Raw genomic sequence first — 129,487 nt, 5'->3', positions numbered from 1 at the left:
GATGTTTCTGTATCCCAGAGTGCACTGACCTTAGCTGTGTCACCAGAACACAAACCTATAATTTCCATGCCTGATGCAAGGATAAGAGCTGCCATGTGGGGTCTTTGGGGCACCCCTTTACCAGAAGCCAGCATCCTATTTGTCTTCTAAAGTTCTCTCAGGACAAAAGGCTTTCCCCTGTCCAAGAAAGCTCCTCACATGGAGATCCTAAGGCCTCAGAGGGTTCTGAACTGCTCAAAGCCAGGCCCCAACCTAACACACCCCAACAACTTCCCAATACCTTTGGATTGGGACATTGTTCCTTTGTGCCTACATGAGCCCTCTCCCTATCCCCAAAAAAGAGAAGGAAAAATACACCACCGGAGAAAAAGAGGCCCAGTGTCACTGATACCTCAGTGAAAGGTAGTCTGTGGCTGCTTTCCTACTTGTCAGCTAACTGGGAAATGTGCCCAAGGGCCCAGGATGTAACTGGTGTGGATTTTGTGCCAAGAAGTGGGAACAGCCCCAGAGCCACCCATGGAGGAAGTTTGGGACCAGCACTGGGATACTTGAGGCACTGGGAGAGGGGGCCAGTTAGAGGACGTTCGAAAGGGGATGGAGCGGGTGGAACATGTGTAAAGTGCCCTGGAAAGCTGCATCCACACTTCTGCTACCTCTTCACCATGTGTGAGCCCTTTGAGTCTGCTCTACAGTTCTAGGCTACACTTTGAAACAGGGTGCCCAACTGCCTTCATCTTATCCCCACTTGAGTGTCAACCTAGGATCTCAGACTTGACGTGTCCATGACCAATCTCTCAATTTTCCCCCCCAGACTTATTTCTTCCCCAATTCAATGAATCAACACTGCCATTGACTCTTACTCAATCTAAAATGCCCACTAGTCATCCTCTTGATCCCAATCAGCCAATCCTTTGGGCTCTATCTCCAATGTGATCTAGAATCTGCTCATTTATCTCCACTCCCATGGCTGTCACTTCAGCACAAGGCATCTGTGGCCTTCTCTGGCACTTTTAACTCCCCTCTCCCTAGTATTTTCCTTTGAGTCACCATTTTATTTGCTTGATGGTATTTATCAAAAGCTCAAGTTACCTTGTTCATTGGTTTCTTAGGTTGCTACTGACAGTCTTTGCTCACACTAGAGTACAGATAAGCCCCACAAGAAGGGGGCTTATCTTCTCATCCATCACTGTATCCACAGCCCCTTGAACAGTCCTTAGCACATTGAAGGTGCTAGGTCATTGTTATTGAATAATTGAAGGAATCCCCATCTGGGTCTTATCCCCATTTTACAGAGTTCAGAGAAGGAAAGAGATCTGCTTAAGGCTGCAAGCTGGCAAGCAGTAACAGCAGGACTGGATTCCAGGTCTCCTGACCCACAGTCCAGTCCTCTTTTCTCTCCAACATTTCACTGCTTAGAAAACTCTTCCCAGATTTCCATTCCACAATCCCACTAATTACTGGTTTGAGTTGAGAGCAGATGTTCTGGGAGCTTCAAACCCTGAAGGCTGAGCTGCCACGAATCAAACTTTCTCAGTAGTTTAGAGAGGTCAGCAACATATCCAGCTTGGCAACTCTAGGCCTTCCCCAGACTACCCCCCGGAGGCCGCCAGGCCTGCTGGGGGCCCACTGCTGGTGAGTCATGGCTGAGTCAGTGGAAGCTCTTTCAGGGATGAGTGCCCAGAAGGGTCCTGGCCTCTCTCAGGGCAGTAGCAGAAGCTGAGACTGAGACAGGCAACTCCGTGGAATACAGACCAAGCCCCAGAAGCATGGAGAAACGGGCCACTGCTGGGGCTGAGGCTTGGGAGACACAGTGGCTATAGGGGATGGAATCTGGGGAATTCTCCCCATTGAGGTGGGAGAGACCCCCACACAACTTGGGAACCTTCTAACTCACTGGGATCAGGCCCCAAATAGCTCCTACCACTATCTGAAATGCTTTAACTTTTCACTTATATCACCAAAAATCTTTTCATTTATATTACCAAAAAAAAAAAAAAAAAAAAAAGGACTGAAGTCTAAGTAAAAAGATACACATCAACAATACACTAAAATAAAACATTTTAAAAGTAGATGAGGGAAGAATGAGTCAAAGGATAGAATGAGTAGAAAAGTAAGACAGAGCCAAGAATGAAGACAGTAGGCCCAAAGCCTGCTATGAAGTCCTCTCTACTTGCTAAGGAGGGCCACACACCTGACTCTGAGTTTTCTAGAACCCAGAGTGAAGAGGGCCCAGAATAAAGAGCACCACAGCTCAAGAATCACAGTGTCCAAAAGAGAAAACCAAATCAGTTGCTCAAAGAACCTCAGTTCTTCTGAGGCTGAGGTTACAAATAGTCCATTCATGCTCTGGAGTTATCCAGCGGGTCCCCTTGGGGAAGGAGGGGGCGATGGGACACTATGTCATGTAGGACATAACTCCTCAGTGCTCCTCACAAAATCTCAGGGATGAGGCTGTTTTCTGCAGTGCACCATGGTCAGTTTAGGTCACATCAAAGAGTGGCAAGGCCGAGGAAAACAAAACAGGCAGAGTAATCAACAGAATCCCATCTGAAGCCCCTTTCAGCCTTCGGTACTGGGTGAGACAGGGCATGGACAAATCATTTTAACTCTTTGGGCATCAATTTCCTCATCTTTAAAAAGAGAATAATAATTACCTTCACAGAATTTCTATGAGGATTAGCAAACTAATATTGGCCCTGTAATGGGCTAAATGTTTGTTCCCCACCCCCACCCCCCCCACACACAAATTCATATGTTGAAATCCTAACCTCCAAAGAGATGGTGTTTGGATATGGAAGCTTTGGGAGATGATTAGGCAAGAGGGTGGAGCTCTCATGAATGGGATTAGTGCCCTTATAATAAGAAACAAGAGAGAGAGATCATTTCTGTCTCCATCAAATGAGGACATAAAAAGAAGGTGGTCACCTACAAACCAGGAAGAAAGCTCTCAATAGACACCAGATCTACACCACTTTGTCCTTGGACTTCACAGCATCTAGAGCTGTGAGAAATAAATGTTTGTTGTTAAGCCATCCAATCTATGGTATTCTGTTATAGCATCCCAGAATAACAGACAGATACCGATATATAATAAAGCTATAATAATTAAAATAGTGCAGTATTGACTGATTCAGGAATAGACAACTTGATCAGTAGAACTGAGTAGGATGATCTGTGCATATGTGAACATAAAATATATTAAAATGTTGGCATTTAAACCAGTGGGAAGAGGATAAATGATTCAATAAATTATGGAGTATTTGGGCATCCATATAGGAAAAAAATATATATGCTCAACCTCAGAGGCAACCACAGAAACAAAAAGTAAAAGCAAGATACCATTCTTCCATATCATTGAAAATATCAGACAATATCAGGAGCTGGCTTGGTTAATGGGTAAATGGGTCCTACCAGTTGGGATGCAAAGGACTACATCTCCATATGGAGGGCAATCTGTTAGTATATAGCAAAAAGGAAAAAGGCTTAGCCCCCCACAATTTCACCCCCAGGAACCTATGTTGGAGAAGCACAGGTAGATGAGGATGATACTGCCCTCCTGTGACTGGGAACAATGGAAATATATCCATCAGGAAGGGAGTGGATCCAAGTGGCTCAGATCAATCTATATTAGCATCAAATCCTATTGGGGAGGTAAAAGGTAAATGGAGTCAGTGGCTCTTGAAATTCGCTTTGATATACAAGTGCTTTAGGTTATAAGCATTTCTGGAACGAATCATGCTCACAAACCAAGGTTTTACTGTACTCTCTCCACCTCCCAGAGGTCTGAGCCCCTCTTTCTGTGGCCATTGCTCCTCCAACCTACCTCAGAAAGGCCTTTAACCTCCCAGACCACTCCGCTTCCTTCAGGATCTGCTCGGTTCCCAGTGCCACTCAAGTTACAGAATGCATCGCACAGAGGAGCATGGGTGGCTCAGTCAGTTAAGCGTCCAACTCTTGATTTCAGCTCAGGTCATGATCTCACGGTTCGTGGCATCGAGCCCTGTGTTGGGTCCCACTCCACACTGACATCATGGAGCCTGCGTGACTTCTCTCTCTCCCTCTCTCTTTGCTCCTCCCCTGCATGGGCTTTTTTCTCTCAAAATAAATAAACTTAAAAAAAGAACGCGGGGTGCCTGGGTGGCTCAGTCGGTTGGGCATCCAACTTTGGCTCAGGTCATGATCTCGGCGGTTTGTGAATTCTAGCCCCGCATCAGGCTCTGTGCTGACAGCTCAGAGCCTGGAGCCTATTTCAGATTCTGTGTCTCCCCCTCTCTCTGCTCCTCCCCTGCTCATGCTTTGTGTTTCTCTGTCTCTCAATAATAAATAAACGTTAAAAAAATTTTTTTTTAAATAACAGGGAAGAGATCCTTCCCTGTCTTTCTGTAAGTCAGAGTGGGTGAGGCAGGTGATGGCCAGGCCACACCTGAAGTGAACTAAGGGAGTCCCATCAAGCTCATTTCCAGGTGGGAGAGGACAAATGTCCTAGCTTTCAAACCGCCCACCCCATAGCCAGCTGCCCATCCAGAACATTCCTGGCATCCCTGATTTAGCTCATTTCCCTCCTATAAGAATACATGCTCATTCATTCATTCATTTGTTCACTTAGACAAGCATCACTGATTAGGGACCCATCAAATTTCAGCCCTGTCCCAGGCACTGGGAACAGAAGTAGGACACCATCCTTCACCTCACAGGGTTTGGAATCTAGTAGGAGAGACAGACAAGAGACCAGTGACCTCCCAGTGAAGTGTTAAGTAGCTGTTTGCCTCGGGGGACAGGGAAGCATAGATGAGGGGCACCAATTCCAGTTAGAGGAGTGGCTACTTGGAGAAGGGGAGAGAGAGACAGGATTAATACCCTTGGGGAAAGATTGGAAAACCTATGTATTCTAGGATCCGCAAATAGGTACATCTGAACAGATATATTAAACATTTATTAAACATCTCTACTCCCTTCTAACACTTAAGGTAGATCACACAAGTATAAATAGCCCAGAACCTCATATTTTGCAGGTACAGGATATATTTGCATAGACATGTTTATATGTGAGTGGGCTTTAAAAATCTTGGTTCAGGGGCGCCTGGGTGGCGCAGTCGGTTAAGCGTCCGACTTCAGCCAGGTCACGATCTCGCGGTCCGTGAGTTCGAGCCCCGCGTCGGGCTCTGGGCTGATGGCTCAGAGCCTGGAGCCTGTTTCCGATTCTGTGTCTCCCTCTCTCTCTGCCCCTCGCCCGTTCATGCTCTGTCTCTCTCTGTCCCAAAAATAAATAAACGTTGAAAAAAAAAAAATTAAAAATCTTGGTTCTGGGGTGCCTGAGTGGCTCAGTCAGTTGAACATCCAACTTTGGCTCAGGTCATAATCTCACGGTTCACGAGTTCGAGCCCCACATCGGGCTCACTGCTGTCAACTTGTCAGTGCAGAGCCTGGAGCCTGCTTCAGATTCTGTGTCTACCTCTCTCTCCGCCCCTCCCCTACTTGCACTCTGTCTCTCTCTGTCTCTCGAAAATAAACGTTGAAAAAATTTTAGAATCTGATGGCAAGAAGTCTTTTGTAAAGACATAGTTCAGAAGTACTATGATGTTTAAAGTTTGGTTCTTATTTTAAACTTGAGACTCTGAGATTGCACAGGCCTGAGTCCTTTGCACAGCTGGACTTCAGGGTAAGAAGGGCCAGTGAGGGGTGGGATGGGGTTGAGAGGATTCTGTGCAGTCGCTCTAAGCTGCTCTTCTCTCCCTACTGCCAACAGGTCATTTTTCCCCCTTGGTAAAATTCAAAGAGAAGCCAACTCTTCAGCACCATAAGCCCTGACTTGCAAGGATGCAGAAATGCCTATGTAGGGAACTGGCTCTGGAAATGGAGGTCAGGTTCAAGGAGAACAGAGTGGGTCCTACAGAGAGAAGGTATGTTGGGGCTGTCTTGAGGTGGGGTACACCATGGGTAAGGCTTCGCTGCTCAACTCTTGGCCCCAGGCTGACCCAGCCCTTCCTACAACAGTTAGACTACCTGGGCCTGCATGGACCAAGACCTTCATCGGAGGGGCAAGGGGGAAAATCAGGAGGAAGGTCATTAGTTCATTAGTTCATTCTGGCTGTGTCATGTTCACTTACACAGGCTCCTGACTCCAGAAGACCAGGCCACTGAGGAAGAAAGTGTCCCACTGTCTTAGTTTTTTGGGCTGCTCTAACAAAATACCCAACTGGGTGGCTTATAAACAACAGAAATTTATTTCTTACAGTTCTGGAGACTGGGAGTCTAAGATCAAGGCAGTAACAGATTGGGTATCTGATGAGAGCCCACTTCTTGGTTCATAGCTGGTCGTCTTCCCACTGTGTCCCTACATGGCAGGTGCAGAGAGGGAGCTCTCTGGGGTCTCTATAAGGACACTAATCCCATTCGTGAGGGCTCCACCCTCATGACCTAATTACCTCCCAAGGCCCCACCTCCTCATACCATCACAGTTGCAACATAATGAATTTTGGGGGGACACATGCAGACCGTAGTACCATTCTGAACATCTTCCTTTTCTTTACCTCCTCTCTCCTTCTCCTTCTCTCCCTCCCCCTCTCTCTCTTCTCCCTCCCTCCTTCCTTCCTCCCTCCTCCCATTTCTCTGTCTCTCTCTTATTCTGTCTTTCCTTCTTACAGCTTATGACATCATCACAACCAACCATAGTCAAGGAGGGCTGATTCTGTTTGCAAAACATTTTGAGCCGATCATGAAACATTAACCTGAAAGTGATTTATCAGGGGATCCTGCAGAGGTGATTTCTCTGTGTTCATCCATCTGTCAGTTGCACCTTGGCCTTCTCCCATCCCTGAGTGCAGTATAAGCCCATCTTTGTGTGCTGTTCTGTCTCCACTGCCAGTTCTCTCTGTGAATCAGGAGCAGTCCTCGTCATGAGATGTTAGCAGAATGGCAGCCGACCATGCCGAGCTCAGGCTTGCTACCTACATTCCCCACCAGAAAGTGCTCTGAGTCTGTGCCTAAAACCTGTGGCCCAACCACGGGGCATATTTGTCTGCCCCATGCTCTGTCCTATTTTCCTGGTGTCAGATTCCAAACAGAGCTACTTCATGTGCAAAGACAAACAAGGCAGCTAAGATATTCGAGAGTACTGCCGGCCTGGTTGTTTAACATTTGCTCACACTGTGTGTTAGACTACAAAGAGCAAAAGGCACACCTCGTTTCAGATGGCACACAATCGAAGAATCAGTTGGCACACAGACAACAGAAGAAACATCATTTATTAGGTGCTTACTCTGTGCCAAATGTTATGTCAGGCATTTTACAGGCGTTAATTCTAATCTTCATACTAACCCACTGTGGAAGATACTGTTACCCCCAATGTGTAAGTGAGAAACTGAGGCTCCGAAGCCCAACCACAAGTGACAGAGTCAGGACTAGACCCAAGGTCCCCGAAGCCTGAAGTGTGCACTACAATATACTTCCTTCCAACCTCACTGGTCAGGATGGGGTGCAAGAAAAAGTGTGTATCCCACTTGCTTTAGCATCTATGGGGACAGCTGGTTTGAACTGATGTTAGGAAAGCAGTGAAGTATAAGGGGGATTCTGTCCCCAAGTAGGGAGTTCTGTCTTCTGGCTAGGATTCCTGGAAAAGGGGCTGAATATGAAGATCCACAGACAGGCTTCTCCTAGAATCCCTCCCCAGTGCTCTGTGACAGATGACCAGGACTCTGTTATCTTTTGTGACCAGGTCTTGATCTGTCTGTAAAACCCATGCTTATGGCCTAGGTTTTCTTAGTGATAGAATGATTAAGTTGGACTTCATGCCTGTGTGTGACAACATCTCCTCCTGACACCCACCCCTGACCTCTGGTATCATCAGATGTTGGCTGATGGAAATGAGAAGAATAAACTCAATTAGCAGTAGCTGTTGGATTGGCCTCTAGGAGCGCTGTTCAGTTTGTGAAGCAATTGGGCATCTCTGTGCTCTCTTCCTTAGAGGGAAAGTTCTATGGCAGGCTCTAGGGACTTCTTCATCCTGCCCGTGGCTCTGTGACCACCTCATTACCTACCCCACCCCCAACTGGTTTAAAGCAGGGCAGAGAATAAGCAGGCTCTCCTCCAGGATATGGGGGTACAGCTGTTCATGTATGTCTTACCTGCTAGCTCTCATCCCAGCCTCTGTCTAGCTGGCTTTGACCTCTTACTGGCCCAGTATCTGCCAGACCCTCCCACTTCGCAGTTTCTGGTCCTGCTCCCTGCCACTGCCCAGCATGACAGATGGGTAGGAAGTATCATGGAATCATGGGTCAGAAGATGCCAGAGCTTGAACCCCTCATTTTGGTGAGAAGGAAACCAACCAAGGGGGAAAGTGATTTGACACAGGTCTAATTTGCCACAGAGCCAGGATGAGAACCTGGCTCTCCTGGTTCTTTTCCAGGACTCTTTCGATCATTCAAAGGAACCAGGCTCGTTGGATGAGGTAATGCTTCGAAGAATCTAGAAAGCTCTCCCCTACCCTTCAGGGCTGTTTCACTGCCATCATTAGTGGAATCATTTCTGGTTTCCATCAAATGCTGCCCATGCCCAGGGATGCCTTCTTCCATTGTCACTAGAATGTGCTGGTTCTGCACCTGGAAATACTCTCTGCAGCATCTTCTAGATGATGATTCTTACAAGTGTCCAAAAGATAAAGGGACAAACTCTGCAGGAGATACCATGATTCCATGATGGGGGAGAGAGTGCTCCCAACAGCAGTGGCTCCTGTTTGAGTGCAGGATGCAATTTGCTTTGCATCTTAAACAAACCAGAGAGGTAGCCCTGTAATCAGGCCCACTGCTAACATTTGAGAGGTCCAAAGCAAATGTATAAATGGAGGCCCACATGCCATGTGTCTAAATATTTGAGAGTTATAAACCAGGCTAACAAACTGTTAGATAATATTTGTTCTTTCCTCTTGCCTTGACAAATGTACCTTTATAACAACCTCAAAGGCAGGTTCTAATTCTACACCCTTGGATTCCTGGAACAAGGTGGGCTGGGGGCTGGGGGCTGCCCACCCATGGCCCTCCCTCTTTCTTTTCCTACATGAGGGCCCTTATGCTTAAGCAGGGGACACTGCAACCCTCTCCCACATTCCATAGACCAGGAAAGAGGCCTGCACAGACTCAAATTTGGTCAGGAAATTCCTGGGTCCTGGATACTTAGAGCTCTGAGTAGAAGGGAAGGTGTGGACCTTGAGAGGGCATGTCCCTGGCCCCATGGCCACCTTACTTGGAGCAGGCCCAGAGCAGGGTTCTCTAAAGCACATGATCCAAGGCAGGCCCTCTTGCCCACTATAAGGACAGGACTATTAAAATTATTTCCATTTTAGGGGCACCTGGGTGGCTCAGTCAGTTAAGCGTCTGACTCTTGGTTTTGACTCAGGTCATGATTTTGTGGTTCATGAGTTCGACCCCCACATCGGGCTCTGCACTGATAGCACAGAGCCTGCTTGGGATTCTCTGTCTCCCTCTCTCTGCCCTTCCCCCACTCACCCTCTCTCTGTTTCTGTCTCTCAAAAATAAATAAATAAACATTAAAAAAAATATTTCAATATTGTAGATGAAGGAAGTGCAGCTCAGAAAACTTGAGTGACTTTTTACAGGCACACATCAGCAACCAGAAAATCCAGGGCTTGAACCTGACTCTGCCTGCTTCCAGACACCTGCTGTTCCCCTTCACCACGCTCCTTTCCCCACCACCCATCCTCACCCGGGAAGGGCAGTGAGCCACTCCCTGCCATGGGTCTAGACTTTCATGGCCTCTTACCACCAGTAAAATGGAAACAACCTCTTTATTGGTATCCTTGCCTCCTGCCTTGTCTCCACATCCATCCAGTCTCTCTGAGATATAAAAGCCATGACATACTCCCTTCTTAACCTCTTGCCTTCAGGATCACATCCAAAGGCCTTATCTGGCCCATCATGCCCTTTTGTAGTCTGCTCAAGTGCATTCCTGTCCGGTCCACACTATTCCCTCTCTTGCCTCACTCCACCTCCGGCCTCCCCCAAACCTCTCCCAGCCAGCTCCCACTCATCTTGCTCATCTGGGCTTAGATGACAGCCATCAGCTCCCTGACTCCAGTTCTCAGGTCAATGCTTTGCTAATTACCGGCCTACACTAATGAGCTGCAGGTGCTGTACGCCAGTGCCTAGCACCAGGTGACACGGTGAGCTGCCCACATATGCTCATTGAACTAATGAGTTCCCCACAAGAGAGGAAGCTGGTCTCCATCTCCCTCCTGTGCTTCAGCCTGAATGATCCCCTCCTGAGGGATACGGGCAGGAAGAAGCCATTATTGTTGTAGCACCAATGCCAAATGACCAACACTTCCTGGATCCTCTTGAAACACTGGGCCCCTGGCTGGAAAAGTCTCTCCTAAAGGCCAGTGGTGGAGCCTAGTGGACTCTGGCCCACGCCTACAAATCCTAATCGCTCCCTGGAGCAGGAGAGTGTCCTCCGTGCACCTCGGCCAGACAAATTTCTTCCTTCCTTCCTGCTCTCATTCAGTGGACGGGCACCAAATTTCAACCACCAAGAGGGATACATAGGAGTCTCAGACAATGGAGTTTGCCCTGGAGTAGCTTAGAAACTCCAGTGGGAACCGGTGAGACTAATTTAGATAAAGCTTTGTGATGTGGGAGGGCCAAGAAGGCAGAGGCCCTGCCCAGCTGTGCAATCTGTACAGTCCCTTGGGGGAAAGGCGAGGCCTGGCGATGGTCCGGATCTGGCCCAGCACCTCCACCCTGTCACCTCCCTGGTGTCGTCTCCCACAGCCCTTGTGACCCTCCCCCATCACTGCACTCCAGCGTGAAGCCCCCTTGCTCTTCCTTGACTGTGTCAGACATGTTTGCTCAGCAGGCACGTTTGCCCTGGCTGTTCCCTCTGCTAGTTCCCCAAATACCTCATGACCAACCCCCTCATCTCCTTCAAATCTTTCTTCTAAAGTTACCTTATTGGGGCACCTGGGTGTCTCAGTCAGTTAAGCGTCCAGCTCTTGATTTCAGCTCAGGTCATGATCTCGTGACTCAATGAGTTCGGGCCCCGCATTGGGCTCTGTGCTGGCGGTATGGAGCCTGCTTGAGATTCTCTCCCTTTCTCTCTCTGCCCCTCCCCAGCTCGTGCTTTCTCTCTCTTGAAATAAATAAGTAAACATCAGAAAAAATAAATAAATCAAGTTACCTTATTAATGAAGTCATCCCGGGGTGCTGTGATCGGCTGTGGTCACTGAGGCGGCCTTGCCGTTTGCGTCCAGGGACTGGTGCAGTGGCATGAAGTGCCCTAGGCTCAGGTCAGACCATTCTGGGAGCACTGCCACTACCGGCTGTGTGACTTTAAGTCCCCTAACCTTTCCAAGCTTGGCACCCTCACAGGTAAGAGGGAGACTATTTCTTGACCCCCTTATTGCACAGGTTTTCTGTAAAAACAGGAGAGATGTCGTCTCACCCATTCTGGGACTGCTGGAAAGGAAGCTGCTCGATAACCTGTAAAGTGCTGTGCTAATGTCAGCGAGGCTGCTGTCCGCCAACACACACACTCGCCAAGGTGGTGCAGACATCCCACACATCATTACGCCTTGCCCCTTGAAGGTCAAATTGGATACCTGGACCGACCCACAAGGCAGCCCTAGACCCAGCGTGCTGTCTCAGGGTCCGGACTCGTCCTCCCAGGCTTGGCCCAGTGTTCCCTGGTCCGCACGGCCAACTGGAGGGGAAGAGCCCCCAGATGGCCCTGCTGCTCTGGGCCATGGGGATCCCCCACTCATCACTGGACTCCAGCCCAGCCTCACAGGACCCCACATAAAAGGCATGAAAGGCCATGCAGAGCAGGAGACACCGGGTACCCCGAACACAGGACCATTTTTAGTCTGTAGTAATATTTCCTGATGTTGCCATTCACAAAAACTATGCACTGCAGCCAACAAAGAAAATTAATGCAAGTGTATAGAAGATATTTGAAAGCCTGTTTTTTCTACCACCCAGAGATAACCACAGCCAGTATATGCATATATCCTCCCAGTCTTTTTTTTTCCTACACATATAAAAAAACTAGACATTAGATATTAGAATTAAAGCTTTCATAATGTCTCATTTACTTAGACATTTGGTACTCCTATCGTATTTACTTGGCGTGAAATCAGCAGCATTTTCCCACATCAGCATATTTTTTGAAAATATTTTTGTATGCCTACTTACTACCCTATGCTGGAGCTCTACACATAAACTCATTTGACCACCACATATGGTTAGACATTAGGGTTAAGACTGTTCCAACAGAGACCTGGTTCCTTCTCCTTCTCCTCTCTCCCCACTCACTGACTGTCCTGGTCTTCAGCACTGACTGACCACCCTCCTGCCCAGGCATGTGCCAGGCAGAGTGGGAGGCACAGGGGAAAGACCCCATCCCTGCCCCGGACAGGCTGCCTGTGTACGTGAAGACAGAAACAGTGCACTCACAAAAAAGCAGAACAGGAGCCCCATGCCGAATGACGGGTTGATAGGGTGAAGAAAGTTGAAAGCATTTCCAGATGGGATGGGTCGGCTCCACCCAGAAGACATCGGAGCACTTACCACATGCCGGGGCCAGAATACACTGGCGGCCAACAGGGCAGATGATCAGTATCCAGCACAGGGCCGTGTGGTCAGGTCCGGCCAGCCCAAGAGAATGCTGAGTCTGGACCAAGCCGTCTCCCTGCAAACATGGTTCCTGCCCCTTTGAGCCTACAGCCTCAGAAGGAGAGAGATATTAATCAAATAACTTCACAAATAAAGATCACATTACAACTGGTCCACAAGGGAGAGGTAGGTAGGGCTAGAGGACATGTAACCTGGGGCTCCCTCGGGAGGCAGAAGTGTGGCCAGGCCCATGTGGAAAGAGCAGGTGCGGAGAAGGACCTGGAAGAGTGTCTGGAGAGCAGAGCAGCAACACAGGATGGACCCCAAGGGGTGGGCAGAGCCAGGCCCAGTGGGCCATGCTGGGCTTTAATCTTGGGAGGAATGGGGGTTGTTGGAGGGCTGTAAGCAGGGAGGAGCGGGGCTTGGATTTCCCTTTGGAAGAGTTTGCTCCGTCTGTGGACGAGTAACTGGCCAAGGGGTGGGGGCAAGAGTGCACGCAGCACCACCGGTTAAGAGGCCTGCTGCAGGAGCTGGGGCAAGCTGATGGCGACCTGCACCAGGGTAATGGCCAAGGGGATGGGAAGAAAGGGAAGGACCGGATTGATATCTCTAGGATCAAGAGGTTGGGTCGATGACAGGACTCTCCTAAAAAATGCCCATTCAAATACACTTGCTAGCTTAGAAGCATGAACCTGTGAGCATGGTGCTCGCATTAGCAGGACGTCTCTGTGGACAAAGTCCCTCTGCAGACGTCCTAGCGAAGGCAAAAAGGAAGAAGTGGGATGGAGCCCAGATGGGGAACCGCAATGAAGGACAGAGCACCAGGGGGCAGCACCAGGGGCTGGGCATCTGTGGGGAATGAGTCGTCCCAAGCAGCCCAGCCCATGGGACCTGGGGCAAGTCACTGTGCAGCCCCACACCTCTGTGCGTGGGCACATCTGTCCATGGAGGAAACAACACCCGCCTTGCACCCCCCGTATGAGTGTGATGGCAGATTAGATCACTTTGGAGGATCCTGCCAACCTCAAGTGTCTTAGGAAAGGAACTTGGCCATGTCCCAGACTGCCCTAAGAATGAAGCCAACTTCCAGTAATCAGCCCTGAGGTCAGGGGTTCCAGAAGGAAGTGGAGCCCTTCCGCTCTGGACTGGAGCCCTGTGTCTCCAGTCAGGACTGACCCCAAAGGCCAGGATGGGGCAGCCGAGCTCCTGTCCTGTATGTGTTGTAGGTGCCTGGACCTGTAGACTCTGGTGGAGCACAGCCTGGTTCTTAGACCATAACTCTCTCCAGTGGTTGACAGGGCACATAGTAGTTAGTACGTGTCATCAGGCACCCTGTGGTTTGTGGGGAAAACACGTGCTCTGGGGCAGGTCTGGGAGACAGACCTGGAAGACGTCTGTTTCTACTTAACCTCTGGTTTGTACTTAGCCTCTCTGAGCCTCAGTTTCCTCATCTGTAAGCTGGAAATGCCCACATCTGTCCTGCAGAGTCGCTGTGACGGTGTGGCATAGGTTAGGTCCTCAGTAACGGGATTTGCTGCTGGTAGTCTGAACTCAAGACGCCTGTGGATGGGGTGTGGGCTCTAGGCTCGCTCAGGCCCGCTGGAAGGTCGTTCTCTTGCCCCCTCCACACACGCAAACTGCTGACACTGGCAAAGCCACGTTGCCATGCTTAGTGGAAAAACTGCTTTGGTTTCGGCTTTAATAATAATAATAATAATAAAATGGCTATTTGGGTTTGGTTTCGTCTAGGCTTTGGCAAACGCCTGTGGTTTGTTTCTACTTGCGGCTGGGCGGCGGCTCTGGTTCAGGTCCCGGCGGGGACCGAGCAACTGGAAGGGCTTTAGGACCCGGCTGCGCGTCTGCGGGACCCCGCGCGTCCCGGTCCCGGGAGCGGCGCGCGGAGAGGCTCGAATGAGAGGCTGGAGGGGATCGGGCTGAAACCGCTCGCGGTGAAATAGCTCCGCCGTCGCCAGGCAACCGCCCTGACGCAACGCAAAAGAAAAAAAAAAAAAGTCCCTTAAAAAAAGAATAGTGCTGAGAATTCACGGGAGCAGAGAGAAAGGGAGGCAGGAGCCGGCTCAGCCCCGCAGGCTGGGGCCAGGAGGCTGTGGCGAGGGTAGCCCGCGTCCGGAGAAAGAGGCGGGGATCTCGGTGACACCCTTGGAAAGGGCCTCGGAGCTCCTCGCAAGGTAGGTTCGCAACAGGGGCGGGAACGTTCCCAGGGCTGGGGTCCAGGCTGGGGTCGCGGCTGGGCGTCCGGCTGGGGATGGGCCGGGGGGCTCGGGGCCGCAGGTCCCTACAGTAGGCGCTGGCAGAGACCAGCCTGGCCCGGGGCTGGGGAGCATCGATCCTGCCGGCCCCTGGGGGCTCAGTTCCCTCGTATGGAATGGGACAGCCTGTCGGATTCTATCTCCCTTCTCCTTGCTGGCCCGTTCCGCGGTTAAGATCTGGATGGAGATTTGGGGTACACGGTCTGAGAGGGAGGAGCCCCACTCAGTCTCTCCAGGTCTACTCCCAGACTGCTTATCATCTCTGAGCCCACCCTGTCCCTTCTGTCCTACTTCAGGCTCCGTGACATGAAGTTCCTGCCCTCCCTAACTCAGAAGAAGTGGCCCAGGACACTTGGGCCCTGGGTGTTCTGAAGGGCTGAGGCCAGTGTGATCAGAGGGGACTGCGCAGCCCAAAGGGCCCCAGAGAAATGAGCAGCTCAGCCTTGAGACTGCACCCCCCCCACCCCACCCCCTCACTGAGAGAAGGCAGGAAGGTCTTTGGTCCTTGGCTAGTAGACAGGTGTCTCCTTCCACCAAGTCAGGTTGGATATTCTGCTTTTAAAATAATCCCTTATTGCCTATATCTGGTCTTCATTCCCTGTGGCGTATGGTTCCTCCGGAGAAGGTCTGGAAGGCAGGTTGGTTCCAGGCTGGTGGGCCGTGACCTCATCTTAGCCCACAGGCGTGTTCTCGCAGATTAAGTTTCCATCCACTCCCAGCCATTCCTGGTGAATCCCAGGTGGGGTGAGCCCAGGTCCCCATCAATAGGGAAATCTCCAAAGTGCCCAAGGGAAACATGGCCGGGAAGCAGCTTTCCTCCTTATGCCCCAGAGATGGTCCTGCCACCCACCAGGCAAGGGATGGCGAGTGCTGGGCAAAGTCCTGGGACAGCGGAGGTGACCATGGCGCCTCTAGCCTGACCACGTCCGCTAGTTTCTGCTAGCATGTTTTTCAGAGGTTTGGCAAAGCAACCACGAGCTGTACTTAGAGTGGATAAAGACGACAGCTCTTTCCTGAGTGCACTTACCAGTCAGGCACCGCTTGAGAACGCTTCGCATCCATTGGACATTTTATCCTCACAATCGCCCTTGGAGAGGACATCGCATCCCCATTTTGCTGATGGGGCCCCAAGAGATTCACTAACTCTGTGCAGCTCAGGTGCCTGGTGAAAGAGCAGGGAGGGTCAGCCTCACGTGCCTGACTCCTAAGACAGTGCTCTCACAGGAAGGCTGCTTTAGGGATCGGGAGGGAGAGGCCCAGAGAGGGCAAGAAACCAGTGGCACCCAGAGAAAACGAGAGCTGCCTGGCAGGGTTCATCCTGTGTCCTGGGAATGTCCCCTGCCGTCCTGTGGAGCCAGGAAACCCATTTCTTGCATCAGTAGCCTGAAAGTCCCTGCAGTGAGGCCTGGCTCACTTCAACCCCACTTGCCCCAAGTGGAGAGACGGATCCTGCCTCACCCCCTTTTCCTCTTTGCCCGCCCGAAGTCCTCCAACTTTTCATACACTTGTTCCTGTTTTGTCCTCCCAAATACACGCATAGATTTCCACAAAATTAGTAGTCGCGCTTCTGTGCCTACCAGCTTGGCCTTCCTCCAAAAAAGGGACTCTGGCGGAGAAGTAAATCAAGTCGGTGCCTAACTGTTTGCTGAGAGAGACCCACAGAGCCTCAGGCCCACGGGGAAGAAACCGCTTGTTAGGCTTCTCACACACTCGGGTGGTTTCCTCTAGGTAAATTTTGCTAGTGGAAAACTCCCGTGGCCCCACAAGAGCATCTGGAATTTTCAGACTCCTCTGGGAGCTGTGCTTTAACTGGCAATGGCTCTTTGCTTGACTGGGATGTTGAGCTACTCGCAAAGCTGAAAGATGAATGATACTCTGAATGCGTGGCTCCCCGTTTTACAGAATAGGAGTGAGGGAGTGCTTCCTAATTGGAAATGTCTGAGGACTAGCCAGGATGGCTCTCAATACGCAAATGTACACTGGGATTTGGATTGGGGTGAGAAGAGAGGAAGTCTTCAAGGCAAATTCTGAAGCCGTCCGTCCTCAGGCACAACTGGAAGGCGTGGGGAGGGTCTAAAGAGAGGGTATGAGCAGGAAAGGTGAGCCTGGAGGAGGGAAAGGGCTTTAGCAAGCACTTGGCAATCAGCCTGTAGAGTTTGGGTTGCCCTAGAGGGTCCAGTTGCCCATAGGAGTTTGGAAGGCTGCAAATGTCAGCTTTTCCACGGTTAGGACAGTTGCCCTGGTGCGTGAACGCCTAGAGCTTCCCCACCCCTCTCCCCATGTCTGTCTGGAGAAGCTAGGGAGAGAAAGGAAAAGAGAAAGAAGTGGGCAAGAGAAGAAGTGAGAGGCTTGCAATCCCCACACCATCTGCTTTCTTCCTGAATGCTACCCGACCCCTACCTCAACCCTGCAACAATGCTCAACCCAGAAAAACCTCTTAGAGACGAGATTGCATGAAGCAGCAGCCTGGTTCCCTGTGGGCACTGCCGTCCAAGGAAAGGCTCTCATCCCTAGGGGTAGAGGAGTAGCAAGCACTCCAGCAACAGGGGACTTCTCACCCCAGGGCCCCTGCCCAGCAGCCTTTGCAGAGCCCCAGGAAGGGGCAGGGGTTCGGCTTATCCAGAGGTACAGACTGAGCCCTATTTCTTCAAGGCAATCTCTCCAGTACGGCCAGAAATCCCCCTCCCCAGTATCTAACTGTGGGAGCTGGTAGTAGGTCCCAAAAGATTTCCTCATAGGGCTTGTCCCGTGAGACCTCCAAGGGAAGGTCCAGCAAGGAGCTGGTTTTCCGGGTACATAAGGGGCCCAGACAGGGACCTCCACTGTGGCCACAGTTTCAGGGCTTATTGAAGGCTGAGCAGCGTTTCCTCATTCCAGGAAGCCAACAGAGCCTCTGAACATGAGCTGGGCACTTCAGCCCTGCAAGGCAAGCTGGGGAACTCTCAGGGCGATAAGGACCCAGGAAGATCCTGGATCAGGATCCTTGCTGAGAGGCCACTTAGAGCCCTCACTGTGCCCCTACCCTCACCCCCCAGAGAGTTAAAAGTGACAGTGCCTCCTTAGTCCTGTGAGCATTTACGTGTGCTGTGCCTTGGGGACACTGAGGCCCGTCTGGTCCTTAAGCCCATTTGGTCATAACTTTAGGTTTTGCTGTGTTGTTTGTTTACTTGTTTGAAAAAAACCACTAAAAACTATGGTGAAGGTGAAGGCAAATCTCATTAACAGGTTGGATGGAGGCAAGCCTCAGACCAGACTCTGCCACACATGTACACATTTTTTGAACAACTATTTATTTGCAGACAAGTCCCGCAGAATTCATAAAGCTCGTTCTGTGGACTCAGTGAGGTCACAGCCATCTGTCTCTCTAGGCGCCCTGGCCACACCTTCCCCGAGAGCTCCCGAGATTGTTTCACCCTGCCTTTCAAGGTCAAGAGTGCCTCAAATAATTTTGACCAACCCACATATCTTGAATACCTCTGTTTTCACTAAGGAGAATGCATTTCTAACATTTCCTCTGTTAATTATCAAGCCCAGTGTTGAGTAGAGAGCAAGAAAGACACCCAAAGCACCTGCCACAGCCCCCTGTGGAACGCCGACCCTGTGCTTGGGGCTGCTGGCCAGGAGCGGGGAGTCCTGATTTGAATGCACCCTTGTTAAATGCACCTTTGTTGCAGCTAGCCTAGTGAAACCACATAACATCTCACTCCATCTACAAAGGGTTTTAAGATCAATAATGGTCATTGTGTCACAGATAAGACAATAGTCTTGCCCTCAAGGAATGTGGCTTCTGATCAGAGTTGCACATTAGAAAAGACACTTTGTGCAGCCTAGAGTACTGAGCTGACAGTAAAGTGATGTTCTGAACATTCTGGAGCACACAGATGTACATGAACTAACTTTAATGGTTTGGTAGCCATTTACCACTTTGACAGGCCAAGGAGAGGCCCAGCCAAGTGTTGATATGGACGGGAGGAGACAGTCCTATTAGACAGAGGCATAACTAAGAATCCACATATACCCTATCTCACTGGATCCTTCAGAGCTTTGAGGTAGGTTCCATTATGAACCAACCCCATTTCATGGATGAGGAACTTAAGACCTGGAGGGTTACCCAAGGTCATAGAATGAGTAGGTGTTAGAGCTGGGCTATCAACCCCTGTCCACCAGACAGCGTGGACATTGCTCAGCAGGCTGAATCCATGCTGGAGGCACCCCATCCCCCATCCAGCCCCAGCCCCTTAGGACAGGCCCTGCCCAAACACAGGGAAACTCTAAGGACCTTTCAATCCCTGGAGGGGTAAGCACTCCCAGACAGAGCATGAAGTGAACTGACTTGCATAAGCACAGAGCATATCATGAAATTTCTTAGGAAGTCCTTGCTAAATCATTAGGCTTTGGAACTAGTAGCACAGAGTGAAATAGAAAGACCATCCTCCAAACAAATTCCCATTTGAGCTGGAGTTTGTTTATTTGAAGTTAAAGCCAATTATCCTGTGGATTTGGAGAATCCTAAATCTGCCTTGTTTAAGGGCTGAGACAAATCCCAGTCGGGGGACATTTCGGTGGGCCGCACCCCACGGGGAGAAGGTGCACATCCCCAGGGCCTTTAGCTGTGAAATGGCACCCTGAATTTCAGTCAACTGTGAACTGTTCCCTACTTTTATAGCCAGAACACCCACTTGAACCGTGTTCTGCTTTGATCTCTGCAAATTGCATTAAAGGCAACTCTGTGTCTGCTTTCTGCCCCCTAATCCCCAACACCATGGCCTTTGGCCAGAAGAGTGCTGTGGTCACATGTGGCATTCGGCTGGGGGGACAACAGGCCACCTTGGCCCCCGCCTGGGCATCTCTGCCTTGTCAGGCGTTTTCACAGAGGAGGACCTTTGCTTTAGACTCCCGAATTTCCCATGGCTAATTCTGTCCCCCCTTTCCCGCTCTGCCCTCTCCCCCACTCCCCATGGGACTCCAGGATTCTCAGGCACCTTTCTCCCTGCCTGTCAGAGCACAGCAGCCCTTTCCCAGGGCCTCACAGCCTTGGAAAGGACACTGTGGCATCGACTCTGGGTGGCCCCGCAGCCCCCTCCCTGCAGCAGCTCTCTGCTTTCAGTGAGACAATAAATTAGATCTGCAGGTCCCTGGAGCCGCGGCCTCTCCCCACAGCAACAGGAAAGCACAACTCTTTCTTGGTGATTTTCTCGGCAACTTCTTGCACTGGGCAGAATGATAGGCAAGGTTTCCACGTTCCCAGCCTTATGTGTAGCAGGAGGCCTGTGCGTCTGCTCTGAGCAGCCGGGAGCAGAGCCCATCAATTATTCAGCATGGACTGAGCACTTTGAATGTGCAAAGGTCTTAACAAGAGTTTTTTTTTATAGCTTCTTGCCTCACTATATCCCAACGACATGAAACAAGGTTTCCTCGTCTTCTAGACAATAGAAGCTCAATTTGAATCAGAGGAAGAATCCAGGCCCAGCCAACCCCACTCACGAAGCTGTGTGACCCCAGACAAGTTTCGTAGTGTCTCTGGTTTGCGGTTTGTCTGTGTGGAACTCTCAGGAAGGTCTCTCAAGCCCAGACCATAATGTGTGGGGGAAAAATTGTAAACTTTTTTTTAAGAGAGTGACTTCAGAAATGTTTGTGATTGTTCTTGTGGTTTCAGGTATGGAAACAGAGAGCAGAGAGCAGAGAGCCCTGAGAGCTTTGAATGATAAATCGAGGTGCAGCCATTAGCACTGGACCTGAGAAACCGAGTTTCACTGAGAGACACTCCCAGAGGAGCGTGGGTAAGTGGGTGGCTTTGCCCCCTACCCTCATGGGTGCAGCTCGGTGACATGGTGACAACCCATGAGCTGCTGTGGTCTAGACTCTGTGCATGTCAAGGGGGAAGGAAGCGTAGAGGCCACAGCACCCAAACTGCAAATTTTGCAGGGGGGAAGCAGAAGCCCGGAGGCGGGGGAGGTGAGTTGCCGCAGTCGCTCGGGATGGGGACAGGGTCCCCGGAGCTGACTCTCAGGCCAGGAACTCTTTTCTCTCCCACCCTGGGCTGGGTCTGTCCAAAATGGTTGTCTCATTCCCGTCTGCCAGCAGCAGCGCTGTGACCCTGGATGGGAGCAGGAAGGTGGAGGGGAGTGAGGAACACAGGCTACTGAGCCTCCCTGCACCTGCTGGGGTCCCAGACTGGGATCCACACCCATCGGCCCGCCCTCCCTTGCCGGAAGCCTCGGGTCCAGGCATCCCAGCTGCCCCTGGGACTGGCCTGGGAGCCACGGTGCCCCCCAACAGAAACACCACAGACGAAAGAAAGGAGTTCTGTCTCTCATGCTCCCATGCCAGGCACTTCACTCAGGTTCCAAGAAGTCAGGTAACTTGTCCAGGGGGGTTTCACGGTCACGCGTGGCAGAACTTTCCTGAGGCTCAAGTCCTCTCACTGCCAGGCCCTGCCCTCAGAAGGGGGCTGTAGCCCAGGAGAGAGCCCCCATGCCGCAGCAGTTTTGCTCACCGGCGTCAACAGAGAGGGACTGCAGTCTAGGTGCTCGGGTCTCGTCCCCCCTCAACTGCCCAGATCAATTTTCTAGGCGAATAAAGCATTGCCATAGTAGTATCCACTTTATCTTTTTTTAATGTTTATTTATTTTGAGAGAGTGAGAGAGAGCATGAGCAGGGGAAGGGCAGAGAGAGGGGGACAGAGGATCTGAAGCAGGCTCTGCACTGAGAGCAGAGAGCCCGATGTGAGGCTCGAACTCACGAACCACGAGATCATGACCTGAGCTGAAGTCTGACGCTTAACTGACTGAGCCACCCAGGCGCCCCCATAAGAATATTTAAATGTTGTTATTTGCCCCTGGGGTTCCTAAGAACCTGGGCTTTGAAACATTGAAACTATATAATGTGTGTGTTCCTATTACTTTTCTACATATGAAGCTACTTTGGGAACATGGTCACAATGGTGGAGTAGGAAAAACTTGGGCTGAAATGGTTTCTTCACTTACCTGTGTATGATCTGTCAGGTAGAGATAATATTATTCCTATCTCAGGCCATTTCAAGGCTTCAGCTAGATGTTTGCACAGTGCCTGGTACGTGATAGCCACCGGAAAATGGTTCTCTTCCCCCTCTTCCTCTTGATTCTAGGAATTTATATATATATATATATATATATATATATATATATATATATATTTAACATTTATTTATTTTCAAGAGACACAGAGAGACAGAGTGTGAGTGGGGAAGGGGCAGAGAGAGAAGGAGATACAGAACCGGAAGCAGGCTCCAGGCTCTGAGCTGTCAGCACAGAGCCTGATGCGGGGCTTGAACCCACCAAGAGTGAGATCATGACCTGAGCTGAAGTCGGACGCTTAACCGACTGAGCCATTTAGGCACCCCTAGGAATTTATATTTTTATTCCTGCATTCAGATAGAGAGAAAATGGCTTCTTATATATTTCTTTTATTTATACAGAAAATACGCAATAAAATTGAACTGATGATACCAAGCAAGTAGCTGTAAGAAGCATGGGGAAGAATTGGAATCAGATTGTGCCTAGACAGATCCCAGTTAGTGTAGGGAGGTGACTTAGTCCCTTTTTGGTGGCAGGGGACAGAAGCCCAGCTTAAATTAGCTCAAGTAAAGGAGAGGATTTATTAGTGCATAGAATTGGAGGTTTACGTCTTTGGGCACTGTTGGGTCAATGGCTCTGAAGATGTCATGTCTCTCTCTCTGTCTCTCCTTTGGTTCTCCTTCCTAAAACCTTATTCCTTCTCAATGCAAATGAGTTTTCTCCATGAGGCTGAGAAGATGCACCTTGGAAACTCCAGGCTGAAAAGCCACCCTATTTCTTCAGATGCCTATATTTAAATCCCATGAAAATATTCAGAATAGCACTGGTTGGCCATGCACACATCCATTGGACCAGTCACTCTTGCCAGAGTAAGGGCTCAAATGAATGTCTAAGTCTGGGTCACATGAGCACCCCTGGGGATGGGGGTGGTGAGCAGGGATCTATGACTCACAGTCCCTTCTGAACACTGAAATGACACAGGAATAGTCCCCACAGAAGGGATGCTGAAGACATTTTTGTCCATCTAACAGGTACATCATAAATGTAACAAATTAATGTGGTCCAAGGAGATAAATGGTCATTATCTAAAACCTAGTTGGTGCAGAAAAGTTCAAAAAAATTTTGTTAGGGGAAGAAGCAATCAGTTCCATTCAGAAAGAACATGTAGAATGAGGTGGTGTTTGAAATAGGCTTAAAGACTTAGCCATAGTCATACATGAGGTCATGGGGGAAGGATAAAACATAAAGTTGAGGCCAGCTCCCCAAGCTACTTGCTCACCAATTCAGACACATTCTGACCTTAAAAGTCTTACCTATGATCTTGCAGAAGGTCTTCTACTGGACAGGTGTGGAGGTAGAACTACTCCAGCTAGAATGTGTTCACCAATTCACAATATCGTCATCCTCAGCATTTATGGAGCACCTACTGTTTGCAGAGCCTGTGTTCAGGACACAAAAGAGAAAGTAACACTCTTCTTATTGAGGAGCTAGACATCTGGTCAGGGAGATGGGACACTCCTACAGTTCAAGGTTGAACAGGCCATTGTGAGCGAGCATGCCAGAAACCAGTGCCGGGAGAATTCAGAGAAAAAATGACCTGGCAGGTGAGGTGTCCTAGAGAACTTTTGAGAGGGAGCAACCCCTCAGCAGAGCTTTAAAGCAGAGCTTTAGTCTTTGTGAGGAGCAGGGAGGTCCCAGGCAGGCCATTCATTCATTCAATAAGTTTATTGACCACCTACTACGTTCTGAGTGCTAGGGGCACAGTAGTGAACAAGATAACATCACTGCCTTCACGGAGCTTACATTCTAGTGGGTGAAACATACTGAACAAGTAAACAAATCAACATATAACATCAGAGTTATATGGAGAGTGATAGCAGCTACAAATTAAAATGAAGGGAGGATATCTCCATAGGATGGTCAGAGCCGGTCAATGTGCGGTCTCTGTCTAGCATTGGAGCAGACATGAGTGAAGTGGGTGCATGAGGTAAGGCAGAAGTCAGTTGATAGAACCAAGGCTGCAGGGCAGGGAGTACAGTCCCAGACTCTTAAAAGACATGGCTGGATTGTCACAGTGGTTTGCTTGCTGCCGGGAGGAGTCATCCAGGCAGCAGACAGACGACTTCCAGGAAGTAGAAAATGAAGGGTTCTTCCAGGTTCTCCCCCTGCAGGTGAGCTGTCCGTAGATCATGGGGGCATTGAGGAAGACCCCACTGATGTGCACACCCCGGATACATCCCCCTTCCTTACCGTCATCCCCGACCACATGCCCAGAACACGCATGCAACAATATAACCCACCACACACACACGCACACACACACACACACACACACACACGCACACACACCCCACACAATGTCCTAGCGCATTTCACCCCCTACCCACCATCCAGTCTCTGCAAGATGTCATTCCCCCATCTCAGGCACCCTTCCAGACACCGACTCAGACCAAGACATGGAATAAAGATGAGCTATGTAGGGCCAGACCAGCGGGTGTCCCCTCCTGCTTCAGTCACCATGGCAACCTCTGACAGGAGAGAAAACACGGGCTTTCTGGCAGCTCCTTGGAGCTCCCTGGCTCCTTTGGGCAGCTCTGTAGGGCGCAGGTCTGTGTACCCCCCACCCCCTCCGGGCCTCTCAGCCTGGGTGTTAGCACTCCTGCAAGTCTGCAGAACACGGACTAGAATTTCACCGCCTGCCTGGGCCACCACCACCCGGAGGTCAGGCCTGAGTGGGGGCCCTGGGCTCTCTGATTAAGATAAGCATCCGGGTTTTATGGTTAAACCTAGCCGGAAAAGCCTGCCTCGTCAAAGCTCCGCCTCCACGTCCCAGACCTCTTGACCCCTCACCCACCTTGGTGGGGGGGGGGGGGTGCGGTGAAGAATTAGCTGCTTTAGAAAAGGAAAGAAATAAATTCAGGTGTGAGTTGTGGCCTGGGCCACCCTTAATTTAAGTTTATTGAACATGCCATCGTCTACCAAGCCCTTTCCTTCACTCTTCCTCTTCTCAGCCTCACCACAGCTCTGCAGTAAGGAGGACACTGCAAGAGCCTCACTTTCCAAACAGGGGCCCTTGTGACTCTCAACTAGAGAAGGGACCACACTGCTCTGAGGGACACATGGAAATGTGGGGAGGGGAGATTTTTTTGTGGTTGTCATGCTGTTTTATGACACTGCTTAGCCCTCAGTTATGTACTTTGTCTCCCCAAATGAATTCTGCATTCCCCCTCATTGCAGTCAGGGCTCTTGGTTGTGAGCGACAGAAAACAGTGTCACCCACGGCCCTTCCAGAACTGGCAGCAGGCAAAGACCCAAGGGAGAAAACAGGGAGAGCCAAGACAGCTCCAAAACACAAAGAGTGGCAGGCACGGCCCTGTGAATTAAATTATTTGCCTGAGACAGACTCGGTGGGGTGCTAGGTTTTTACTCACACCATATCCCCAAAACACTTCTGACTCCAGATGTGTGAGTTTTCCGCACCAAACAACCCTCCGGCTCTCTGCAGGCACCAACTGGGTGTCATCGGATTTAGCTCCGTTTCGACACCATCTAGCTGAAGCTGGTGTCAGATCCTGCCAGGCGAGGGCTCGGTCCCACCAACGGCAGCCACTTCACATGCCAACTGCAAGTCCCAGGCTGTCGCCTGTACTTCTGACCTACTGGCTCTAAGTTGGGAATTGTCCCCAACCCCCACCTCTGATTCACTAAGTTTGCTAGAATGGCTTAGCAAAAAACTCAGGGAAGCATTTGCTTACATTTACCTGCCAAAGGGAGAGGTACATAGGGCAAGGTGTGAGGATGGGGTGTAGAACCCCTCCAGGTGTGCCCCTCCCGAATTTCCATATGTGCACCAACCCCTCTTTGAACTCCTTCAGTTAGGGTTTTTATGGAGGTTCATTAGGTATGCATGATTGATTAAATCACTAGCTGCTTGTGATTGGCTCAATCTCCAATCCCTCCCCTGCCCAGGGCACGGGTGGGGCTAAAATTTCCAACCTTCTCATCAGAGTGGCAAGCAGCCCCATGCTGGGGGCAGGGGGGGGGGGAGGTGCTTTCCAAGAGTCGCCTCATTAACATAAACTCGGGTAGGTTTGAAAGTGGGCTTGTCATGAATAATAAGACACTCCTTTCACCTCTGTGGCTCTAGAGCTACTTCAAGAACTAAGAACAAAACCCAGATATGTCAACAAGAAATATTCTTATGCTCTTATCACTTAGGAAATTCCAAGGGTTTTAGGAGCTCTGTATCAGAAACTGGGGATGGAAACCAAACACTGTATATATTTCTTATTATATGTCACATCCTCCAACAATCCTTTAGCAGGGATGGTCTGGCTAAGAGGATGCTACCTCATCTGCACTGCACAGCTGCCTCCAAGGCTCATGCGGCCACAAATGAATCCTAACCATTTTTCCATCTGGGCCTCACACACACCAGATCCTGAGGCCTGGGTCTGGGCATCTGACTGGCCAGGCTCAAGTCACAGGCTCACACCTGGCTGTCAGGGCACGGGACAGGAAGGAGAGAGGATCTGATCCTCCCCTTCCAGTGAAGCAGAGGTACCCAACCTGCCTGCTGTCCAGCACAAAAGGAGGCACTCCCTGAAAACAGGATAAGGCAAACAAACAAGACAAATACCAACAAATATCCACTGTGTTGTTTTATATTCTTTGTCCAACGCATGCTTATGTTGGTTATAAATGTCAGAAACACAGTTTCTCCCTGTGGTGAGCAAGATGGCCCCCAGCAACCCCAGGTCAGCATGGAACACAGCTGGTTTCTGGATAATTCTGGTACAGAAACCTAGGAGAGTTCTGATTAGCCCAGATTGAGCCAGGTGACCACCTACTCAGGACAGAGGGCATGCCCATCCCGTAGGAAACACACAAAGAAATGCTCTTTCCAGAAGAGGGAAAGGACCCTGGGTAGAAATCACCTCGTGATGCTGGACACAGGAGAGGTCCTCCAGTTACACCTGTGATGCTGGAATGCCCTTCGTGCCAGCTCCCAGTCCTGGTGCTTGATGCAAGACAAAGCTATTCCTGTCTTCCTAGGGCCTGGCAGCCTGCGTCTGGGATTCTGAGGTCAGGGCAGGTCTCATAGGATGGGTGGTGAGGGTACCAGGACCAGGTCCCCTCTGCTTCTCTGAGCCCATCCAGACTGGCTCAGACTTGAGCAAGTATAGGCCACAGTGCACCGGGTGGGGGGCGGGAGGAATCTGTTCTTTTGGCTGGTTCATTCCATAAACATTTATTTTTATTTATTTATTTACTTATTTTTAACATTTTTATTTTATTATTTTTTTTGACAGACAGAGACAGAGCACTAGTTGGGGAGGGGCAGAGAGAGGGAGACACAGAATCCGAAGCAGGCTTCAGGCTCTGAGCTGTCAGCACAGAGCCTGATGCGGGGCTTGAACCCACGAACCGTGAGATCGTGACCTGAGCTGAAGTCAGACGCTTAACTGACTGAGCCACCCAGACGTCCCCATTCCATAAACATTTAGAGAGAGCAGCATGGTGTTAAGTGCTACGTGTTCCAGGATACGAAGCCTGGTTCTCACCCTTGTGAAGCTCAGAGTCCAGTAGAGGAACCATCAGGAAAGTGTCCTGTAGAAGTGCTGTGGCTGGGTTGTGAGCCAGCCCGGAGCTGTGCCGCAGCAGTTAAATCCCAGCTTTCCCCTTCGTTAGTCCTGTGACCTCAGGCAAGCTACTCAACCTCTCTGTGCCTCAGTCTCCTCATCTGTGGAATGGAGACCATGCTAATCCTTGCCTTATAGGGTTGCTGTGATGATTAAATTTGTTAGTACATGTACAGCTCCTAGAACAATGCCTGGCGTGGTCCGCTCTGAGTAAGTGTCCGCTAATGTTGTGATGACATAATTGTTTCTCCGACATGCTCTCCTTGCATCCCAGGCACACGCAGCTTGGGCAAGTCAAGGAAGACTTCTGGAAAAAGAAAACCCCTGAGCAATGCGGGGTAGAAGGAAGGGAAGGGTGTTCCAGGCTGAGGGACCGGCTTGTACAAAGCCACGAGGGTGCCAGGGAACGTGGTAGTCACTGGGACAGGGGTGTTGGAGAAGAAACGGAACAGTTCTGGCAAAGAACCCCGGACTGGAAGGGCCAGGCACGAGTCTGGGGATCCAGACAGGGAGAGGGCGGCTTCTGAGTTTTTCAGAACGGAGAGCAGTAAGGAGTGGGAGCCACCAAACTACCCAGGCTCATACTACCTTCACCCTTGAGAGAGACAGAGACAGAGAGAGTGGGTTAGCAGTCCCTGTACCCTTCCCTGCCCACGGAGTCCATCTAGGAAGTGGGTTTGAAAGTCGTCCAAGTAAACAGATTAGGTCATAACGAGACCAGGTCATAATTGGCTGAATGACTGAGCTGCACCCACCTGGCTCCTCCAGTGGCTCAGGAATTAGCTTAAGGCGGGCACAGCCTCCTTCGTGGCAACCACGATGGGCCAGAGTGAGCCAGGAGCGTGTTTGAGCAGCGGTCTTCCTGTGCCGTGTACGTCCCCAGGCGCTGGCATGTCACCGCCCAAAAAGGCTGATGCGCCCCTGAGGCCTGTCCTCTGCTGCGGGGAGTTTCATGTTCCCCTGCAGCCGGGTGGCCCGCCTGGCAGGGCACGCCTGGGCCTGGTGGGGTTAGGGTCTGGCCTTGTTCTTCTGGGTGCATCCTCTGGCTTCCCTCCTCCTTGGGCTGTCTGCCTTTGCAAAGCTCAGAGTGAGAGAAAATGTGTTCCTCGGAGCAGGAAGGACTTAGGTTAGATGTAAAGAAAGCCTGTTTGCCCAGGTGTCAGAGGCTTCTTCCTCCCAGGGCCTGCACTCCAGAGTCCCTGGTTTGTCCCTACTGCCCTTTCAGACCAGAAAGCTGTCCAGTGCTGGCCTCTGCTCCCCTGCACTCGGCTGGCACCTCTCCACCAGCTCAGCATCCACTAAGTGCCCACATCCCTGGAGTGACTTGAGTGGGTGACCTTCCGGCTCAGCTCGCGGCAGCCCAGCTGGAGGGGAGGGACAGCTCCATATGGGGCTCTCAGGCACCAGGGCATCCAGAGGGTGCGCTCCCTGGGACAACGTCTGATGACCAGGAGACCGGAGAACAGATCCTTTTTCAGCAAATCCTCACCACCTGGATGTGCTGGGGGCATAGGAAGCAGGCTAGGGCTCTGTCCCTGCCTGCTATATGCGACAGGGATGTAGTGATCCCAGGATGAGTCCTTGACTCAGATCTCTCCACACCCTACACATGCCTCAATGATAATAATAATCCTCAGGTGGGTACAGCTCTTCAAAGGTTGCAGAGAGCTTTCATGTACAATCTAACTGATCCTCCCACCATCCTCATAAGGCCGGTGGGGGTAAGAAGCACCCTTGTACAGAGTAGGAAACTGAGGCCGAGAGGAGAGAGCTGAGCCCATGCACTGGGTTTATGGGTAGCAGATCTGGGACCAGGGCTGAGGTATTCAGCCCCCTGCCCTTGCTCTTACCAAGTGGATAACACACTGTCAAGGCTGGATCACCCCCCGGGGATCCTGAGCTGTGGACAGGGGTGTTTAAAATATGAGCAGGGAGGGAAGGGAGTGGGGATACAGAGTGGTGTTTTCCTAAGCTGGGCTGTTTTTCTTCCTGTCACAGGCCTGCTAGTCACCGCCGCATGGGGAGAATCTGAGCAGGAGCCCTGAACCTCTGGGGGGAGGTGGGGCCGGCTGACTTCATCTCAGTCGGCTTCCAGGGAAGGATGTAGGGTGCAGGTCAGGGACCAACAGGGTGACTGCTCAGTGCAGCGCAGAGGGGTTTATGTGGTAATCTGACTGATGTAGCACTGATAGCTCTCATCATCTTAGGTATAATATTTTTTTGCGGGGGGGGTCGCCTGGGTGACTCAGTCGGTTAGGTGTCCGACTTCAGCTCAGGTCATGATTCCACGGTTCATGGGCTGGAGCCCCGTGTCGGGCTCTGTGCTGACAGCTCGGAGCCTGGAGCCTACTTCGGATTCTGTGTCCTGCTCTCTCTGCCCCTCCCCCGTGTCCATTCTGTCTCTCTCTCTCTCTCTCTCTCTCTCTCTCTCTCAAAAATGAATAAGCATTAAAAAAAAAAAAGAATATTTTTTAAAGTATAACTTTGTCTAGGGCTTACTGTATAGCAGGTACCATGAAGGGCTCAGTATTTGTTACTTTAGTCCTTGAAATGACTCAGGAAGTGGACATTATTACCCTCAGGGCCGGCTTCATGAGCGAGGAACCCAGGCAGCCCCACTGGGCCCAGGCTTGTTAATGCTCTCCTGTTGCCATCTTCAAATTCTTAGTACTTTTTTAACAAGGAGCTCTGCATTTTCATTTTGCGCCAAGCTCAGCAAATTACGTAGACAGTCCTGGTTACCCCCGCTTCTTAGAAGAGGACACAGAAGCACAGAGTGGTTGTGAAGGGACGGGTCCAAGATCACAGAACTGGGCCCCTGGGGGGGGGGGGCGTCTAACCCCAACGCCCACACCGTCTGGAGTGGAGAGGCCGACCAGAGTCAGAAGTCTGTGCTCAAGTCCCACTGCTTGGGACTCTCTGTGGTCATGGGTGACTCACTCCATCCCTCCCAGCCTCGATTTTCTCATTTGTGAAATGGGATGATCCCCTCTGATCTTCGGGGCCATGATGAGGCTTGAGGGAGAGGATGCACACGCACACGAGTAAGCTCAGAGGATCAAAGGATCATCACTAGCTGACTCACAGCGCATTGGCGTTCCTGTTGATGCCTCCTCCAAGTCATTCTGACACCGTCTTCACGGGCCTTCCCTGTGAGTTAAGAGAAACTCCCCCTGCCCTTAGAGGCGGCCACATAAAGTCATCGAGTCCTAGCTGTTTCCCACCCCAAAGGGAAGACCCTTCCTTTACAGGTTCTCCCTCTGGCCACGGATGCCCCTGCCCTCTGCGGTGAGTGTGCAGCTCGGGGAGAGAAAAGGGGGACTTGGAATCCACATGGTCTCCTAACACAGCTGCAGTGTGGGGAGTGCTGCTCATGGTTTGTCTGCAATTAGATCCTCTCCAAAAATCTTCACTGGAAATAATCAGAGCTCCCCTGTCAATGGAGAGAAGTCCTATAAGGTAGCGCCGCTCAGAGGCCCGCTCTGCAAAGAGGCAGAGGTGTCTGGGAGGGGCTGCCAATGGGTCTTTAGATTTGGAGAGAGATTCTAAAGAAGTCTGTGTGACCTTGAGGCTGCCCAGAAACACCCTTAGAGAACACCCCATATTTGCAGAGCAGCTAAACCTGCAGAAAACCTTAGTCCCATCAATCCCCCAAACCTCGGAGGTGGCTATTAGCACCCCCATTTTATAGGCGGGGAAACTGAGGCTCAGCAAGCCTGATAGCACCTACAGCTAGGCCATCTGATCCTTAGCCTAGTGTTTCTATCTCAAGACCAGTGGTTCTCGACCCTGGCCACTCACTCACATCACCTAGGGAGCTTTACAAATATGTGATGCCTGAGTCCCACCCCAGAGCCCCTAGGAGTGGGGCCTGGGGAATCCATTTTGGTGGAAGTTCCTCAGGGGTTCCCAACAGTGTGGTTAGAGGTGAGAACTAGGTTTCTCCGCCATTAGTTGGGGTAGAATATTTCTCCTCATTCCTCAGGGATGTCCCAAAACGGGGGCCAGGCTCCGAGCAAGGGGAGGGCCGCTAGATTTCCTTAAGTCACATCACGTTGCAGGTGGGGATTGTAGAAACAGTCCAGAAAGACAGCAATCTCTCTTCTTCTTTTTAAAGTTTATCTTGGGGGGTGGGAAATGAGTGGGGAAGGGGCAGAGAGAGACGGGGACAGAGGATCCAAAGCAGGATCTGCGCTGAGAGTGGAGAGCCCGACGCGGGGCTCGAACTCACGAACCGTGAGATCATGACCTGCGCCGAAGTCGGACACTTAACTGACTGAGCCACCCAGGCGCCCAAGCACCTCGAGTGTCTCCATCGCCAGGTGGGAAAGAAGCCCCACGTCCCCCCTGGGGGACTGAGCCTGTGTTTTGATTTCCCCCTCCCCAATTCTCTGCCTCCTCCTGTGCCTGCCCACCCACAAACCCCTGCCCAGTTCCCATCATCGAGACAAGTAATCAGAACTCTTTGTTTTAGTTTTTCTCCTTGCAGAGATCTTTTTAGGCGCACATAAGTCAATAAAAAATCTGTCCCTTCCCTTCCTCTTCACACCAACAGTGTGCTCTCCAGACTATGAGCGTCCCGTTGTGTTTTTTTCATGTAAGCTTTGTCTTGGACATCGTTCCGTGCCAGTTTATTCTTTCTCTGCATGCCCTCTGCACACAATTTTAAAACTCCCCTAAGAGCCAAAGATTTCTCTCCCCCGTCCGAGTCAAATGCCCTGCTCTGATGAGCCCATCGCCACTTGCTTGGACCTTGTGGGCACAGGGACATGGCTGGGAGACTCTGACGCCTGGTTGCTTCCCTACCGTGCGCTCTGACAGGAGGCAAGAGCCTCAGCTCAGACCACCTCTCCAGAGTTGGGAAGGCCAAAGCAGATCAGAGAGCCACAGCCTTGTCCATAAGGCTCTGCCGTGTGGGCATTTCAGGTGAATATTAGACCCATCTTTCTAGAACGGTGAGTCACAAGCTTGGCTCGGTTTAGTAATCCTCCTTGAGTGAGGTCGGTCTTCCCTCCTCTGCTGCAGGTTTATTTGCTTCCTCCTCTGAAGAGGTGAGGTAAGGTGTTGTTCTTGGAGGAAGAAGCTGAGAGTGTGTAGTAAGACCTGAAAAAGCCAGTGGACGGGGGCTGTGGTGGGCAGGGTGGGGCAGGGTCAGCGGTCCCGGAGGCGGCACAACTGGGTCTGCCTGGGGACCCACAGGTAGCCGTTGCTCAGAGGAGAGACCTGAGCCTTCAAAATCCGACCACCCAGCCTCGTCCTTGCTAATCCCCAGGAGATCTCTGGTGAGTCATAGACCTCTCAGAGACTCAGGTTCCTTGCGTGTAAGATGGGGACAAAAAGAAGTAACCACAGACTTGTGGTGAGGATTACAGGAGATAATGGAGGTGGAATCGTTTCATAAATGGTGAAACACTGTACAGAGCGTTGATTCCTTATTAACTTCTCTGCATTTGAGTTAAGGCTTTGAAGTTGCCTCGCTTCTAGTCCCGAGCCAGTAATCAGCAGCCTTGTCACCTAGCCTCTCTGAGCCTCAGTTTCCCCTCCTGAGGACCTCAGGAATGAGGCAGGCCTCCTCACAGGGGAGGAGGGACCCGTCCTGACATCGTTTCATCCTTCCTGCAGGGCCTCCCACCAGCAGCAGCTGCTCACCGCCTGCCCTTCCCCTGTGGAGGGAGCCCAGTCCCGCTTCCCTGCCAGTCTCTGATCCTCCTGTGCCTCCAGAACTGACAGATCTTCTTGGCAAATCTGCCCCCCAAAGATTCCTGCTACCGCTTGTCTATTCCTGCCTTTTGTGAAGCATGGCAGCCACGGGACTCCGGGAAGAATCTTAAATCCTGAACCTCCACAGCCGCTCTGGAGGGAGCTCTGCGTGGCTCATCCACAGTCCCTCTCGGCTCCGGGAGCTGCTCGCATCCTAGCGATGCCCTCAGGCGCCTTCACCCCAGCTGGATGAGATCATTCCAGAGCTGGACCGAGCCTTGCCACCCACCAAGATTTCCGCAGCGCCCCCCACCACCTCCCATGTCTGGCTCCCCCAGCAGACTCTAGAATGTCCGTGCCCCAGATCCAAGTAGAAGAAATGGTAGGTGGGGAAGAAGAGCCTGGAGCCGCCCTGCCTCCCGATGACCACCTCAGGAGCCTGAAGGCCCTCACGGAGAAACTGAGGCTGGAGACCCGAAGGCCCTCCTACTTGGAATGGCAGGCCAGGCTGGAGGAGCAGACGTGGCCCTTCCCAAGGCCAGCTGCTGAGCAGGGGGAGTGTGGAGAGGAGGAGCCCTCATCCCCCCAGAGAGAGCCCGGGCAGCATGCCCCACGTAACGGGGGTGCCAGCCGGGCTGCTGGGCCGCAGCCCGCCGGGAAGCTGGAAGGCTTTGAAAGTATCGACGAAGCGATAGCCTGGCTCAGGAAGGAACTGGTAAGTGGGTGCCCCTCCAAGAATCCCCAGAAAAGATGCCTCTCTCTCTCTCTCTCTCTGTCTCTCCTCTGTGTCTCTCTTCATCTCTCTCTGTCTCTCCCCCTATCTCTATCCCTCCCAATTGCATATCTGTCCATTTTCCTGTTACCAAGGGTAGACCTCATTACTGTGCGGTTACGTGAGGTCCGCGTGCCAGTCAGCCCCTCCTCACAGGTACTTATGGAGGAAGCAAGTGTGCCCTGCGACCCCCACCTTCTCCATTGCCCCCTGGAGCAGAGTCCCATACTTTCGTCCCTGGACCCCTAAGGGTGTTCCTGGAGTGTGATGCCCCTCCTCTCTGAAACCCTCCTACCCTCCATCCAGCCTGGGGCTGGTGGCTCCTGAGAGCGCTGTGCTGGAGTGCAGGGCTGCGTGCTGGGGGGCTGCTGTGAGTGGTTCAGGTTCAGCCCAAGGTGCTCCGTTCCTACTGAGCAGTGTGTGAAGAACTGCCCAGGGGGTGGCGTGGCTGATCAGGCCTTGGCTCGGCAGTGAAAACTCTGGGCTGCCCCCATCCCCGCCCCCCAGGATGAGTGGGAATCTGCCCAGAAGTCAGGATGAGGGTGGGGCTGGGGGAATGCGCATGAGCAACAGGTATGTTTGGGGCGTTCACAGCTTGACCTTTTCTCTGCCCACGGGCACAGCAGGCTCCCATCAGTGGCACCTCTGAGCAGGTGAGAAAGGGGATGGTGTTCACAGCTTTGCACCCATAGCCCAGGGGAGAATCACTGGTCCAGGCATGATGCCAATTGTCCCCATAATCTCAACTCCTCTGCCTCCTCATCACCTGTGGCCCAGGTCACACCTGTCCCGTCAGGCCACTCTGGCCACAGGTGAGCCAGCACCCAAGGGCCAACTGACTTCCAGAGCCACTCATAACTCCTGCGTCAACAGGGTAGGCGGAGGCCTGCCTGGTTTGTTCTGCAAAGTCCTGAAAAATAAATCCCCACTGGGGCCTGGAATTCCTCATGGGGTGAAGTAAATAATTGGGGTAGGGGGAAGTGAGGATCAGGGACTCAGGTGTCTGATTAATTGGAAATCTTTTTTTGGTTTTAATCTTTAATGATGAAACTGCTTCTCAAACACACCATTCCGCTGTGCCTGTCCTTAGTAACTGGAGTGTGAGCTGGCTTGTGTAGGAGGCAGGCCACCTGTGGATTCACACTCTGTCTCTGGGCACTCCACTGCCGCTGGGTACCCACGGGGGCGTGGGGGGCGGTTAACAGGTGAGGAAAGAGAGACACGCAGTGGCCAAAATGGCCCATGGAAGCTAGTCTTTAAATTCCTGAGGCTGAACTGCTTTAATTTGTTTTCATAAAGAGAACAAAAATATCCCCATCAATCAAGGATTCAATTACTTGGCTTTGGGTCCATTTGAGGTTTCATGGCTTCTGGGAGTGGAGGCTTTTGCTTTCTAAATAAATTTAGCATTCTTTGTGGGCCCCCCTTTGGGGCGGAGATTAGAGAAGGAATTCCCTGTGTGTAAACCAGTAGGGAGTTCTCTAGAACTTGTCCTCCTTGTCCTCTAGATGAGAGAGGTGTCTCTCAACCCCAGCTGCATATTAGAATCACCTGGGAAGGCTCAAAACGTCCCAGAGCCTAGACAGGCCTCAGATCAATCAAATGAATGTCAGTGGGGCGGGACCCAGGCATCAGTAGATTTTTTTTTTTTTTTAATTTTTTTTTTCAACGTTTATTTATTTTTGGGACAGAGAGAGACAGAGCATGAACGGGGGAGGAGCAGAGAGAGAGGGAGACACAGAATCGGAAACAGGCTCCAGGCTCTGAGCCATCAGCCCAGAGCCTGACGCGGGGCTCGAACTCCTGGACTGCGAGATCGTGACCTGGCTGAAGTCGGACGCTTAACCGACTGCGCCACCCAGGCGCCCCCATCAGTAGATTTTAAAGCTCCCCGGGTGCTTCCAAACTGCAGCCTTGATCGAAAAGCATTGCTACAGATGAGCAGGCTGTGCTCCTTTTTCTTGCCCAGCCATTGCAAACCAAGTAGCATGAGTGCCCTTGCCAGCCTGTGCTGAGAGAGGGCAGGTGGGCCAGGTGAAGGACAACCACGGGTAACGTAGAGAGCAATGCTCTCTCTGTAGGCAGAGAGAGACGCGCTAATTGTCAGGACTAACTTGGCTGCCGAAGGCTGTCTTAAAGAAGTACAGGGAATATCAGCATTAAATAGTGCTTTGTATTTGTGGTATTTTCTTTTTCCTTTTTTTTTATATACAGTGTGGTAGGCGTTTTTTTTTTTTAATTTTTTTAATGTTTGTTTATTTTTGAAAGACAGAGAGAGACAGAGTATGAACGGGGGAGGGGTAGAGAAAGAGAGGGAGACATAGAATCGGAAGCAGGCTCCAGGCCCTAAGCTGTCAGCACAGAGCCCGACGTGGGGCTTGAACTCACGAACTGTGAGATCATGACCTGAGCCGAAGTCGGATGCTTAACTGACTGAGCCACCCAGGCGCCCCATTTTCTTGTTTTAGTTTTTATTTAAATTCCAGCTAATTAACATGCAGTACAATAGTAGTTTCAGGTGTAGAATCTAGTGATTCAACACTTCCATACAACTCCCGGTACTCATCACTCACAGCAAGTGCATTACTTAATCCCCATCACCTATTTAACCCCTTCTCTCTGGTAACCATCAGTTTGTTCTCTAAGGTTAAGAGTCTGTTTCTTGGTTTGCCTTCTCTCTTCTTCTTTCCCTTTTCTTGTTTGTTTTGTTTCTTAAATTCCACACATGAGTGAAATCATATGGATATTTGTCTTCCTCTGACTGACTTATTTCGCTTAGCATGATACTCTCTAGCTCCATTCACATCATTGCAAATGGCAAAATTTCATTCTTTTTGACGGCTTAGTAACATTCCATTGTCTATGTATATACCGTCTGTTCTTTATCCATTCATCAGTCAGTGGACACTTGGACTGTTTCCACAATTTGGCTATTGTGGATAGTGCTGCTATAAACATGGGGATGCATGTACCCCTTCAAATCTGTATTTTTGTATCCTTTGAGTAGATAGTACTCAATCCTAGGTCGTAAGTAGTTCTATTATTAACTCTTTGAGGAAACTCCATATTTTTTTCAAGAGTGGCCGCACAGTTTATTTGCATGGTATTTTCCACCCTCCCCACCGTTTCTCTGTGCTAATGGGGGTGGGTAACAGTAATCATAATAATAACAATTCTGAGATTTGTCACCAGATGAGTGTTTATTGTGTGTCAGACACTTCACATGCATTACTTACCTCTTTGGATTGTCACATCACTTTCCTGTTAACCCCGTGTTACAGAGGAGACGACTGAGGCTCAAAGAGAAATGTGGCAATAAGCGAGAGAGTAGAAATTTGAACCGTGGCCCGACTGGTTGCATTGTCCATGCTTTTCTTAGCCACCATACTACATAGGATCTTCCAAAGACAATTGATTTTGCTTTGTGATTCCTGAAAATGTGTGTTCACAAAGATGCTAGCAGTCAACAGAATGCATGGGAAGGGGAGGGCGGGGGAAGAAACCAGATTGAATGGGAGTCCGGTCCTCCTGCCATTATTACATCAGAACTGTGTGATGGCCATTATTGTCTCCATTTTACAGATGAGTAAAGTGAGGCTCATAGAAGTCAGATGCCCTGCCTAGGATGATATGACTCGTAAGTGGCAGAGCCAGAGCGTGAACTCAGCCTTTACCACTGAGAGTAGAGGGCTATGGGGAGAGAGGCAGGAGGTGAGGCAGGAGAGGCGGCCCTCCCGCAAAGGGCCCCTTGGGCATGCTGAATCAGCAACGACAGGGGTGCATTTGTGTTCCAGAAATCACTCTGGAGCACCTCTTGGAGCAGTGACTCCCAAACTAATGTACACGCAGATTGCCTGGCTCTCTTGTTAAACTGAAGATTCTGATCCTATTGGTCTGGGATGTGGGTCCATGATTTCAAATTTCCAACAAGTTCCCAGGAAATGCTACACTGTTGATCCATGGACCACACTTTGAGATCCAAGGACTGAGAGGCATGCAAGACTGAGGCCAGGGGACCAAGAAGGGACTTTAGAGGGAAGCCCCAGGGATCCCCAGGCCTGCACCCCGAGCCGTGCTGCTGCCATAACCACCTTTATAGCTTGGGGCTCAGCCAGTAAAAGGGCCCCTGAGAAGGAAGTCCCAGCATCCCACACTGAGCTGTCCGAGAACCAGATTCCATCAGATTGTATGTCTGAGGTCAAAAGCAGCTCAAATGCAGACTGGCAAGCCAGCTTGAACGTGCACTTCTGCCCGCTTATCTTCGGGGATTAAATAGTAACAAAGGCTACTTGTAAAATCCTTGGACTGTTGAGCAGAGTTCAGCGTCTGAACTACAAACCCATTCTCACATTTTAAAAATTTTAGTCAAAATAGTAATCTCCATGCCATTTGTTTTCCTAATTCGTCATCTGTTAAGTCATTGAAGATGTCATTAAAAATTAACCTGTTTTCTGAACCCACTGAAAGTGGGTTCAAAAAACCTTTGTTTTATTTTAAGCCCGGAATTAAGTTTTCTCTATACCTGGGCAGGCTCTCTCTGCCAGTCTGTCAGGCTTCTATGCAAATTTGTCTTTTCTCTCGATGTGGCCAAGGTCACAGACTAAAAAATCTGTAATTCAGTCAATCAGGCCGCTGATTTCCCTACATGATGCCAGACCCTCAATTTGATGGAAGTTTTGGCTCAGTAGTGGGTTTGTGCCCAGGAGAGGGCAGGCCTGAACAGCCCTATGATCACCGCAGGGCTGTCCCGGGAGCAGTTAATAAACTCAGTGAGGCTTTGTTGTCAATGTTGACTCTTCTAGAGGCAGACCGTGCTGGGTCTGGATGGACGGACTAGTCCACCCCCAGCCTCCTGCGAGGCCAGCTCAAAGGCAGAGAGTGACTGCCTGAATATTATTTTCAGGGCAAGAAAGGATCCTAAGAGCTCCTTTGGGGGTACACTCTTCCTCTCCAATTTCACCACAGGGAAAATGACAAGTCATCCTTTTTTTTTTTTAAATCTGATTTTTTTTTTTTTTCAACGTTTATTTATTTTTGGGACAGAGAGAGACAGAGCATGAACGGGGGAGGGGCAGAGAGAGAGGGAGACACAGAATCGGAAGCAGGCTTCAGGCTCTGGGCTGATGGCTCGAACTCACGGACCGCGAGATCGTGACCTGGCTGAAGTCGGACGCTTAACCGACTGCGCCACCCAGGCGCCCCAAATGACAAGTCATTCTTGACATGCTCCGGGGATCTGGAGGCAGGGCACACGTTTCCTTCAGGTTGCTGTGTTGGAGGATACAAGGAAGGTGGAGATCCTCAAACCCCATTGGTGTTACCCCTCCCAGCTAGAAAGGCCTGGCCCTTGGCTTTCCAAGTATCCAGGGACCCTGTGGCCTTCTGACTATGGCAGGCTCTGTGTTTGCAGGAGACTGACTCAGACGCCAGTCAAGTGGCCGTGGTGCATCTCTGCTGGTTCCACACTGTTCGTGTTGCTAGCAAGTCCCAGCTTCTGGCGTCTTGCCTTTGGGGAGGCCTCGCGAGGTGGCCAAGTGGCCTAGTGTGGGGGCATTCCTTCAGGAAAGGGTGAGCTGGGACGAGCCTGAGCCTGACGCTGTGGGACTCAGCTCTCTAGCTGAGTCTGGAATTCAGAACATTTCACAAACCTCTCCGACTGTGCTTGGTCCCAGAGCTTGTAGCACAAGCGGAAAGGGGACCTTCCCTTCTGCCTTCTCTCGTCAACCCTGCTAAAATGTTCTCGTCAACCCTGCTAAAATGTTCCCCTTGCCAACCTGAAAGAGAAAGAAAAGGGAGGAATCTTCTCTTGGCCTGTGTGGTGCCCAAACTAAAAACAAAACAAAACATTCCAGCTTCCTAAAGGGTTGTCTTCGTGGCAAGAATCCTTGGGCGCTGGCAGATCTTTTTTTTTTTTTTTTTTCAGCTTCATGCAGGTGTTTGATCCCTGCAGAAAGCCCCCCAGAAAGGTGTTTATGGTTGTTAGAAAAAGGGAAGAGGAACCTGACAAGTTTTAATAATTCTAGGGCCTGCCGTGGCAGGTGGCAGGAGGTCATGGACCTGAACTCAGCTGGGCCCTCTGTGGCCACAGCTTGATTTCAGCCTCTCCTGACTAACCCTTTCTTGCCTGTGCTGCCTGCTTGGCAAGCACATGACTGGTGTGTCCCAGGCACAGCTGACAAGGCCGGGGTTATCCATTTCTGCTGAGCCATACAGCCGAATGGCAGTTCAAACTCACGAAGCATCTTCTGGTGACACAAAGTGAGAAATGTGAAAGTGAAGCCACAATAATGCTTCTAGGGAACATCCAGGGAGCATGTTATGGTCCCCAAAGCACTTTTATGTACAGTATCCTGTGAGAAGGCTTGGAGGTATTTGCTATTCCCATTTTACAAAGGAGAAGACGGAGGCTCAGAAAGATGATAAGCCTGAGACCAGAGAGGTTAAGGGACTTAACCCCACAGCCATATAATGCAAGGGCATGGCCAAATGAAGACACAGACCCACATCTCCTGGATCTGGATCCAGGTCACTCACCTTGTACCTTGTACCAGATATAGGTACTCACGTTCAGTGCCCTAGTCAGTGGGACCAGGAGCTGTCAGAAAGCCTGTATTTCAAACCCTGCTTATTACATGTGTAAGCAGGACACATGTAAAGGGTTACAGAAAGTTATTAGCAATGCCTCATAATCACCCTTATCCGGGACTGGGGCAGCTGTGGCCATTCTGTGATAAGGATCATCGTTTGCTCACAGCCATCCAGGGAGGTGCTGGCTGAGCTGGGGTTTGAGTCACAAGAAGTTTCTAGTCCGAGGGTTCCTTTGCCCAATTCTAAGTCTTCTCCATGTAGCTGGGGGCTTTCAGCCCGTCCGGCACGAACAGCCTGCAAGAGAAGATTCTGTTCAGTTAATCTGGCCACATACTGGCCCTTCGGTGGTTATTAAAGTATTTGTAAACAAAGGCACCAGCAAAGGAAATAGGACAGAACATCAATGATCTTTCCTTCTGGGTGCCAATATTATTCTTTGGACTTTTCTGTAGCTTCTGAAGTTTCCAAAAAAGGAATATATTACATATAATTGGGAAGAAAAAAGATTTAAACATAAAAGGCAAAAGAAAGAAAAGCTCCAAGCTCCTGCCTGTCTTGCCAGTGTAATCGGTACACATTCCTCACTTTGTAATCTACGGATTTTTCTAAAAAGGCATAGAATCTCCTAGACTGAGGTAAGAAAAGTAAGGCCTGGATCCCCAGAAATTCCTCTCTCAAGGTGAGAGCTGATGGGGTGGGGTTGGAAGGGGGTTGACCAGTGAGATGAAGCCCAAGAATCAGGTCCTGTCTCTTTCCTTCCTTTGACTGTCTTGCAGTAGAGAGGAAAGGGAGACAGGAGCCAGAAGCAGGAGCCTGATGGTGGCACCCATCCAGAATAGCAGCTGTAAGGGACAGGCGGGGTTCCTTTCATCCAGTCCTCTCTTCATCCAGGATAGCCAGAGTCCACTGAATGCCTGCGCTTAGAGGCTGTGTGCCGGTGGGGGCCAGGGGGAATGGGCCAGTGTTCTCTATCAGGTGCCCCCCTTTGTGGAGGAGACAGACCCAAAACACAGCGACACGGTGTGGCAAGAGCTATACTAGAGGTATAGAAAATACAGTTTCAACAGGCTTTAGGGAGCTCAGGTGCACGCGGAGTGGTCACTGTGTTCCAGGCATGCTGGACGGTGAAATTAACCAAAGGGACATACACAGATCCCTAGCTTCGTCAGCACCCGAGTGAATGCTTGGCTTTAAGCATGACTGACATCAGGCTTCTCCTGAGTCCCCATTCACATTCTTCCTATAGTAATTAAAACCCAATTCCTCTGATGGGCACCCTCCCAGTTACAATACATTACTGTGTAGTAACTGTTGGAAGAGGCCCCCGGGGTATTTGTTAAAACTACAGATCCTTCCCAGCCCTCCGTGGAAATTCAGATTCCATAAAACTAGCGTGGTGTCAGGAGCGTGATAAGTGCCTGAGGGGGGTTCTAATGCAACTGGGTCCCTAACCAGTCACAGGTGAAGTGGGAAGAGCATCAAATGTGTAACTAAACTAGACTTCCAGTCAGGTTCTACTACGTCCTAGGTGCGTGACTTTAGGAAAACGAATTAACCTAGCCCTAGGTTTTGTCATTGTGAAATGGAGATAATACATACCTACCTGGCCGAGTGTTGTAAAGGGAACACGAGGAGGACAGGGGTGGGAGGGCAGTGAGCACTTACTGAGTTCCTAAAGTAGTCAGGTACTATGTACTAAATGTGTATATTTATATCCATCACACCATGTCATATGCACGGTGCTCTTTTAAGGTAGGCACCAGCCCCATTTTGCAGATGGGAAAACTGAGGTAAAGTAGTTTGGCCAAGATCAACCGGCAGGGCAGGGGTTTGAACCCAGATCTGCCTGATCTCAGAACCTCTGCCTTGAAGGGGAAATACAGATTTCCTCCTGTGATCAAATGAGCACGAACGCACTTTGTGTTTCATGAAGTGTTATGCTCGTTCAACATATTCTCTCAACTCCCGGAACTCTGGCCAATTATCCTCCAAAGCTTACTTGATCTTGCACTCTTTCCAAGAATTCCCCCCCACCCAGAAGTCTTCATTATTCTAATACAAAGGCCACATAGGATCAGAAGAGGCTGTTCAAGCCCAGGCTGAACAGCCCCTTTCTGAGGGATGTATTATTTTACAAGCTTCTGGAACCACCCCTGTCCCCAAGCTGCCACCAGGTCAAAAAAAAAAAAAAAAAAAGAAAAAAGAAAAAAGAGCACTGCCCAAAGGCTGTTGTTGGTCACGTCCCGGGGCACAAGCCTGAGCCAGACACAGCCAGTGAGCAGGCAAAAGCCAGGGAAAGGTGACAGAGAGGCTCCCTCAAGGCAGCTGAGCTTTTGGCAGCGGAAACGGTTTCTAGGTCTGCACCAAGGGCCTGGCACTCAGGAGCCACGGCCCACAGCTGCTGGGCCAGCCGGAGCCTGCGGGCAGCTCAGGAGCCAGGGGAGAAGGAGAGTCCAAAGGCAGTCGGAAGTTCTGGCTTCTCTGCCTCCCGCGAGGCTCCCCGCCCAGGGCAGGCGTGCCCACGAGCATGAGGGCCCGAGGAGGAGCGAACTCCTCTACCAGTGCTCGTTCTAATAGTGCTAGCTAGAACAGGACCGCAGAATGCTAGAGCAGGGGGGAGCCAAAGGGCGGATCACCCTGTCTTTCAGTGAGGGAGGGACATATGTAGAGAGTGTGCCCATCAGTCAGCTCTCACAGGCCCCCGCCCAGCCCTCTCCAACCTACCCGCTCCTCAGCTCACACTCTGCTGGCAGCCCCCGTAGCCACTGCTGGCCACAGTCCACCGTACTCACCAGTTTGTGACCTTCCTAAGCCGCCGGGGCATGTGGGGGAGGGGGCACCCCCGCCTCATGCCCTAACTCTGGACTGTGACGGGGGAGGTGGGTTCCAGACGCTCCCCAGGCACAGCAAATACTCTCCTGAGGTGGGTTCTGAGTTCACCCCAGTGCCACAGGCTGCTGTGAGGTCCCCAGGCAGATGAGGCCCAAACCATCTGTTCTTCCTAAGGAGGCAGGCTCCAGGGTAAAGGAGTGTGAAAGGACTTTGGAGAGCAAAATGGACTCAATCGTGCCTGGAAGGTGGGGCAGAAAATAGAGTGGCTTCGCTTCCTCTTGAAGGCACAGTGAGAATCTATAGATAGAAACTACAGGTGCTTGGGAGCCTCGGTTACACACACAAGCCCCAGTTCCGCAGGGCTCTTGTCCCCACAGCAGCTCTCCGTCACTCCTGGTCAGCCAGTGCTTCTGGCTGGTTCGTGGGCTTGCTTGGCATCAGGCGTGAAACTCCCACTCTATCAGTTTTCAAGCCGGGAGGCCCAGAACCCAGGAAAAGTCTAGAAGTCCCAACACTGGCAATCTATAGGTCTCCTCGGGGCTCTCTATGGATGCCAGGGTGCCTCAGCAGCACCCTTCATTCAATTGACAACTGTCCCGGCTGAAGCTGGTCTCCAGGCAATCTCTTCAGGAAGACATCCCTGCCTGGAACAGTTAGTGCTTCCTGTAGGTGCAAGTTCTGAAGGCAATGCAAGGAGCTCGTGGAAGAGCAGGAACACAGTCCCCGCAGGCATGTCTCCTCTCTGTCAGCTCCCTCACCCAGAGACACCCCAGCAGGGCGTGTTGGAGGAAGCCAGCCCTCCTGGAGTCTGGCTGGAGGCCCCGCTGCAGCCCAGAGTGAGTGGCACAGTTCTAGGACCGGCTGCTGGCCCAGCGAGGCCCCCGCTGGCCGTCCAGGGCAGTGGCTGGGAAGCTGGGGAAGGCCCCACACTGGCCAAGCTAAGGACACCCTGCCTGGAAGGATCCCCGGCCTCCATTTCAAACCCTGAAGTGCTTTGGCATTACCAGCTCCGGGAACCCAGACAAGCCATGTGATGAAGGAGATGCTAAGACTCCCCTACCAGCCCCACCGGGCTGTGCTTACATGTGAAAAACAGCACAGGTGTCAGGTGCAAGCAATCACCTGCAACGTGTGTGGGAGGCATGATTTGGTGACTAGCTCTGCTCCAGGCCCTGTTGGGGAGCAAAGAAGAATGATACAGGGCCTCGGCACTCAAGGATTCCTATAACAGTAGGAGTGATGAGTGTCATATGGGAAATAACAAAATGCTGAGCCCTGCAGCTCTGACCGTGAAGAAGGGATAAAGTGGAACTTAAAACCTCTGGAACCTCATGTCCTATACAAAGTGCCTTCTATATGTGTTATTCATTGAATTCTCAGAGCAGATATTATTACTATGCCCATTTCACAGATAAGGAAATTGAAGCTCAGACAGCTTGAGCAACGTGGCCAGAGTTGCACCACTAGTGAGTAGTAGTGAAGGACTTGGAACCCACGAGCCAAGACTCTGTTCATTCTACTCACTGCCTCTCCAAGGCATGGAGGGTAGCACGGGTGAGAAAGTCAAGAATCGTTGCCCTAGGATTGTCCCAGCTGTAGAAAATCAAAACCTGGCTCTGAGGAGGTATCACCCATTGATTGATTGATTGATTCATTCATTCATTCATTCATTCATTCAACAAATGGCTTTTGAGTGCCAGAGTTATGCACCAGGCACTGGGACGGGCCTGATGAACACAGTCTTCATTTTTCCTTGCTGTTTTACCAGCTGGTGGGGAGACAGATGAGTAAACAAACACAATCGATGCCTTGTGTAGGTGCCGTGGTAGGAGGCACTTGTGGTGAGGAATATCACCAGGCCTGCAGGGTTTAGGGGCAAACACTGGGCCTGAAGGATGATGGGAGGGGAAAGAGTGGTTTTAGGAGAGGGAATAAGGACCTAGCATGGCTGCCGTGGAGGGGAAGAGGCTCAGAATGGGAGAGCTGAGGCTGGAGAAAGCAAGGGAGCCAGGAAGGCTGGTTGTACCTTTGAAAGGTTTGAAGAAGGGGAGAGACTTGTCCATCAGCCTCTTGAGTGTAGGGCCCAGCACAGACAGTGGGAGAGGAGGCAGGAAGGAGCCGGGGTGACTGTGAGTAGTGAGTATGCGAGTCTGGGCTTGTCCTTCCCAACATTCCTTTCTCAGATGTACAGTTCCCAGGCCTACCTCATGTCCAGGATGCAATCTTATCAGGTAGGGGAAGGTAATCAGCATCCCCTTTCCATATAGGGGTCGCATCACCTGCCCAGAGCCACTCATCTCCTTAGGGCTGATCTAAGACGGTGTCATAGTCCCTTGGTGCCACTGCAACCAAATTCCACAGACTGGGTAGCTTATAAACAACAGACCTCTAATTCTCACAGTCTGGAGGCTGCAAGTCGAGGATCAGGGAGCCAGCAGGGTCAGGAGACGGCCCTCTTCTGGGTCACAGACTTCTCACGAGTCCTCACGTGGTGGAAGAGGTGAGGGATCTCTCTGGACTCTCTCATAAGATCATCAATCCCATTCATGAGGGCTCACCCCTCATGACTTAAGCACATCCCAAAGGCCCCGCCTCCAAATACCATCACACTGGGCATGAGGATTTCAACATGTGAATTTTGATGTCATGCAAGCATTGAGACCAAAGCCAGCTAGAACCCAGAGCCTCTTGGGACAGATCTGGGAATTGTTCAGAGTGCATCACTCTGTCCTTCCCAAAGGCCAGTCTCATGAGTAAAGATGCAGTTTGGCCTAGGACCTTTCAAGTTTGAAAACCAAAGACCTTATCATATACATAGAGCTTGACTCTTACCACAGAGGATGGACAGTCCCTGGCAGGGCCTGAAGCGCCCCCTACTCTCTGGGCTGGCTCTGAGGTCTGCTTGAACATTCCTTCCCAGCAGACAATGGCTCCAAGGAGAGCACAAGAGCCCCTCGGAGGAGCCCAGACAGACAGACATGTCATATTCTGCCCCAGGGGATGGGAGCCATGGTGCCCTTCAGGCCACCCACACCCCAGGCCAGCAGCATCCAAGAGAACTCATGTCCAGCTTGGCATCTGCCCAAAGGCAGCAGCCACGGGGAGCGTGTGCCAGCCTGTGAATGCAGCCTCCACTTGCCGGGAACGGTGGCCCACTGCCGCCAGAGTAGGGACCTTTGAGAAACACTTGAGTCAACAGCTCTGCCTGAAAATCAGTCCATGCACAGTTTGGTTTCTAAGGGTGTTTGAAAAAAAATGAAAAAAAATTTCCCAGACCCTGAAGTTGCCTCCAGCAGCACATTTCAACGACACCACTTGCTTTCTTTCCTAACAACGTTATTCTGGCTCTTTCTCAGAGGCCAAATCCAAGATCAAATAATGAATAATATTTTCTCCAGGCTTCTAAGTGTGTTCCTACACAGTGCTGATTAAAACAATAATCTGGACCTTTCGGCTAAGTTATATAAAAATCACCAGACAGCTTACAAAAACTATTTCTAAGGTTCAAGAATTAAGACTCGTGGAGAATAGAGCGCATGCTGTCCTTTCATGCACGGCTGAGAAAATAGCCCGGATTTTATACTCTGCCTCTCTTCAACATCATTCAGAGACTAATTGTAACTGTTGGGTTGGGGTGGCTTAGATACGAACCTCAGAAATGGGGATTAAACAAAATGCCCTTGATCACCTTGGGATACTTTCTGTCTTCCTGGATTTGTGCTAATCCCAATGGTCCTCAATCCAGCTCAGTCATATCCCCTCTGGTTTGCCCTTGGTGCTTGGGTTTCTTCGGGGTGAGCTTTAGAGATAGATTTGCAAACCTCTGCCCCAAATATGCTTACAAGTGTGCACAGGGCCTTGTCTCATGCCACTGCCCCTGTCTTGTTGTTTTCTCCAAATTAAGGGAACAGAAACTTTCAGGGGCAAAGGTGCAGGATCCTCCAGAAAAATGAAGGACTAGAGAATAGAAATGAAACAGATCACAGATAGGGCTGTCAGGAGGACTTGTGTGGACGGAGGAGGTTGTGTCTGACCCGCCAGGCGTGACCACTCGTGTTAGGAAGCAGAGGCTGCTGTGGGTTAAGGCGGTATGTTCCGAAGAATTGCTTCTTGTGCTCCCAATAGTCTGATAGTTACATGCCTTTTGTATTTTTTCAAAGTCCTTAAATCTTCAGGACATTTTAGACCCGTGGATAGCAGGCCCAAGAAAGCATTCGAGCACATCCCAATGGCAACTGGGAACGAAGGCATTCGCTTCCCTGGAATGCCAAAGCATCAAGGAGTGTTCTAGACTGAGCAAGTGAAGACAGAGCCAGTGGGCAAGGTGTGCTGAGGAAGGAAGCAAATTCTCCAGATCGCCACAGAAATGCCGCTTCTCCCAAAGGCTGCAAGGGCCATTGCCAAAGAACGAAATACAGTAAAACCTTGGTTTGCAGGTAAATTTTTCTGCAAGTGCTCTGCAAGACGGGCAAACATTTCTAATAAATTTTAAGTTGATAAATGTGGGATGTCTTGCAACGCTAGTCATATGTGACACCGCAGGTCACACAATCACAATGGAGCCAATGGTTCTTGAAATTCGCTTTGATATACAAGTGCTTTAGATTACAAGCATTTGCGAATCATGCTCGCAAACCAAGGTTATACTGTACTCTCTCCACCTCCCAGAGGTGGTCTGAGCCCCTCTTTCTGTGGCCACTGCTCCTCCAACCTACCCCAGAAAGGCCTTTAACCTCCCAGACCACTCCGCTTCCTTCAGGATCTCCTCGGTTCCCAGTGCCACTCAAGTTACAGAATGCATCGCACAGAGGAGCATGGGTGGCTCAGTCAGTTAAGCGTCCAACTCTTGATTTCAGCTCAGGTCATGATCTCACGGTTCGTGGCATCGAGCCCTGTGTTGGGCCCCACTCCACACTGACATCATGGAGCCTGCATGGCTTCTCTCTCTCCCTCTCTCTTTGCCCCTCCCCCGTGTGGGCTCTCTTCTCTCAAAATAAATAAACTTAAAAAAAAAGAACGCAGGGTGCCTGGGTGGCTCAGTCGGTTGGGCATCCAACTTCAGCTCAGGTCATGATCTCATGGTTTGTGAGTTCAAGCCCCACATCAGGCTCTGTGCTGACAGCTCAGAGCCTGGAGCCTGCTTCTGATCTTGTGTCTCCCCTCCCCTGCTCATGCTCTGTCTCTCTCTGTCTCTCAAAAATAAGTAAATGTTGAGAAAAAATTAAAAAAAAAAAAGAACCCATCACACAGATGAGCCTCTGACCACCAGGATAGGTCCTCATCACCAATGCCTGCAACATCCACACTTACTGAAGGGAGAGTGATGAGCCATCCCTGTTTGCCGGGGAACAGGGAGGCTTCTGGGATATGGGACTCTGGGGACAAAAACCGGGAAGGCTCTGGGCAAATCAAGTCAGAATCATCACCCCAAATATATAGTTTTTTCTGTTTCTTTAATTGTGGTAAAATATAACATATAACATACAATTACCATTTTAACCATTGCTTTATTTTTTAAAGATTAAAAAAAATTAATGTTTATTTATCTTTGAGAGAGAGAGCAGGCGGGGGAAGGGGCAGAGAGAGAGGGAGAGAGAATTGCAAGCAGGCCCCACGCTGTCAGCTCAGAGTCTGACATGGGGCTTGAACTCAGGAACCATGAGATCATGACCTGTGTGAAAGTCAGACACCCAACTGACTGAGCCACCCAGGCGCCCCCCTTTTAACCATTTTTAAGTGTACAACTCATTAGGGACATTCACATTGTTACGCGGTCATCAGCACCGTCCATCTCCAGAAGTGCTTCCTTCTCCCCCAACTGAAGCTTTGTCCCCAGTAAACATTAACTCCTCATTCTTGTATCCGCCCCCCCACCCAGCCCCTGGCAACCCCATTCTGCTTTCTATCTCTGTGAGTCTGACTACTTAGGTCTGTCATGTGAGTGGAATTGTAAAGTACTTGTCCTTTTGTGTCTGGCTTCTTTCACTTATATATCATCCTCAAGGTTCATTCATGCTGTCGCACGTGTCCGGATTTCATCTCTTGCTATGGCTGAATAATAGGCTGTCGTATGGACAGACCATATTTTGTTTATCTGTCCTCCCGTCGACGGACACACGGGTTGCTTCCCCTATTGTGAATAATGCTGCTATAGACACGAGTGTACGAGTATCTGTTCAAGTCCCTGTTTTCAATCCGTGTAGGGATATACCCACAAGAGGCATTACTGGATCATGTGATAACTCCATGCTTACTTTTTGGAGGAACTGCCATATTGTTCTCCACATGAGTTTACTGCAGCCTTTGTTTTTGTTCCACCCCTCCCAGAGGCAGGAGTCAGCCCCTCTTCCAACTCCCCTGAGACTTGGCTACAGAGACCTCACAGCAGAGCCCTCTCACATTAGGTACTTCTGTGAATTTCCTCGGATGGCCATCCTACATTCATTGGCTATTGCAGCAGGGCCACCGATTGTCCACCAGCTCCTTCGTGAGCTTCCTCACCCGGTAGGGACACAACCTTTTACCACAATGTGCTGACATTTCTCCCCCTTTCACCAAGTACTATGCCCTAATTACAGGATTACTGGAATTGTAGGCGCTCCTCTGAAAATCCAGCAAATGCCTTTATTCTGCAGGAACAACAGGCCACCCTGGGAAGGGGGATTGGAAATCAGCACGTCCTACAGTTGAGTCTTTGCCAGGGAGAGCATTAAACTCACACTGATAGTTGAGTCACAAGGGCCAGGTTTTAGGGCCAGTGTCTCAGTCTCTTTAATAAAGTCTTAAAAGTGGGAAGTTCTGGCCAGTTTCCACATTCTACACCTTGGCCTGGAGAGAAAGAGCTTAAACAGTGAACCTCTTACCTTTGTTTGACTGGCACTATTCAGCTTACTTAGCAAATCCCTTATTATCTAATATGCTTCTCATAGTCCTTGAAATAGGCATTATCGCTTTTCTCTAGATGAAGAGACAGAAGTTCAAGGAGAGTTAGTGATTCGCCCAAACCCACACAACTAGTGAGGAGGGGGTTCCACTGGAATCCAGATTCGAACCCCAGATTCTAACCCTTCTACTGCCTCTGGGACCCAGACCACCTCCAGGTAAATGGGAACCATGGGGAGGTCACCAGCTCTGGGCTCTGATGGGCCCCCGGGTGATCCGAGTGCACCTTGCCCAGCCTGGCTGATCTTGAACAGTCCTTTAACTTCCCTGAGTTGGGTTTCCTCGTCCATGAAACAGATCGAAATACCTATCATCTAGAGCTGTGAGCATATGCAGCGAAATAATCTATATGACCTGCACCTGACAGTATGTGGCAGGAGATGGGGGATGATGTCTCTGCTGCCCACGTGCATCTGTGGCAGACAGGAAAGAAAAAGGAAGGAGGGCCTTCATCCCCAGCCCAGACCCTGCTCTGTAACCATGTCACAGTTCTCGTTCGGCACCCTCCTCAGGATATGCCATTCTCCTGACGTTCCCTAAACATTTCTGAGAAAGTTTCATTTATTAGAAAGCCTCTTAGCCGTGTGAACCTTGAGGACATTATGCTAAGTGAAATAAGCCAGTCACAAGAGGACAAATTCTGTATGATTCCACTTACATAAGGTACATCGAGCGGTCAAATTCATAGAGACAGAAAGTAGAGTGGGGGTGGGGAGTGGGGTGGGATGTTAGTGTTTAATGGGCACAGAGTTTCAGTTTTACAAGATGAAGAGGCCTCAAGATGGTGGTGATGGCCACAGGTCAATGGGAATGTGCCTGCTGCTACTGAGCTGCACACTTCAAAGTGATTGAGATGGTAAACATTTTGTTATGCGTATTTTATTACGATGAAAAAAATTTCGGGGGCAAAAATCCTTTTAGCCCTTCACTTTTTGGTTTGGTTTTTTTTTTTTTTTTTTTTTTTTTTTTTTTTTTTTTTTCCAGCCATGGGAACTCATTTCTGTATGGATTTGGTCTGATTCCCAATGGAGTTCCCTCTTCAGTGGGGCCTCAAATTGATGTTTAAGGCACAGAGTCACCCTTGGAAAATCCCTTAGTGCGAATAGGGCCAACACCGCCGGTTTTCTCTGTGGTGTTGGAACAAACACTGGTTTTCTGTGCCTCAGATGCAGTAGCTGATTTACATGCAGGGGTCATAACAAAACATATACTCTGAGCGACTCCTAAAGCAGGTACTCACACTAAGGCACCCTCAGAACCACGGACCGCTGGGGAAACAGCAGGTTCCCAGTCCCCCTCATGCTCCTTTGGGCACAACGATGGCCAGAATCCTCAGCCCTGTTGAAAGCATGGTTTTATTTCTCTTCTTTACTTTATGCAGAGTTGAATGAATCCAAGCTAAAGAAGTCTGTGAAGTGACTCCACCAAGGTGGACTTTGTCCAGTCAAAGGGAACGGGACATGTGCCTTCCTGTCACTCCTTTTTTCCAGCTGACTCTGATGGGATTTCAGTCCTAAATTGTTCTCTGACCTTTGACTGGATCAATTGGCCATAGAAAAGTAGACCTTTACCTCTACCAGGCACCCCTGCGGGCTGCATCTCACAGATACTCCCGGACACTTGCTCAAGCCTGAAATTCTCCAACTTTAAAGGATCTTTTCAGACCTAAGATCCAACTCCTGGTGACAAAGTTCAAACCTAAAACATGAAGTTCCTATCTTTTCAAAGAGCTCTATCTCCAAATTACAGAATACCCCCAAGGAGAAATGGCGGGGGGGGGGGGGGGGGGGTTCAATCAAGACCCCAGAAGCAATGAGAGTGAGCTGACACTATCTTTCAGACAAACTTGACCACCATCCGCTTCAGAAGGGTTTTAGACAACACCTGGCCCCGTTCCAGGCATGACTAAGGGCTGCATAACAAATGAATGAATGACCAACTGCCCTGTGATGAGCCTGCCATCATTAGTTTGGTGCTCTTCTAAATCAATAGAATTTCTGGTTGGCAATAAATTTGAGTTTTTATGTCCAAGGATTGAGAAGTTAGCTAGTAGACTGGGGGCTATGAACTTTAATACCAATTTCGCCATTAAAAACTTTGCTGATCCCCATGCAAGACTTTTTATCCTGATTTTTCTCATCTACGAAATGGAGAGAAAGGGGATCCATAGAAGTACATTAAAAATGAAAGAGAGCCAAAAAAAAAAAAAAAAAAAAGAACAGTAAAATGCTTACTGGCGAAGTCACTTACTTTTCTACCAGGAAGGACACTGGGTTCCAAACCTTAACAGGGGACAAGTGCAAACAGTTGTGTTCACTTGCATAACAAGGGAAAGGTTCCCTCTGGGATCTCATGGTTGATTTCTCCAAATCAGTTTGGTTCCAAGCACCAGGCAAAAGGCATAGCTGAGCTTGAAGACACAAAAATACTAAAACAAGAACCACTTGCAATTATAGGCAGAGTAAACAGTGAGAAGGAATCAACTATCATGTCATGTGGGAACAGCTGATAACCTGTCCCAGGGTTGTTAATGGAAAGTGCTCTGTGCTGGGAGCCTGAGGATGTCCTGTGAGCTCCAGCCCCCATCTCTGCCATGGCATAACTGTGACTGAGCAACTCACTGACACCCTTCCAGACTTGTAAAATGCTCATCCAAACTGCCAGGCTGATCCCTCAGGGCTGGTTGTACTGTCCTGACAAAGTCAGCACGTGAATGGATTTTGGAAACCGTAAGGGTGTTAGACCAGGTATCATGAGCCTTTTATTAGTTCACTGAGCACAGAACTAGCTCCACATCAACAATACCTGAAAAGGCAGAACTTCCTTGTCATTAGTTTGGGTTCTGGAGTCTGACTGTCTGGGTTTCTCATCTCAGCTCTGCCATTTATGACCTTTGTGATCACATAATAACTGACTCTGCGAGCTTCTGCCTCTTCATTTCTAAATTGCGGATGATGATGGTGATATTGCTTAGCAGAGTTGTAGTCAAGATTAACTGTAGCGTGTTAATATGCTTTTTATAGACTGAATCTTTGGGCCCACCCCCCCAGATTCATCTGTTGAAGCCCTTACCCGCAGTGTGATGGTATTTGGAGGTGGGCCTTTAGGAGATGGTTAGATTTGAGGGCATAAAAGTAGGGCCCCCTATCATGAGATTAATGTCCTTATAAAAAGAGAGAGCAGAGGGGCACCTGGGTGGCTCAGTCGGTTGAGCGTCTGACTTCGGCTCAGGTCATGATCTCGCAGTTTGTGGGTTCAAGCCCCACCTCAGGCTCTGTGCTGACAGCTCACAGCCTGGAGTCTGCTTCAGATTCTGTGTCTCCCTCTCTCTCTGCCCATCCCCCACTCACACTCTGTCTCTCTCCTTGAAAAATTGATAAACATTAAAAAAAGAGAGAGAGAGAGAGCAGAGCCTTCTATCTCCATCATGTGAGCATATTGCAAGAAGGTGACCGTCTGCAAGCTGTGCGGGAGGCCCTCAGTAATAACGGAATCAGCCCACCCCTTGATCTTGGACTTCCAGACCTCCAGAACTATGAAAAATAAACATCTATTGGTTAAGCCTTCCGGGCAATGGTAATTTGTAGAGCAGCCTGAGCAGACTAATCCATACCTGAAGAGCTTAGAACAATGCGGTTCATAGTAAGACATTCAACAAACATTAGCATGTTTTTGTTTGGCTTTTTTTGAAACTTTGTTAAGAAACACTGCAGGCATTGTAAATTGTTTACAGGTTTGCAGAATAATATAACAGTATACCCACCACCGGACATAAGGTATAGAACATTACCAACACAGCTGAAGCCCCCATCTGCCTTTCCCCATCACATTCCTTCCTTCCCACCCAGAGGTAACCATGCTCCTGAATTTGGTATTTGTCACTCCTATGCATTCCATTATACTCTTACTCCATCCGTACGTACCTGTAAACAATGAGACTGCACTTTAAGCCAGGACTGACATGCATCTATTCCAGGATTTAGACATTGAATCTAGCCTAACACAAAGTACTGTTTGGGAAACCCATCTGTCCCCATTTGTCATCTTGCTATGTATGTCTTTTCACCTCCCGGAGCAGGGAACATGCTAATATCTCCAGGTAGACCAACTGATGATGCAAGCTATTAATTAGGTCTCCTATCAGTGGGTCTGTGTTTGTCAGAGACTGTGGAGCTGTAACCCCCAGCCCAGCTCTCTGCTGATGCTCCCTTCCTCCCTTCCAGATGGAGATGCGGCTGCAGGACCAGCAGCTGGCCAGACAGCTCATGCGCCTGCGCAGTGACATCAACAAGCTGAAGATCGAGCAGACCTGTGACCTGCACAGGAGGATGCTCAACGATGCCACCTATGAGCTGGAGGAACGGGACGAGCTGTCTGATCTCTTCTGTGACTCCCCGCTCGCCTCCTCCTTTAGTCTCTCCACACCACTCAAGCTCATTGGAGTCACCAAGATGAACATCAACTCCCGGAGGTTCTCTCTGTGCTGAGAAGCCCTAGAAGGGGGCAGAGGAGCTAGGAGAGAGTGTTCGGGAGGTGGGGAGGGGACACGGGAAAGGAGTTGAGGCTGAGTCACCCTGAGTGGGTCTCCCCAGAGAAAGGGCTTCCCTGTGACTGGTGAACCGTGGACCCCCAAACTCCTGGCAGGTGCTCTCTCAGGGGTCCCAGCTTGCTGTGGAACCCAACAACCCTTGACTGTCTGTGACCCTGGTGTTCATCTCCATCCAGATGTTCAGTGAGACCTGGCTCCCAGGATAATATGTCTCCATCCTCCCCTCACTGACCTACATTCTTGTCTCCCAGAATCACTGGTGCTATGATCTGGGATCCCAGAGGGGACCCCCAAAAGCTGTGATTCTTGCCAAAAGCTTCACCAAGAGCACTGGGCATCCAGGGAGGAGATGAGTAGGTATGTCAGATGAGCCCATCTCCTGTTGCCGTCTTCTAAGTACTGGCTCAAATTCACCCTAAATAGGTGACTCAGCAGCCCTGACAGGGACCCACCAGGAAGGGAAAACCAGAAGGAGTGATGAAGTGGAGCTTGGGAACCCAGGCCCCACAGCTGCAGCCAGTGTCTCCGGTGAGTGGCTGGGCCAGGCTGCTGTCGGTCTTAGACCTTGGCCCTACCAGTGCCGTGTAACTTGTTTCTAGCGTGTGCCAGGACACGCCCGTGCAGCTTGAGGGGGGCAAGCACAGATGCCCTCTGTTGCCTGCCCTGGCCACACACACCAATCCCAGTCTCCAAAGAGCCCTGTTGCCGCCACCCTGCTCCTCCAGGGGCGTGGCTAAATGGACTAGGCAAGTCTGTCAGCAGATTTCCCACAACCCGAATTCTCCTGGTGGTGTCACCTCTATGTCCTTCTTGCCCTCCCCAGAAAGACTGGAGGGACCTCAGAAGCTTGCCCTGAGCCTCCTCTGAGATTCTGTGCCTGATTTAAATAACTAATTTTAATTGAATCAGACTGTTACTAATCTGTTGCTAACTTGTTAATAACTGTTTGATTTTTGTCCAAATGGTGATGCCAGTTGGGTAGGTCAAGTCCAGAAGTTAAGGATTTGACTTTAAAAGGTTCTCCCTAACAACAAGCATGACGATCAGGAAGGTGAGGACTAAGACCTCAACAGGGTAGGAAATCGAACCTGGTAGAATGCCACGTGGCACGTGTTCTCCCACCAGCGGGGTGGGGGGAGGGGAGGGTTGGCTTTTGACATCATCTGGTCACGCCTTCTTGTTCATAAAGGAGTACAGTGAAGCCAGGAAAGGAAGATGACTTCCCTTAGGTTACACAGCTCTTTAGTGGCTATAGAATATAGACAGGTTTAATCATTATTAATAATGCCTAGACAGATCATTTATTAATGAACTTGAACCCCAAAGATGGTCCTAATGCTTTGCCAAACCCGCAAACTGCCAACCCCTCTCCTCTCCACCTCCTTCAGCCCCTATATGTAGCTCTCACTTTGCCATTCAGAATATTTGGGTCAAACTCAGAGCAATGGCTGGAAAGTGGACCCACAGAACACATATTACCAATCACAATTCCGTAGTCGAAGTAAAGTGTTCTTTCATGTTTCATCTTCCTGTATAGTCTCATCAGGGCCCATGCACACTTATACACATGCACGTGCACACACACACACACACACACACCCTGACCCACATGAAGAAGGTTGTTTTTCTTTTGTGGACAGGCAGTGAGAGGATGTAAATGAATGTTCCCTAATTAGGAAAGAACATGGTCACTTTCTTGTGATTTCAAAGAGCCAGAGGATTTACACTTCCTTCGAAGAAGGTATATCAACATAGCTAAGATTTGTTTTCAGCCTGACTCTCTAAGCAGTGAGGGAAGTCAGAGGCCCAGAGGATTGGTCCACAGAAAAGACCTCAGTGGAATGCCTGGCCCTTTAGACCAGCTCCCCTCAGGCAGGAAAGGAGGGAGATTTTCTCTACCCCACACTGTCTCTCCTCAGGGATTATGTACAAGCACTGCCAAGCCCTCCAGAGGCATTCCTTCCAGGCTTCTCTGAGATGAGTCCTGGGGATGGTGGGGTAGTGGGCTGGCCCACACCCACTCACCACTCACTCTGGAAGGGCACACAGGTACACATACTCGAACTACGCAGGAAAGCCCATTCCACATTCAGCAAATAATGCCAAATTGCTTTTTTCTTTCTAGAAATCCGTCATTACAGTAATTGAAAAAAATTGGACTCAACTAAAGCTGAGTGATTTTGTTGATTTTTGTCAACCGAATTGAATTGGCGTCAACTGGGCAATTTAGTTGTTCGGTTAACCTAATGGTCCCTTCCTTGCTTTGTTCTCTGAGAGGAAACCGAGATCAAGGCATACTTTTTTGAATAGGTCTCAGCTCTTTCACTTAGTTCACCCCAAGAGAATTTTATTTTGGAATAAGGACGGACGAGAAAGAGGAGGGGACCAGAGAGGAAGAGTGGAGGGGGAGAGACCAGGTACATCTCCTTATTCATCATCCAATGTCTGTTAGCTCCCTTATTTTCACAGGGAACACAAATAACTCAACAAGTCAGTTCAGTTTTGTGAAGAGCCTGCCTTGTGGGGGGTCAAGAGATGTCTGTGAATCAGCTGCAGGCCCTGTGTCGCCAGCACCCTAGGACAATGCTCTGGCTTACCGTGTGTATACAATACTGTTTGCAGTTTCATTCATTATCTGCCCATCTCTCTGTCGTCCCCGAGGACCCTGGGTGTAAAACGTGCGGTTTCCATTGACACTACTGTGCACGGCACTGTGTGATGCCTTCATGGACTCAGCAGAGATCACAGAGGCCTGGAGAGCCTGGGTAGGCTTGAGCTGGCCTGATCCAGCCCCAGACCTCCTCCCTGTAGCAATACCAAGTGCTATTACATAATCAATGGACAATTTATAATCTTATTTTTTATGATTATTTGTTTCTATATTGCTGTTAGAAGAAGTGAAATAAAAATATTTCAAAAGAGGATACTATGTAAGGAGAAGAAATTTTCTTTCTTTTACCTTGTTCCTATTATAGCAGACACACAAAGAAAGAGAAAGAGAGAAAGGGAAGGGACAGAGGGAGAGAGGGTAGTAGGGTGGGAGGAGAGGAAGGAAGGAAGGAAGGAAGGAAGGGAGGAAAGAAGGAAGGGAGAGAGGGAGCGAGGGAGGAAGGAAGGGTGGGTGGGTGGATGGATTTGGGATTTACTTTGGTACAGACTTTGGGATTTACTTTGGAGGTAAAGCCAACCAGACACACTGATAGCTTGGATGCGGCGAGTGAAGGGAACAGAGGAATTAAGAACAGCTCTCTGGCTGGCAGCTGGATGGAGGGGGTGCCATTTACTGAGATGTAGAACACTTTGAGGGGCACATGATTGGGGCAGAGGGGCGGCCCCAGTAGTTAGGTCTCAGCCATGGTACATTTAAATGCCTATTAGACATCCAAGTGGGGAGTGAGTAGGTGGTTGGATAAAGGGACCTGGACTTCAGGAAAAGGCCAATGTTGGAGACATAAATTGGGGGTTCTGGATCTGGGTATTTGGATGATTTTTAGAGCACCATAGCTGGATAAATTCTTCAAGGAAGAGAGAGAGGACATAAAAGAAAGGGATTAAGTACAGCATCCTGGGACTCCAACATCTAGAGGTCTGGAGACTGAATGGAAGGTGATGACCAGAGTATGGGGAGAGCAGAAGTGATATTTCAGGTATTCTTCAGCTTCTCCAGGGACACAGCCTGATGCTACATTAGCTGCCCCGTGGCCCCAGCTAAGTGTATGTCTCAAGGACTGGTGACGACAGTCAAAACAGAGGCTTCCAGAGCCTCCTGCCGATTTTAAGTATCTTGTTCGGAAAGGGGGTTTTGAACCCTGTTGACAAGATTCCCTTTGGCTTCTCAGCAGGAGCAGAAGCATCTCCCTGGTCCTGATTCTATATCAAAGCCACGCAGCCTGTGCTCTTGCCAGCTAAGGGAAGAAGGCTGTGGTGGGAGCCTTGGAGGAAGAAGGCAGTGGGGCCAAAGACGGCACTGCCAGCCCAGTCAGGGCGATCACCACCTCAAGCCCTCTCGGATGGGAACCACTCAGGCACACTGACGCTTTCAGACGGCTATTTTTAAATACCCTGTTCACAGGCTCAAAGCAAACAGTGATGGAGACAGCGAGGCGGTCGCTGAAGGAAATTGATTCAGGAAAGGAAACCTCAAATGTTTGAGGGCTCTGGAAAGCAGTCCTCCACCACTCACTGCGAGGTGATAAGTTCACTGTGGACATGTCCCTGACTGACAGTGACAGGCACCGGGACTGTGTGGAATTTCCCTGGGAAATAATCCAGCAAGGCCCGGTTCGGCTTCATGTAGTGTATTTCCTAAACCATTTCATCGATCGCTCGTCTTCTCACCCGTTTCTCCACGCTGGGACGGCTAAAGCACTGAGAAAGGCTAACTTGCTGAAGAACATCCCGAGTCCCAAGGGAAACCTGAGTTAGGAAATGACAAGCCACCCCCCTCATCTCCCTCCTGGAGACTCGCCTTCCTAGGCACCGAAGGGGAGGCCTCCGCCCACTACACTGTGAGCCTCCCCGGAGGGGGTGCCATGGCCGGGTTCGGGTAGCATGAGTAGCACGGGGCTGGAGGGCAGAAGGAACGCTCTCTGCTTTGTCCTACTGTACCAGTCAGGCTTTGGGTGGGAAAGTGCAAGTGTCAGCATTCCAGGAAGGGAAGGACCTGATTTGGGAATTGGGGGCTACAGAACGATTGGAAGAGTCAGGAAGGCGCCGCTGGGAGAGGTGGCTCACGGAGGCCATCTTGAAACTGCGCCGGATTTCCGCAAGCTCGGCCGGCGCCTTCCGGGGCTTCCTGCAGGGCCTGCGTGGCGACTTTTCTAGAGCCCGTGTCTTCTGCTGGCGCCTCCTCTGGAAAGTAACGGCTTCGCATGCTGTCATAGGCTGTGTTGTGTCCCATGTGATTTATGTAGAGATAGGGCCTTTAAAGAAGTAATTAAGGTAAAATGAGGTCACTAGCATAGGCCCCAATCCCATAGGACTGGTGTCCTTACCGGAAAGGGACATCAGGACCCACATACGAAGGGACATGTCCCCCCATGTGAGGACACAGGGAGAAGGTGGCCATCTGCAAGTCAAGGAGAGAGGCCTCAGGAGAAACCAACCGTGTGGACACCTTGATCCCAGACTTCCAGCCTGCAGCGCTGAGAGACCATACCTGCCCGCTGTTGAAGCCACAAGGCTGTGGGCCTTTGTGTGGCTGGAGCAGACTAAGACCCTTGCTGTTCCTCCGTCCTTCCCTCTTCCTACATCCCTGGTTCTTACAGCTTACCGCCCCCCCCCCCCGGAAGTGATTCTGCCCTTATTTCTTTGCTCATAATTCTTTGGCCAGAACAAATCATGTGGCCAAGCCAAGCCTCCAGTGGAGGAGGAAGTGCAAGCTTACCGTGCGCCCAGTGCCGAGGCGAGCCGGAATGTTTTGGATCAAGCTATTAGTGAGCACCCCACCATTCTTTCCCACCTCACCCTGAGTGACCTGCAAAAGCCCATTGGCCTGCGGCGCTGCAGACACCTGGGCCAGCAGACCCCAAGGAGTGCATCAGACACGCAGGAGGGGGTGAGAAGACAGGACAACTTCAGCCATATTTTTAGTCTCTTTCTGTTTTTAATATGCTTGAAATGTGCACAATGCATTTGTACAGTGATGTATTGTATGAAGGGTGAACTTGTCGGCGGGGGGGGGGGGGGGGGCGGGGAATAGGCACAAAACTTTTTACCGATGGGGCACAACATCAAACAAGCGTGAGACTCGGCCTTAGCCTGCAGAGATGGGTACTGGCTTTATTCTGCTGCCGGACCCTGGGCTGGGCCAGATGGGACTCAGGGATGGATGCTTTTCTTCTGAGAGGTCACACAGGTAGGTCCTATGGCAAATGTCCCTCTGTGGGCACCAGCAGCTTTAGTCCTTTGGTAAAGATACAACATTCCTTCCAGTTGGCTCTGGGCTCTGCTCCCCTTGACCACAGAGCAGAAAACAGAGGGTGGAAGAGGAAGGGAGAGAGGAAAGGGAGAGGAGGCCAAGAAAGAAAGAAGGCAAAGGAAAAAGCAAACGAGGGGAGGATTTTCTAAAGCACAGGGTTGACATCAAGTCAGAAAACATGAAATAACCTTCTCTTCCTGCACTGAATCCCCTGCCTTTTTTTACTTTAAAGTTTATTTATTTATTTTGAGAGTGAGAGAGAGCGGGGTGGGGGGGGGGGGCGGAAGAGAGAAGGGGAGAGAGGGAGAGAGAGAGAATCCCAAGCATCTCTGCACTGTCAGTGCAGAGCCCAGAGCTGACGCGAGGCTCGAACTCCCAAAATCACGAACCTGTGAGATCATGACCTGAGCCAAAACCAAGATGTTTAACCCACTGAGCCACCCAGGGGGGAGCCACCCCTCCCCCTTTTTCATAAGGTCCTTAGAACAGGGCCCAGAAATCACAGTTTCCAAGTTGACTCTCAGGGAGCAGGCGTGGATCCAAGGCCTAGCAGCCAGAGAATTGCCAGGCACCCCACAGCCTATTTGAGTCCCACACCCCAGGTTGAGCAAAACCGCTGATCTCAGTGCCTGCTCGGACTGCCTGTCCCACCTTTGACAGGCCACCTCCCGCGCAGCTCCTCAGGGGCCCTGCTGAAATGACCAGAGCTCAGCCCACAGAGGGCGAGGCACCTGGAAACCCTGGGGAGCCTGGGGGCCAGACACAGGGAGGAAGGAGTTCTCTACTGCTGCTTCCTGCTGGAGACAAAGGAACACAAAATGTCATCTGCTGAATCCTCCACCCCCTTCTCCCCCACCCCAACCTGAAGTTGGGGTGGGGGCTGCTCTCTGAGCTCTGCTAACTCTAAGGAAAGACAAGACTGAATGAACCGTCATAAAAATGTTCCAGGGGGCCCCAGGAGACGGGACTAGATTTTCTAAAAGCAAGTTTCTAAGTTTCCAGCCACTTCTATTTCTAGCAGAGGAGACAGTGAGTCTCCCTTAGAAAGCCTCCTGAGTGGTCTCTTTCAGGAAGTGGATGAAGGCAAGTCAGCAACTACTCCTCTCTGGGAGGTGAGCCAAGAGTCTTGGCTCTGACAAAGACCGTCCTCCCCAGCTCCCACTGCGATTGCTAGGAAGGAGTAGCAATTTGGGTCGGGGCCTAGAAGCCTTCCAAAGAACGGGATCTTGACTCCTTTACAGATTCTGAAGTACGGAAGCATCTCTGAAGCGCGAAGGCGTATGCCATCAATCACAGATGTGCTGAACTTGCAGGACACCCAGGAGCCTCATCACAGGGGCTGTGACACTAGGAGCCCGGACCTTAGAGGAGTTGACAGGCTACCCTTCAAGGGGGCAAAGCAGAGAGCAAGGAGCAGCCTTGGGGAGTGATGAGTCTCAGGGAGAAGGGAGAGGAGAGACACAAGACTTGCCATGTTTGAACTCATGATTAACTCACAACCAGAATTAAATCATACAAAATGTAAAGAAGCATGGCCTATACCGACCCCACCCTGCTGAGGTGGGATATGATGAGGGAAACAAAGGCAAGAGAAATGTAGCTTACGTTAACTCTCCTTACAGCTTGCATCCCACTGAGAGACACCTTCCTTAAGCAACTCATGGCTGCCTTACTTAATGTTTTGTTTTATTAAGACTGAAAGTAACCTTATGTTAACAGCAGCTAGCCCCTCAAGGCTCCAAAGCCTTGCTTTCAAATTCCTTAGAGACTTACGCTATCCCTAACCCCCACTAACTTAAGAGTCACTCCTCACAACCCAGGGCAGCTCTTTCTGCCCATGGTCTTGTCCCCATACTTTAATAAAAATCACCTTTTTGCACCAAAGACATCCTCAAGAATTCTTTCTTAGCCATTTGCCTCACGAACCCATCAGGGTATATCACATGCTGTCAGGTCAGAGAGCTTTAGCCATCAGAAAGTGATCTTTTCCTCGTACAAAGAAGCGGGTCCAGGGGCGCCTGGGTGGTTCAGTCGGCTAAGCATCCGACTTCAGCTCAGGTTATGATCTCACAGTTCATGAGCTCCACGTCCGGCTCTGTGCTGACAGCTCAGAGCCTGGAGCCTACTTTGGAATCTGTGTCTCCCTCTCTCTCTGCCCCTCCCCTGCTCACACTCTGTCTCTCCTTCCAAATAAAAATGAACATTAAAATATATATATTTTTAAAAAACACAAGAAGAAGCAGAAGCAGGTCCAGGAGCTGAAGGGACTAGCTAGGGTCGCTGCCCAGCTGGTGCAGAGCTGGGAATGCATCCTCCTCCGGGACTTCCCAACACCTCTCTTCCCTGTAGCCCCTCCATCTCTATGTCCCCTTGCCAGAACCTTCCAGAGGTCTGAGAAAACAAATCTGTGAAATTCTTCCTTCTGTAAACAGTTCGGGTTTTTTGGACCTTTGGCATCCAGACCCCAACTGTGTTAAAGAAATCCTAAAGTGCCCTCTGCTGGAGAAACTGAGGAATCTATTTACATGTGGGATAAACCCCTCCCCCCCCCCCGCCCCCAAGTTTTAGCAACACCAATCATTTTCACCTTGGTATTTGCTTATTTTCTTGGTGTTTGCGATTGCCATCACTTTCCATGTTTGCTGAAAAATTCCAAGTTCGGATGCTATTTCCACCACTCAGAAACCAAAATCTCTAGTTGGAGCACTCTGTCACCATTTAATTAATCTGCTAATATATTTTAATATCCAGTTGGTGCCAAGCACCGCACCAGCTCCAGGGAAGCAAGATGGTAGAAACCGATGGCGTATATACAACACTTTGGTTTCCTTCCTGCTATCTCAGCTGAAATTCGTGTTTTATCTCCGTTCCGGAATGCAATCCTTTTTAAAGAAATAAAATGGCCATTAACCTGAAAACACTACAAGTTTTGAAATCTCGTTCATGTGGTGCTTTCCCTTCCTCACTTTTTCGAGCTCCAGTCCTAGTTATTGTGACCATTTTCCAGATTATAATGGAAGAAGCGAGGAAGTTTGCATCTTTCCATTTGTTGTTCTTTCTTGTTCTCTCAAAACTACTCCTGGACTACTCCAGAGTTTCCCCTTTTGCTTGATTCCAAAGCTCCCACCATCTTCCTCAGCCTGCAGCTAAAATCTGGCTTTCTCTCCAGAAGAGAGAACTTTCTAAGACCATGACTCAAGTAATTCAATTTGCTTCTTCAATCTGTCTGCTGTCTTTCTCTCTCTCTCTCTCTCTCTCGCTCTCGCTCTCGCTCTCTCTCTTCCCATGAGTTAGAAACAAAATGATTACATTCACAAGCCCTTTCCCTTCCTTATAGTGTGTTTCCTCATGACTGATTGTTCTCAGTGGCTATGTCTCCATTCATTTGATTTTATGGTCTTGCTTGCCTTTTTTTTTTTTGTTGTGGTTGTTTTTTAACCTTTCAGGGGACGATGCCTCTCTGATTTGCACCCCTGTCTCCAGATGGCCGCCTTCCTTTCTAGCAGACAGTATTTTTTCACCTTCATTGCCCCTGGCAGCATACCAAAATGTAAACTAGCACCGCAGCAAAGTCCATGTGATACATTACTAACAGAGTTTGTTTAAAAGAGGGGGATGGGGTGGGGAAGGGGCTTTCTAAAGCTTAATATTAACCTAAGTTCAAGAAATAATGCAATCTATACCTATAACTTTTTTCTCAAAACCTGAATGGAAAAATGACTGAAAGGAAGGAATAAACAATCAAAACCACATAAACATCCTCTATAACCTGAGGAGTTTGGGCATGTGATTCTCTTTCTGGACGAGCTCAAGTTCCAGCCTGCAGTTTGTCACCAAATGTCCAATTGTTAACCGTGAACATCTTGACTTTACACAAATAAACTGTACAATAACTCTTAACATCAGAATATCTCTGACAACTATCTAGATAAGTGATTAATATATATTAATGTGTGTGTGTGATTTTATCTCTGCCCCTTTACACATTTGATGTTCTTTTCCTGTGCTTATGCTGACTTCACAATAAGACTGTAATTTTCCTCTTTATAAACTCCTGAGACCTAACTCAGTACCCAGACTGGTCAGGTCCCTCAATAAATGTGAGGAAAATGAATAGCCTCAGAATTACTTTATGTCTCATCTACCTCAAGTGTTTACAGAAATTGGCTGTCTGGATCCTGAGAAAGAATAGCATTGTCCCACGGTTATGATTGAGCTGAGCCCGAAGTGGGCATTCAGGGTGGGAGGTCACTCCCCCTGGTCTGGGTCTCTGGCTCCCTCTGCTGGTGCTCTTTCCACTTGTCCACGAATAAGGCAAATCAAGACTTGGCCTTCTAGGCATGGCCAACCTCAGAGTTACCTTGGTATGAAGACTTCACACCTGAATCTCAGAAAAAATCAGGCTTAGGAATCAGACAGAAAACATTATTTTAGAACATATTAGAGATATCTGTTGAAAAGAAGCATCTTGAGCATCCCGCGTCCTAGAGGAGCCAGAGGGCATGAGCGGTAAATCAAATGAGCCTGTGCAGATCTGTCCTTCCCTAGACCTATTTGAAAAATCCCCAAATAATTGGAAAACTAAGCAGCATTTTACTAAATATCTCATGAATCAAAAAACAAATCAAGGGGAAATTAGAAAATATTTCAAGCCAGAGAAATGGATGATATATCAAATTTGTGATATTCCAATTAATGCAATAATTAGAGTTTGGGAAATTTGCTTTAAATATTTATACTGGAAAGGACTAAATTCCAAAATAAATTTTATAAACTTCTATGTTAAGAACTTAGAAAAAGAGGGGCGCCTGGGTGGCTCACTCTATTAAGTGACTGTTGATTTCAGCTCAGGTCATGATCTCACAGTTCGTGAGATCGACGTCCACATCAGGCTCTGTGCTGACAGCATGGAGCCTGCTTGGGATTCTCTCTCTCCTTCTCTCTCTACCCCTCCCCTGCTCACACTCTCTCTCTCTCAAGATTAATAAATAAACATTTTTTTAAAAAGAAAGAAAAAAGAGCAAAATACCCGATATAAGCAGAAGGAGGTAAATAATAATATTAACACAAAAATCAATTAAATGAAACAAAAACCATAAAGAAAATCAATGATACTGAAAGTAAGTTAATTGGAAAGATCAGTAAAATTGATTGATAAGCCTCTAGCTAAAATGATCAATTAAAGAGAAGAGGGAGATACACACAAATTACCAATAGCAGGAATGAATGGGAGCGCCTGGCTGGGTGAGTCAGTAGAACATGTGACTCTTGATCTCTGGATTGTAAATTCGAGTCCCATGTTGGGGTAGGGATTACTTCAATAAATAAAATCTAAAAAAAATAAAAATAACAGTACTGAATGGGAGCAGCACCATAGATTCCTACGGAAGTGATAATAATGGAACATTATGAAAAAACTCAAATCTAAATTTGACAATTTAGATGAAGTGGAAAAGTTCCTTGAAACACAGAGAGTATTGAAACTGACTAAACAAAAACAAAATCTAAGTAACTGTAGGTACTACAGAAATTGAATTCTTAATTAAAAGCCTTCCTACAAAGAAAACTCCAGGCCTCATTGGTCTCATCAGTGAATGCTTTCAAATAGTTAGAAAGAAAAAGAAGACCATTTTATGCAGTTTTTCAGAGGATAAAGGAGAACATATTTTCCTACTCATTTCATGAGAACTTCATTATCCTGAAATCAAAACTGGACAAAGACTTACAAAAAGAAAATAGAAAAGTATAGATTAATATCTCTCATTAAAAAAATACTAGCAAACTCAATGTAGCAATATACAAAAAATAAGATTTATCCAGCTATTCAAGGTTGACTAAGATTCAAAAATCAGGGACACCTGGGTGGCTTAGTCAGTTGAGAGCCTGACTCTTGATTTCAGCTCAGGTCACGATCTCAGAGTTGTGGGATCGAGCCCTGCATTGGGCTCCATGCTGAGCACGGAGCCTGCTTGAGATTCTCTCTCTCTCTCTCTCTCTCTCTCTCTCCCCCTTTGTTCTCCCCAACTCACACTCTCTCTAAAATAAAATTTAAAAAAATTAATTCATATAGTTCACCATAACAGGATAATTAAAAAAAAAAAAAAAAGATCTTCTTTGGGGCACCTGTGTGGCTCAGTTAAGCCTCCCACTCTTGATTTTGGCTCAGTTCATGATCTCATGGTTCATGGGTTGGAGCCCCATGTCAGGCTGTCCTGCTTGGGATTCTCTGTCTCCCTCTCTCTCTCTGCCCCTTCCCCGCTCACACTTTATCTCTCTCTTTCTGTCAAAATGAATAAACACTTTTTTAAAAAAGACCATCTTCACAGATGTAGGAGAAAAATTGAAAAGTTTCTATTTTCTTTCTTTTTAATGTTTACTTATTTTTGAGAGAGCTTGTGAATATGTGTGATGGAGAGAGGGGTTGGGGAGGGGCAGAGAGAGAGGAGAGAGAAAATCCCAAGCATGCTCCGTGCCATCAGCATGGAGCCCAAAGGGGAGCTCGATCTCACACATTGTGAGATCATGACCTGAGCTGTAATCAAGATTTGGACACCTAACTGACTGAGCCACCCAGGAGCCCCCCAAAATTCTATTTTCATCAATGCTAAAATCTCTTAGCAAATTAAGAATAGAAGACTTCTTCAAACGGATGAAGAAATATGAAAAACCTAGAGCTGACCTCATACTTCATGGCAAAAGACTGAATGCTTTCATCCTCAGTTTGAAAACAGGTAAAAAATGCTCTCATAACTTCTTTTCATCACTAAACTGGAAATTCTAGCCTATGTAATCAGGAAAGAAAAAGAAATAAAAGGCAGAAAAAGTGGAAAGTAAAATTGTCTTTAGTGCAAAGTACATGATCATGTATACAGAAACCCCCAAAAAAACCTACCAAAAAGCTATTAGGACTAATAAATGAGATTAACAATCTCTCAAGTTACAAAGTCAATATACAAATGTCAATTGTATTTCTATATATTAGCAATCAGAACTTGAAAAAGTTTTAATAGGCATCCCAAAACATGAACAATTAGGGATAAATTTAAATATAAATATATTAAATATAAATATAAATAAGATTTATAACTGAGAAATATAAAACATTGTTAAGAGAAACCAAAGAGGCCCAGAATAAATGGGGACACATACCATTTTAATGGACTGGAAGACTCAATCTCCCTAACAGGTATCTACAGATATGATACAACTCCAGACAAAATTCCAGGAGGGCTTTCCTGTAGAAATCGACAAGTTGATTCTGAAATTTACAAGGAAATAGGAAGGACTTAGAAGCACCAAAATAAACGTAGAGGTACAAAGTTAGAGGCCCTCACTATCTGATTTCAAGACATTATGCAGTAACAGTAATTAAGACATTGTAGTACCAGTGTAAGGATAGACATATAGATCAATGGACAGAAGAGAGAGTACAAAAATTGACCCCTACGTATATGATTAGTTGATTTTCAACAACTTGCCAAAGCAATTCAGTGGGGGAAAGTGTAGCCTTTTCAATAAATTGGACTGGAACAGCTGGATACTCCTATTATTCATTCAGAAAAAAAGTGAACCCCAGCCTTCACATATACATTAAAATCAACTTGAAGTAAAGCATAGACTTAATACAAAGGCTAAAAGCATAGCACCTTTAAAAGAAAACATAAGAGAAAATACCTATGACCTTCAAGGAAGCAAAGATTATTTAGAAAAACAACACAAAAGGCATAAACCAAAAAAAAGAAAAAAAAAGAACTAATTGGACTTCATCAAAATTTAAAACTTCTGCTCTTTGAAAGGTATTGTTAATGGAAAGGTAAACCACGGGCTGGGAGAACATATTCTTCATATATGTGTCTGATAAAGAATTGGTATCCAGAAAATATAAACATAAAAATATAAACATTTAGAAAACATTTTCGTGGGGGGTGGGAGGGTGACTGGGTGACTCAGTCGCTGAAGCGTTCAACTTTAGCTCAGGTCATGATCTCATGGTTCATGAGTTCAAGCCCCACATCCAGCTCACTGCTGTCAGCACAGAGCCCACTTTGGAACCTCTGTCCGCCTCTCTCTCTGCCCCTCCCTCTCTTGCACTCTCTCTTTCTCTCTCAAAAATGAATAAACATTAAGGAAAAAAAAAAACATTTTGGGAATTTCTTACGTTGTTGAGCATATACTTACCATGTGACCCAGCAACTCTACTCCTAAGTGTATATGCCCAAGAGATAGGAAAACAGATTTCCACACAAAGACTCGTACATCAATGCTCATAGCATCTTTGTTCATAATAGCAAAAAAAAAAACAAAAACAAAAACAAAAAACAAACCTAGAAACAACCTAAAATGCCCTTTAGTAAATGAATGGATAAAAAATTGTGGTATATTTATACAATCGAACAGTATTCAGCAATCAAAGGAATGAGCTACTGATACAGTAGCATACATGAATCTCAAAAAATGATGCTGACCCAGACCATACTTTACACACTGTATGTTAGCCAATTTGACAATAAATTATATTTTTAAAAAAAAAGTGATGCTGAACAGAAGAAGTGAAACAGAAAAGAGTGCATGCTGTATAATTTCATTTACAAAAGACAAATTCAATTTACAAAAGACTTCACTTGAATTGAATTTACAAAAGACAAATTCAAAAGTCCATGCTAGACTCTCCTGATCAGCTCAGGACCGTTTTCTCCTGGGTGTGGCCCTAACACCAACTATTATTTCCTTCTGAAATCCTGCGAGATCACTTGCAGACAGAAAGCAGATCAGCGGTTACCTGGAGCAGAGGTAGGGGTTGAGTGGGGATGAGACACAGGGGATTTGGGAGGTAATAGGAATATCCTGTATCTTGGATGTGGTTGTGTGAATGTATCAATTTGTTTGAGCTCATTGAAATGGGGTTTGGTGGCATAATAAATTATACCTCAGTAAATTATAACTCAATGAAGTTAATTTAAAAAAAAAAAAAGAAGGTTTTCTGGAAAAAAAGAAGGTTTAGGAAACACTAACAAATAACATGAAAAGGAAAAGCACCACTTTATGGAGTCCTGGAGACAGGGGTCAGAAGAAAGGAGACGTAAAGCAAGTGAAGTTCTGTGAAACTCCTTTCCCCTCTCTTAGCCTCAGTCATACCCATGGCACAAGGGACAGGATCCTGTGTGCAGTCATCTGTGTAGGTTCTGCTTTTTCTCCATTATCAGGAGATAATGTGTGCCTACGCACAGTTACAATCACCATCACCATGAGCCTTTCATAGCTGCATTGGACGGGATGGTCTGTGGCCAGACGTCTTCACCGATGCTTCTTATTCAACCCTCATGTCCACTCTTGGCTAAGAGGCTGTGTGGTCTCCATTACTACAGGAAACGACACTGAGGCTTGGAGAAATTAATGACTTTCCCTAGATCACACATTACACGGCAGACCCTGGATTCAATTCCGAGTGCCAAGGAACTTTGTTTTCCATTTTCTCTCACGCTTCGCCGCCCATCCTTTTGTCCCTGGAAAAAGTAACTCAGTTGTTATGTAATTGACTAGAATCATCAGAAGCAACAACGTATCATTAACAGAACAGAGTGATAACAGATCTAAGAAGTAGCGCTGTGATGTAAGGTTCATTTTCTTGCTCATCCCATTATTGCCCAAAGAACCGAGTGGCTATGACTCTGCTTGTTGTGTTTAACTATGCTTTACTTAGTATTTCCGTTCAACAAATATTCTGCGAGTGAGGCATTATTAGAAAGAAGCCGGGCAGTCAACAATGAATGAGACATGGTCTTTGCCTTCTGAGAGCTCAGAAGTCAGTGCTAGACTCTCCTGATCAGCTCAGGACAGTTTTCTCCTGGGTGTGGCCCTAACACCAACTATTATTTGCTTCTGAAATCCCGCAGAGTCACTCCCAGTGACTCACAGAACACAAGGGGAAGATAAGGGTCCACGTCCGGATTTTCTGTTTTCCAAGAAGTACAACACAGGCAGGATCTGACAAGTGCCAGAGCACTGGTGGCCACCATAGGACAGAGTAATTTAAATCAGACCTAGCATGCAGAATCCAGAACAAAATGCTGTCCTGTACAGGGCTGTAAGCCTCAAGTCTGACATCCTCAAGCTAATGTTACTTTACAGTTTGGGGTGGTTCTTGTTTCATGTTTATTTATTTTTGAGAGGAGAGCGCATGAGCAGGGGAGGGGCAGAGAGAGGGAGACAGAGGCTCCAAAGCTGGCTCTGAGCCAGATGCGAGGCTCAAACTCACGAATCGAAAGATCATGATCTGAGCCAAAGTCTGATGCTCAATCTACTGAGCCACCCAGGCACCCTGAGGTTGTTTTTTAACATAACCGCCAAATCAAGCAAACACAGTCCACAGGTCTCCTTATGTCTTCCCCTACAAATTTTAAAACACCCGTTTCAAATCACAAACATTTCTCTGGGAAAGGAGGTGGTGTAGAGAGAGACACCTTTGTGATAAGCACCATTCCCTTTATTTATGGCCAGGCTTCTGAAGGCAGGGGGAGGAGAGCAGAGGTTGTTATTCTTGTTGTCCAGGGTGAGAAGCTCACATACCAAGAGGTAGTACCATCAGGACAGAATGGACACCCCTTGCTTTTGAGATCCTCGATCCTTTTTAACGTTTTTACACATCCATCTTTCATTCTCTGATGCCACATCACACACATTCATTTGAAAAATTAAAAAAGTGAACTATACCTAACTTTCTTCCTGTCATAACATGTAACATTGATAACCTTCAGTATATTTTCTTCATGTGAAACACATATGGAGCAGACAGCATGACACAGACCTGAGTTTTGGCTTCCTCGGACACACATGGTCCCTGCATAAATGACCCCTTGCTCATGACACACAAAATTACCTTTGCCTGTCTTCTCACAGACAAGTTCGGCAAACACCAACCCATTAAATGCTTTTTCCAGTTGGGTCTACCTGATCCACGCTGGGGTGCCCTCTGGTGGCAGAGATTTGTATAACTGTCGAACACCAAAACTGTTCACTTTTTTAAGTCGCTCCGTATTTGATTATGTCCTCCGCCTTGACGTAAGGTCTATGAAAGACATAATCTTTACCTTCTTAGCTCCCTGAAGTATCCCTTACAGTTAAAACAGTGTCTGGCACGCAGTAGGTGTTCTATAAATATTCATTGAACGAGTAACTGAAAGGATGAGTAAGTTCTCCTGCCCACACTAGGCTGTCTAGTAGGCTCTTTCAGTGTTTTTTTTTTTTAACGTTTATTTATTTTTGAGACAGGGAGAGACAGCATGAACGGGGTAGGGTCAGAGAGAGAGGGAGACACAGAATCTGAAACAGGCTCCAGGCTCTGAGCCATCAGCACAGAGCCCGACGCCGGGCTTGAACTCACGAACTGCGAGATCATGACCTGAGCTGAAGTCGGACGCTTAACCGACTGAGCCACCCAGGCGCCCCTAGCTCTTTCATGTTTTTGCTCGTATTCATGTGCAGTGTGTAGCTGAAGCCCATCTCCTAACTTGTCAATTGAAACTCAGCCCCAGCCTCTCAATGAGACGAGCTTCCCGTGCAGCTGCAGTCTGAAAGTACTTAACAGAGAGAATGATCATGTAAATCATATGCAAATCAAATCAGCAAAAACACTTTTCTGTTTCATATCTAAACAAACTGAATTATATGGATACCACAATGGCTTATCAAGAGATATAACTTATTATGAAAATAAACCATCAAATCATTCTAGTAGTTTCCAAATCATGTCTTCATTTTTAGAAGTTTTTGCAGTAATTTCCTTTTTTTTTTTTTTTTTTTTTTAATGGCTACCAGATGACACTCTTGCCTGAGCTATAATTCAACTTAGGGAATCACATGAAACTCTTTCAACAACTTCCACATTAGATTGATATTTGGTGGTGGGTTTTTGTCTTAAAAAGTACATTTCTTGGGGCTCCTGGGTGGCTCAGTCAGTTAAGTGTCCGACTCTTGATTTCGTCTCAGGTTCATGATCCCAGGGTCATGGGATCAAGTCTGCATGGAGCTCCACACTGTGCGTGGAGCCTGCTTAAAACTCTCTCTCTCTCCCTCTGCCCCTCTCCCCTACTTCTGTGCTCTCTCTCTCTCTCAAAAAAAAAGTACATTTCTCTTAGCATCAACAATTTAGTTTTTGGTGCTGACTATTCTCTTGGCTTCTACCAAACTAATGGCAACTTCACTAAAGAACTTCTTAGCACATGTAATACTATTTGATATTCCTATTTATTCAATATTTCTATTATCAAACAGCTCATAAAAATGTTTATTGAATTGTCATTTTATTTTTTTTTTATTTTTTTTTTTAAATTTTTTTTTCAATGTTTATTTATTTTTGGGACAGAGAGAGACAGAGCATGAATGGGGGAGGGGGCAGAGAGAGAGGGAGACACAGAATCAGAAACAGGCTCCAGGCTCTGAGCCATCAGCCCAGAGCCTGATGCGGGGCTCAAACTCACGGACCGCGAGATCGTGACCTGGCTGAAGTCGGACGCTTAACCGACTGCGCCACCGAGGCGCCCCGTGAATTGTCATTTTAAAGATTTGGTTTAATTTTGTCAACCGTGTTCATCAGCGATTCACAGAGCTTTGTGAACATTAATCAGCCACACTGAGCGAGTTTAAATTCATTACGACTTTTACTTTTGTCATCAAAAGTGCATTTACATATAATTCAAGATTAATAATATTTCTCTTATAATTGATATTTTCTTTTATCTTAAAATGACATACCTCTTCACTGTTTTCCTCATTTGTTATATCTTCTGCTTCGCTTATTATCTCTATTTAGATTGACAGGCTAATTATTTTATCATTCATCAAAATAGTCTATCAGCTTTAATACTGGAAATATTTTCCTTATATAGCTGAACAAAGTTTTGAGTTTTGGTACAATATTATTTCCTTAAGTCAAATCACTGATTATAAAAAAATTTTTTTCCAGGGCACCTGTGAGTGGCTCAGTCAGTTAAGTGTCCGACTCTTGATTTTGGCTCAGGTCATGATCTTGCCATTCATGAGATCGAGCCCTGTTTCAGGCTCCATGCTGCTGACAGGGCTGACTGCCTGGGATTCTCTATCTGCCCCTCCCCTGCTCGTGCACATGAGCTCTCTCTGTCTCTCTGTCTCTCTGTCTCTCTCTCTCTCTCTCTCAAAATAAATAAACTTAAAAAACTTGTAACCACTCCTATTTCACAGTTTCTATGTAAGTGACTACTTGTACATCTAAATGTGATTTCCAGCCTGCTCTGTAACACTAACAAGTCAGATTATCCCTTAAGGTTATTAGACATTTCAAATATCCCCTCTGCTTGTTAGGAAATTTAAGCACATTATCTGTAGGTCCATGCATTGGAAAAGATTTCTGCTCTGTAGGAACAGTGTAAGTTTCACATTTAGCTCCAGAGTCCTCAACTGTTAAAGCCAAAGAAACTTTCCCTCCATAAATTGTCTCATCACCAAGCAGTACTCAAAAGCACGGGGCCAGGCCATTTGTATCCACTGCCCTTGCAATAGGCACTGTGCCAATGGACCGATGCTAGGTACCCAGTGCCTGGATGTGCCTGATTGCCCTCATATTCGTTCCTCACCCTCTCCCTGCTCTGCTGTGTATTAAGGGGGCATCCTGAAGCCTGCAAGCCTCCTTCTCCACTGTCAGCTGGGTTTACCCCAGTGGGAGGCACTAGTAGGGACAGAAAGGTGGGAGAAGAGAGAAGCCAGAGTATTTCTTTCCCTCCATCTCTGCCTCCGGGGCATCTCTAGAAGCACCTGCATCTCATCAGGTGTTCTAGTCCCTCTGGGGCTCAGATTCTGCCAGGGGACCTGAGCCCCTGGCTCTGAGGACCCTCATCACGTCTTCCTTCTGTCCCTTCAGCTAGGGATGGAATGCCTTTCTGCCGTTCCTGTTCTTGTACTGCCCTGCTTCATTTTGAGCCACTTCATCACCTGGATAACCAATTTTTAAATCTGCATTAAATCTCCTTTACAGTACATGCGTTTTCCTGGTTAATCTTTGACTGATGTGTGGCCATTTCAGAGCCAAATAATAACATTCCAGGAGGAGGCTCTGCGTCTCTCCCCTATTGGCCTCATGCTCTCCCTTACACATCTCCCACAGCTTGAGTCTGCCCATTTACCATTTCTTTCCAACTCTGCCTTCAGCATCATCATGTTTGTGGTTTGAAGCCACCCGTGAAGAGAGCAGTCACACCATGGAAATCTGCAAGCGCTATGAACCCGGCCCACGCCACCCACCCCATTCCACCCCGAGCCAGTTGTTGAACATTTACCAGCACACCGCTAGTGGAGTGTTTGATGAGTAGCATAATGGACACTTGGCCATTTAACTAGGGACAGGGCTTCTCTATGGAGGTAGGTTTCCAGCTTGCCCCACCTCGTCTTAATTTTTTTTTTTAACGTTTATTTATTTTTGAGACAGAGAGAGACAGAGCATGAATGGGGGAGGGGCAGAGAGAGAGGGAGACACAGAATCCGAAGCAGGCTCCAGGCTCCCAGCTGTCAGCACAGAGCCCGACACGGGTCTCGAACTCACAGACTGCGAGATCATGACCTGAGCCGAAGTCGGACGGCCAACCGACTGAGCCACCCAGGCACCCCACCCCACTTAGTCTTAAAAGAGAACTGGCCCAGTATGAACACAACTGTATGGCCCTGGGAAGCCTTGGCTAAGTGCTGTCTCTGGAGCAGGGTTGGCACTATGGTGAGATGAGGCAGGAATTTGCTTCAGGCACAAAATTTTAGGAGGCATCCAAAAACTCAGTAACCAAGATGACTGGTATTTTAATGCAATATTTTTCAAAGGTCAAAATTAATATCCCCAAACCCATGATAAACAAAGTAAAAAAATTTTAGGTAAGAATGGGATTGGACAGGTCTGGCATTGGGTGAGGTGAGTAGGGGGAGTGATGCTGAGTCTAGGTAGACTTTTGTGTTGGTTAGATTTCAATAGTTGATTCATACAGGGTTTTTTGCATTAATTTTGATTTCCTAGTTGCATTAGCAATGATTTCTTGGCTATGACACCAACAGCACAGACAACAAAGAGAATAGATAAATTAGGGCTCACCAAAATAAAAAAACTTTTGTACATCCAAGTACATCATTAATCTGATTAAAAAGACATACAAAGGGGTGGCTGGGTGGCTCAGTCAGTAAGCATCCGACTTCGGCTCAGGTTATGATTTCACGGTTTGTGGGTCCGAGCCCCGCATCGGGCTCTGTGCTGACAGCTCAGAGCCTGGAGCCTGCTTTGGGTTCTGTGTCTCCCTCTCTCTCTCTGCTCCTCCCCCGCTCACACTCTGTCTCTCTCTCTCAAAAAATAAGTAAACGTTAAAAAAAAAAAAAAGACATGCAAAATGGGAGAAAATACTTGCAAATTACATATCTGATAAGGAATTAGTAACTACAATATATAAAGAGCTCCTAAAACTCAACAACAAACAACCCAATTTAAAAAAAGGAGCAAAAGACTTGAATGGACTTTTCTCCAAAGAGGCTATACAAATGGCCAAATAAACACATGAAAAGATACTCAGCATCACAAATCATCAGGGAAATGCAAATCAAACTGAAAATGAGATACCACCTCACACCCATTGATTGAGATGACCAGGATTAATAAAGCGATTTTAAAAAAGAAAAAAACAAGTTTTGGAGAGGTGGAGAGATTGGAATACATGCATCGCTGATGGCAATACGGTACAGCTGCTGTGGGAAGCAGTGTGGCAGTTCCTCAAAAAATTAAAACTAGAACTACCAGATGATCCAGCACCTCTGCTTCTGGGTCTGTAGCCAAGAGTGGAAAGCAGAGACTCAAACAGATATCTGTACCCCCATGTTCACGGCAGCGCTATTGACGATGGCCAAAAGCCGGAAGCAACCAAGTGTCCATGGACAGATGTGGAAATAAACAAAATGTGGTATGTCCATACAATGGAATAGTATTCAGCCTTAAATAGGAAGGACACTGTGCCACACACGGCAACATGAATGAACCTTGAGGATGTTATGCTAAGTTAAACAAACCAGTCACAAAAAGTCAAATACTGTTTGATTCCACTCATATAAAGTTCCTGGAGTAGTCACATTCATAGAGACAAATCAGAATGGTGGTCTCCAGGGGATGGGAGTGGGCTGTTTGGGTTTAATGGGTACAAAGTTTCAGTTTAGGAAGACGAAAATGTTCTTCAGATGGTGGTGGTGATGATTGCACAACAACGTGAAATGTACTGGAAGCCATTGAACTATACACTTTTTACCACAATTTTATTTTATTTTATTTTATTTTATTTTATTTTATTTTATTTTTAATTTACCACAATTTTTTAAATACAGCATTAAAATATGATTCATGTTGGCACTTAAGGGGTTTTTGGCTCCTCCTTAAATTCTGCACCTGAGAAGAGTACTTCATTGACCTCACCCCAGTCCCAGGCCTGCTCTTGAATATATGTCAGCCAAGTGGAAACAATTTTCTGGTTTGTTGGTAGTAGAATGACACCTCTCCTCTACATGAGCATGGCCATGGCTGCTGGTAACATTCTGCCCCTGATTCCAGCAGCTGGAGAGGAGGACCTGGTTTGGGGTGGGGGCGGGGAGGCAGAGTGTGGCTGACTACGGATTTGGAATGCTGAGTGATGGACTAGCCATGGAGAAATCTTTGAGGCAAGATATAAGGCGCCAAGGAAAGAATGGGCCCATGGGAAGTGGCCCATTACAAATAGCAGCAGAAAAGTGGTCTTCAGAGAGCAAGCATGCTGGCCACACAGTGTGGTCAGGACTTTCTCTCAGCCTCAAGCCACTCCAAGAGGGCTGGGAAAGGTGCTGGAGAGCATGTAGGATTGAAGGAAGGGCTCAGGGACAGGGCCTCAGGGACAGGAAAGGCCTTGGAGCTTCCAGGCCTTTCCCTCTCCATCCATCTCTTACCTCTGTCTACCTGGCTCAGTTCTGAAGACAGCTTTTCTTCCCACATCTGGGAAAGAAACCTCCAACACCCCGGTTCACATTTCTCCAGCTTAGCAAGTTTAACAAACAAAGAATATTCTCTTTCCATTGTCCACTTGCCTTCTTCAAAAAAGGAATTATTAGTTTGCTCAGGCTGCCTTAAAAAAGCACTGCAAACCATGGAAAGAGCCCAAATGTCCATTGACAAGTGAATGGATAAAGAAGATGTGGTGTGTATATATATATATATACCCACACACATACCATGGAGTATTACTCGGCAAACAGAAAGAATGAAATCTTGCCATTTGCAACCACGTGGATGGAACTAGAGGGTTTTATGCTAAGCGAAATAAGTCAGTCAGAGAAAGACAAATATCCTATGACTTCACTCATGTGTGGAATTTAGGGTACAAAACAGATGAACATAAGGGAAGGGAAGCAAAAATAATATAAAAACAGGGAGGGGGACAAAACATAAGAGACTCTTAAATACAGAGATCTAACTGAGGGTTGCTGGAGGGGCTGTAGGTGGGGGGATGGGCCAAATGGGTGAGGGGCATTAAGGAAGACACTTGTTGGGATGAGCACTGGGTGTTATACCTAGGGGATGAATCACTGGAATCTACTCCTGAAATCATTATTGCACTCTATGCTAACTAACTTGGATATAAATTAAAAATAAATAAATGAATAAATAATTAAATAAACAAGAACAGCCAATAATAAATTCAAAAGAAAATAAAAACAAAAGCACTGCAAAACAAGGACCTGGAATAACAGAAATATATGGTCTCCCTGTCCTGGAGACCAGAAGTCCAAGATCAAGATATCAATGGACGGGCCCCGGGTGGCTCAGTTGGTTAAGCATCCGACTCCGGCTCAGGTCATGATCTCACAGCTTGTGAGTTCGAGCCCCACGTCAGGCTCTGTGCTGACAGCTCAGAACCTGCAGTCTGCTTCAGATTCTGTGTCTCCTTCTCTCGCTCTCTGCCCCTCCCCCGCTCACACTCTGTCTCTCTCTGTCTCTCAAAAATAAATGAACGTTAAAAAAAAAAAAAAGATATCAATGGGGATAGTTCCCTCCGAGGGCTGTGAGGGAAGGGTCTGTGTCAGGCCCCTCTCTTTGGCTTGTAGATGACCGTCTTCTCCCTGTGTCTCCACATCATCTTCCTTCGATACATGTCTGTCTCTGTCCAGTTTTCCCCTTCTTATAAGGATATCACTCATATTGGATTCGAGCCCACCTTTACGATTGTATTTTAATTTGATTATCTAAAGACCCTACCTCCAAATAAGGTCACATTCTAAGGTGCTGTACACTAGGACCTCAACATAAAATTTTTTAGGGGGGACCCAATTCAACCTATAACAGATATCATTGGACACCACTGTTGCCAAGGAGACAAGGACACTAAAATGGATCACACAGCATCCCCACGGCAAGAGGTGAGGTACTATGCAGATTCTCCCTTCTTCCCCCAAAGAAGGAACATCGTGAAGATAATAAAAACATTGGCCAGTACATTCAACAGTAAAGTTTATTGAGCAAATCTTCCCTTTCCGAAATGACTCCGGAAGCCCTAACCTGGGCACTGTCATGCGTATACCACTCCCGCATTCTGTACAACCAGCAGGAAGAAGGAAGGTAACTGTCTTGATTAAGGAAGACATTTTTACATGGGAATTTTATCTCCTGATTTTAAGGGGGGAAACAAAGGAAAATCCACCACCCCTTGCTCCAGCAACAGGGCACTCACCACTGCCGGCAGTCCACGGAAACTGCTACAACCTTGAACTCTGGTTCTTCCCCTATGAACTTGTGATTAAAGCAACCTTCCCCTAATGTCTTCCTAAAACCTAATAAATCTGACCTTCCCTTTGCCTCTTCAGGCCTCCCTATGGTTCTCCAGAGTTTGCTTGTCCCAGAGTGTAATTCCTCTACTATTCCTACATAAGCTCATTTCACTGGTAAAATAACTGGCTATTTTATTGTTAAGATCGACATGGTTGAGATGATACATTTTATGTTATGTGTATTTTTGCACTTTTTTTTAAATTGAGGAATAAATGAAAGGTGCAAACCAGTATATGTTAATGGATTACTTTTAGGTTTAAAAAAAGTGTGTCAGGGAGTGGGTAAGAATCCAGTATTTGATTTGCTTGGATTTGCATTTTTTAAATTTTTTTTTTTTTTCATTTTAGAGAGAGTGTGTGTGTAAGTAGGGGAGAGGGGCAGAGGGAGAGAGAGAGAATGTTTTGTTTTTTTTTTTTTTTTTTTTGAGAGAGAGTGAGAGAGCACAAGTGGAGTGAAGGCCAATGGGGGAGAGAGAGGATCCCAAGCAGGCTCAGCACTAACAGTTCAGAGCCTGACGCGGGGCTCCATCCCATGACCCTGGGATCATGACCTGAACTGACATCAAGAGTCAGATGCTCAACCAACTGAGCCACCCAGGCGCCCCTGGACTTGCATTTTTAAACCTCTGGAAAGATGCCTACGAAACTAAGAATAAAGTTTACCTAGGGAGGTGTGGGAACTGGGCAGCTGGAGGACCAGGGCAGATATGACACTTGTCACAGTATCCTTTCTGAGAAGTCCTAGTTCTATATAAACAGGTCTCAAGAAATTCCCAGCTGCTTATGGAAAAGCAGAAATACCCTAACTCGAGGGTTATATAATGATCACATGGTCTCAGAATGCTAACACTTTCTGGCAGGGGTTTACCTTGACCTGTCATTGCCCAGTGCCTTGTTTTCTATCTTATCTCACTTGAAAACCAGAACAAGCCTTCAAGCCAACCCAGCAGAGCACTTTTCTCTGGAAAGAGTCCCGCTCCCTTGAGAGGTGTGGGGCCAGGGGGCACTGAGCTAGCTCAGCCGGGAACCTTCTCTCTGGGGGTAGTTCCATCTTTCTCCTTGCCTTTCTGTCATCTCCATGGACATCTTGCATTCGGGGATCCTGTGCTGGCCAGTTCCCGGCCCTGCTTGCCGAGCTCCTCTTGGACTACTAGGAAGGTTCCAGGGAGCCCTGTCTCGAGTTTTACTGAAGGTTGACCACACCTGTGGTCAGGAAGCAATGAGAAGCCGTGCTGAGAACGGACACGCTCGGGGGTGTGCTCCCTTCGCTCCGAAGTAGCTGCTTTTTACCTCTCCCCTCATCTTTCCCTGCTCAGGGAGAGAACCCAAGACCCCAAGTCCTATTCCACGCCACCCACCTCTTCTGGGGCCTGGACCTCCAGTCTTGCCCTCCACCTCCCACACTGGAGCCCTGCCCGGTTAGCACCATCCTGCAGTCAGGAGCTCGCACATGGGTTTGAATTCTGCTTACCAGCCGTGTGTGACCCTGAGGGAGGAATTACCCTACTCATGCCTGGGATCCTCCCTGTGTAAAATCATAATAAAGTACCATGAATATGTGCACTCTCCTGGAAGGAGAGTTTCTGGGTAATGGCATGGTTCTTCTTGAGCTAGTTGGCGGCCTTGCAGCACTTTTCTTTATAATTATTAAACTACATTTTTGTTTTACACACGTTTCTAATACGTACGTTCTATTGTACGGTTTCCACAAAAAAGTGATTCAAGAAAGGCGGACCTACAGAAGAAAATGTTAAGTGTTGAATGAATGCCAATTTAGTCACCCTCCCCCCCCGCCCCCCCCCCCCCCCCCCGGTTCCATACCAACTCAGTTCTCGTCCTTCTTAAATCCCTTTGATTCTCCACTATTGCAAGTCTCTTCTTTTTCCCAGCCACACTCCTCAGATGGCTAATCCAAACCTGCCACCAGCACTTGTCTCTCCCCTGTCTTCTTGATGAGCCAATCATGGGCAGCAGGCCATGCCTTGATGCATCTGATTCCCCACCACATTGCTCTCGGCCATGGCTGTCAGGAGAGTGTCTCTTTCCCAACGCTAGTCAGCCTCATCCAGATGTACAAGGGTATTCTCAGGCACAATTCCAGGGGTTAGGTTCTGTAAGTGATATGAAGCAGTATCACCTGCACTCGCATCAGAATTACCTGGGTGCTTTTTTTTTTCTGAGAGAGAGAAAGACAAACCAAAAAACCCTCTTTTTTTCTTTTTTCTTTTTTTTTTTTTGATTTATTTATTAATTTTTGAGAGAGAGAGACAGCACATTCAGGGGAGGGGCAGAAGGAGAGGGAGAGAGGGAGAAGTTCCCAAGCAGGCTCTACACTGTTAGCATGGAGCCCAACGTGGGACTCAAACTCACAAAGTGTGAGACTATGACCTGAGCAGAAATCAAGAGTCGGTCGCTTAACTGACTGAGCCACCCAAGCGCCCCTACCTGGGTGCTTTTAAAGACACTGATTCCTCAAGGCCCACCAGGGAGGGACATGCCAAGAAGAAACCCCAAAAAGAAAATTCTCATCCACCAGACACCTACTATGGTACCAGGTACTTCCATACATCAACCTATCTAATTCCTCCTCTAGCTCCATGAAGTTGGTGCCATGATTGTCCTCATTCTGCAGGTGAGGAAACTGAGGTTCAGAGAAGGTGAGTAATTTGCAGTGGGTCACATGGGCGGGAGCAGTGGAGTCAGGATTTGAAACCACGACCTTGTGGCTCCCTGGGCCATTTTTCCCCCTGGGAAAAATTCCCTGAGAATTTTTCCCCCATGAAACCATGCTTTTCCATATCACTAACTTAGTATCTGGTAAAGCAGCGTTTCTCAAAAACATTCGCATGCCCTTGATTTGCCTGGGAGCTTGCTAATTCTGACTTGGTGGGTGTGGGGTGAGGCCTGAGAGTCTGCATTTATAACAAGATCCCAGGCGGTCGTGGTCGGTGCACCTTGCTGTGAGTAGTAACACAGGAGAAGAGGCAAAAGTGCACATTACTGGGACCCAGGCAATCACTGGAGTTTCCATTTTAAGGGCGGGTAAGCTAAGGTGCTATAGACTGAATGTGTCCCCACCAAAATGCATCTGTTAAAAACCTGTCTCACAATATGACAGTATTAGGAGGTGGGGCCTCTCAGAAGTAATTAGGTCATGGGAGTGGAGCCCTCATGAATGGGATTGGTGTCCCTGTAAAGAGACCCCAGAGAGCTCCCTCTTCCCATCTGCTGTGTGAGGACACAGAAAGAAGATGGCCACCTGTGAACCAGGAAGAGGGTTCTCACCAGACAGGGAATTTGCCTTGATCTTGGACTTTCGGCTTCCAGAACTGTGAAAAACAAGTATGTGTTGTTTAAGCCACCCAGCCCGTGGTATTCTGTTATACAGCCGGATCAGACGAAGACGTAGGGCAGGGTAACTAGATGATCCCCCTCAGCCTGGTGGTGCCCTCACCATGCTGCCTCTGTTCTGCCAGTTCAATCAGACACAAAGCCCAGCCCTCTCCCCACTTTCCCTGAGGACTTGAGACCTTGGGAACTTCACTATAGATGTGAGAGGCGACAGGGAGCAAGCTCGTCTCAGGCCACATGCCAGCGTCTCCCTCAGCTCTGCTGCCTTTCTGGAAGGCCACACTTGGGACCTGTATTCCCCTGGAGGCGTGGTCAAGTCCCTGCTCCCGAAGTTTCTCTCTCAGGGAGCATCTACCCTGACTAGGTCTCTGACGTCCTGGGGAATAAATGCTCTTGGTTACCTCTTCCACTAAGAAAAATATTGACAGCCCTTTGCAAATGTTTGTCCTTGTTTTTCATGTAAATTCTCTCCCTACATGCCACAGAAAGAGACCAAACACGATCCTTACTTGTCTCTTCCAGGCTTTCTCCAACTCCTTGTCCCATTCCTAAGGATTCCATGGGGCCCTTCTATGAAGCACCTTTTGCAGTGTGGCTTCCCGGCTTAGTCTGGGATCAGTGTCGCCCCACTGTTTCCACCTTGTGGCACACAAAGGAGATGAGAATACGCATGCCACATGGATGCAACCACCGCAGCTGAGGTGTGCTTGCCCTGAGGGTCCCCGAGGGTCCCTGAGGGCCGTGGGTATCCGTATCTCTGCCCATTTGTGTCACATTTACAACACCTCAGCTGAGAAGCCCTGGTGGAGATTCTTGCCCTCCCTTTGAGGACACTGATTTCCCACACATTCTACTGATGCCATCTGTCCTAGTGGTAACTGGTTAAAGCCCACATTTTTAGGGCTTTATGGTGACCTGGAGGTGGATCTGAGTTCCAAGCTCGGTCCACAGAACACAAGCCCAACCCGTACCACAGAGAGGGAGCCCTGCCTGCTCTTGTCCCCCCTCGGGGGACAGAGAATAGTGAGCTAGAATGGTGAGCTCTCTCTCACCACCCCCCACCAGAATTGTTCATCACTCTGTCCCCTCTCTTGTACCCTGGCCTGAGGCCCTGGTTCTCCACATCTGTGCAACCTGCTACGAGATGCCACACAGCAATGGGCAGGAGCTTCTTCTCTGAATCCTGGGCGGCCCCTATTTCTAACCCTGCCCCTCCAGGGCCTGCCCAGCGCCACCGGGAGAGTCTGCCCACAGGCACATTTGCAGGCACAGTCATCAATGTCATCGACCAAAGCAGCAGACAGGCTCAGGCTTCGGAGGGTTGCTTTCAGACCAGAGGTGGGGACCTGCTGGTCCTCACTCCCTGAGGCTGCCCATTCAGTCCCACTCCAGGAAGCTGAGTATCTTCCACTGCACCCGCCCCCACCCAGCCTGAGCTGGAACCATCCATTCCAAATGGGTCGTTTGGTCTCGTTTCCCAACGACAACCAGCGCGGCCTCCCTCTCTCCCCCTTATGAACTGAGTTTCACAAAGAATGAGAAGTCAGGGCCCTCTCAGATCTCTAAGTTCCAGAGCTATGATTTTGCCACAAATCACTCCCGCGATAACTCGCCCATCGGTGCTGGCGTGTAGCCTACATTCCCCTCAGATGCCTTTGCGGTCAGAACTTGCTTCTTCCTTCTGGCGGCGTGGGGTAGGGTCTCTGGTGTGGATTCCTGGCAACCATCCGTCGTGTGCCGTGGGACGTGCACGCAGCTGAAGGCCTCTGCAGCGCTGACACCGCAGAGAACCCCTGAGTCTGCCAATGCTCAGCTGATGTCCGTCTCTTCTCCATCTGCAGCCTGCCCCTGTCACAGTCCAGGGATGTTTGCCGACCATGGGTTCAAAGCTTCCTGCCCGGGTGCCGAGGCCGCATTCCCGCATGTGGCTCAGGTGTCTGGAAGCACAGGGCCCTGTCAGGGTTCCTGCCAGGGAGGAGAAATGTCCATGGGGCCAAGATTAGAAGAACGGTGATCTTCCTTGACAACAGAGCCCAAGAGAGCCCGAGGCTGGGAAGAGATGCTGCCCTTGGATCTGCTGTAGGGTCTGGAGGATCAAAAATGAGGAGAGAAGCCAACGGCCCTGCCGAGATGAAGGCCAAACACACCTGCTGCCTTAGCAACACCGCAGCCTTCAACCCCCTCTCCAGGAGCTGCCACCAGCTTCACAGGCCCCCGGCCGTGTTGACTCTGGCAGTAGGGGAGGATGCTATCAGCTCTCAAGGTCTGAGCCTCAAGGCAAGGGCAGAGTGGCTGATAAGCTAAGTGGGGCTTGGGAACCACTCCAGGCACAGGCACACGACCCACCACCTTGCTCTTCTCTGGCCAACAGCTGGGACTGTGGAGGATCGTCCAGCCTAGGCCTGAGGCCCCGACCAGAGGGTGGGAGAAGACAGCCGTACGTGCCCCTAAACATGAGCTGTCTGAATTTTCTTCCAAATGTACAGGTGAGGATCCCCGAACACCACGTTCTCTACCTTCCGGGGTAGAGGGGGACCTTTGAGAACCTGAGGAAAGCCAACATCTTCTGCCTGAAAAGTGTTGCATCTAATGTGCAGCTGAGTTTGGTTTTCAACTCGTTTGAGACCTGGTTGATACACAGACAGAGTCAAGGGGTGGGAAGGCTACTTGGAGGGTGGGGCAAGAAGCTGGCAAAGGTCTCCGACAGCCTGGAGAAGGGGGAGTGAAACTGGGAGAAGCCTTAACTAAGGTTAAACCTTGAGGTGACAGGAAAGATGGCATTAAAGATGTGAGTAAATTTAAAGATCTAGTTGGCTTAATTCAACCATTCCTGAACCCAGCAGCCTCCCACCTAACAAACAGAAGGCTGCTCTGAGGAGTTCAAACTGGAAGGCTTTTATAGGCAGAAACGAGGACAAGAGAGTAAAGAGCCAAATGAAGAAAAGATTATTTCAGGTGAGCTCACCTTCCCTTAGGGGGAAGGGCAGGGGTCTTATCAAGCAGATGATCTCACTCCTCACTCACGCTGATCAGGAAATTCTGGAGTGTTGGGTTTAAAATTCCTCTCTCCTGGGAGAGGCTAAAACTGCAGTTAGGTAAGATAGGAAGTCTTTCTTTTTAACAATGGGAAGGACTATCTCTCTGACATGGCTGAGAAATAATAAAAAATAATAATATAGAAAGGATACCATATCCTAAAATGGTGGGGTTAGGTGTTAGCAAAGCATTTTTGGATGGTTCTCACCTGACCACCTGGCCAGGGAAGACTCCAGCAGAAGACCAAGAAGAACATAATTCAAGAAAGGCTTTGGGAGTAATGTGAAGTCTCTCTACTTCCTTTTCTCTTTGGGTCTTAGTAAATAATTTAACACGTCATGTTGAACTCCGTGTTGTGGCTTTCAAACTTGGCCATTGTAATGGACAGACTATAAGGTGGTACCCACAATCCATGCCTCCTGGGAGAAAACCTCTCCCCTTGAATGCAAGCAAGATCTTGCTTCTAGCCAATAGAAAGCAAGCAAAGATGAAGGAATGTCACTTCCTTAATTAGGTTACATTATGTAAGACTCCAGCTTGTTAGCAGACTTATTCTAGAGACTCTTCCTTACTGGCTGGATGAAATAAGTGGCTGTGTTGGGGAAGCCTATGCGGCAAGAAACTTCCCGAAGTCTCTAGGAGCTGGGAGTGCCTTCTGGGAGCTAAGGGTGACCGTTAGCAACAGCTCACAAAAAGCCAGGTCCCTTGGAGATATAATCTCAAGGAAACGAATTCTGCCAGCCATCTGAGCTCAGAAGCAAATTCCTTCCCAGTCAGGCTTCCCAACGAGAACCCAGCCCTGGACAACACCTTGTTTGCAGCTTTGTGTGACCCTAAGCAGAGATCTTTACCTGGACTCCTGACCCACAGAAACTACAAGATAATAACGATGCCTTGTTTTAGCCACTAAGTTTGTTACACAACAATAGATAACCAATATGGCCATGGCCTGAGAAAATAGATAAATGGCTTTCTGTACCTGGGTTATAGTGATTGGAAGTGTCCATATCAGTTGACAAAAGCAGAGAGATTCCAGGACGCGGATAAATGGTCTCTCATTGTGTCTCAGGAGTCACTATGTTGGCCTTGAGCTTAGCATTTATAAAGTCCTGGACATTATACTGGAAGAGAATTCCTTTTATCCTATGCATTCATTCTATATCTAAACCTTCTCCCTGAAACCTGTTATTACAAGCCACTATCTAGACTTCAGGGGACCTGGATTTGTTTCATCCTCAGAAGAACCCAAGATAGAGATGAGATGTGCAGGAATTACTGATGGTTGCAGAAGCACAGCCCGCAAAACCTGTTCAGGTACTTCAGTAGAGTCTGAGTTGTCCAGATTGAGTAACCCTACCCATCTGGAGAGCTTTTATGTAACTTTGGATTACTTGTGTCAACCTGAATTCTGGCTACCAAATCCTTCTCTGATCTGGCAGTTTTCCCCTTAACTTTTGATTCATGGCATTAATTATTACATAAAACTAACATCTGTGTAATACTCAGTGATGTATTTCTTCTCTTCTATTCAGCTAGCGTTTATTAGGCATCAACTGTGATGCCAATGACCAGGGGAGTTGACAGATGATGGAAAGTAACCCAGGTTGCTTACATGACTTGCTCGCTCACATAGGTCACAAGTGACAGGGCTGAGGCTTGACTCTGGTCTTCTGGCTGCAGAATGCTTCTGGTCATAATGTGATATTGCAGGAAGATCCCTAACCCCTTTCCTTCAAGGCTGTCCTTAATCTTTCCAAGAACATTCCTTCTTGTTCCTATTCAATTCAATCCAGTAGACAATCATTGAACACCTACCATTACAGTCTCAGAGAAAAATACTGGGCTGAATGGACCACCTAAGGAACCTCTTAAGTCTGAATATCAAGGCTTTTGAGAGGCTCTGAAGATGGCAAATGGGGGCTTGTGTCCCTACACATACCCTGTCTGGTTTTCAGGGCTCCATGTGTGGGTGGAAGACTCCACCCTTGGATGCCCTCAGGCTCTGTTGATCAAGATCAGGCCTTCCATGACAAGTTCCTGAGAGCAAAGATCTTGTGACTGACTGGGTTTATACAAGAGCCAGCCAAGGAGAACTAGGACTCTGTGCTGGGTGTCAGGGTAGGGCACTATGATACTGTGATATGACAAATATATATATATATATATATATATATATATATATATATAGACCTTCATCCCCAGACCTTGGCCAGAGTTCCTAAAACCCTCATAATTTCCTAGGTGACAAGAGTGACAGGAGCATCTTATTGGTTATAATATTTTATTTTTGTCCTTAGCTCCCGAGATAGCTCTAGACTGATAAAGATGAAAGACACAACTTTTGTTATTTGCAACATGCCCCTGTCAATGCCACCTGAGTTTATGTGAATGACGTGACTTTTGGGAAACCCCTCAAGATGGGGTTGCTGGCCAGGGAAACCAACCTGTGTCTAGAGGGTTGGAACCTTCAGCCCCACCCAACTTCCAAGGAGGGGACAGGGGCTGCAGCTGGAATTGATCACCAACAGTCAATGATTGAATCAGTCATACCTGCAAAATGAAGCCTCGATAAACACCCTACCTGAAGGAGTCTGGAGAGCTTCGTGGTTGGTGAGCATGTGGAGGTCCCGGGAGGGCAGCATGGCTGGAGAGGGCATGGAAGCCGTGCACCCCTTCCCCATACCTTGTCCGCTACATCCCTTCCATGTGGCTGCCTCTGAGTTGTATCCTTTGTAATAAACCACTAAGAGTAAGTCAAGTGCATTCCTGAGTTTTGCGAGCTATGCTAGCAATTATCAAACCCAAGGATGGGGTTGGGAGAGACCCTTGAGGTCTGGACTTGCACTTGACATCTGAAGTGAGGGCAGGATTGTGGGAGTGGGCGCTTAACCTCTGGGGTCCACACCAACTCTGGGTAGTGTCAGAATTGAACTAAATCATAGGACACCCGGTTGGTCCACAGAGAACTGCAGAGGTACTTGGTGTGGAAAACCCATCTATTTGGTGTCAGAAGTGTTGAGAGTAGAGGAGACAATGTTTTCCCTTGTTGGAGGTTTTTACTTTTATGAAGACATTCCTCCACCATCACCACTCCCGCCAGGCTCAGCTTGCTCTCCTAGAGTTCATTCTATCAGGAACTTTGTCCACAAGAGTGGCGGGGACCTTGGAAGGTTGTTTGGGGTTGAGCACCCAGGGCTACTTCTCCCTTTCCTGCTTCCTGAGCTCCCACAAATCCTCCTGAGTCTCCTTTCCTCCATCTACTGCCTGGCCCCCACCTCCTCCAGGTCCATCCCTTATGCCTCCTGCCTCCTGATACCGATCCCCACTTTGGAGCACCCTCTCTCCTCTTTCCTCCCTGAGCACAGTGCCAGCAAGGACGACATCCTTTTTGGAGCTGCTCTCCTTAAGCCGTTCATCAGGGTGTTGCCTGAGCCTTGCCCCCTCCTGGATGGCTCCTAGAACACTTTGCACAGGTCCTTGGTTCTGGGGACAGACCTGGAGGACTTCACCGAGGACTCTCTCCTTTTCCTGAATGTCCCCCTGCCTGTGCAACCCGATCCTGGCCCTTCATCACCTGCCCCAATGCATGCTCCAGGGCTGCCTCCTGTGCTGACACCCTAGACCAAGGGATGGGTACTCCTAAGACCCACATTCTCCTTTATACAGACCTCCTCAGCAGCACCTGCAGCCCAGGCTCTGTGTGGTGCTGGCCGCTATGGGAGGCTGGGAGCAGGTTTCTCCACCTTTCTTTTCTTTTTAATGTTTATTCATTTTTTGAGAGACACAGAGAGACAAAGCTCGAGCAGGGCTGGGGCAGAGAAAGAGGGAGACACAGAATCCGAAGCAGGCTCCAGGCTCCGAGCTGTCAGCACAGAGCCCGACACGGGGCTCGAAATCACAGACTGCGAGATCATGACCTGAGCCGAAGTCGGCCGCTTAACTGACTGAGCCACCCAGGTGATCCTCTCCAGCTTTCTTAAGGGATCCTGGTATCTTGACTCCTGTGGCGTTAAGTACAAGCCAGCTGTTCCCCAGCAGCGGAGAGAGAGTATCAGCACATGGCCAAGGATGAGAGCCCTTGGTGAGGCAGTAACTGGATGGACTTGTTCCCAGGGGCAGAGGCCTGTACAGATAGAGCCTGGCAACCTGTCGCCAAGGGCGGGCAGGAAGAAATATACCCAGACTCTGCCACATCAGACTGGACAAGACCGGCCCTCCTCGCCTCTGAATGCATCCTTTCCATCCTGGCTGAATCAGGTTCCTTGAGAGGCAAAAGTCTTGAAATGCCCCTTTTGGATCCTGCCCTCAGAATTTCACTGGCTCCACTTGGAGGCTGGTGAGTGCCCAGTCTTCCAAAGAACTAACACTTAACTTACATGCATCTGCTCCGTGGCAGGCACTGTGCTCTCGAGACACTTTTGCATTCCTTTCCCACAGCAATCCTCTCAAATACTATTTTACACAATGTTCATGTAGCACGCCTGTTTCCTGGCATCTAGTTCAATAATGCGTAAATGTGTTTTGGGGGGACTGAGAACACTCAGCTATCAGAGAGCTAGCTCACAGCTCAACAGGAGGCACACTTGTGAATAATAACAATGCTTTTCTTGGGAAGAAGGGCCCATGGTAGTCTGGGTCCTCTGAGCATCTGATATCAAGATGGGATTAGATGTGTAAGAGATGTATTGTGCGGGGGAGGCGATGCCTGTGAGGAAAACAGGGGCTCCCAAGAAGTTTGAGAATCACTGCTTTAGGGAGGAAAATGCTCTTTCCTTGAAAAAACAAAAGCCAAGCATAGCTGTATTTCTCTGTCCCTATTTCTCCATGTAGGGCCCCAACCATCAGGTTACTTTTATAACTTTAACTGAAATAGAAGGCACAGAGGAAACTTCTATTTCACTGAGGAAACTGGGTGGGGTGGGGGAAGGATGGGGAGAAAGGAGGGTAAGAGAGACCTGTTTGTCTGACACAAGCTTGTGAGCAGAATGGCAAAGCCCACAACCACACATAATGCAACGTTCTGCAGCCACACGTATCCCTTTTACGTCTTCAAACGGCAAAAATGAACTCAGCCATTAATATGACCCCAAGATACAGCCTCTCTATAGCATAAAAATAAGAAGCAACAGCATATAAAACTAAAATTATGTCAGTGATCAATGTTTGGGTATTTTATTGTGTTTAGACATTATCTAGATATCCAATGATTATCACTAAACTAATTCAACAATATCAGTCCAAGGTTGTAGATTGCCTTAAAATCTTGGAAAGTTATCTTTCCCTTATAAAAACTTAATTGCAGTTGGAAGAAACAGTTTTTCAGAATAATGATTGAATGTAGTTGAACACAAATCTACATATTTAATAATCCTGTTAAGTAACATTAAGTATTAGATTATTTAACAAGTAAACTTATCTACATTTGGGAAAGATAAACTAAAATAAAATGTATGCTTGCACTACACCCTGATAAATAAGTAAAGTGACATGCTATTTTTTTTTTAATTTTTTTTTTTCTTTCAACGTTTATTTATTTTTGGGACAGAGAGAGACAGAGCATGAACGGGGGAGGGGCAGAGAGAGAGGGAGACACAGAATCGGAAACAGGCTCCAGCCTCTAAGCCATCAGCCCAGAGCCCGACGCGGGGCTCGAACTCACGGACCGCGAGATCGTGACCTGGCTGAAGTCGGACGTTTAACCGACTGCGCCACCCAGGTGCCCCCATGCTATTTTTTAAATAAAAATGATTAAGGGTACATGGGTGGCTCAGTCGGTTAAGCATCTGACTTCAGCTCTGGTCACAATCTCACAATTTGTGGGTTTGAGCCCCGCATCAGGCTCTGTGCTGTCAGTGCAGAGTCAACTTCAGATCCTCTGTCCCCCTCTCTCTCTGCTGTTGCTCTCTCTCCCTCTCTCTCTCAAAAATAAACTTTCAGGGTGCCTGGGTGGCTCAGTGGGTTAAGTGTCTGACTTCGGCTCAGGTCATGATCTCACAGTTTGTGAGTTCGAGCCCCACGTCGGGCTCGATGCCGACAGCTCAGAGCCTGGAGCCTGCTTCCAATTCTGTGTCTCCCTCTCTCTCTGCCCCTACCCTGTTCATGCTCTGTCTCTCTCTGTCTCAAAAATAAATAAACATTAAAAAAATAATAAAAAAATAAAAAAATAAACTTTCAACAAAAATGATTAAACTAGTCTCATTTGCCAAAGGTTAATTTTAATTATACAAACATGGATTCTAAAATGCTTCTGAATTGTTATTAGATACTCAATTTCCTTATTTACAACAACAAACATATAGAGAGCTGATAGGGTTTTTTTGTTTGTTTCCACAATTTCAGTTACAGATCAAGATCAAATTGCACAAACACAAGAGTATCAGTTAACCTTGTACAAAATATTAAAGAGCTGTTCTTCCCAATGATCACAGAATTCTTGACCGACTTGAGCAAAAAAGAGACAAACAGAAAAACTAGAAAAAGATGAACAAAGCAGATTCTCTGTTGTCTTTTACTCACTAGAGAACAGATTCAAAAAACTCACAAAACCAAATTCCCTCATTGCTGCTATCTGGGGGAATTGTTTACAGGCCACATGGAAACCAGAAATAAAAAGAAAACACAAGATCAATAGAGAGGGGAAAAAATAAAACTAAAGAAACAAAGAATCACCACATTTACAGTTCTGTCGCTGTTTGGATTTCCTGTGGAAATCTGGAAAAGACATGCCCAGGCTTATGTCAGCAGAGAGGTACCCTTCTCTGGCTGCACAGTTTACCTTGCTCTGTCAAGTGGATACGTTGTACCTCTAGGTGGATGGCCTCTGATACGACTGAAAGATTTTTTTTTGAAAAAGATTAAATTATGACTCTCATACAAACATAAAATACACAAAGATTGTGTTTAACTCATTCATGAATGAGGGAACCAGTAAGGTGTTACAGGTGACTCAAAAGAGGACACACACACACACACACACACACATGTGCATGCACAATAAAGAATGCCAAAATGAATTTAATAGATGCAAAACTGGCTTCCTTCCTTTTTTTTTTTAACTGGCTTCTTGATGAAGGAAACCAATTGTAACTCCAAGTAAAATCCATTTGCATTTCTATGGACAAGAATAATCTGCATTCCTTGCAGTTAATTTACAGAGCTGTGAAATAACTAAAAAGTAATGAAAGGCACAGATAACCCAGAAGAGTGTGCTAATAATCTTCTTGCCCATTTCCAGTCCTTTCACAAATTTTCCTGACAGCAACAAGAGATCTATTGTGGACAATCCAAGTTTGAGATGCCATTTGTATGTCCAACTGGAGATGTTAAAAATTCAGTTAGATGTACAAGTTCGCAGTACCAAGGCTAAGTATTATGTTTCACCTCTTTTTAAAAATGTTTTTATAGGGGCGCCTGGGTGGCTCAGTTGGTTAAGCGGCCGACTTTGGCTCAGGTCATGATCTTGTGGTCTGTGAGTTCGAGCCCCGCGTCAGACTCTGTGCTGACAGCTCAGAGCCTGGAGTCTATTTCAGATTCTGTGTCTCCCTCTGTCTAACTCTCCCCCGTTCGTGCTCTGTCTCTCTCTCTCTGTCTCAAAAATAAATAAATGTTAAAAAAAAATAAAAATGTTTTTATATATTTTTGAGAAAGAGAGCATGATCAGGGAGGGACAGAGAGAGGGAGACAGAGCATCTGAAGCGGGCTCTGCACTGACAGCAGTGAGCCCAACTCGGGGCTCTAACTCACAAACTGTGAGATCATTACCTGAGCCAAAGTTGGACACTCAACAGACTGAGCCACATGGGTGGGTGTTACATTTCACCTCTTGAGGAAAATGCTTCTGACCAACATCCCCCTGGAACCACAAGACTATATACTCCTTCCTATAAATCATATGTGAACTTTTTTTTTTTTTTTTGCAAGACAGAGCAAACAAGCAGGGGAGAGGGGGAGAGGGGCAGAGGGAGAGAGAGAGAGAGAGAGAGAGAGAGAGAATTTTAAGCAGACTCCAAGTCCAGCATGAAGCCCGATGTGGGCTTGATCCCAACACCCTGGGATCATGAGTTGGACGCTCAACCCATCCAGGAGCCCCATATGTGAACTTAAAAAAAAACTATTATTTAGTATCTATTATAGTTTTTTGTAACCGCCTTTTGACTTGTTCCTGTTTCTCTCCACTAGACTCTCAGGCACTCAGAAGAGGGCCCATTTCTTTTTTTTGTGTAGGATCCCCAGCACCCCGCAGAAACCCTTGCCAAGAAAACAATTAAGAGAGATAGGGTTGCAGCCACACTGTTCTACCATTCTGAGATTTACCTAAGTGTTTGATAAGGAACTTGATAATCCTGTGCTGACGTCACGGTCCTCTGTGTCCTACGGTGGAAGTCAGAGAAGAGGTTGGAATGATAACAATGTAATGAACTGTATCCACTCCAGTCATGAATAAATTAGTTAACAAATTAATGAACTAGTGACTTGGAAAATCAGGGAAGCATTGACCTAGGGCGACTGAGCTCGCAGAAGTAGGAATGGCCACGCAGGAAAAGACGCTTCAGGAAAAAGAGAGAATGGATATAGAGGTTCCGAAGCAAAGGAACAGGAAATGTTTGGGAAGCCACAGATTGGTCAGCATTACTTGAGCTGAATGCAAGGGAGCTAGTGGGAATAAACAAGGCTGGATAGCAGATAGGAGCAGAAACCTGGAGGGTCCCATAAGCCAGGCATGAGATGTTATGCTGTGGGCAGTAAGAAGTTAACTGAAGAATTCTGATCAGGGGTATGGCTTAGATTTATTATGCTTATCAATGCAAAGCTTTGATTAGAAGAGGTGAGGGGCGCCTGAGTGGGTCAGTTGGTTAAGTGTCCGGCCTCCACTCAGGTCATGATCTCGTGATTCGTGGGTTCGAGCCCCATGTCCGAAGAAGATGAAACTAGGAGCAGAGTGATGAAGGCAGCTTGTGAGTCTCATATACCACAATCTTGCTAAAATCACTTATTAGTTCCAGTAAGATCTTGTGCATTCTATACATTTTTTTTACATGCTTCTTTCTTTCTGACTTATGTCATACTGGCTAGAACTTCCAGTAGAGTGTGGAATAGTAGTGGTGAGAGCAGTCCTCCTTGTCTTATTCCTATTTATTGATTGATTTTTTTATTTTGAGAGAGAGAGAGAGAGAGAAAGAGAGAGCATATGAGCAGGAGAGGGGCAGAGAGAGAGAGAGAGAGAGAGAGAGAGAGAAAGGGAGAGAAAGAATCCCAAGCAGGCTCCACACCATCAGTGCAGAGTCTGATGCGGGGCTCGAACTCATGAACTGTGAGATCATGACCTGAGCCTAAATCAAGAGTCAGACACCCAGGTGTCCCGTCTTATTCCTGATTTTAGGGGAAAAGCATTCAATTTTTCACCATTAAGTATAATATCAGCTAATAATATTATATTAATAATATAATAATATTAGAATTTTTATAAGTATTCTTTGTAACATTGGAGAAATTCCTCTCTATTCCTCCTTTTTGGTTTTTTTTTGGAGAGATTTTATTATAAATGGGTGTTGAATTTTGTTAAAGTTGGGTTATTTTTTTTTGCATAGATTGATATGATCATGTAATTTTAATTTTTTAGTTTGTTAATAGGATGGATTACATTGATTTCTGAATATTGAAATAACCTTGTATCCTTGGGATAAACACTTGCAATGGTGTATAATTATTTTGATATACTGCTGAATTCTATTTGCTAATATTTTGTTAGGGATCTTTGCATCTATATTCATTATAAGTATTGGTCTGTAGTTTTCTTTCTCTGTACCATCTTTGTCTGGTTTTGGTATCAGTATAATACTAACTTCATCAAATTAACTGGAAAGTATTCCCTCCTTTTCTATTCTCCAGAAGAGATCGTATAGAATTAGTGTTAATTCTTCTTTTAACATTCGGCACAATTCCCCAGTGATTGTACCAGAAGATTTCCTTTATGGGAGTTTTTACTCTGCTTAGTCTCTGAGTCCCTGTGGTTGGGTTTCTGACATTATTTTGGGGAAAATCCTCAATCATGATTGTTTAAAATATTTCTTTTGAACGGGAACCTTCTTGCACCGTTGGTGGGAATGCAAACTGGTGCAGCTGCTCTGGAAAAGTGTGGAGGTTCCTCAAAAAATTAAAAATAGAACTACCCTACAACCCAGCAATAGCACTACTAGGAATTTACCCAAGGGACACAGGAGTGCTGATGCATAGGGGCACTTGTACCCCAATGTTTATAGCAGTGCTTTCAACAATAGCCAAATTATGGAAAGAACCTAAATGTCCATCAACTGATGAATGGATAAAGAAGATGTGGTTTATATATACAATGGAATACTACTCAGCAATGAGAAAGAATGAAACCCTGCCATTTGCAGCAACGTGGATGGAACTGGAAGGTATTATGCTGCCTGAAATAAGTCGATCAGAGAAGGACAGATATCATATGTTTTCACTCATACGTGGATCTTGAGAAACTTAACAGAAGGCCATGGGGGAAGGCAAGGGGAAAAAATAGTTACAAACGGAGAGGGAGGGAGACAAGCCATAAGAGACTCTTAAAAACTGAGAATAAACTGAGGGTTGATGGGGGTGGGAGGGAGGGGAAAGTGGGTGATGTGCACTGAGGAGGGCACTTGTTGGGATGAGCACTGGGTGTTGTATGTAAGCCAATTTGACAATAAATTCTATTAAAAATAAATAAAACAAATTAAAGTAAAATATTTCTTTTGTTCCTTTTTCTCTTCTTCTGGCATACCCACTATGTGTGTGCTATACTTTTCACAGTAGTTCCACGATTCTTAGATATTCTATTCTGAGGTGGTTTTTTTGTGTTTTTTTTTTTTTTCAGTCTTTTTTTCTCTTTGATTTTCAGTTTTGGAGGTTTTTATTGAGATATTCCCAAACTTAGATTGTCTTTCCCTCAACCATGTCCAGTCTACTAATAAGCCCTTTAAAGGCACTCTTCATTTCTGTTACAATGTTTTTGATCTCTAGCATTCCCTTTTATTCTTTCTTAGAATTTCTCTCTCTGTGCTTACATTACCCACCTGTTCTTGTGTGTTGTCTCTTTTACCCATTAGAACCCTTAACACAGGAATCATAGCTATTTTAAATTCCCAATCTGATAATTCCAACATCCTCGTCATAACTGAATCTGGTTCTCATGCTCACTCCAGCTCTTTAAACTGTGTTTTATACCTTTTAGTACGTCTTGTAATTTTTTGGTAACTGAGCATTAAATATTAGGTAAAAGGAAATGCTGTAAATAGGCCTGCAGGAAAGTGCTGGTAAGGTGTGGGGGAGGAAGGAGCTTTCTATAGTCCTGTGAGTAGATCTCAGTCTTATCTAAGCCCTACCTCTGGACTGTGAATTTCACAAAAGCTTCTTAGTCCCACAGCCCCACCCCCCTTAGGTGGGACCCGCTGGCTAGAGTGGGCGGGAGCTGGGTGTTTCCCTTCAACGATACGGAAGGCTAGAACCAGGGCAGTTAACTGATAGAACCAGGCTCTGGCTAACCAGTTTCTCCTTGTTAGGAAGAACAGAAGGCTCTGGCATATTTCAAATTTGTTCCATTTCCCCCTCTTCCTGCCAGACTCACGAGGGGAATTTTTTCTAATGTTCTTGTGAGAACCCAATCAAGCTCCTGAGTAAAATTCACAAGAGTAGGGGGCCCTTGATGACTAAGTCTACCTGGAGTTTCCAATCTCACCCATGCCGAGCCTCCAGGAGCTCATCAATTCCAGTGCAAGCTTCCTACCTCGTGCAAATGCCATAGAGGTTTGTGCTCCCGGTTTCTGCTCTGGGGAGTTGTAATTCTCTATATTCACCTGTCAGTTTCTCCGATTTTGGAGACAGCAGTTTGCCCTGTGACCTCACTTCTCTGACAGATGTAAGAGTTGCTGATTTTTTCTGTTGTGAGGACAGAGTCATGACTTCCAGCATCTTACATGCAAAACCGGAAACCGGAAGTCCTTATGGGATTTTTACAACTATGAATTCAACTTCCTTAACAATTATAGGGTTATCCAAATTACCTATTACATGCTGCATGAGATATGGTGGTTTGTGTTTTTCAAGAAATTGGTCCATTTCATCTGATTTGCCAAATTTATGTTCGTAGAGCTATTTGGAGTATTTCCTTGGTATCCTTTTGACGTCTGCAAGATCTGTAGTGATATCCTCTGTTTCATTCCTTTTTTTTTTTTTTTAATGCTTATTTATTTTTGAAAGAGAGAGCGAGAGAGACAGAGTGCGAGCAAGGGAGGGGCAGAGAGAGGGAGACACAGAATCTGAAGCAGGCTCTAGGCTCTGAACCATCAGCACAGAGTCCAGCAAGGGGCTCTGATCCAGAAACTGGGAGATCATGACCTGAGTCAAAGTCCAAGGCTTAACTGACTAAGCCACCCAGGCGCCCCTTGCATGTTTCATTCCTGATGCTGCTTGATTGGGTCTTTGCTCTCTCTCTTTTAATTTGTTACCTTCCTGGAGGATTGCCAACTTTATTAATCTTTTCAAATAACCACCTTTTTGTTTTCTTTTCTTTTTTTTTTTCTTTTTCTGTTTTCAATTCCATTGATTTCTGCTCTTATTTTTATTTTCTTCCCCCTGCTGGCTTGGGGTTTATTTTGCTTTTCTTCTTCTAAGTTCTTGAGGTGGTTCCTTAGATGACAGATTTGAGGCTTCTCTTTTTTTCTAATATATGCATTTAGTGCTATACATCTTCTCAGCACTGCCTCACCTGCTTCCCCCAAATTCTGATATGTTGTATTTAAATTCATTAAATTGTATCTAAATGTATTTTTTAAATTTTTTTAGGAACACTTATATCTTTTTTTTCGGAACACTTATATCTTTTTTTTCTTAAAATTTTCTTAAGTTTTTATTTAAATTCCAGTTAGTTAACATACAATAATGTTAGTTTCAGGTGTGCAGTATAGCGATTCAGCATTTCCATACAACACCCAGTGCTCATCACGACAAGTGCTGTCCTTAATCCCTATCACTTATTTCTTTAAAACTTCCTTGTGGACCCATGGATTTTTTATGAGTGTGTTGTTTCATTTCAAAGTGTTCAGATAGTTTCCTGTTATCTTTCTGTTATGTATTTCTACTTTGACTCCATCGTGGTTAGAGATCACATTCTATATAATTTCAGTCCTTTTGAATACATTTGAGGTTTGCTTTATGGACCAGCCTCTAGCCTTGCTAGAGGCTCCATGGCACTTGAAAAGAATGTGTATTCTGCTGTTGTTGGGTGGAGTGTTCAATAAATATCAATTATGTCCTGTTGGTTGACACTGTTTTTGAGTTTCTCTTATAGTCTGGCAAGGGCGGAAGTCTAGGCTTTCCACTTGATATTTGTTCGTGTGGGTGGGAGCTAGGCCACATTTTTTTCTGCGGCCTTTTCCATTCAACAGAGTGATTATTTTCTATTTTTTTTCTGTCTTGTTAGGTTGCCTCTTTCCTGATTCTTTGGCTAGAGAGAGCAAGCTTTTCTTGGGCCTCTTTTGTCTGTACCCATTGGCATTTCCAGGTTGCCAGCTTCTCTAGCAAATTCTGATATGTTATATTTAAATTCGTTAAATTGTATCCAAATGTATTTTTTTAACTTTTTTTTAGGAACACTTATGCAAGGCAAAAAGAAAATCCAGGGAACTAAGCACCATGTCATTCTTTGGTCTCAGGTTCCCAAGTCAGTCTGCCCTCTTCTCTACACCTTTCAGAGTAATCTTATGTTTGTGAGGCCAGCATGATTTCGATAACAAAAATCTTATGAGGGCATACAAAGAAGGAAAATTATAGACTAATGTCCCTCATAAACATAGGTGCAAATATCCTAAACCAAATATTAGCAAACAAATCCAAAAATGTAGAGAAAACTAGTATCTGTAGGAATGCAATTTGATTTAACCTTCAAAAATTAATCTGTGTAATCGGCCACATCAACAGAATAAAGGAGAAAACTCATGTAATTGTTTTAATAGATGCAGAAAAAGCATTTAATAAAATCCACAGTAAGAACACTTACAGCAAATCAGAAAGGGATTTTCTTTAATCTAATAAAGGATATCTATAAAAAGCCTACAGCAAATATTATACTGAATGGTGATATCTTGAAAGCCTTCCGCTGAGACGGGAACACACAAATGTACCTACAGGTATCACTTTCATTCCACCTCATGCTCAAAGTCGTACCCAGTGTTAAAATGCAAGATAAAGAAATGCATAAAGATTGGAAAGGAAGAAAGAAAGTTGTCAAGATTCACAACTGACATGATTTTTTAAAAATAGAAAATCCAGAAGAATCTATAAGTAAACTATAAAAATTAATAAGGAATGTCAACAGGCCAATACACAAAAGCCAACTGTATTTCCAGAAGAAAAACAAAACAAAATAAAAAATTTTAGAAATACTATTTAATTTTTTAATGTTTATTTATTTTTATTTAAAAATTTTTTAATGTTTTATTTATTTTTGAAAGAATAAGAGAGAGACAGAACACGAGCAGAGAGAGAGGGAGACACAGAATCTGAAGCAGGCTCCAGGCTCTGAGCTGTCAGCACAGAGCCTGAGGCTCAAACTCATGAACCTGAACTCATGAACTCATGAACCTGAGCTGAAGTCCAAAGCTTAACCGACTGAGCCACCCTGGCACCCCTAATGTTTATTTATCTTTGAGAGAGAGAGAGAGAGAGAGAGAGAGCACAAGCAGGGGAGGGGCAGAGAGAGAGGGAGACATAGAATCTGAAGCAGGCTCCAGGCTCTGAGCTGTCAGCACAGAGCCCGATACGGGGCTCTAACTCACAAACTGTGAGATCATGATCTGAGCCAAAGTCTGATGCTTAACTGACTGAGCCACCCACATGCCCCTAGAGATACTATTTAAATTGCATTGAAAAAAAATGGAGTATCTAGGAAACTAACCATGAGAAATCCTAGAACAGTGGTTTACTTTTGAGAGTGGGGGCAGAAGGGAGCCTCTGGGGTGCTGGAAATATTGTATATCTTGATTTGGGTGGTGGCTCCATAGGATATGTGTATGTAAAAATTTCTTAAACTCTAGGAAATAATTGATAGGCAAGAGTTCTTTGAAATTAAAGGCTTCTGCTCTGCAAAAGACAATGTCAAGACAATGAGATAACAAGTCACAGACTGGGAGAAAATATTTGCAAAAGACACATCTGATAGAAGATTGTTATCCCAAATACACAAAGGACACTTAAAACTCAGTGATAAGAAAATGAAAAATCTAACTAAAAAATGGGCAAAGACCTGAACAGGCACCTTACTAAAGAAGACCTATGGATGGCAAATAAGTGTATACAAAAGATATTCACATCACATGTCATTAGGAAATTGAAAAAGCAAAATGACAATACCACTAACCACCTATTAGAATGGCCAAGGTTTTTTTTTAATCTTTTTTAAGTTTATTGGTCTGTTTTGAGAGAGAGACAGAGAGAGAGAGAGACAATGGGGAGGGACAGAGAGAGAGAGAGAGGGAGAGAGAGAATCCCAAGTGGGCTCCACACTGTCAGCATGGAGTTGAATGTGGGGCTTGAACTCACAAACTGTGAGGTCATGACCTGAGCTGAAACCAAGAGGTGGACACTTAACCAACTGAGCCACTGGGAACCCCACTATGGCCACATTTCTAAACACTAGCAACACCAAATGCGGCCAAAGATGTGACATTCATTGCTGGTGGGAACTCAAAATTGTGCAGCCATTTTGGAAAGCAGTTTGGCAGTGTCTTATAATACTAAACATTCTTACTGTACGACCCAGCAATCTCATTGGTTGGTATTTACCCAAAGGAGTTGAAAACTTAACATCCACACGACAACCTCCACAAGGATGTTTATAACATCCCTATTCATAATTGCCAAAGCTTGGAAGCAACCAAGATGTCCTTCAATAGGAGAATGGATAAACTGTGGTACATCTACACAATGGAACATTATTTACCACTAAAAACAAATGAGCTATCAAGCTGTGAAAAGACACGAAAGAAACTTAAGTGCGTGTTATTAAATGAAAGAAGCCAATATGCAGAGGCTACATACCTATGAGTCTAACTATATGACATTCTAGGAAAGTACAAACTATGGAGACCTTAAAAAAAATCAGTCATATTTGGGGCCACCCAGGGACTCACACACACACACACACACACACACACACACATCAGTGGTTGCCAGGACGGAGGGATGAGTAGGTGGGACACAGAGGGTTCTTAGGTCAGTGAAACTGTTCTGTATGAGACCATAATGCTATATGCTTGTCATTATACACTTTTACAAACCCATAGAAACTGCAACGCCAAGAGTGAGCCCTAATGTAAACTATGGACTTTGGGTCATTATGATGTGTCAATATGGTAGGTTCACTGATTGTGCCAAATGTACCACTCTGGTGGGGGATGTTGATAGTGGGGGAGGTTGTACATGTTGGGGACCAGAGGATATATGGGCACTCTCTACTTTTCGCTCCACTTTATTGTGAATCTGAAACTGCTCTAAATAATAAATACTATTGAAGTGATTAAAAAATTTTTATTAAGCTCTAAAAAAAAATTTAACCAAGCTCCTCTGCCCATAGAATTTGTACATTCTTGTGCATATATATCTCAATAGAAATTAGAGAAATAAAAACCACAATGAGGTCTTATTAGTCATTCACCAGAATAACTGAAATTAATGACCCTGCCAATGCTAAATGTTAGCAAGGATGTGCAGAGCTCACGTCCTGTTCGTTGGCACTGTTAGGTAGGATACACCAACAGTGAGCTTACACTAGACCCAGCATATGCTATATAGAGCCTAGGTCTACACTCAACAGAATTGAAAACTTACATTCACCAAGAGATACATACAAGAAAGCTCATAGCACCCCTATTCATAATAGCCCCCAACTGGAAATAACCCAAATGCCCATTAGAATTAAAATTGATTTTTCTGGGGGTGAGGAGGATTTAATGACCTGGTTTTCTCCCACCCATTTCCCCAGTGTTAGTATTCTTATTACTACAGGAATAAAGGATTCCTGAGAGCCTTCCGCCCTCCCTTCCCTTGGGACCCCCCCTTGACAGGACTCATCCCCACCAACCCCCATCCCTGGATTTTTGGGGAAGAAAAATAAGTGAAAGGCACTGCAGAGGGTGAGGCTCAAGTGTCAGGGAATCTGAGAAGTGGTGCAGAGGCTGGGCCAAGCCCACGGGGATCGAGGGGGAGTATCCAGGTCTAGCAGGCCTAGGAAAGTCCCTCCTCCTACTCCCAGACCCACTCTGGGGTCTGCAAAAGGAGGATAATCAGTGTTGGGTTCAGAAAGGAGGAATGGAGGGCACACTCTGCCCAAACCCAGAAGGGCATATTGCAAATCACTATAATACTCAAAAGCCTATTGTCTTTGGGAAAATTGATTTTTTTAATGTTGATTTTGTCATATTCTGCAATACTATACAGCAGTGAAATGAACTATTATGTCTATACATAGTGACATGGATGAATCTCATGAACACAGTGTTGAGCAAAAGAAACCAGGCACCAAAAAAAGGACTCTACACTTTTATTTATATGTAAGTCCAAAACAATGAAACTTATCTGTAGTGTTAGAAGTAAGGGTGTTGTTACCTCTGGGGCAAGATTGGTAGTGACAAAGAGGGGGTATGGGAGGGGTTCTGGGAACTCATATATTTTATGTCTTGATTCTAGGTAGTGGTTGCATAGATTTACACATCTTTAAAAATGCATCTGTCTGGGGGTGCTTAGGTGGCTCAGTTATGCGTCCGCCTCTTGATTTTGGCTCAGATCATGATCTCATGGTTCGTGAGTTCGAGCCCCCACATTGGGTTCTGTGCTGACAGCATGGAGCCTGCTTGGGATTCTCTGTCTCCCTCTCCCTTTCTCTGCCCCTCCCCCACTCGTGCTCGCATGCTCTATCTCTCTCTCTCAAAAATAAATAAACATTTAAAAAAATAAAAATGCATCCATCTGGACACATAAGATTCATATACTATGTTAGGTTATACTTTGATAAAAAGTGTTTAAGAATATTGGGATCTAGTAAAATTACATATGCATTTACCCTCACTAGAGTCGATAGCAACACATGGCACACAGGTGAATAAAATAAGGGGAAACAAGATTGTAAATATGCACGCATCTTTTAAGTGAAAAGGGAGAAATACCAAACAAAATTTTAAAATGTCTATCGGAATAGGATTGGTGTAAGTGATATATTTCTTAAATTATGAAGTCATTCTGGGTTCCCTGATATTTGTTGTGAAAAATGCTAGCAAAACAAGCACTTACTAAAGAGACTATTAAAACACAAAATAAAGGGGTGCCTGGGTGGCTCAGTGACTTCGGCTCAGGTCATGATCTCACAGTCCGAGAGTTTGAGCCCTGCGTCAGGCTCTGTGCTGACAGCTCGGAGCCTGGAGCCTGCTTCAGATTCTGTCTCCCTCTCTCTGACCCTCCCCCATTCATGCTCTGTCTCTCTCTCTGTCTCAAAAATAAATAAACGTTAAAAAAAAACACACACACAAAATAAAAAAACACTGTTTATCTGTGTGAAGGAGTCTTTCCAGGGAATTGTAAATTGGCTTTATTGAAGGGAAGTGTTGGAAACAGTTTCTGTACAATTATATAAACTATTACCACACGACAGGAATTCAACACTAACAGGGACAGTTTTTAAGTCTTTTATTAAAACAGATTCTCAAAAATTATTCATTTCTGCCCTTCAAACAGAATCCCATCTGTTTCAAGACTGACTACATATGTCAGCATAGTACTTCATTTCCAGAATTTAGTAAACATTGCAAAATTAGTTTCAAAGCATATGGCAGATATTTAGCAAATTTCCTTTTCCCCAACAACTCTAGGGCTTAAGGAGGAAACTAGGAATTTTCAAACTGTTGCAATAGGTTCTACCTTTTTCACTGAATGGAATCCATTATTTAACAATTATGTATTCCCCAGCAAGACACCAAATAATTTCGCTTTCATAGGAACGTGCTAAATAATTTTAAGAAAAGTATTTTGACACTAACGGAAAAAAAGAAATGGAAATATTGGCTCATCTTTATTATAACTTTAATGTCTCTCAAGAGAAGTGGAATCCTTAGCAAGTCTGGTGCCCGCCTTACCTGTCCACCCACCAGCAATGTCAAAGGCAGGTAGTTGGCCCAACAGTGGCCAACAGTGGCCAACAACGGCTGAGCTTCCTTCTTCATTTCAGCCCTCAAAATGACACCCAGGGCAGGGTGGGGGCTGCCCTTGGACTCCAGTAGGTACAAATGCAACCATATCTATCCATCATAACTACCTGTGCTAAGACTCACATTGTCTTCCACACTTTAATGTCTTTGAAATCAGGCTGCTTATAACTGCTGTTGACCAGTGACAGTGTTCATAGTGTTGGCATCGCCTACAAGGCACCTTCAAAAGCACAGTCTAGAAATCTGCAGGGTTGGTGTCAGTTTTCAAACCCTTGGGAGCCAGAGGGGTGTAGGTTGGGGTGAATCAGATCTATTTAGTCACATTCCTGAAGTAGGTTCAAAAGTACACTAACTTGGTGTAATTGTAAAGCTGATTTACAGCACCAATGATTTTTAGTTTTTATGAATTCTTTTAAGAAATGCCCTATCATCAATACTCCTGTTGGCAAAGAGAATAATGCTGGGTAGAAAAAGAGACACTGAGTCAAAAGAGATTCAGAAAAGTCAGACCCCAAGTCTTAAGTATACCAAAGATGCATTTGACTATTTCTCTTTTTATGTATGCACAAGTGATAAAAATCTGTATCTAGTACAAAAAGAGTGCTCCAGTAAGATATAAAATAAAAACTCCAAGCAATGTAAAAGCATTGTCTGTTCAGTTGGAAAAGTTTTTTGTTTCTTAGTGGAAAATGGTGTCTTACAAAAAATAGCATATTCTAATGACATTTTAAAATTATGCTTTTAATGATATATTTTCTCAGTGACTTGAGTGTGAAAAAATTGGGAAAGCACAATCCTTGGGGGAGGGGAGCTTACCCTGGTGAATTCTTGCACACTGTAAATTATCCTTAAACTTTTCTCAATAATCTGTATAGATTCCTGAAGTTACATGAGAAGTACACTTAAATTTTTTTTTTTAATGTTTATTTTTGAGAGAGAGACAGAGACAGAGAGAGACAGAGCATGAGTGGGGGAGGGGCAGAGAGAGAGAGGAAGGCACAGAATTTTTGAAGCAGGCTCCAGGCTCTGGACTGTCAGCACAGAGCCCTTCGCGGGGCTCGAACTCACAAACTGTGAGATCATGACCTGAGCTGAAGTCAGATGCCCAACCGACTGAGCCCTACCCAGGCAGCCCTACACTTAAATTTAAATAAAGAACTGGGAAAAAATAAAAATGTTTGTTTCTTGTTAATACATTTCCTAAATCCTTTTTTCTCAAGGACTTAAATATATCAATAGAGAATATATTACACGTGCCCCAATATAAGGCAAATTTTTCTTCCGAAAGTATCCCTTAGAGAGGGTCGCTTTATAAATGAGACATCACAAAGTCTTTTCAATACCCTAAGCACCTCAATAACCTGAACAGAATGCTGTCTGGGGAAATCTATTTTTAGCCTCAGACGACCTTCAGCGATGCTAATTACCTGGTGCTGGTGGAACAGACTTTAAAGAAGGCGGTAAATTAACGTATTTGCGAACGCTCCCTGGGATCATGAAGCTACAATTTCAAGTGTTAGGTGTTTAAAAATCCCTGAAAGCAATACTGTAAGTGACTGTGTGGCAATCACAGGATGGATTTTGAATGGTATTATGCAGAGGAGTACTTGTGGTTTGGGATTAAATTTCCACCCACAGCATCACACATGGATTAAACAAGGCTGCATGTAGGGACGCCCCACTGGCTCAGTCAGCAGAACATGTGACTCTTGATCTCAGGGTCATGAGTTCAAGCCCCATGTTGGGGGTAGAGTTTACTTTAATAAAACAGAAACAACGCTGCATGTCAAACAAATTGGAACAAAAGATTATTTGCTCTTGACTTGTGAAAACACAAAAGTTAATGTCAAAAGTGAATTTGATATTTGAATAACATTCATGAAAGGTGAATATAACGAGGAAAAATCTCGTTTCTTGGTTAACAGATGAACAAATTTGAAACACACAACTAATATTAAAGGTATATATTTTATAATCTCATCTGCAACCCTAAAAGCTATATATTTAAGTTGGGCAGAAAGGCTTTGGGGGATCTTCACAGTGGAAAGATGAGGCATTGCCTGTTTAATTTAGTCCCTCATGGTCAAGCACACATATTAGAACCACAAAAACTGACATATGTCTATTTTCAAAAAAGTGAGTACCCAAAATTATCTTAATAAAATGTGATTTAAAAACAGGATTACTATCTCATGGGTGGCTTATGGAACCAATACCCCGAGCTAGAGGTAGTTACCCAAGATCTGGTATCTATTACATTAGTTCAAATCTCTTTCAATTAGACTCTTAAGATTCTCCAGCAAAAAACTAAGTTTATACTCCCCAAAATTTTTACAAAATAAAACTTTTTTTTTTTTTAAAGCAAAACGTTTAAAGAAATGTAGACCATATCATGGTAAATAAATATGTACCACAAGAAGGAATGTTGATGGTAGAGCAGAATTTCTAATTTCATACATTAATTCAATTTTTTCTCAATAGCAGTTTCTTTCATTTTTAAAAAATGTTCATTTATTTTGAGAGAGAGAGAGTGAGTACAAGTGGGAGAGGGGCATAGACAGAGGGAGAGAGAAAATCCCGACGCAGGGCCCCATCTCACGAACTGGGAGATCATGACCTGAGCCAAAATTAAGAGTTGGATGCAGGGGCGCCTGGGTGGCTCAGTCGGTTGAGCTTCTGACTTTGGCTCAGGTCATGATCTCCCACTCCGTGGGTTCGAGCCCCACATCAGGCTCTGTGCTGACAGCTCAGAGCCTGGAGCCTGCTTTGGATTCTGTGTCTTCCTCTCTCTCTGGCCCTCCCACACTCACACTCTGTCTCTCTCTGTTTCTCAAAAATGAATAAATGTTAAAAAAAAAAAAAGTGGACTATTAGACTACTGAGCCACCGAAGTGTCCCTCAATAGCATTTGACTACATAAAATTAAGAGGCAAATAGTGTTCACATACTCTGGCCAAGTAATTGTATTTCTAGTTTCCACACTTAGCCAAAAGGCTGAGAAGCGATTGTATTTCTAGTTTCCAAAGAAAAGCAATTAAAATATAAAATTGTTACATAATTATGGTATTTTATTCAATGGATTATTAAGCAGCTATTTTTTAAGTGGTAACTATTAAAACTACATGTAAGTTACTTGGAACACATATGAGAAGACTGGATGGAAATATTAAAAAAAAAAAAAAACTAGTATGTTAGGTGGCAAAGGTTGCAAGTGATTCTTTCCCAAGAAGTTTGGCAATGTTGTCTTAGCCCTTTTACAGTTTAAAAAAGAAAAAAAAAGTTTGATATGTCTGATACTATACTGTAGAGGCACAGGGGGGAAATATAGATACACATTATGCTGTTAACATCACTTATTGATTGGGTTTAGAGAAGACAACTTTTTTTTTTCATTATATATCTTTAATTGTTTGAATTCTTAATATTTTTAAAAGATCTAAAAGGGTTTTGTTTGTTTTTGAAGACTCATGCCCTTACCATAAAATACAGTAACAAATCGGCAACTTGGCCTATACAAGTTAAACTATTAGCGTCCACCCCCTTCTACAGGAAATGTCCAAAACAGCAGTAATACTCTCTGCTCAGAGCCTGCTTCTCAATTTTGAACTTTCCTGATGGCAGCTGTGAGCCGTGCCGTCTGTGGAGCGACACAAAGGCACATTGCGGCCATGCCACACGGAAAACATGGCAGCACGACTAACGACCACGTTGGTAGTCTGGGGAAATCTTCAAGATCTAAGACAGCCAAGCAAAGTCAACCTTTATAGTCTTCCTTTTTTCATTTAAAATCAAAACACTATTTTTGTAGTTAAATCCCCACTTTCCCCTTCTAAGAAGCTCTTCAGATCATTTCCTTTTTTTTTTTTTTAAAGTTTAATGTTTTTATTTATTTATTTCGAGAGAGACAGAGACAGAGAGCCTGAGCAAATGCAAGCAGGGGAGGAGCAAAGAGAGGGGGAGAGAGAATCCCCAAATGGGGCTCGATCCCACAAATAGTGACCTGAGCCTAAATCAAGGGTAGGACACTTAACCAACTGAGCCACCCAGGCTTCCTTCCCCAGACCATTTCCAAATGAACTGTAAAAAACCTTTTCTCCCAACAGAAAGGAGTCTTTTATAGCACAACATTGAGTCATCTCCTGGGATCCCAAGGTGTGCCCCAGATATTGCATGTTTAAATAGAAAGGGCAACTCTAATTTTAGTCATTTTAAATTATTTATTTTTTTAAATGTTTATTTTGAGAGACAGAGAGAGAAGGAGAGAATGAGTGGGGGAGGGGCAGACAGAGAATCCCAAGCAGGCTCTGTGCTGTCAGTGCAGAGCCTGATGTGGGGCTCAAACTCACAAACTGTGAGATCATGACCTGAGCCGAAATCTAAAGTCAGACGCTCAACCGACTGAGCCACCCATGCGCCCCAAAATTATTATTTATGAGATAGAGAAAGTGGGGAGGGGCAGAGAGGGGACAAAGGATCTGAAGTGGGCTCTGCGCTGACAAAAGTGAGCTGGACGTGCGGCTCAAACTCACACACCATGAGATCACAACCTGAGTCAAAGTTGGATGCTCAGCTGACTGAGCCACCCAGGCGCCTCTCTAATTTTAGTCTTAGAGTGCAAAATGCCAGTGCAGAAGAACTCCTATATTTTTAAGTATTCATTATTCTTTTACACTCCTCTCAGGTTTTCCTCAAGGTGCACGTATAGATTTAGAAAGACTGAAGGAAGCCATTCTAGAACAAATCCCTCCAAAGGGCCCCAATTGTGAGGTCATTCAAGGAAGCTGGTGGAAACACTGGAGACTAAGGTCTCAGAGTCAAAGGTCAGCCTCAAGTCAGTTGCTTCTTCCCTTCTCATGGAAAGAATTGACTTCTGTTCCTTTATGATAATAGAGAGTAAATCAGGGGAGCTTAAGAACTATTTTTCAAACTGTGAACAATAATAAGTGAGCTTCAAAACACACTTATCTACACAGATATTTGTAACAGCATTAATCCATAACTGAAGGATGCAAACCAGCTAAACGTCTCCCAACTGAAGGACAATATGGAGTAGACCCATACAACGTAGTACTATGAGCAATGAAATGGATGGAGTATTGACACATGCTACATCTTGGAGGAACTTAGATGCTAAAACTTTATGCTAGATTAAGGAAGCCACTCCAAAAAAGACCACATATTTTATGATTCCACTTATGTGAAGTGTCCAGGACAGGCAAAGCCACAGACATGGAAAGTAAAGACATGCTTGCCTAAAGTAGAGAGGGCTAATGGGCAACTTCTTTGTGGGATGTTGATATGGCCTAACATTACAGTGATGGTTGAACAACTCTGTGAGGATACTGAAAAATCACTGAACTATAAACTCCAGTGGATGCCAACACAGGTTGTTCCTGACTTTACTCACCCTCCCTCATAAGAACTAACGAGTCTTCAAGAACAAGACGCCACTGAGAGAATCCTAGAACAGAGGGCTGAGGCAGTAGCACACCTCTCCTCTACCTCTCATCACACAGACCAAGACATGCTGCATTAGAAGGGTAAGGGGGGCAGCTACACGTTGAACTCACCGCCCCTTCCCCAGGCCAGTGCAGCGCCACATGGAGGGAGGCCTCCCCTGAGCCTCTCGGTTCTTCCAGGAGGAAGAGAACCCAAAGGTAACCACCAGCTACCGCCAGCATTGTGGGTCACTTTGCAGGAGCCTCTACTCTAATGTTGCACCACAGGGATTGCTGGGGAATCTACAGGGCTCAGCCACTGGGAATTTGATTGTGATAGAGGACAGAGGGGCTTGCAACACAGCAGCACACAGATTTTGGCAGACTAAGTTCATATCTGTAGTCCCCAAGTAGTAATCCCAGCCAGCAGCACTGCTCACCTCCAGAACCAAGTTGGGGATGCACTCTAAGGGCCTTGGCAGGGTGTAGATACATCTGCCTGATATAGATCCTGAAACTAGAAAATTTGCCAGCCTTAGAGCCTGGTTTCCCCACACCCAGGCAAGGCGTTGAATCACAGTCCCACCCACTGGAGACAGTGTCTTGCAGTCCCATCAGACCAGAAGCTGGAAGCTATGTGGTCCAGCGGTGGTTGAAGTGACAAGCAGGTGGGCAGAGCCAATTGCTCCCAGAGCAAAGCCAGTACCATACATGGGACGGTCCTGTGCGCACACATACAGGCAGGGGGATTAATCCATAGTCAAGGCTGAGGATAGCTCCTGGCCCCTCCCACCTGAAAAGCCTTGACTTGCATCTTGATAATGATGTCCTTTTTTTGGATGTGACAGGGACACCTAAAGCTCATACAGAAAGATAAAAAACATCAGACTAAAAAGCTCTGCACAGCAACAGAAGCCATCAACAAAGTGAAAAGACAACCTCCAGAATGGGAAAAGTATCTGCAGAGCACACATCTGATGAGGGGTTAATGTCCAACATGTATAAGGAACTCATACAACTCAATAGCAAAAAACCAAATAACTCAATTCAAAAGTGGGCACAGTACTTACATAGGCATCTCTTTAAAGACATACAGATGGCCAACAAGTACATGAAAAGGTGCTCAATCACTAGTCATTAGGGGAGTGCAAATTAAACGCAACACTGAGGTATCAGCTCACATCTCTTAGCATGGTCATCATCAAAAAGACAAGAGATAACAAATGCCAGCGAGGGTGTGGAGAAAACGGACCCCTTATGTACTGTTGCACTGTTGGTGGGATTGTAAACTGGTGCAGCCACTATGGAAAACAGTATGGAGGATCCTTCCAAAAATTAAAAGTACAACCACCATATGATCAACCAATTCCATTTCTGAGAATAGATCCAAAAAAGCCAACACTAACTTGAAAACACACTTGTACTCCCATGTCCACAGCAGCATCATTTACAAGAGTCAAGACATGGAAACAATCTAAGTGTCCATCAATGGCTACATGAATAAAGAAGTTATGGTATATATACACAATGGAATATTACTAAGCCATGAAAAACGAGGAAATCCTACCATTTACAACAGCATGGATGGACCTCGATGGCATTATGCTAAGTGAAATAAGTCAGACAGAGACAAATACTGTATGACCTCAGTTAACATGTGGGGTGTGGGGGATAAAGTTTAGGAATCCCCCAGGTTTACACCAATGGGTTAACAAGGCATAAAGAAATACAAAGTCATAAAATGCTCACTCCTGAGTTTGGGTAAATCAGATTGGCACCACAAGAATGGGGGGGGGGGTGCAAAGACACCCCAAGAGTAGGGAGGAGCAAAGGTGCCAGGATTAGGGAGGTGCAAAGGCACCCCAAAATAGAGAGGGGGTGCAGAGCCCCCAAAATAGAGGGAGAGGCAAAGGCCTAAAACAGAAATGGCACAAAGGTGCCCAATATTCAGGTATATGAAATGAACAAGATTAGATTTTCAGGGCAGAAGCACCCCCAATTTAGTACTATGGCAGAAAAGCTGCTTTCACAGAATAGGACCAGGTTAGGTAAATTGGTGAATTGGATTATGGACCACTGCGCTGCAGGCAAATCAGCCCAGAGAGGAGATGGTTAACAAAAGAACAAGTGCCTTATTAACCCTGAGGTTATTCCCATGGCCTTATCCTCTAGGCTAGCTAAGATAACAGGCAAGGCGCCTCCTGTCTGCCATTAACAACCTTCCTCCTGACTTGCCCGGCGCCCAGATTTTGTTTTATATTGACCCAAACCCCAAACACTATATCTTCAAAAACCCCCTTCCCCCTCACGTCCCCAAGTTAATGTTCCCAGTTTGTCTCTTCGTACACGTCCATCACATTTGTAAGCCTTCTGATCTGAATAAATACGGGACAAGGACCCTTATTCGGGGCTCTTGTCTTTTCCCAGACATTAGCCATCTCTCGCTTTAATCCTGTGTCTGCTCTTTTGCTGGCCAAAAGAGAACTTTAGACTTAGAGCCTAGGACAGTGGGGGAAAAAACCCACCCAGTCTCATAGAAAAAGAAATCAGTCAGAATTGTGGTTACCAGAGGTAGAAGATGGTAGAAGGGGAAATTGGAGGCAAGTGGTCAAAAGGTACAAACTTCCAATGATAAGAGAAATAAGTACTCGGGATATAATGTGTAATGCGATGACTGTAGTTACCACTGCTGTATGAGCTATAGGACAGGTGTTAACAGTCAATCCTAAGAGTGCTCATCACAAGGAGAACTTTTTTTTCTTTATTCGTTTTTATCTTTCTTTCATTTTATTGTATTTCTATGAGATGATGGCTATTAGCTAAACCTGTTGTCATAATCACTTCCCAAACCACCACGCAGTACATCTTAAACTTATACAGTGACGTACATCAACTATTTCTCGATAAAACTGGAAAAAAACCCAAACAAAACTATACATGAGTAAATTCAACAGCACATGAAATGTATCTCAATAAAGTTGTAAAAAAAAAAAACAAAAACAAAAAACCAAAAAACGGGACACCTGGGTGGCTCAGTCAGTTAAGCATCCGACTTTGGCTCAGGACATGATCTCACAGTTCATGGGTTCGAGCCCCACATGGGGCTCTGATCTGATAGTGCAGAGCCTACTTGAGATTCTCTCTTTCCCTCACTCTCTGCCCCTCCTCTACTTTCTCTCTCTCAAAAATAAATAAACATTAAAAAAGAACTCATTACTGTTTGGCTTTAGAAAATAATACACATCAATATAAGCTTCATTATATTAAGTAGGGAAAAAAACTATATCAAAATAACTATTAAATAATTTAATTATTTATTTAAAAAAATTTTTTTTAACGTTTATTTATTTTTGAGACAGAGCATGAATGGGGGAGGGTCAGAGAGAGGGAGACACAGAATCTGAAACAGGCTCCAGGCTCTGAGCGGTCAGCACAGAGCCCAATGTGGGGCTCGAACTCACGGACTGCGAGATCATGACCTGAGCCGAAGTCAGCCGCTTAACCGACTGAGCCACCCAGGCGCCCCAATAATTCAATTATTTAGAAGTTCTCCAGTTAAAAGTTAAATAGATTTTAAATCCAGTTATACCTCCAAAAAAGTTCACACTTCTACCCTGCAGTTAAAAATACCAAATACAGGGGCACCTGGGTGGCTCAGTTGATTAAGCATCTGACATTGGCTCAGGTCACAATCTCACGGCTCATGAGTTCAAGCCCCACGTTGGGCTCTGTACTGACAGCTCAGAGCCTGGAGCCTGCTTCGGGTTCTGCGTCTCCCTCTCTCTCTCTCTGCCCCTTTCCCACTCACACTCTCTCTCTCTCTTTCTCAAAGATGAACATTAAAAAAAAAAATCCAAATACAAAACATTGACAGTAAGCACATAATAGAAATGTCTTTTAGTCCATGACAGCTATTGTCCAATATGCTCATGATTAATCTTGGAATTTCACTCTCCAGTAATTCCACAGGTATCCGGAGGTAGCTGGAAAAAAGTCAACCTGTATATATTTACATAGGAATTGCTTCAGAGGGTATAGAGCAGGTCTTCTGAAAGCTCAGCCTAAGTGTGTAACAAAAAGGCTATCACAAGAAAAGTTCTCTTTAGAAAATAGTGTTTGGACCTGGTCCAGCAGGCCATAGCTGGAATAGAATAACCAGTGGCCTTTTGAAATTCCCACCCCCATTTGTTGAGTCATCTGAAGGGATGGGGCCCAGAAACCTGAACATTGAGAGAAGCTCCTCGGGGAGATTGACAAGGCCAGGTGAGAGAACTACAGTCCTGGTAATCAACACTTAGCTCACGACTGGGAAGGTAATCAAAGTAGGAGGTGCTACCCATTATTAGTTAGGTCATCTTTGATACTCCTAATGTCCTACACATATGTCTTTTTACAGAAAAATAAATGAGAAGTGATAATTGTTGAAGAAGTATTAAAATCTCACGTATATTATGAACATGAATATGTCAAACATTTTTAAAGTCCTGATGGGATAGTAAAGTATACTTACAAATTAGGAGATCATCTTGGATAGTCTTTAAAATGTAATCTTTGGTCTCTAGTCAAGAGAATAATGGAGTCTTAGGAGTGATACGAAAATTAAATTTAATTAAAGACAAACATCACATACTTCCACCTTCCCCAAAATGGTCACTTCATCTTAATTAACCTAAATGGAAACTATTATGACTTAAGCCTTCATTCTGTGATATGCGTGTTTGGGCAAGTTTAGGCAAACAGCAAAGATTGAGAACTCCTACCACCAAACCTATAGCATTTTGAAAATGCAAAAGCCAACTTGATTCTCCAATCTGGCAATTCAATATGAGCTGCCAAAATTTCCTCCAATTAGTCCTTGCACTCCTGATAATCGAGGTTCCTTGGGGTATATAGCCTGGGGGTCATTATGGTTTTCCCTTGACAGCTGTCCAGGATACAGGAGTCCTCCCTTATGATTCTCTCAGTTAGCCTGGGCAACTCTGGTATCAGAGCCATGGAAGTTCAACATCGTCGTCACCAGCTCTGGAAGATCAAAGTCGTGTTTCCACCCCCAGTCTTTCCGAGCATTGCTGTCATCAAAATTCATCGGCCAACTATCCGCTAGGAAAAGACATGGAACAGAAACTTAAGTTACTCAGGCTCTAGATTTGCAAAAAGGTCTAGAACATTTTATATGAAGGTCTCCTGTACAAGGTACACCAAGGAAATTCACTCTTTGAAATTCTTCCTTTGAGCAGACCAGAGTGGCCATCATGTGCATTCACAGCCACCTTCTCTTAACATGCCTCCTGTCAGACACTGTGAATTGTGACACACTATGAAAATGTGACACGAAGTTGTAAGGTAGGAATCTTATACTCAAACAGTGCTCAAGGGCCACAGTGGCAGAGTCCCAGCATTGGAAACCCCAGGGATATTTTCTTACACTGTCTGCTTGTTTTACGTCTAAACTATAAAATGGCAAAATGCTGATAAGCTGTTTATTTGGAACAGAACTATTCCACCCCCTTTAGGTAGGATTTCCCCAAACTGTACCAACTGTTGGCTCAACAGCAGCTCCTTCTGCAGAAAGTGTCAGGCCCTCCTTATCCGCTGCGCTTTGTGTCCTCAGGGGACTCTCAGCCCAGACTGAAGCTTAACTTTGGTTGTCATGGGGTTTGCAACAATGTACCAACCTATGGCCTGTCGAACAGAATCCACATTGTACGTGATCTGGAATTCTGGTATGTGCTTGAGAAGCTCCTGGGCCAGGTCCTCAGGGGTGAAACTCATGGCATTGACATTGTAGGTCCTCATGGACAGGGACTCTGCCGGGGCCTCCATGACTTCCAGGGTAGCCCTGAGGCAATCATCAATATACATCATTGGGAGCCGCGTGCTGGATTTCAGGTTGCACTCAAATTTGCCATTCTTTACAGCATCGTGGAAGATCTGGACTGCATAGTCTGAAAGAGAATCCTGTCTGTGGGTCTTCTTAAAACAGTGAATGAACCTCTTGCATTAGGGCAGTGGTTCTCAGAAGCCTTAGTCTCAGAACTTCTTTATGCTCTTTTTTAAAAAAAAGTTTTTTTTTAACGTTTATTTATTTTTGAGAGAGAGAGAGAGAGTGCAAGCAGGGGAAGAGCAGAGAGACAGGGAGACACAGAATCCGAAGCAGGCTCCAGGCTCCAAGCTGTCAGCACAGAGTCTGACATGGGGCTCAAACCCCTGGACTGCGAGATCATGACCTGAGCTGAAGTCGGAGGCTCAACTGATTGAGCCCCCCAGGTGCCCCTGAGCATCCAACTCTTAAAAATGTTTTTTTTAATGTTTGTATTTATTTTGAGACAGAGAGAGACAGAGCATGAGCAGGGGAGGGGCAGAGAGAGAGAGAGAGAGAGAGAGAAAGAGAGGGAGACACAGAATCCGAAGCAGGCTCCAGGCTCTGAGCGGTCAGCACAGACCCCGATGCGGGGCTTGAACCCACAGACCATGAGATCATGGCCTGAGCCAAAGTTGGACGCTTAACTGACTGAGCCACCCAGGTGCCCCAGAACTTCTTTATGCTCTTAAACAACACTGAGGACCCCCCTCCAGGAGGTCTTATTAGTGGGAGTTACACCAGTACCTACCACACGAGAAATTAACTGAGAATTAAAAAAAATATTACTACATTTTAAAATGACAACAGGGGCGCCTGGGTGGCGCAGTCGGTTAAGCGTCCGACTTCAGCCAGGTCACGATCTCACGGTCCGTGAGTTTGAGCCCCGCGTCAGGCTCTGGGCTGATGGCTCAGAGCCTGGAGCCTGTTTCCGATTCTGTGTCTCCCTCTCTCTCGGCCCCTCCCCCATTCATGCTCTGTCTCTCTCTGTCCCAAAAATAAATAAACGTTGAAAAAAAAAAATTAAAAAAAAAAAATAAAATGACAATAAACCCATCACATGTTCATATATATATGATATTTTATATGAAGAACATATTTTCCAAACAAGAGAAAATTTAGGGAAAAAAATGGCATGTTTTACTCATTTGACAATCTCTCCACTGCTTGGTTTAGAAGGAGACAGCCGGGGTCTGCGGCCTACTTGTGCGTCCAGGCCACGGGCCACCACACATCACCCAGCCTTTTAAAAAAGTCCTCCGTGCCCTCATAGAAGGGAGTGAAAAAAGGGCAAACAACATCTTAGTACTGAGATGAAAACAGTTTTGACCTCTGAGACCCCCTGAAAAACACCAAAGATCCTGAGGGATTCCTAGGACAGGCACTGTATTAAGGCAAAAGCTTTTTCAAAAGTAACCCAAACCAAAATCTCCTTTAAAATCCCTCAGATTTTGTCAAGATTTATCTTTTATATTGTATCTCAGGACCCCTCATATAGGGGTTACTGAATATAATGCATGCTTGAGTCCAAATTAATTATAATAATACTTAAGCTCCTTTTAAAATGCATCTACTGGGGCGCCTGGGTGGCTCAGTCGGTGAAACGGCCGACTTCGGCTCGGGTCATGATCTCGCGGTCCGTGAGTTCAAGCCCCGCATCGGGCTCTGTGCTGACAGCTCGGAGCCTGGAGCCTGTTTCGGATTCTGTGTCTCCCTCTCTCTGACCCTCCCCTGTTCATGCTCTGTCTCTCTCTGTCTCAAAAATAAATATGAATGTTAAAAAAAAAAATAATTAAAAATAAATAAATAAAATGCATCTACTCCTGAAACCAATATTGCGCTGTATGCAAAAATTTTTTAAAAATCATAAAAAATAAAATAAAATATGCAATGCATACAGTCCATTTTCTGCATTAAGAAACAAAGCTCTTGGGGCGACTGGGTGGCTCAGTCAGTTAAGCATCCAACTTCGGCTCAGGTCATGATCTCAAGGTCTGTGAGTTCAAGCCCCACAAGCTCTGAGCTGTCAGTACTATTTCAGATTCTGTGTCTCCCTCTCTCTCTGCCCCTCTCCTGCTCACACTGTGTCTCTATCAAAAATAAATAAACATTAAAAAAAATTAAAAAATGGAAAAAAAAAAAAAAACCCAACCCTCTCTGCATGAAGAAACAAAGGCTGCATTAAAAAAAAAAAAAAAAAAAAAAAGGAGGCTATTTCCTGTTTGGTGTCTTCCTACATTGCGGGTGACAAATATGTCCTCACACCCGATCTGATTCCACCACTGTGGGTGGCCAATCCTGAGCTGGATTTGCAGCATCAGCATGAGCTGCCCTTAACAAGTTCAAGTCAAGAGGATTCCGTGAGTTTCTCAGATGCACCTCCCAGAGGGGATGTGGGACATCTGTGAGCACACAGCTAAAAGACGGCTGGTCCCTCACCTCTTCACAGCACTAAGAAAGACCTTCTCACATGGGACAGAAACAGAAAACAACACTTACCAGTTGTTCCTCCACCAGGCTGGGAGTCCGCAGAGATGATTCCAGGGTATCTCAGGCATCGGAAATCTAACCCATACCGGTAATGATAATACTAGAGAAAAGAGAAAAACTACTTTAAAACCAGTCTTTTCAATCAGAGCAAAGAAAACAAACAAACAAACAAAAAAAAAACGCTTTTTTTTGGTGAAAGATCTTTCCATGCAGTTCTATTAAAATATTCCTTAAGGAAAGGAGACTGTAGGATTTCTAAGAGTCACTCATTTTTCTTTAATAAATAATCCTGAGGTTTTTCTCTTCAAAAAATCATCACTCTGGTGACATATTAACACGGTAAATAATAAATCAGCCCGCACTAGGGGTTTCTGACTTTGTTTGGAAGCAAGTCACTGCTCATTGTCCTGAACAATTCTCCACGGGCATGTTCCTGCAATACAGCACTGGAAAGTGCAGGGGGTGGGGGGGCAGGGGGAGAGGAGAGCAATAACTGATATATCAGCTAAAGGAGCAAACACCAATTGACATTTGCTGTAGAGTTATAAAGACAACGATTATTTAAAAAACTAAAACCCAAAGTCATTTGACGTTCTCTAGAACACAAAGTTTTAAAATCACCTCCAGTAACTGCCAGTACCGGGAGCTTTTTGAAAGACTGGACCAGCACACAGAAGAGAGGCAGCAGTGGAGGAGAGAGTGCCATTTGAGAGGCCTCTAGGAAGGGCTGAGTGTTATCATGTGGCCAAGGGCTGAGGAGTTCTTCTGGAGCTATCAGGACTCACCACTTGGCAAACACAATCAGTTTAGGAGCACTTCTGGGGGCTGGGAAGGGGCGGGGGCAGGGAAAAGTCACCCCAAGGATGAATCAGCAAGTGTTGGAGGCAAAAACGAACAGAAAAGGCAACACGGAGTTATCTTGCCAAGCAATGCTTACTTCTCCCATGAGCTCCGCATGGACCTTGGACACCCCGTAGATAGTCCTGGGCCTCTGAATACAGATATCGGGAGTTGGATTCCGGGGAGAAGTAGGTCCAAAAGCTCCGATTGTGCTAGGCACAAACAATCGCAAATTGTGCTCTGCTGCAACATCCAGGACGTTATGCAATCCTGAAACGAACAGACATGGTCACAGTCTGAAAAGTCTCTTCCCGGTGAACTGAAAAAACTGGCAAACAGATCATTTGGGGCAAGAAACTTACCAGTGATATTTACGGCTCTGGCCAAGGACACGTTTGCTTCTCCAATGGCACTGAGCAAAGCGCTATAATGAAACAACCAGGTAATGCGGTTGTTTACCACGATCTCCCGAAGATTCTTGTAATCCAGAATGTCAGAATAAATAAATGGGCCTACGAGGAACACAGCAAGACCACAGATGCGCAAGTTTGGGGTTTAAAAAGCTAAGTGAACTTTCTCTTCCTCTCCTGTTGGCTTGTGAATTCCAGTAGGGTCAACTTGGTAACTAAACCACTTGGACAACATGCAGCATTTTTCTTATGAAAAGAGTAACAAACCCCTACCACCCCACAGGTACTAATAGCTAATGCTTACACAAGACCTACGCTTGCCAGGCACTGTCCTACGGGCTTTCTCTCTCTCTAGCTCTCCTACAGTTTTTCAGGGAGATACATTTTATCGAGGAGGAAACTGAGGCACAGAGAAGTAAGAACTAGTCAGGATGAAACAGAGAGCAAGTGGAAGAACTGGGGTCACAACCAGGCAGCCGGTTCCAGAGTTGGTGCCGTTAATACTACCCGACATGCACACAGTGATTTCACTCTGTTGAAAAGTTACCTATTTTAAAAGGAATATAAAAGTGGAGTTTTGAAAGAATATACAGCTTGGTAGAGAAGAACCATAAGCAGGAGTTCATCATACCCGGTCAGGCTGGAGGAAGAGCCAGTTTCGTTCAGTGGCAACTTCCCCCACGGCCCCCAGGGGCCACATGATAACACTCAACCCTTCCTAGAGGCCCCTCGAATGGCACCCTCTCCTCCATTGCTGCCTCTCTTCTGTGTACTGGTCTAGTCTTTCAGGCTCCCAGTACTGGCAGTTGGTGGAAATAATTTTCAAACTTGGTGTTATGGTAAGTACCGGTAAGCCAAATGCTGACGTGGAGCCACAAAGGACTCGCAGACATTATAAAAAGGTTTCCAAGGTAGGAGAAAACTTGAGTAGAGGAGTCTGGAGGCCTTGTGTGTATGCACAGCAATTTAAGAGCAAGCCTATGCAGAAATAGATTAATTTCTATTAATTTCTATAAATTTTTAAAGCTCCCTTTCCTCATTAGAGCACTTGATTTTTGTTTATTTTCCCTCTGAGCCAAGAAGTTAACTAAGCACTCAAAAAGGCAAGAATCAAAGTTTTTATTCCAAAAATACTATCCCAGATAACATCCAAAATATTCCAAAACTTTACTTCATGTTCAGAACTCTCCTGTTCTTGTAACACTTGAGCAAACAACAGCATCACTGCAGACATTTCCCAGAACTACTAGGGACAAATGTATGAGATTTTTATTCTATTTTATTTATTTATTCATTTGTTATTTTAATGTTTATTTTTGAGAGAGAGAGAGAGACAGAGAGAGACATAGAGCATGAGCAGGGGAGGGACAGAGAGAGAGGGAGACACAGAATCTGAAGCAGGCTCCAGGCTCTGAGCTGTCAGCACAGTCCCATGTGGACCTTGGACACCTCATAGATGATCTCAGGTGAGATCATGACCAGAGCCAAAGTTGGATGCTTAACTGACTGAGCCACCCAGGCATCCACAACATAGGAGATTTTTAATAGTGACACAACTCTGCCTCAAAAGTGCTTTCTTCCTTTCTTTTCTTTTTTTTTTTAAAGTAGGCTTTACTCCCAGCATGGAGCCCAACACGGTGCTTGAACTCACAACCCTGAGATCAAGACCTGAGCTGAGCTTGAGAGTTGGACACTTAACCAACTGAGCCACTCAGGCACCCCAATAATGCCTTTCTTTTCATCACAAGCCTGGTTATGAGCTGTTGTACACAGTGATTCCATGAACTGCCTCTCTAACTGGAATCTGAAAATCAAGAGATAAAACAAAAGCAAGACATATTGATCTCTTACCACCGTGGAAGATGTGATCTGGTGGTTTCCTTATGTCGGACAAAATCACATTGTCCTTCCCAAATCGTTTCCTGAAGGACAAAATCAAAACACATGAGTAGGTACATCTAGGATATAACTGGTCCGATGAAAACACTCAACAGGGAAAAGGACCAGCGTGGGAGAGGATGAGCCATGGACCTGTTACAAGTGTATGATGTTAAGAGGCAAAATAAAACGTATTCTAAACAGCCAGTTAGCTGGGACACCTTTAAAATGGTAAGGGGCAAGAAGGAAGAGAAAAATTAAATAATAAAATGGCACCAAAGGCAAGTTGTACATACTAAAGAATTCAGATTTTCAATCTTAGCTTTTTGGGCTCTTACCTCAAAAAGTTAGCAAGCCCCACTCCAAGCTGGCCAAGACCCCCTAGATGAAGAAGAAAAAAGTGGACCTTTAATCCAAATCTAACCGATTCAATTATTCCCAGAACACAATGACACACGACGACTATATGACAATCTCAGCTAATTAGGGAAAGTGCTAGTCTGACCTGACAGAACTAAATTACCTCCTCCAAGCTAAGACAGAGATCAATGCAGGTAACATTAGTTTCAGAGACAAAACTCTTCCCAGCATGGAGTAGTTGTGGGAAAGAAAGCAAGGGTGAAGGAAGAGAAAAATCACAAGAAAGCCGGACAACTTCCTAGCTCCCTGGACCAGGAATTGCCTCTCATTATTTGATGGGCTCTGATGCTTGTGTGCGACAGGTGCCAAGACATTCAAATATAAGGGTTTGAGATCAGCCTCCAGTGGGATTATCCAGAAGCCCATCCTCCAGCAGAACTGGGCTGACAGGAGAGGGGAAAAAGGGGACAAACCAGGAAGTCATCTGAAAAGGGGGCAAACATCTGAATCGACAAGGAGCTATGAAGAAAATTAAAAATGTATCTTAGAGCTTCCTGATTAGAGGCTTAAAAATGCCACTGACGGGGGCGCCTGGGTGGCTTAGTCTGTTGAGCGTCGGACTCTTGATCTTGGCTCGGGTCATGATCTCACGGTTTGTGACTTCAAGCCCTGTGTTGGGTTCTGTGCTGACAGCACAAAGCCTGCTTGGGATTCTCTCTCTCCCTCTCTCTCTGCCCCTCCTCTGCTTGCGTGCATGCTCGCTCACTCTCAGAAGTAAATAAACATTGAAAACAAAATATGCTATTGACAGAAGTGGGAGAGGTTGGGGCTATGGGTACATTTGGGGGAATGTGACAGCAAATTCCATCTGAGAGAAATAAACGAGGTGGAGAGATACAGAAAGTGGGGTTTCCTGTAAGCACTTGTTACCGTGGGACTAGAGCCAAGCCCACTAACATCACCACTGGGTTCTAGAAGATGCTCTGTTGGTGGAGGCAGGAAGGAGTAAACCAGAGAAGCAGGTAAACCAGGGAGGACAGTGCAGCGGGGAACTGACTACACCTGAAGTCAGTCTCCAGCAGGAGAAGAGGCAGCGGCAGTGACAGAAACACACACACACACACAGTGTGAAGAAGGTAGGAAGCCAAGGGAAGACAATCTGGCAGGAAGGAGGAAATAAAGCGTGCCCGTCAAATCGGAGGTGGGCTTGGGGGGGCTGGAAGGACGCAGAGCGCCCTGTGAAGCCCAGAGCGAGGAGCGTACATCAGGGGCTGGGTGTACACGAGGCCCGGAGCACAGGGAGTGAGTGCAGCGGCAAGATCAACAACGTTGTGCGATGTTGGCAACGGGTTCCTCAGGCCCTGACCTGCCTTCTCTGTTGCCCACACACAAACACGCAGCAGCTGCTTGGGACAGGTGACGCCAGGTTCAGGTTGAGGGGTCTGGCCAAGAAAAGCTGTGCCTGATGCACAGTCCATGCCCCAGTCCCTGCATATGACCTATCTGTGAGCCCTCGCCCCCCAGGCCATCCCAGCAGACAAGGACACCGGAGCTCCACAGCAGCTTCTTGGCCCCCAGGTCCCTCTATCCTCCCTTCAGACCATAAAAAATTACAACAAGGAGGGGCACCTGGGTGGCTCAGTTGGTTAAGCATCGGACTCTTGATTTCGGCTCAGGTCATGATCTCGCAGTTCATGGGATTGAGTCCCCCATTGCACACTTCGCTGATAGTACGTAGCCTGCTTGAGATTCTCTCTCCCTCTTTCTCTGCCTCTCCCCTGCTCGTGCGCTCCCCACCCCCTTTCTCTCAAAATAAATAAACAAACATTAAAAAAAAAAAAAAGATTGTGACAAGAAAATGAAGCACCGGCAACCGTGACAAAATAAGGATTTGGGGCTTGCAAGATTCTGGAGGAAGCCAATAGCAGAACAGGTAGTTTCTGATGAATATGTTAGCTGGTGACATGGCAGACCTTCCAAACACAAAGTCACACAGAGACAGCACAGAAAAGAAAATAAGAATCAAGTTTCAAATGTGGAAAAAAGAAACAAAAAACAAGAACAAAAAACACCCCAACCTGTAATTAAGACGCGTGGCTGGTCTGTTCCAGAGAAAGAGGAAGAGTAGAAGTTGGCATCTGCTGGAATTTGCCGAGGGGAGGTGCCCAGAAACCGGGCCAGCGGGGCAGAGGTCCAGCAGCCACAGGCTGGTCTCCCCGGCATCTGGCCCACAACCTGCCGCAGCATCCTGGCGACCGGCATCGCTCTTCAAATACCCTGCAGTAATAAAGGAGCAGAGCTCACTACACAATCTTCTATTCTCCCAACGCGTCCAGACTCAAGCTCTTTAACTGAAATGAACACTAAGATTGTCAGCTCATGACCCAAAAACCGTTTGGAGTCGTGAACTGAACTAAAGAGGCTACCGAGTGGGAAGCCGGTCAAGAGCCTGCCATGAGCCGTGCTCTGTGAAAAGGGCATCAAACACTGTAGGCAAACAAAAGCCGGGCAGAGATTTAGAACTGAAATCGCACAATGCGGACATCAATGGCATCTAATGGTCACAGTGGAGGTGACCGTATATACAGCCAGAAACACCAAGTCAGTGGATTCCAGTGAAGCCTTCAAATCTTTACAACTGTTACCAGTCTGTCCACGCACCATCACAAGGCACAAACAGGTCCCAGGTTTCATAAGCCAGTGCCCTGTAGATCTTGTGCTAACACTCAGATGTTACCTTCAGAATGAACCAGACTAGAAAAGCAGATGGTTAAGATAAAAAGGCCCTTGGCGATATTTAATAAGCTGTAACTACTTTGTTTACTGCCATCTCCTTAGAAAGGATCATTTAGAAAAGTCATTTTTGGGGCACGTGGGTGGTTCAGTCAGTTAAGCATCTGACTCTTCTCTCAGCTCAGGTCATGATCTCATGGTTCGTGAGTTCCCACCCTGCGTCGGGCTCTACACGGACAGTGCTGAGCCTGCTCGGGACTCTCAGTCTCTCTCTCAAAAACAGATGAATAAACAACAACAACGACAACAAAAAAGCCATCTTCTCCTTTCCTTCCAGATCACGTACATTTTAGTCTCCCTCCTCTTCCTCACCAGTTTTATTGCTTACTGACCATGAAATCAGTTCTGGCCTTAGGAGGCCAAGATGGTCCAATCATACATGGCTTGAGACCAGATCCGCATGCAGGGCTTCCATTTTCCTGATTCCATGCCCTGCACCCAGACAAGCATGTCACAAGAGTAAATCAGAGCTACCCCGCTTGCTCTGCTGGTTCCGACCCTCTAAAGTCAGGCCTACCGCACTCTGCACACAGCCCTGTGGCTTCCACAGTAAGCTTTCCAACAGAGCTGGGAGATAAAGCTTCAGAGCCAATCCTGCTGGCCTGCCCCGTTACAAAGAGCTGACAAGATCTCCACCACCTGTTTTGCATCATACAAGGAGAAAAGGTAGATGCCAGTTTTAGATCTGACCTTGGCCAGCTACCACGCTCTGCTCAGCGCCTTGAGGCAGGAACAGTAACACAGCCCTTCAAAGCACGGGGGCCCTTAGTCCCAGCCAACTTTGCCAAACAAGCAGAGGAGAGCCTTCTGCTGGAGCCTCTCTAGCTTGCTGTGGGGGTGGTCAGGACTGGACAAAAGGCCCCCCCTCCTCTGGACTGCATTACAGGAAAGGCCCAAGCATCTCAGAAAGACCTTTGTTTGGAGAAATCATCCTTTTAGTCATGGTTGTCACCCGACACCAGGTAAGAACAGGATTCTTTTTCTTCTTCTTTTTTTTTTTTTGCGGGGCCGGGTTCGGAGGCAGGGTGGAGTAAATTGTAATTTTTTTTAAATTGGAAACCAAACACACAACTTGGAATGGATTCGAGGCAAACTGTGCCATAGCACTTTAAGTGGCTACACAAAATTTAAAAAGCAAGTGGGGCGCCTGTGTGGCTGAGTGGGTTAAACATCTCTTGATTTCTGCTCAGGTCACGATCCCAGTGTCACAGGATGGAGCCTGGCGTTTGACTCCAGGCTGAGCGTGGAGCCTGCTTAAGATTCTCCCCCGCCTCCTCTCGCTCATTAAAAAAAAAACAAAAACAAAAAAAAACGCTCTTCAAAAAGTAAGGAGCTATCAAAAAAATGTTTCTAGTATGGGACCAGTAGTGCAAGAAACAGCGTGTGAATACCTGGATAATACACCCATTTTGCAATAGTGCAATGCTCAAGTACATATTGCTGACTGTCCATACTCCACACTGAGTCTTGGCTCCTCACTTCTACAACATGCTGACATTTCCTAAAGAAAACTACTTAAAAAAAAGGCATAACCCAGATCTTTCCTCCTTTGACCCACTCCATCTCAGTTTAGGTGTTCAGAAGGGCCTAGATTAATCCAGAGGCAGCCGCATGCCACATGTGACTAGATCAGTTTTCTCAAGGTTTCAGGACCATGACAGTAAGATAAGGGAAGGAAACACGGTGGAATGAACTCCTAATTGCTATACATGCATATTGTTGGACAGCAGGGGGAAACCTTTTACAGACAAGTTACCAAAAAAAGGCAAATAACTTGGAACACATTGTGCAGTATCTGCACATTGCTGTCACTGTGTGTACGAACTCCTCATAGTTGGACTGAATATCTGCTTCCCTGATCGTTTTATCAGCCTACCATCTGCTCACTTTTCCACCAAATTTGTCATCACATGGCCAAGCCCTGCACTCACATAGCCATTGCCATCCTTAACAAACACGTGGACTGCTTCTCCAATTTCTTCTTCACTGTGCCTTTCATTTTTTTTTTTTTTTTTGCCATCATTGTCAGAAATTCCAGGAGGTCAAGTGTGTCCTTATCATCAGCATCCACTTCACTGATCGTGTTCTGTACTCTGCTTCTGGGAGATTCTGCCCAAGAGACCCGGTTACAGTCCCCAATGCTTCTGTTGTTATGGTTCCATCACCATCCTTGCCAAATGGTGGAAAAGCTTCTTGGGATTCTGCCGTCTGCTCCTTGGTGCTGCATGCTGGTCTCTGAGACCAGCAAATAATGGATGGCTAGTTGAAAAAGGTGGGTTTGTTTCTTTTTTTTAATGTTTATTTTTGAGAGAGAGAGAGAGAGAGAGAGAGAGACCCCAAGTGGGGGAGAGGCAGAGAGGAAGGGATACAAAGAATCCAAAGCAGACTCCAGGCTCTGAGCTGTCAGCACAAAGCCTGACAGGGGGCTCAAACTCACGAACCTCGAGATCATGACCTGAGCCAAAGTTGGACGCTTAACCAACTGAGCCACCCAGGCGCCTCTAGTTTTTCCTCTTTTAAGGTTAAAGAAGGGGTGTCTGGGTGGCTTAGCTGGTTAAGCTTCCAACTTCGGCTCAGGTCATGAGCCTGCGGTTCATAAGTCAGAGCCATGGGCTGGGCTCTCTGCTGTCAGCTCTGAGCCAGCTTCGGTTCCTGTCCCCCATTCTCTCTGCCCCTCCCCCCCCAAAAATAAACCTTAAAGAAATGAAAATAAAGGTTAAACAGACTGAAGTCAGGGAAAAAGCAAACCTTGAAGATACAAAAGACTTGCGACTCCATTCATCTCTTTCCCCACAAGGAGAAAGCATGGAGGAGGCTCACATTCTTAAACGAATATAAAGCATTTTAGGTTAACAACGTGGACAATTCATAACTGAGTTGGTTCTTCTTATCTCACTACTACTAACAGCTAACATTTGAAACTCGCACTCCCACTATATGCCACAGGCCAGGGAGTCAACCAGTTAGTTCTTAAACACCAAGCCACAGTACTGTCGCCATCATGGGACTGCTCTGATTAATCATGCATGGGCACTGAAAACAAAACTGCCAACCATCTATAGCATGTCGCTTTTCCAAGTCAAGATTATCACCTCGCTACTTACGGCCAAGTTCAATCTCATAGTCTTAAGGCAGCAATTCTCAGGTTTTCTGGTCTCAGGACCCCTTTACATTCTTAAAAATTGAAGACGAAAAAGAGCTTTTGTTTATGTGGGTTACATCGGACAACGTTTGTTGTGTTAGAAAGCAAAATCGAGAAACGTTTACCATAAAATTCACTTAAAACCAATAAACAGATAAACATATTTTTATGAAAATAACCACATTTTTTAAAAAAACCTAGTGAGAAGAGTGCCACTGTTTACATTTTGTACATCTTTGTTGTTTGCCTTAATGGAAAACAGCTGGATTCTCACACATGCTTCTGCACCCCATCTGTGACTTAAATTGAAGTATGTATAGAAAACTCCAGCACACGGCAAAAGAATGGGGAAAGGGAGCAGTGTTTTAAAAGCCTTTTCAAGGGTGCCTGGGTGCCTCAGTCAGTGAAGCATCAGACTGTTGATTTTGGCTCAGGCCACGAGAGTATAGTGAGTTCAAGCCCCACGTTGGGCTCTGAGCTGGCAGTGCAGGGCCTGCCTGGGATTCTCTCCCTCTCTCTGCCTCTCCCGACTCGGTGCTGTCTCTCTCTCTCAAATAAATAAATAAAACTTAAAAAAATAAAATAAATAAAAGGCTTTTCAGAGAATTCTGGATACTCATCTTTGCTATCCCAAACTCAACACATGGTAGTTTCTTAAACGTTACCTGCAAAGTAGAATCTGAAGCCATTATCAATGCACCCCATTACATTAAAACCCACTGGTCTATCTAGTGCTTTGAATGGATCCTTTACCCCTGAATGATTTTGTAATCTCATATACTGGATCAGCAAGTTAAGCAGGGCTTCTAAATGTTAACACACTTCACTATACAATATCAACAAGTCACACTGATCTCATCAGAAAACTTCTAAATACTGGGAAGCTATCAAGCTCGCAGTGGTGGATACAAGTTA

At 46.6% G+C, this 129,487-nt stretch overlaps 2 protein-coding genes across 8 annotated transcripts in view; one reads left to right on the top strand and one right to left on the bottom strand.

Annotated features, from left to right (window-relative positions):
* The first annotated feature begins 14,483 nt into the window (after positions 1 to 14,483).
* Positions 14,484 to 57,898, top strand: FAM167A (family with sequence similarity 167 member A). The gene is made up of 4 exons (XM_030312714.2): positions 14,484 to 14,809; positions 20,547 to 20,670; positions 33,210 to 34,002; positions 54,645 to 57,898. Exons 3-4 carry the CDS (start codon positions 33,637 to 33,639, stop codon positions 54,906 to 54,908), a joined length of 630 nt encoding a protein of 209 aa, XP_030168574.1. The 5' UTR covers positions 14,484 to 14,809; positions 20,547 to 20,670; positions 33,210 to 33,636; the 3' UTR covers positions 54,909 to 57,898.
* A 56,724-nt stretch (positions 57,899 to 114,622) lies between these two features.
* Positions 114,623 to 129,487, bottom strand: part of LOC115512059 (L-threonine 3-dehydrogenase, mitochondrial) — a 20,463-nt gene continuing 5,598 nt past the window's right edge. For 3 of the 7 annotated variants that reach the window (XM_030312707.1, XM_030312712.1, XM_030312710.1), the window contains 8 exons: positions 124,716 to 124,914; positions 122,616 to 122,658; positions 122,251 to 122,321; positions 120,352 to 120,501; positions 120,087 to 120,259; positions 119,159 to 119,249; positions 116,475 to 116,744; positions 115,388 to 115,899 (listed from right to left, as the gene is read on the bottom strand). In XM_030312707.1, the coding sequence (XP_030168567.1) occupies positions 115,760 to 115,899; positions 116,475 to 116,744; positions 119,159 to 119,249; positions 120,087 to 120,259; positions 120,352 to 120,501; positions 122,251 to 122,321; positions 122,616 to 122,658; positions 124,716 to 124,899 (1,122 nt within the window). In that variant the 5' untranslated portion in view covers positions 124,900 to 124,914 and the 3' untranslated portion in view covers positions 115,388 to 115,759. Of the gene's footprint in view, positions 115,349 to 115,387; positions 115,900 to 116,474; positions 116,745 to 119,158; positions 119,250 to 120,086; positions 120,260 to 120,351; positions 120,502 to 122,250; positions 122,322 to 122,615; positions 122,659 to 124,715; positions 124,915 to 127,361; positions 127,596 to 128,534; positions 128,605 to 129,487 lie in introns of those variants that run through there. The other 4 variants (XR_003968266.1, XM_030312713.1, XM_030312708.1 and 1 more) reach the window with 4 other exon arrangements.

The sequence above is a fragment of the Lynx canadensis genome, chromosome B1 (assembly GCF_007474595.2).
Source record: "Lynx canadensis isolate LIC74 chromosome B1, mLynCan4.pri.v2, whole genome shotgun sequence".
NCBI lineage: Eukaryota > Metazoa > Chordata > Mammalia > Carnivora > Felidae > Lynx > Lynx canadensis.
The sequence above is the reverse complement of the archived record's forward strand: the minus strand, read 5'-3'. Positions and strand labels throughout refer to the sequence as shown.

What these genes read in the sequence shown, in the direction of transcription:
- FAM167A (XM_030312714.2), top strand. Translation starts at nt 33,637, where the DNA reads ATGTCCGTGCCCCAGATCCAAGTAGAAGAAATGGTAGGTGGGGAAGAA. An exon ending in CCTGGCTCAGGAAGGAACTG is followed by an intron (nt 34,003 to 54,644) that starts GTAAGTGGGTGC and finishes CCTCCCTTCCAG; the next exon opens with ATGGAGATGCGGCTGCAGGA.